We start from the raw sequence: 144,179 nt of genomic DNA, 5'->3' as shown, positions 1-144,179 counted from the left end.
ACTATATTGAAATCTATGGTTTGCGGGACTTCGAATTAACCCCCACAGTTGACTATGATCTAAGAGTTGAATATGAGATCGACGGCTAGGATTGAGTGCGGGACTTCAGCCATGATCAAGGAAATCTGTACTTTCCTACCCTCGTAGTTGCTAATCATTTTCTATCTAATAGATTTGTCGATCTGACGATCCAGATCTATTCCTCCACCATTCTTCTTCCACAAGCACTTGGGATTGATCTCCTGTGACTTCTCTTCACTCTTCTGCTCTTTTGATAGTTGTTGCTCCTATGGCTTATCTTCCTGTGACCTCCAATAACTCTGTTTATGCTCCTCCACTGTTTTCTTCCTATCGGTTCTTCTTGGGCATATATTACATGCGATACTTCTAATATGGCTCCTCTGATGTTTTTTTCTTTGATATCGTTGTTAACTCCTTCGTTATGTTACCTCCTCTGATAGTTTATGCGATATCTTTGATATGGCTCTTACTCTTGACTTGGCTTTCCTGTGGCTTCTTTGTGATTTCTTATGGCTACTCTTTGATGGCTCTTATTCTTGTCTTCCAATGGCTTCCCTGATGGCTTTCCTTCTTGGGTCTATTGCTTCTATTATGTCTGTATATATATATATATATATATATATATATATCATTCCATGTGTTGTATTTAGTCCTTGGGTCCTTCATGGGCAACATTATGATCACAAGAATTTTCCATCACAAACACTGCCATATTGACATCAATGAAAACCTTGATTAAAAATCTCCCGATTTTTCATTGATGGAAATATTCTTCTTCTCTCCCCCTTTGACATCAATGGAAAAAAGGTCCACAAGAACTCCCCCTGTCGAACTGCTCCCCCTATCATGCAACATCTTTATGAATCAACTTAATGTGATGCTAGGGAAATAACCCCCATCTTTTGGCCAAGATGTTCAAATGCTTCTCGAGGAAGAGGTCTTGTGAAAATATCAGCTATCTGGTCCTTAGTATTGACATATTCCAAGTTGATGTTTTGTTTAGCTACTTGTTCATGAAGGAAACGAGACTTGATTGGTATATGTTTGGTCTTTGAGTGCATCACTGGATTTTTGCTGAGACTGATAGCACTTGTGTTATCACAGTAGATCTTGATTGGTTGATTGGTACCTATGTTGACATCTTTCAGAGTTTCCTTCATCCATAATATTTGAGTACAACATTCTGCAATAGCTATATACTCGGCTTCAGTTGTAGATAGTGACATGAATGTTTGTTTTTTGCTGAGCCAAGATATTAGACAAACTCCCACGAAGAATGCATTTCCACTAGTACTTTCATGATCATCGACACTTCTGGCCCAATCAGCATCGATGTATGCAGTCATAGTAAGATTTGAGCTCTTAAGGTACCAAAGACCAAAATTAGGAGTTCCTTTCAAGTATCTGAGAATTCTTTTTACAGCCAACAAATGGGATTGTAATAGGAGCTGATTTAAATCTTCCCACCATTCCTACTACTTGCATAATGTTAGGTCTTGTAGTAGTTAAGTATAGGAGGGCTCCAATTATTGACATGTAATGAGTTGCATCTACTGGAGGAGAGTCATCATCTTTGCTTAATTTTCAATCTGTGGTCATAGGTGTGCTCATGGGTACACAGTCTTCCATTCCATATCTTTTAAGCATTTCTTTAAGATATTTTGCTTGAGATATGAACATGCCTGTCGTGGTTTGAGATACTTGTAGTCCAAGGAAGTAAGATAAAAATCCTATCATTGACATTTCAAACTCTTTTGACATATTTTGAGCAAATTCATGGCTCATCTCATCATTATTACTAGCAAAAATCAGATCATGAACATAGACAAGAGTGACTAGTAACATTTCCTCATCCATCTTTATGTAGATATTACTTCCTACCACCACCTTCTTGAAGCCCTGTTGTTGTAGATAGTGATCCAATCTTGTGTACCAAGCTCTAGGAGATTGTTTCAACCCATATAATGCCTTTTTCAACTTACAAACAAAGTATTTTCCTTCTGCTAGACTTCTTCCTTGAGTTCCCCATTCAGAAATGTTGATTTTATGTCCATTTGATAGATTTTGAATCCTTTAGAGCAAGAAAATGCCAAGAACATCCTTATAGCTTCCATACGAGCTACTAGTGCAAAGGTTTCTTCAAAGTCGATTCCTTCAATTTGTGAATAACCTTTACAAACAAGCCTTACCTTATATCTGATGATTTTTCCATCTTCATTCATATTTTTTTGAACACCCACTTGGTTCCAATTATATTTTTATCCTTTGAATGAGGTACCAGCTCCCATGTCTCATTCTTCTCGATTTGAGACATTTCTTCTTCCATGGCTTTTACCCATTGAGGATCCTCACTTTCCCAAGTAAATGTTTCTGGTTCTATCATAGATAGGAGAGAAACATCATTTTTCTTTGGTTTACTTATCATCCTTCTTGGAGTTTGCATCCCTTCATCTATATTGCCAATAACCTACCCTTTTGGGTGATGCTTTTGAAGAAACTTCACCTTTGAAGGGGTTTGAGATGGTTCTTTTTCCTTGCATTTTTCTTTATCTTTTTCCTCTTTCTTAGGTTCTTCTTCATTTTCTTCAATGAGAGAGTCAACTTCATGATCTTCAATTTCTTTTTCTGGAAGGTCTTCGTCAATATTCACATCAATTCTTTCCACTATTTTCCATAGTTGATTACTGTAGCACTTGTAGGCTTTGCTCCTTGTATAATATCCAAGGAATATGCCTTCGTCAATCCAAGAATCAAATTTTCCTGGTGAGTCATCATTGATTTTTATGAAGAACTTGCTTCCAAAAATCTTAAAGTATTTTATTGAAGCACATCTTCCTTTCCATAATTCATAAGGAGTCTTCTCATTATTTGGTCTGAGTTGAGTTCGATTCAAGGTATAAATAGTTGTCCCAACTGCTTCTCTCGAGAATTTTGGCTACAAGTCAGCTGCTATTAACATTGTTCTTGCCATTTCATGAATAGTTCGGTTTCTTCTTTCAAATACCCCATTTTACTTGGGTGTTCTAGCAACAAAGAGTTCTCTTTCGATTCCATGTATTTTACAGAATTTATCAAATTATTTTGTTGTGAATCTCCCCCTCTATCCGTTCTAAGACATTTAATCTTCGAATCCTTTTCATTTTCTACAAGAGCTTTAAGATTCTTAAAACATTCAAATGCTTCAGATTTATATTTTCTGAAATATACCCACATCATTCTAGTATAGTCATCAACAAATAAAGCAAAGTACCTTTCTCCTTGGAGTGTTGGAGTTCTATTTGGTCCACATAAATCAGCGTGGATGATCTCCAAAGGTTTTGATGTAGATAACTCCTTGGTCTTGTGGCTAGTTCTAGTTTACTTTCCATGTTGACATGGACCACATACTCCTTGATTTGGCTTGAATAACTTTGGGATGTCCCGTACTACATTAATCTTTCTTATATTGATCAAGTTATCAAAACTGGTATGTCCAATTCGCTTGTGCCATAGCCAACTTTCATCTGTTTGACTTAAGGAACATTTATCTTCTTGAATTTTGTTTAGACTATAGACGTTATCTGATGTTCTAACTCCTTTCGCCACAAGTTCCCCTAAGGAAGAGTTCCTTATTTCACAATATTTAGTGCTAAAGATAACATTATGTCCTTGATCACATATTTGGCTAACACTCAAGAGATTGTGTTCAAGCCCATCTACTAGCAAAGCATTTTGAGCCTTTCCTTTTCCATTAATAAGCGTAACAGTTCCTTTTCCAGCAATTTTGGTAGATCCACTTCCAAAGGATACATTTCCTTCCTTGTTTTTCAATGAGACAAACTTCCTTTTGTCACCTGTCATATGTATGGAGAACCCACTATCCACAAACCAATCATTTTCATCACCGTGAGCACACAAAGCTAGGCCACATTTATCCGTGTTGGGATTCTCTTTTTTTTTCTTCTCTTCTTTTGAGGGGGAAATTGTGTTCATTATGTCCATTATCATTACATAATGAGAAAATTGGATCAAATTTGGCCAAGGGATCAAAAGATTTGTAGGTCTTGATTTGTCCTTGCCCTTTGAGACCATATGGTTTTTTAGTTTGATCTTTCAATTTTGGTGTTTCATTCTTACGAGCCATGCAATGTTTAGCTTGATGACCAAAATTTTTACAATAAAAACAATGCCCAAAAAAAATAGCTTTGTACCTATTGTAATAGCCATGATTTGAATCAACATTCTTCCTTGGAGTTGCTCTCTCTTCATTCTTTGGATTTGAGATGGGCCTTTGATGAAATAATCTTTCTTCTTTTGGGTTGCTGGAAAGTATGTCACATAGTTTTTCACTTTATTCTTAGTACTTGATGATTCTCCTTTAAAACCTATCCCTGATTTTTCATCTTGATGTTTTTGATCATTTAGGATAATGTCAAGTATTTGAGAGCTTTCCCAACCCTTCTTAACTTCCTCCAATTCCTTCCTTAGAGATACTATTTCGGCTTCACGTTCTTCACAAATTTCTTCTTTTTCTTTTACCTTATTTTTCAAGAGGTCTTCCCTTCGTTTTGCTTCTTCCTTTTCTACCTTGAGAGAAATGATTTTATTTCGTAATTTCTCATTTTCTCCAATGGCACTCATTATCAATTCATCTACATTTCCTTCTAGACCTGAATCATCATCATTTGTTAATGCCATGAATAATACTTCTTGGCTTCTAGCATAGTCATTTTCTTCAATTGATTCATCATTACCTCCTTTGCGATGAGGGAAATGATTAGTTCATTTCTTTTTTATGAGTACAAATTCATCTTCATCAGACTCATCTTGCTTAGAGAAGAAATTATTCTTATTGAACCCATTTTTTGTATACCATCCTTTTAGAATTTTCCTCGCCATCACTATCATGCTTAAGAGAACATTTTGTAGCATAATGACCTATTCTTCCACATTTGAAACAAATAAGAGGGTACTACCTTTTAGCTTAGATAATTTTTTTAGTCTTCATACAAATTGCACCAATTCGGATTCAACATCAGAGTCATCAGTACTAGTATTCCATTCTTTCCCCTTTTTTGATTTTGAGGCCTTGAATGATGAATATTTGGAACTTGGGCTTCCTTTTCTCATCTCATAGGCAATGATGATTCCATGAAGTTCATCCATCTTAAGAGTATATAGGTCTTTCATTTCTTCTATAGCACTTACTTTGGAGTCAAATCTATTTTGGAGAGATCTTAAGACCTTTTGAACAATAGTGCTTTATTCAATGTTTTCTGCCAATCCTTTAAGAGAGTTGACCACTTTAGCTACTTGGAGAAAGTATAATGCAATATATTCTTCATCATCCATTTTTAGACTTTCAAATTGTCTTCTATGAGTTTGAAGCTTTGCCTTCTTAACTTTGGAGTCCCCATCGTATAAGCTAAATAGCTTATGCCATACTTCTTTGGCCAAGTCACAATTCATGAATTTTGTAAATTCAAAATGAGTGATTCCACAAGTGATGGACTTTAAGGATTTTGCATTTGCAATGTAAGCTTTCCTTTCGTCTTGATCTATTGGAAGAGTGGAAGGAGCTGTGTACCCATATAAAACTGAATGCCAAACTTTAGGTCCAAGGGACATTAAGTAATAGGACATTATTTTTTTCCAAAAACCAAAATTTGTGCAATTGAATAGAGGAGGTATTCCTGTCACTTCTTGATTTCTCATTGTGACTAAGAATCCTTCTTCTAGTTGTTAGGCTGATATGAAGAAGCTGAATCTGATACCAATTATTGGAAATACAGAGAGGGGGGATGAATCAGTATTTTCTTTCAATTGTTATTATTACCAGTTTAATTCTTGACAATTTAAATATAGAAATGTACAAGTATAATTTTATTGAGCAAAATAATAAATATAATATAAATGTGTTCCAAGCTCCAACTTGGTTTTGATGAGGCTCCGACCTCTAGGGCTTCGACCCTATCTTGTAAAGGAACCAACCTTCGATTTAGGAGCACCAACGCCAAGGACACCAATCCTTTGAATTTTGAGGCACCAACCCCAAGGGATATGACCCTATCTTTCCACACGAATCAGGTCAAAAGATTGTCCTCCCACTGTGTCTTCAACTTCCTTCTTTGCTCGGCCTTTGGCTTCTACTATACCTTCTGCGTCTGCCAGAGCTTCACCTTCTACTACACCTTCTAGGTCTGCCAAACCTTTGGCTTCCTCTGTTTCTTCAAGTTCATGAGTTGTGAACTTTCCTTATTCTCTGTGATAGGTGCCTGATATGCCTCAATCACCCTAAAGTGTTTCAACTTGTATATGTATATATGTATGATTTTTTCCAATGAATCGAAATGACACGTTCATAGGTGGAGGGGACAACTTGTGATGTCGCATATTAAAATTATATCAGAGAGGCCCTTTTTTTTAATATTCATCCAATCACATAAGAGAGGTGATACACACATGGAGGTCCTACATCCATGTCATCACCTTAATCGCAATTGCAACTTCATGAAAATCGGAGTTATTCCTTTAATCCCGCAATTGCAACTTTCGAAGGTTTGCACATAACATAGCTGACTCCCCTACTGCCAACGGAGCAGATGTGATATGATATTAAACAGTTGTTAATAAATCCATCGGGTCCATAGTCTTATCACAATCGACGGTTTGACATCCCTTAGAAACTAGCAATACTGCAGATGTGATATTGTATAAAGTCATGTTATAATGTTGCAGCGAGTCCGCAATATTATATCGCAATCAAAGGTTTTACTGTGAAAACCCTGTAAGGCTTGCGATACGGTAGATGCGATGTTATATTATGGTTGTAACTATAACTTGTTCGGGTCTACATGTATTATCGCAATCGTAGTTTTAGTGTGACATTTACTTTTGACGATGCAGACACAATATTACATTAGGGCGTGTTTTATTGGAGCATCAGGTCCGTGTATTATATCGCAATCTATGGTTTGTGGGACCTCAACTGGCACACAGATTAAAATGGACTTAACCACTGTAGTTGATTGTGATCTAAGAGTTGAATATGAGATCGACGGTCAAGATTGAGTGTGGGACTTCAGCCATGATCAAGGAAATCCATACTTTCCTACCCCTGCAGTTGTAAATCACCGTCGATCTAACAGATCTGTCGATCTGATGATCCAGATCTATTCCTCCACCATTCTTCTTCCACAAGCACTTGGGTTTGATCTCCTATGACTTCTCTTCACTCTTCCTCTCTTCTGATAGCTGTTTCTCCTGTGGCTTATCTTCCTGTGACCTTCGATAACTTTGTTTATGCTCCTCTGTTGTTTTCTTCCCATTAGTTCTTCTTGGCCATATATTACATGCGATACTTCCGATATGGCTCTTCCGATGCTTTGTTCTTCACTCCTCTGATATCGCTGTTAACTCCTCCATTATGTTAGCTCCTCCGATATTTCATGTGATATCTCTGATATGGCTCGTACTCTTGACTTGGCTTTCCTGTGGCTTCTCTATGATTTCTGATGGCTACTCTTTCATGGATCTTGTTATTGTCTTCCGATAGCTTCCCTGATGGCTTTCCTCCTTGGCTCTATTACTTCTATTATGTCTGTATATATATATTCATTCCATATGTTGTATTCAATCCTTAGGTCCTTCATGGGGAACATTATGATCACAAGAATTTGACATCACAAACACTACCATATTGACATCAATGAAAACCTTGATTAACACTAAGGAGTGAAGATCCTGAAACATTTCTCTTTGAATTTTAAGTCTTGTGTAGATCATATGATTATCTGCATAATGCACAAAAGTTGAACTTATTTCTTGCAACCCTTAAATATGTAGCATTAAAATGGTTTATGAGTTTATGAATAAACTCCATAGAAACATGGAAACAAATTAAAACTACATTCTTAGAGAAATATAAGGACTATTCTATGCCCCATAATTTTAAGGATGAAGTCTTTAAAATGGTACAGAAAGAAGATGAAAATATTGAAGACTTCGTTGAAATATTTGCTTATAATGTTAAAAGGGAAAAAATGAATAATCTAGATGAGGAAACTTTGAAAGCTCTCTTATTGAAATCCATTGGAGATGAGTGGATTGATCTTCTCAATCTAATGGGTAAGGGAGACATTTTTTAGTTGTCACTAGGAGAAGTTTGTGAGTTATGCATACACATTTCAAGAGGCAAAGCAAGAACCGGGAAAAGTCCAAGAGGTCCTCTCTTATCAAGGATTAATAAATCTGCAGTTGGGATAGTATGTAGAGAAGAATTAGGAAATTTTCTTGATAATTTTAAAAAATATACTTTAGGGATTCTTAGTGAACAAATTGACACCCTTAAAATACAAAACAAGAAAAAAGATGGAAATGTTGCATTGTCCATTTTTTTCGCTAAGTGCACAAAGAACACGCCTTGAGAGAATGTCCTCTTGATTTAAAGAGTGTAGAAACCTGTGTTATATATGTAGAAAATCATGATACAAAAGAATGTTCATCAATGCTAGGTCTTAAAGCTGTCTATCAAGAAGAAGGAATATCAAATTAGGTAGATAATCTTTGTTTTATTGCTAAAATACCTTGGCAGAATCGACAACCAAATATAGCTCAAGGTTTTAACACTGAACCATTTGCACAATCATCACAAAGTAATTGGACTGCCCAAATGCCTTGGCAATATTGGCCACAACCTTCATCACAAGGATGGAAAAATCCTTATGGAAAGTATCCCCAATATCCTCAATTTCCACAATTTCAACAAGCATATCCTACTTTTCCTCCACAATATTATCCTCATCCTATTCAACAAACTCAACCTCACAATTTGAATCCACAACTCCCATTACCATTTCCTCAAAGACCAAACCAATTTCCTAACCAACCACTCTCAAATCGGAACAATAATAAAAACTCACAACCTATTTATAATATGGAAGGACAAAATTTTCAAACTTACATGATAACTAGACTAGATCTAAACAATGTTCAACCTAGATCTGGTAGAATATTACAGAAAAATTTTGCATCAGTTGTTATTCAGGAAAGTGAAAAAGAAAAGATATATGAAGAAGAGAAGTCTCTTAATGAAAAAGAAAAGAACTCAAAACAAGCTACTCCAATACATTCAAATAACTAAACTCCTATTATGGAACAACCTTCAGTATCTGTTTTAAAACCAACTTTTCCTATGAGATTAAAAATTGATGAAGGGGTAGAAAAACATATTTTATTGCCTGATTATGACATGTTAGATGAACTGAAGAATGTTTTCATAAATTTTTTTTTACTAGAAGCCATTAAGGAAATACCAATTTTCGCAAAGACAATTAGGGAATTGAGCATAAAAAGACCAGGAAGAAAAAGAAAAGAAGTCAAAAGAATCCAATTAGTTGGAAAAATTGTAGATATCATAATGGGTAAGACAACAATTTAGAAATATCTTGATCTAGGAAGTCCCATTGTGAAAACACACATCAATGGTGTAGAGATCCCAAATACATTGATTTATCTAGGTACAGTTATTAACATCATGAGTAAACAAACTATGAATCAATTAAAACTTTATAATCTTTAATATACACTTACACCGTTACAATTGGGAGATAGATCTGTAATCAAACCTGATGGTGTGTTAGAGGATATATATGTATCCTTAGATTCTTAGGAATACCTTGTCATTTTTATCATTTTAACACCCAAGAATAACTTCAGAGGACATACATTGATTCTAGGAAGACCATGGCTAACTACAACTGAAGTTTTTATAAGTTGTAGATCTGGTGATATGTTCATTTACGATGGGAGCTCAACAAATAAATTCACATTGTATCACCTACAAAAACAACAATAGAGGTTGAAAATGAAGAATGGATAGATGATGACATTTATATAAGACCAATGTTTGCTACTTCACAAATAGATGAGGAAGATCAAATTTTGAATTTAATGGAAAATAATGAATCTTCATCATATTGTGAATCTAGTCAGAGTTTTCAAGGATAATGTAATATTGAATATTTATCATCTCGTCAACTATCCTTGCATTCTATGGAAAATATTGACAATTCTACAATTGAAATCTTTCAAGGAAAAACTTTGAATATCAACAATAATTTGGAGGAATTTCAAAAGAAGGAATTGATAAATATGTTACAAGAACATTCCTCTGCCTATGCATGGGAATATACTGACATGAAAGGAATTGATCATAATACTTGTATACATCATATCTACATTGAAGAAAATTCCAAACCAATTCGACAACCTCAAAGAAGAATGAATCCAAATCTATGGGAAATTGTTAAGGAGGAACTACAAAAACTCTTGAATGTCAATTTCATCTATCCAATATCAGACAGTCAGTGGGTTTCACCCTTAGTATTTTTTCCTAAAATGAATGGAAAATGGAGAGTGTGTATTGACTATAGGGAATTGAATAAAGCCACTTTAAAACGTCACTTTCCACTTCCTTTCATTGATCAGGTTTTAGATACATTGGTAGGAAATAAATATTTTTCATTCTTAGATGGTTTTAGTGGGTATAATCAAATCCAAGCAGCCCCAGAAAAACAAGATAAAACTACCTTTACCTACCCATGGGGAACTTGTACTTATCGATTAGTTCCTTTTGGATTATGTAATGCACCTGCAACATTCCAAAGAGGAGTATTAGGCATTTTTTCTGATCTAATTCATGATTTTGTGGAAGTGTATATGGATGATTTTACAGTTTATGGAAATTATTTTGAAGAAGCTCTTAAAATTTTGGAAACAATTCTCATTAGATGTAAAGAGGAAAATATCTCATTAAGCCATGAAAAATGTTTTATGATGTTTACTAAGGCAATTGTTTTAGGACACCATATTTCAGGAAATAAAATTAGAGTGGACACATCTAAAGTAAAAGTTATTTCTAAATTATCAATTCCAACCTGCCAATGGGATGTTAGAAGTTTTCTTGGTTTCACTAGTTATTATAGAAGATTCATAGAAAACTTTATAAAAATTACATCTCCACTTTTCAAACTACTCACAAAAGACTTTAGATTCAATTGGAATTATGATTGCCAAAAGGCCTTTGAAACTTTAAAAGAGAAAATCTTTGAAGCACACATTCTTAGAGGACCAAATTGGAAACTACCTTTTCACATTTCAACTGATGCTTTAGACACAACTTTAGGAGATGTACTAGGAAAAAAATATTTATTTCTTTATGCCACTTATTACAGTCGTAAAAATTTGACTCCAACAATGTTAAATTATATTATAACATAAAAGGAGATTTTAGCTATTGTCCATGCTATTAATAAATTCGACATTACATTACTCACTACGAAACTTTTGTACATATATGTCATTCTACAATTAGGTACTTAATGCATAAACTTGTCACTAATGGAAGAATTACAAGATGGTTGTTGTTGTTGCAAGATTTTAACATAACTAGTTTGGATCAAACTGGGAAACAAAATATAGTTGCTAACTTTTTTCTGGAATTCCAAATGATAATAATGATGTACATATAGAAGACAATTTCCCTAATGAATATTTTTTTGTGGTATCTACTAAATCACCTTGGTTTGTAGATATTACTAATTAGTTGGCTACAGGGATGTTACCATCATATTTATCTCCTCAAGAAAAAAAGAAGGTAATTCAAATTAATGCATCTTATTCATGGATAAATGAATAATTGTATAAAACAGGGCCATATATGATCACCCGAAAGTGTGTTAGAGAATGTGAAGTACCAGAAATATTGAAAGCTTGTCATGATGAGCCATGTGGAGGATACTTGGCAGAAAAAAGAACTTCCTACAAAGTCCTTCTCTTAGGATACTATTGGCCTTCCCTTTCTAAGGATTTCAAGGAGTATGTTGAGAGATGTGATAGTTGTCAAAGGATGGGAAAACCTATTCCCTCTGATGAAATGCATCTACAACATCAGGTACTCATTGAGCCTTTTGAAAAATGGGCTCTGGATTTTGTTTGTCCAATCAATACACCATTGAGACAGAAAAGGCACATTCTTGTTTACACTGATTATGTTACAAAATGGGTAGAAGCTAAAGAACTTCCTTTTGCTACTAAAAATGTTGTAGTTTCATTTCTTTTCGAGGATATATTTACTCATTTTTATGTCCCAAGGGAAATTGTAATAGATCAAGGTACTCAATTCACATCCAAATTGGTACGAAAGATAATGGAGTAGAAAATCAACCATCGAAAGTCCACTCCATAACATCCACAAGTAAATGGACAAGTGGTGTCGACCAATCAAGTAATTGAAGCAATTATCACCAAAATTGTGCATCTGCATAGAAGAAACTAGGTGGAAAAGCTTCCAGAAGCTTTATGGGCATACCATACCACATGGACAAACACTACAGGGCACACTCCCTATGAACTTGTTTATGGGAAGCAAGTCCTTTTCCTATTGAGTTTCAAGCAAAAACTTTCAATATAGCAGTTAAATTGGGTGTTGATCTTTCACATGCACAAAAACAAAGAATGAAGTAGTTAAATGAACTTGATGAGATGAGACAAGATGCAATCCAAAGAACCAATCTAGTTCAACAATAGAGATCCAGATGGCATGAGAAATATATCAAAGAAATAAAGCTCCATCTACGAGATTGGGCATTACTTTTTTATTCAAAGTTCAAATATTTCGAAGGAAAATTTCAAACTCATTGGCTTGGGCCCTATGAGATTGAAACAATCTTTGATAATGGTGCAGCTAGGATCAGAACTAATGATGAAGAAAGGACCACTTTTCATGTGAATGGTCATCAATTAAGAAGATATCATAAGCCATTAACAAAGGAGGAGTTTATCAAACATTTGCAGGACACCACTAATTTTGAGCTAGTTAAGAAGGATTTTTGTTCTCCTCCAACTTGACTTATAAGTCTTTTTCTTTTGCAAAAAAAATATTAAAAAAATTATTAAAAAAATGATAAAAAAATATAGTAAAATTTGTATAAACATTAAAACAAACATTTTTGGCATGTTTATATAGAAAATTTAGGGTGAAAACCAAGTAATTTTTGCATTATAAATTATCTTTCCCATTCCTATTTTCTTTTTTTCCCTTCTTTTTTTCTTTCTAGAATAAAATAGCTACAGAATTGCTAAGATTTTGTAGCTCTGACAGAATTATGTAGTTGATGTTAGACAAGGCTACTAATTGGAGCAATTGAATAAATGATCAAGTCTATCCTCAGAAGCACCTAAAGGAAATACAAAAAGGAGCAATTACATATTACAATCATCAATTCAAAAGGTATGCAAATATTTAATTTAATAATAAGGGTGAAAACATTAGTATATGAATTATAATGATGACATACCGCCTGTTCAAAAACCATCATTGCCGAAAGTGAAATGAAAATATATTGTCATTTCAAATAAAAGGTCGTAAATCACCTGTTAGCTCTGCTACATTCTTCAACATTTGATGGATCAAAAATAGGTCTGGCAGTGCTGGTTATGCTTACAAGCGACCCACATTAGTCATTCTTCTCCTACTCCTTCATTCTCCTTATACTTACATAACCCCCCTCCATCTCTGTTTTCTTCCAAAACCCAGCATGAACCCATTTTTCTTTAGCTCTCAGACACTGAGTTTAAACTGTTATGTAACCGTGATCCCATAACCGTGCACGGTTCACAAGCCCCTTCCGTCACATCAGTCAAAAGCCACACAATTATGTTCTCGACCGTTTGATCATCCATCGCCCGATCCAATGGTCCCCGTTGCAAATAACCTGCCCGTTTCCTCTGCATTGTCTGATCTACCCTGCCGCGATTGGATGGTATTCGTACCTCCTGCACCCATAAGTTTCCCATGTGTTAACCAGTGGGGAAAGTGGTTTTGGCCCCATCACTTCCACCACGTGTCGCGCAATGATTGTGATTGCGCGCCCATTGTACGTTTACTGCCCATCCACCAAAGGTTATGTGATAAATACCACTTACCACCCATCTCGCCCATCCCCGTGCAATATCTCCCACACTACTCTTTCGCTCGATAGCCATCGGATCTGTCCGCCTACGATCCGACGACTCACGTTTGTCCGCTACCGTTCTTTCCTGATACCCTCTACAAATCGTTTTCCACCGTCGATCCACGTGATTCAACAGTTGATCTTTCTCCACCAGGCCTCCGCCATACTATCCATGTCCATAGTCTGTCCCGTGTACCTGAAGGAAGAAGGAGGCCAGAATTCAGTACTCTGCGCCATCACTCCTCAACAACTGCATTCAAGAGTTAGAATGGCTGAGAAGAAAAAGGGATAGGCTCGAGCAGATCACAGCATTTACCAGTTATGGAACTTTTTCCATATGGCACTCCACCTGCTCAAGAAGGATAGCAGAGTATTTGAAAAGATCGAATTTGTTCATTTAAGCACGCAGATTGTAGCGGAGACTTTTTTAGATAGTTAATGTGGTTGGTGGTCCATTATGGCCCCTCCACGCATTAAACAATAGAATATCTTTGTAAAGAAACTCTATATATACCCAGAACATAGATGGGACGAGGGTTGATGGTTGTAGTTTTGATGTAAGGCTCAACTTCTGAAGATTGTGACTACTTTGATACTTGCAGCGTCTGGTCTTCATTTTCAGCAAATACAAGCTTCTTTTACTGTTAATTTCTCACTTTCCATTTCTACTCTGTTTTAGGCTGTGCTTGTTATGCATTTTTCATGTGCTCTTGATGTTTAGCATTAAAGCGGGTGTCATCCCACCTCTGTGTTGAAGTCTAGTATGTATCATTGAATGTGCTATGTAGGTTTCTTTTTACTTAGTGCCAAAGAGCCGTCATCCTGTCTGTGCATTAGGAAAGAGATTTGCAGACCTCTTTACTGGTTGCAACCGGCCATCACATGGTCTTGTGCATCTGCTGGTGTGTTCAGTGTTCTCCATGTTCACCTAATCCTCAAGCTGTGAGTAATTGGTGGTCTAAAGCCTTGTGGTCTGGGGGTGTTCACCCATGTCTAGGGTTAAGCATAGTAGAAGTGGTTATTTGGCTTGAACAAGCATTATTCCTTCCATTCATCTATTTCCAACATTTTGTTGAGTTTTTAAAATTCCCGAGCATCTCTGAGATACAACCTAGGAGAGTTTCTTGGGGTGATAACATTGATTGGCGTCGTTGCTGGGGAGAGGAGATTGAAGATCAGCATCCCTGGGAAGAACAACATAGTTCCAGATCTTGATGATAGAAAAATTCTGGACACATTTATGGTTGTAATCATCTATCTAGGGATTGTACTAGAGGAAGACCAACCTTTGGCGACTCCGCAGTATAGTCCCCGCTCAGTTTGTGAGACATACTTGAAGAAATCCTCAAAAATCACTAGTTGTCCCAGTGCCTAACCCTGAGAAGATTGTCAAGTTGAAGAAAACATCACAGAAAGGAGCATCAGGATCATGTAAGCCTAAGAAATCTTATGCATCTCTGAAAGATAAGGTTATAGCTGAGGATATACACTCTAAAGATTTAGAGCCTAGCATTGTTATTAAAGATATATCTTCACAGATTCTTAAATCTCCTTATCCATTTAGTTCCCCTTTGAATCTCAGTCCAAAGAAGGTCTCCCACACAGTCCAAAACATCTCATTGTCTCTGTCATCCATTACATTGCTTCAAACTACTCAATCTACCAGTATTCGTTTACCTATCCTAGTCATGGCAGGTCAGCAAGCACCTACGAGGATGGAAATAATTATTGCTGCCAGGTATGGAACCTTGGTCTTGCCTGCTCCTTTGAATGCCATGCCTGCAGGAGAATATCAAAAATATATGCCCAAATTCACTGGTACAGAGGGAGTAACAGCTGAAGAACACCTTGAGTCTTTTTATAGCTATGCTGATAACCTGGATATCAGTGAAGATGATGTGTGGATGAGAGTTATTGTCCAGAGCCTTGATGGTGAGGCTAGGAAGTGGTTTAGAGAATTACCCCAAAGATCCATAAAAAACATTGAGGCATTAGATGATGCATTCCTGAAGGAATGGGGAGATAGAAAAGACCTGCTCTACTACCATACAAGGTTTGGAAACCTAAAGAGGGAAAATGGTGAATCGTTGCCTGATTTTAATAAAATATTTAACTGTATGTATAGTAAGATACCAACTGAGGTAAAGCCTACCCCCACTTCTACCAAATTCACCTATGCCAATGCTTTTGACTCCGATTTCTGCCTGTTATTAAGAGAAAGAAGATGTGCCACTCTAGCGGATATGAAAGATGGAGTCCTAGAAGTAGAATCTAATATTATGGCTGCAGAAAAGCTCAAAACACATGCTGACAGAAGAAGGCAGAGAAGTGAGGCCTCTTCTTCCTCTGCTTCATCTTCAGATCCCAAATTAGATAAAATGACTAAGATGATAGAGTCATTGGCTGTTGAGATATCTAAGCTGAAAGTCAAGCAGAACTCTCGGAAAACAAGGCTTCCAAACACATTTGCTCCAAGAAATCCGAATCCATTCAGAAGAGCAAATGAACAAGTGCAAATCATTCAGAGGGGTAAAGAAACAAATGAAGAACAGAAGGTTAAAGCTCCTTTTCAAAATGTGGTCATGGAGGAGGAGCAGATTGAAGATGAGGATGAAATTCAGTATATGGAAGATAAAGGCAGTGCTACCTTTTTGACATTGGCTGCATACGAAGAATCTTTACTGCAGGAACAAGATAGTCAAAGGTGGGATAGAGAGGCTGTTTTGCAGACTGGCGAAGAGCAAAGATATAATCTCAGGTCAAAAGCAAACAATGTCAAGGAGAATCCTGCCCAAGGAGCTGCTGCCTAAACAGAGTCATAGAATATCAGACAGAGAAGACCAGCAGCTGACCTAGTCATCCTCAAAGCACCAGCGGAAGAGGTAAGAGGTTCTAACAAGTTACCTTCCTCTTTCAGCTTTGAGTCAGAAGTCCAGAAGTTAAAAATATATGTGCCTTTGGTAGAGTTTGTAAAGAGTGAAGTGTTTAGAAAGCCTATCCTTGAAGCTCTTGAGTTGGAAACCACAAAAACCTCCACTGACTCTGTCAATTTGCAAGATGATAAACCTGCAATTATGCTTAGCCCAATGACTGAACGTTCTGATGATAATTCTCCATCCTTTTATGTCTCCTTGACTATTCATGACAAAATCCTCCACAACTGCCTGCTAGATATAGGGGCCAGCCACAATCTGATGCCTAAAGCTATCATGGAAGAGTTAGACCTTGACATCACTAGACCATATCATGATTTATTCTCTTTTGATTCAAGGAAAGTGAAATGCCTAGGATTAGTCAAAGACCTGGCCATTACCTTAACTCAGCTGCCCATGAAGAGTATGATGATGGATATTGTGGTAGCAGATGTTCTTCCTAAGTTTGGCATGCTACTGTCTAGAGGATGGATTAAGAGATTAGGTGGGACATTACAGAATGATCTATCTTATGCCATTGTCCCAGTTTTTGGAGGAGAAAGTAGGAGATTGTACAGAGAAGCACAACTGGCATACATCATCAGTGATGAGAAGAATCCTACTAATCATCCCATATATGTTGTGGACACTGATTTTGGAGCATGTATCCTCCAAATAGAAGAATCCCAGAAGGCGCTAATGCAGCTCAAGAAACCAACAAATCAAGCCGAGGAAGAGCAAGGAGGTCAGGTTTGGGAGATGTTCTTTGATGGTGCATGTTCCAGGGAGACTGCAGGAGCAGGGGTGGTGTTGGTATCTCCATAACAAGAAAACACACATCTGTCTTTTAAGCTGGCTTTTCAAGTCACCAACAATATAGCAGAGTACGAGGCTTTGATATTCGGCCTTAGCACAACAAAAGACAGAGAAATCAGGAACATAGAGGTGTTTGGAGATGTCGATTTGATCATTCAGCAAGTAAACAAAACATTTCAAGCAGAGCACCCAAGGCTGAAAGCATACAGAGATGAGGTATGGAGACTCAAAGATTCTTTTGATAATTTTTGTATCTCATATATCCCTAGAGCCAAAAATTAGCTTGTTGATTCCCTTGCTGTGTCTGATAGCATGTTTATCCCTCCCATGCCTCGCAAACTTGTTTATGAAGTCCAAATGAAATATAGACCATCCTTGCTTGATAATGTCCACCATTTGAAAGTTTTTGAGGACGATGATGAAATAAATAGGTTCCTGCAAGTCATTGATGAATTTTCCGAAATGCAAACTGACCAAGAAAATGAAGCCTTGGAAGAAAGTCCCCAATCCTAGCTTAGAAACAAAATTGGCAAAAATAGCATTGTCCAGCTTCCCAGCAATTATATACCTAAGGGTTTAATTCCTTTAGAAAGACTGTATGGCCAGAATGATGTGCCTTACAAGGCTACCCAAAAAGAAGATCAATTTGCAGTCTGTAAGCATGATATAGGGAGTCCAGGTCAGCCTAGATACATAAATATGTCTGCTCACCTATCTTTTGACCAAAATGCTGAATATTGCAATTTAATGAAGCAATTTGCTAATGTGTTTGCCTGGGAATATAGTGACCTGAAAACATATGATAAGAAGATCATCCAGCATAAAATCCCTTTAGAGAAAGACACCATACCTTTCAAACAAAAGCTGAGACCAACAAATCCTTTGCTCCTTCCTTTGATTGAAAAAGAAATTAAAAAGTTGTTGGCTGCCAAAATCATAGTCCCTCTCAGATATTCGAAATGGGTAGCCAACTTGGTGGTAGTGACGAAGAAAAGTGGAGAAATTAGACTATGTGTTGACTTCAGAAACTTGAACAAGTGCTCTAAAAAAGACAATTACCCTCTGCCCAAGATGGAGCACTTACTGCAAAAGGTCTCAGGAGCCAAGTAATGTCTTTCCTGGACAGATTTTCAGGCTATAACCAGATTTTTGTACATCCAGATGACCAAGAGAAGACTGCATTCACCACTCCTTGGGGCACTTTTATGTATGCCAAGATGCCTTTTGGGTTTTTTGAATGCTGGGGCCACCTTTCAGAGAGCTATGGATATAGCATTTGTAGGAGAGAAGGATAAATTTGTCCTCATCTACCTAGATCATATAACAGTATACTCCACCAGCCATCAAGATCATCTACAACATTTTAAGAATGTGTTCCTGAAGTGTAGAAGGTTTGGGATTTCAGTCAATCCTAAGAAGTCACAGTTTGATTTAGAAGAAGGCAAGCTGTTGGGACATATTATTTCTGCTACGGGTGTCCGAATTGACCCAGAAAGAGTAAGAGCAATACAAACTTTGTCTGTCCCGAGATCAAAGAAAGATATCCAGTCCTTTCTGGGAAAAATAAATTTTGTGAGGAGATTTATCCCAAATTTTGTGGAGCTAATGAAGCATATTACCTCCATGTTGAAGAAAGGGTCAGAGGTTAGATGGACTGATGTAGCAAGAAAATCATTTGAGTCTATTAAAAAAGCTATTATGGAGGATCCTACGTTAATCAGCCCAGATTACAACAAGGAGTTCCATATATTTTCATTTGCCTCTGAAGACACCCTTGCAGTAGTTTTATTGCAAGCGGATGAAGAATGTTCAAAGCATTCGGTGGAATTTTTCATCAAAACCTTAAGGGATGTTGAGCTGAGGTATGATATTATTGAAAAAAAAGCTTATGCTCTTATCAAATCCTTGAAAGGTTTCAGAGTTTACATTCTGCATTCCAAGATAATTTCATATGTATTTTCTGCTGCAATAAAAGATGTCTTAACACAACCTAATGCTAATGGTAGAAGGGCTAAATGGATTGCAAATTTAATTGAATTTAATATAGAACTGAAGCCCACCAAACTTGTTAGAGGCTAGGGTCTTGCCAGGTTGTTAGCTAAAGAAAATTGCAGAACATTGGACATACATTTCATGGGAAAAATTGCAGAAAATGGTCAGGCAGAAAAAGAAGAAACAACTGAACCAGAAAAGAATCAGACATTGGCCAAAAATCTAGCTTCTTGTGATTGGTATTCTGCAATAGTTAAATTCTTGCTGAAGCTAGAAATTCCTCCAGGCCTTACTCAAAGTCAAGTCAGAACTGTTAAACTTAGGGCAGAAAAATATTGTATCCATGAAAATCTGCTCTACTGGAGGGATCCATCTAGAGTGCTTTTGAGGTGTCTGGACAAAGAACAGTCAACAAAAGTTATGCAGTAGTTTCATTCCAGCATGTGTGGAGGGCACCATTATTGGAAAACCATTACCCATAAGATCCTCAGAGCTGGGTACTATTGGCCCACCTTATTTTCTGATGTATTTTCATTTGTTAAATCTTGTGACAGGTGCCAAATATTTGAAGGAAAGCAACAGTTGAAATCCTTGCCCTTAAAACCAATACATGCAAAAGGACCTTTTCAGCAATGGGGCTTGGATTTCATTGGAGAAATAAATCCACATTCCAATGGCCAACACAGATGGATATCAGTAGCCACTAATTGTTTCACTAAGTGGATTGAAGCAATCCCGACCAGAAAGGCTGATCATAATGTGGTCCTGAAGTTTTTGACAGAAAATATCTTCACCAGATTTGGTTGTCCACATAAATTAGTCACCAACAATGCAGCAGCCTTCAGGGCAAAGGAATTGGTGGATATGTGTGATTCAATGGAAATCAAGTTGGTTCATTCCACCTCATATTATCCCCAAGGCAATGGTCTAGCAGAATATTCAAATAAAAGCCTGATAAGGATAATTAAAAAGCTATTGGAAGACAACAAAAAGAATTGGGATTCTAAGCTCAAATATGCACTGTGGGTTGATAGAGTAACCACCAAGAGATCCATAGGGAATTCTCCATTCAAGTTGGTATATGACACCAAGGTTGTGTTCCCAATTTAGTTAACTCTCCCTGTGGCAAAGTTCTTGCAACAAGAACAGAACAAGGAAGAGGACATGGCAAAAAGGATCACTGATTTAGCAGAGATACATCAAATCCAAGAATAGCTGGTTGAAAAGGTTGTAGCACATCAAAAAAAGATCAAGGAAGCCTTTGACAAAGGGACAAAAGTAGATGATTTTCAGGTTGGAGACTTGGTTCTGAAGTGGGATGCACTAAGGGAAAAGAAAGGTAATCATGGGAAGTTTGATGCTTTCTGGACAGGGCCTTTCATCATTTCTCAGATTCAAGGGAACAACACCTTCATACTAAAAAGTATGGGAGGAGAGGCAGTTTTTGATGGCCCAGTTAATGGGCGTTTTCTGAAAATTTATGTTGTTTAAGGTCTTTTGGCCTTAAAGTTGTAAATATTTTATTTTATCAGTTTAGTGTAGGTTCATTCAAACTCCATGCCCAATGGAACACTAGGAGTTTTGCTAATTTGTTTTCATCAGAAAGGCATTGATCTGCAGGTTCTTGAGACCTCACAGGGAGGATCGCATCCCGAGAAGGAGCTAGTGTTAGCTCTGCTACATTATTCAACATTTGATGGATCAAAAACAGGTTTGGCAGTGCTAGTTATGCTTACAAGGGACCCACATTAGTCATTCTTCTCCTACTCCTTCATTCTCGTTATACTTTCATAACCCCCCACCATCTCTATTTTCTTCCAAAACCCGGCATAAACCCATTTTTCTTTAGTTCGTGGGTGCCAAGTTTAAACTGTTATGTAACCATGATCCCATAACCGTATGCTGTTCACAAGCCCTTTCCATCACATCAATCAAAAGCCACATAATTAAGTTCCTGACCGTTCGATCCTCCATCACCCGATCCAACGGTCCCCGCCGTAAATAACCTACATGTATCCTCTGCACCGTCCGATCTACCCTGCTGCAATCAGATGACATTGGCACCTCCCGTGCCCATACATTGCCCGCACGTTAACCACCGAGGAAAGCGGTTTTGGCCCGTCACATCTGCCATGTGTCGCGCGATGATTATGATAGCGCGCCTGTTGTATGTTTACCACCCATCCACCAAAGGTGGTGCGATAAATACCACTTACTGCCCGTCTCGCCCATCCTCGTGCATTATCTCCCATGCTACTCTTTTGCCCAATAGCCATCGGATCTGTCCGCCCATGATCTGACAGCTCACGTTTGTTCGCTAATGTTCTTTCCCGATACCCTCTGCAAATTGTTTCCCGCCATCAATCCGCACGATTCAATGGTTGATCTTTCTCCACCAGGCCTCCGCCATACTATCATGTCCATAGCCTGTCCCGTGTACCCAAAGGAAGAAGGAGGCCAGAATTCAGTACTCTGTGCCATCACTCCTCAACAACTGCATTCAAGAGATAGAATGGCCAAGAAGAAAAAGGGACAGCCACGAGTAGATCACAGCGTTTACCAGTTATGGAACTTTTTCCATACGGCACTCCACCTGCTCGAGAAGGATAGCAGAGTATATGAAAAGATCAAATTTGTTCATTTAAGCATGCAGATTGTAGCAGAGACTCTTTTAGATAGTTAATGTGGTTGGTGGTCCATTATGACCCCTCCACGCATTAAACAACAGAATATCTTCGTAAAAAAGCTCTATATATACCCAGAACACAGATGGGATGAGGGTTGATGGTTGTAGTTTTGATGTAAGGTTCAACTTCTAGAGACTATGACTACTTTGATACTCACGGTGTCTGGTCTTCACGTTCAGCTAATACAAGCTTATTTTGTTGTTAATTGCTCACTTTCCATTTCTACTTTGTTCTAGGTTGTGTCTGTTATGCATTTTTCATGTGCTCTTAATGTTTAGCATTAGAGGGGCTGTCATCCCACCTCTGTGTTGAAGTCTAGTATGTATCATTGAATGTGCTATGTAGGTTTCTTTTTACTTAGTGCCAGAGAGCTATCATCCTGTCTATGCATTAGGAAATAGATTTGCAGACCTCTTTACTAGTTGCAGCTGGCCATCGCATGGTCTTGTGCATCTGCTGGTGTGGTTAGTATTCTCCATGTTCGCCTAATCCTCAAGCTGTAAGTAATTGGTGGTCTAAAGCCTTGTGGTCTGGGGGTGCTCACCCATTTCTGGGCTTAAGCATAGTAGAAGTGGTTATCTGGCTTGAACAAGCATCATTCCTTCCATTCATCCATTTCCAACATTTTGTTGAGTTTGTAATGTTCCCAAGCATCTTTGAGATACAACCTCGGAGAGTTTCTTGGGGTGATAACATCACCCATTCATCCCTCATCATTACACAACACTCATCTCAAACTCTGAATTCATTGTTAAAATCGCCTAACTCACATCTATTCATACCCAAACGATCACTTCACTTGTTTTTCTCCTTGCTCTCATTTCTACTCTCACCAAAGCCATTATCCAAAAACCCTGACTCATCCCCTATCAAGAAGTAGATTTTTAGGTAAAACTTCTCAACCATGAGCATCATAGTGAGAACACAACCGAATGGAAGAAACTTCATGGAAGGATATCCACAGGTGAAAGAAATGTTGCAGAAAGCATAGTGGCTACAGTTCGTGGAAAAGTTTGATGGTTTTAACAAGGAAGTGGCTAAATCATTTGCCATATATTTTGATGGCATAGAAGTTAAAATTGGAGACATCAAATTTGTAGTGACAAAATCACTTATTGCTGAAGGTATCGAATTATCAAGATTGCGAGAGAAATGGTTTAAGAATAAGGGCATTGAATGAGAAGAATGGAAGACCTTCTTAAAAAATGTAGCTATGGATATCACTATTTTTAAGAGAGGAATTCCCAGTACAATACTTAAGGGTAAATGGAGAAATTTGTTGCTAGTCATTTAGAAAATTGTCACCTATGAAGGAAGATTTGGTTGTATGTTCTTTTACCACATTTATTTGTTAATGCATCCTCTTGAAGAGAATGAAATCAATGTTCCTTATTTTTTGTTAAATAGCTTAAGGGAAATGTATGAAAATGTTAAGAAAAGGATTCAATTCATAGAAAACACTATGTATCACCACGACCTTATAAAAATATGAAGATAATTGGGATAGATTCCTACTTAGAAATCATTTTAAGGAGGAGGATCAGGAGTCACCTATCAACATCAAACCAAAAAGATGAAGGAAGAGAATATCTGAGAATCCTATTAAAAACATACCTCAACAATAACCACAAGAACAATCAGAAGATGAGACTCCTATTTCAAAAATTTCAGGAACCCTTAAAAGGTAATCTCTTAGAAGAAAGAAAGCTAGTAAAAAGGAAGAAAGCACATCCAAGAAACTAGAGGAAGCTAAAATGGAGAAGAAAAGAGTTAAAACTAAAAACCCTTTTTCATCATATGTAAGAATAAGTGCCAGGCTTAATAAAAAGCCATCTCAACAATCTATAGATGTGGCTAATTTAGAGGAAGAAAAGAAAATAAAAACTCTATCACCTATTTTCATCTCACATGTTCATATCCCATGCCAAAAAACACCATAAATAGATCCAGAACAACAAGAAATCTATGACTACATTGAGTCTATAGAGAGGAGAGCTGCAAAAAAGGGATCTTGTTCTAGAGTCCATGGAAAATAAATCCAGTCTAAAAGTCCACAAGAATCTCCACTCGTAAAAACTCTAAAACAAGAAGTCTTTGAGTTGGAGGCACTGAATAGACATCTTAAGAAAGAACATGAGACATTAAAGATGCAGAATGAGATACAAAGGACCGAGAATGATTACATTCTTCTACATATGGGCTTCTAGTATGAAAAGGACAAAATGTTAAAATAAATAATGAATCACTAAGAAAGAAGGTCATGAGTCTAAAATGCAGGATTGTGATGAAGAAGCCCATAATGACAGCTGCAAGAAAGAAGATAAGGAGGACAAAATTGGATGTTCTAGCCCAAGTTTCTAAGAGAGAGCACTGACATATATTTCTCATTTGTTACAACTATTCATGTTGAAAATGCAACAAGATGATGGAGCTTAGTGAAAAGAAGTCGCCTTCACTAAGTGGGCCCGCAGGCTATTTTTGGCGCAAAGTCTATTTTTAGACTATGTCCATTTTTAGACATATGGATCATGATCTATGAGTTGCAGGATGCTACTTGTGGATGATTGGTCATGTTGGTAAAAATAGATGGACTTCTATTTTTAGACATATGGGCGAAGTCTATTTTTAGACTGGCAGGCTAAAAATAGAATAGTTGAATATTATTAGCTCTTAATAATATTTGGACTATAAACATTATCTTATCTGTTAGTGTCAGTCTTTCCAGCCTTCCTCCAGTGATCAAATATGCTCTTACAAAGTGGTCTCAGAGTGTCAATGTCAAATTTTGTCATTTCAGTGAGTCTTCAAGCAAAATTTGGTCACTAGGCATTAGGCCTAGGGTTTGCTTTCACTTCTTCTAAAGTTGCCCAAATTCCAATCCATGTCATCATTCTGCTGATTCTATCATCATTCATAGGGTTTTCATTATCATCTCAATGTCTAATGAGTCATTTTACATCTTGTTCATGCTTCAGTTGCGCCTAGGCAATCTCATTTCCCTCTCCTAGGGTTTTGAAGGTAATTTCTCTTGGATGGTCAAATCATCGGCAAAACTTGTATCCTGATGTTCATACACCTTCCCCTATCCTTAAAATACCTTATCAAATGCTTCCCATCCCTTAGATCCGCCAAATTCCTTATTTTCGCACAAACCCTAGTTTCTAGCTACAACCTGGCAATTTTCTAGGTTGGGCATGTGTTCTTTCCTTTTAGACCCCTTCCCCTCACTCAATCTCTGAGATTCCACTTTCCCCTACTGCCTAACATCCCTCCCTACTTCAAAAAATTTCCCCAAGAATTTAGAAGCCTCTTATCCCCTTCATTTCGCTTCATTTCGACAAAATCCGTTGTTCCACACATCGGGATAAGTTTCACTCAAAAGCCGTTTCAGAGCAATCAAAGATGAATTTTGGAAAACAGAGAGAGGTTTTTGTCCATAACATGCCAAAGAAAAAAAACCTCCTTCACCTTTTGCACGGGTGTCATGGTTTTAGAGAAATGTCAAAATTGCAATCGCCAGATCCAAGGAGGTTGGCCAAGGCACTAAAACGAAGGAAAAGGCCCGATCCACTCCAAATTTTGGCCAAAGCCTCTTTGACTGAGCATGGTACTTTATTAGGGACTCCCAGCCCAAATTTCAAGAAATTTGGAGAAAATTTTGTCAATTGTGAATTTTTTGTGCCAAACACAGGTTTTCCTCCCCAACAGGTCGCGCGCAGCGCGCGACTTATTCGATGGGCAACTCTATTTCGGGAAAACTCAGAATTTTTGGATTTGTCATGCAAATATACACCTGCTCAGCAATTACCAAGAGATTTCATCAAATTTTGAGCCTCCAGAAGGTCCAAAAAAAGCAAAAAATGACTTGCTGCCACCTTTTTGACACACAGGAAGCAGTCTTGGGAGATTACAATTTTGGAGGGGTAAATGGCCACCAAATTCAGAAATTCCACTTGGGTTGGAAAGTAGACATCCCGAACTTTCCAAAAATCCCACTTTTGCTTCATTTGGACACCTGGAAGTGCTTCAAAAGCAGCTCCAAAGGCGCGCGACCTGTTCAGGATCAGGGCGCGACCTGTTGGGAAAGTTTGCCAATTTTTCATCTACAGCTCAGGAATTCACCCAGCTTTGACCAGTTTTCACTTGTGATGGGATTTTTCACCCTCTTTGATGTAATTAATGTATTTTCATGTTGACATGACACTTATTTACCTATTCTAGAAGATTCATTCATGAAATAGCAAACATTTAATGAATGAATTGGTTTCCTAGGTTATAGAGGCAAGTTGTTTTGACTGCCTAGATTTTAGTGCTCAGTTTAGAATTGGTTGAAACAGCTCCTAGAAGGATGATCTCGACCCCTAGAGGCAAGGAAAGGTGTTAGATTGCCTATATTATGTATTTTCTTAGTCATTTTCAGAGGTTGGAGAGGTTGGACTCTTGAGGGAGAAAGCTCTATTGTATTACTCATTATATCTCTGCAATTTTGGCAAAGGAAGAAAGACCAGGGTTTTGCAGTCCTTTTTGGGATTCCTGTGGTTACATGTATTGATGGTGTGTTTCTCTTTGTACTTGTAAGTTTGTTATGTGACTCATCTTTTTACTTTTCCTTCTGCAAATTAGGCAAATGAAGTGTTAAAGTAGAATTCATGATTGTCATGCTCTGCTTTTAAGTTTGCTTAATAATTATGTTTTCATCTGTCTAAAGAGAACTCTTGAAGGTTTCTTGCTCTCTTTAGCTCCTCACCAGTCATTCCTATCCATTCACTTAATTCAAAGGCATCAATACAGTCTCCTACCTTGCCCCAAAGAACCCCCTGCAAAAACTGTGTCCAATCCCCGCACCCAAAATTGCCTTTTCCCGATTTTCCACCAAAGTCCTAAAAATCTCAAATCAAACTTTTTATCAGTTTACTAGCCTAAAATCAGTGTTCTTTATTGGTTATCTCTGCCCTTTGAATATTTTTGCTGAGATAGACCGGAGAGAGCCCTCTCCTGCCCCGTAGGGCTAGCTACGAGGCTAAGTGGTTTGATGTTGCCTTGTAGTTTACCTTTCTTAGCCTGAGGTGAAATTTCAAGCGCTAACATATTGGCGACCATACTGGGGAAAACAAACTTGTCTATGGATTGATGTGTTTGTTTCATAAGTCTTAGACGGAGCCTGAAGTTATGCCAGGTAGCCTTCGAAACGCTTTTGCTTTGCATAAGCGGAAGTAGATAAACGCTGCTTCAGTCCATCTCCGTGAGCTTGTGAATACAGCACTTCATTTGCATTTTACCCCAGAACATGTATCAAGTTCAGATCTGATTGTTGATAGTGGACAACGATCAGACACTTGAAAGGCTGAAATCATTCACTTGGCGACTCTAAATCATTTTCGAGATCAGATCCAAAGACTCCATTGGAGGATGATCCCGACCAGCAAAAACATGAAAGGACAACATGGACAGATTAGGTACTCAAGTTGGAATTTCATCCAAGACATTTTGTTCTTTGTCATAAATTATTTCTTCTCTTTTCCCAAGAATGTCAAGAAGGCTTTGCAAAGTATACTATGTTTCAGAAGAGATCCTCGGCTTGAAGTTGATTCTTTCCCTTTGAAGATTGTGAATACCAAAGATTTGCATGTCTTTGAGCTTGATCAAGATCCTTTTTCCGAATTTTGTGATGACCATCTTCAAATTGATGAGCCCCAAGCAACCAAGACCAATTTTATACCTGTTGTACATACCCATACACCTTGTAAAATTCCAGATCGGTATAAACCTCTTGTTTTACCTTCTGTTCTCCATGCTTTCCCCAAAAATTATGATCTATACTTGCCGAGGTTTGATGGTGAATGTAAGAATGTCAACGCCGAGCAACATGTGTAGAATGTTGAGACTTTTCTAGATCTTTTTGAAGTTGATGAAGAGGATGTGAGTATAAGGATTTTTGCTCTTTCTTTGCAAGCCAAAGTGAAGAGTTGGTTCAAAGCCCTGCCTAATGCAAGCATTTCAGATTTCCAGCAGTTTGTCAAAGTTTTTCTCGACAGGTGGATGATCGGGCAGAACCTTTTCTTGATTGTAGAAGAGTATAACCAGCTGAAAAGATTGCCAGGGGAGACAGTACAACAGTTTTCAGCCAGATTTAACCAAGTTTATTATTCAATGGCAGTTGATATAAGACCTTCTCCTAGATCTGCTCTCTTGCACTATCCGGGTGCCTTTGATCCAGAGATGGAGTTTCAACTGAGAGAAAGGAATATTGCAACACTTCACGAGATGCAAAACAGTGCAGTAAATGTAGAGGCTCATCTTTTGATCCGAAAGGCAAGGATGAAGGAAGAAGAGATGAAAAACATAGATCCAGAAAAATCAACATCTCTAGAGGTAAAGCTTGACATTTTGGTAAGTGCAGTGGAAAATATGATGGACAAGATCAACGATGATGTTGAAGCCCATGGCTCGCTGATTGAAGAAGAACAAGTTGCTGATCCAAAACATTTTGTTTCTTATCCTAGTTGTCATAGATCTGATAATGATTGTTTTGTAGATCACCTTGGAGAAGAGAGATTTGTTGATATGACATGTATGCTTGATGATGTCTTTTATACCGATGACTTACCTCAGTTTGATCAGTATGATGATGATTATGTTCTCCAAACAGAAGCTAATCTTGCAATCAAACAAGTAGCTAGTTTGTGGGAGGAAAAAGTTCATTTTCAGCAGCTTGAATACAATGTTCAACCATCACATATCAGCTATGATAGTGACAAGGAAAGTTCATCAAAGTTTGAAGTAAGTGAAGGATCTTTTCCTTTTTGTTTTGATTCGTTTCAGTTCATCAGAGATAACTACCATACAATCAGAAATCAAATGTCAACAAGTCTTGATTTGATTCATCTTGAGAGCAATGAAAGTTTTGTTCAAGACTTCTCATATTCAGATTTGCAACCCCCGAAAGCCATTGATTGTCAAGTTGCAACTGAAGACTTGGAAGTGGACACACATGATTTAATGATTCAAGGTGACTCCGTACCATTCTGTTTTGAATCATTTCAGTTTTTGAAGGGTAGACTGCATAGTAAATCATCAAATGAACAGCCTATAACAAATCAGCAATCTCTCAGTGTTAATGTTGAGGATGAGACAAATAACAAAATTCTTGAGAAGCCTGTAGCATCAGATTTGCAGCCACCAAATGAAATTGAAGGGCAAATTACAGATGAAGTTGTGGAAGATGATTTGATGATGCAGGAAGATTCTATACCCTTTTGTTTCGAAGCATTTCAGTTTATAAGGCAGAATCTTCATAAGATCTCTCAAGAAAAAGATGAACAGCTAGAAGGATGTCATACATTTTCAATGGATACATTACAGTAGTCTTTTCAAGTTTTTCTTGATCCAATAGCTGATGTTTTGGATGAGGTTTGCAGTCAAAGTCTTTCTCCATTGACTACATGTAATCTTGAAACATGTGCTGATATGAATTTGATCCGGCAGCCGGTTTCTTTGTCACTTTCAGCAGAGGTCTCGTCACAAGGCTCAGATCAAAGTTTGCATTCATGGTATGAGGAGAAGAGAAATAATCCATTGGATGAGCTAAGTTCCAGTGTGCTTGAATTTCAAGATCCTTATGCAGTGTTTTTGGAGGTGGAGAGAGAATTCATATCAGTTTACGGATCTGTTTCTAGGTTGTCATGGGAGTTTCCTTTGAGTAGTTCTCTCTTTTTCTTCATAAGTGAGCACTTGTGGAGAATTCGAACAGCAGATGGGATACTTACTTGGTTGCATTGGTTGTTTCATTTCACTTGATTAGGTGATGAATGAAACTGTTAGAGTAGGTTTTGATGAATAAGCTCCCCTTTGAGCATCATTTTCAGTTTGTCGGTTGTTTTTAAGTATTGAGTCAATTTTTAGTTGAGTGAGAGTCAATTTGTGTTGTCAAGTCATTAGTTTTCAGTCATGCATTTCAGCTTGAGTTTTTGACTCCATTGCCTAATGGATGAAAGCACTGGTCTGCTCTCCCAAAGCTCTGCAGGTTCTTGGCACCTCCAAGGAGCTACCATCCCCATTGGAGCCAATGTTAGTGTCAGTCTTTCCAGCCTTCCTCCAATGATCAAATATGCTCTTACAAAGTGGTCTCAGAGTGTCAATGTCAAATTTTGTCATTTCAGTGAGTCTTCAAGCAAAATTTGGTCACTAGGCATTAGGCCTAGGGTTTGCTTTCACTTCTTCTAAAGTTGCCCAAATGCCAATCCATGTCATCATTCTGCTGAGTCTATCATCATTCATAGGGTTGTCATTATCATCTCAGTGTCTAATGAGTCATTTTACATCTTGTTCATGCTTCAGTTGCGCCTAGGCAAGCTCATTTCCCTCTCCTAAGGTTTTGAAGGTAATTTCTCTTGGATGGTCAAATCATCGGCAAAACTTGTATCCTGATGTTCATACACCTTCCCCTATCCTTAAAATACCTTATCAAATGCTTCCCATCCCTTAGATCCGCCAAATTCCTTATTTTCGCACAAACCCTAGTTTCTTGTCCATAACATGCCAAAGAAGAAAAACCTCCTTCACTTTTTGCACAGGTGTCATGGTTTTAGAGAAATGTCAAAATTGCAATCGCTAGATCCAAGGAGGTTGGCCAAGGCACTAAAACGACGGAAAAGGCCCGATCCACTCCAAATTTTGGCCAAAGCCTCTTTGACTGAGCACAGTACTTTATTGGGACTCCCAGCACAAATTTCAAGAAATTTGGAGAAAATTTTGTCAATTGTGAATTTTTTGTGCCAAACACAGGTTTTCCTCCCCAACAGGTCGCGCGCCACGCACGACCTATTCGATGGGCAACTCTATTTCGGGAAAACTCAGCATTTTTGGATTTTTCATGCAAAGATACACCTGCTCAGCAATTACCAAGAGATTTCATCAAATTTTGAGCCTCCAGAAGGTCAAAAAACAAGCAAAAAATAACTTGCTGCCACTTTTTTGACACACAGGAAGCAGTCTTGGGAGATTACAATTTTGGAGGGGCAAATGGCCACCAAATTTAGAAATTCCACATGGGTTGGAAAGTAGACATCCAGACCTTTCCAACAAGCCCACTTTTGCTTCATTTGGACACCTAGAAGTGCTTCCAAGGCAGCTCCAAAGGCGCGCGACCTGTTCAGGATCAGGGCGCGACCTGTTGGGAAAGTTTGCCAATTTTTCATCTACAGCTGAGGAATTCGCCCAGCTTTGACCAGTTTTGACTTGTAATGGGATTTTTCACCCTCTTTGATGTAATTAATGTATTTTCATGTTGACTTGACACTTATTTACATATTATAGAAGATTCATTCATGAAATAGCAAACATTTAATGAATGAATTGGTTTCCTAGCTTATAGAGGCAAGTTGTTTTGACTGCCTAGATTTTAGTGCTCAGTTTAGAATTGGTTGAAACAGCTCCTAGAAGGATGATCTCGACCCCTAGAGGCAAGGAAAGGTGTTAGATTGCCTATATTATGTATTTTCTTAGTCATTTTCAGAGGTTGGAGAGGTTGGACTCTTGAGGGAGAAAACTCTATTGTATTACTCATTATATCTCTGCAATTTTGGCAAAGGAAGAAAGACCAGGGTTTTGCAGTCCTTTTTGGGATTCCTGTGGTTAAATGTATTGATGGTGTGTTTCTCTTTGTACTTGTAAGTTTGTTATGTGACTCATCTTTTTACTTTTCCTTCTGCAAATTAGGCAAATGAAGTGTTAGAGTAGAATTCATGATTGTCATGCTCTACTTTTAAGTTTGCTTAATAATTATGTTTTCATCTGTCTAAAGAGAACTCTTGAAGGTTTCTTGCTCTCTTTATCTCCTCACGGGTCATTCCTATCCATTCACTTAATTCAAAGGCATCAATACAGTCTCCTACCTTGCCCCAAAGAACCCCCTGCAAAAACTGTGTCCAATCCCCGCACCCAAAATTGCCTTTCCCGATTTTCCACCAAAATCCTAAAAATCTCAAATCAAACTTTTTATCAGTTTACTAGCCTAAAATCAGTGTTCTTTATTGGTTATCTCTGCCCTTTGAATATTTTTGCTGAGATAGACCGGAGAGAGCCCTCTCCTGCCCCGTAGGGCTAGCTACGAGGCTAAGTGGTTTGATGTTGCCTTGGAGTTTACCTTTCTTAGCCTGAGGTGAAATTTCAAGCGCTAACATTATCGTCTTGGAGCACTTCAGTTCAAGCTACAGATGTGGCACATGCAACTGCCAGAGGGAAATACGCTTTTCTTATGGATCAGTTGAGCTATTGCATGATGGACTTCAGTTAGAACTCAAGTGATTGAGTTTGGTGGAGTTGATTGAGGAGTTGATGGAGTTGTGTTCAGTTTGACTTAGTTGAACTAGTTGTATTTAGTCTAACTACAGAATACACTAGTGATGAGTGATGTGAATTAATTATTAATTAATTCACTAATTGTTAACTCATAAATCAACTAATGAATACATCAGTTAACTCAGTGCATGGACAGTTCAGTGGAGACAGGTGTTAAAGGTGGAGACTACTATCAGTTGTGACTATAGCTGTGCATGAGATTTGCACAATCAATGATTGAGATTGCCAATGAGGATTGCGCAGTACAAGCCAAGGAAAACGAGCTTGGATCATTCCTATTCTCACTTTGGATTGCGCAGTAGAGGTAGGGAGACAGCGGAGGAGATTTGAACCTGTGACTTGATTCAGATCTGAGCTAGTTTGTGTGTAGCAGGTGGAGATAGTATTGAGTACTTGTGAGGAGTATTGTACTCTGTATTGTTACATGTTCTCTATCATTATAATATATAGATAGTTGGGGGCTTTCAGCTATATGGTTTCCCCAGTACATACTATGTTGATATGTGTGATTGATGTTTCAATGTGCGCATGCGATTGTTTCTTAATTCTACAAAATTGATGATCAACGTAGAGGAGGTTATGTATTATGCGTGCATTCCGCAAATAGTGTATAATTGGGATAATATTTGTGAATAAGTTCTATATTATTCAAAATTTCTACATGGTATCAGAGCAAGGTTGATCATCAGATCTATTATTCAGAAAGTGATTACATTTTATTTCTTCAGGCAGAGTCTGTAATCGGGCTAGGTAGCCTCTGGATTCATCCTTCTTTTGGAAGGTGAGATATCCAGTAAAAGCCCAGACAGTCAATCTTTGTATGAGAAATACTTTGTTCTCACGAATTTTAGATCAGAAGCAGTTGAGTTTTGAGCCGGTGTAATTCGAATTTGCAGCATTGTTTTTCTTGGTGTCAAAGTTGAAATGTCTTTCAACGGATTGCGACTGGAGTATGCTCTTGAAGGCAGCTCGAATTATATTGCATGGAAAGACAGGATGGAGGCAGTGTTAGATGACAATGGGTTGAAGGAGTTCATAGAGGCTGAGGTCCCAAAGCCTACTGATGTTTCTCACGTTGAGGCTTAGCAAAAGAAGACAGCAAAGTGTCGAAGGATTTTGTTGGAGGGCATGAAGGATCACATTATATCCAGCCTACATGGAAAGGATTCTCCATACTTGATGTGGAAAGCATTGAAAGATTTATTCCAAAGCAAGAGTGATCAGAGGAAGTTGGCGCTCAAGGATAAACTCAGAAACATTAAGTGTGAGTAAGGAGACAGTATTCCCAAGTATCTCACGAAGTTCACTCAATGCCGGGATGAGCTGGGAAGTGTGGGGGTGACTGTCGATGATGAGGACTTGGTGAGCTTGGCTCTCCTTGGTCTTCCGAAGAGTTGGCATTCCTATCAGGGCTCTGTTAATGGTCAGGAGAAATTGCCAGGATGGGAGAGACTTTGGTCAGATCTTGTGCAAGAGGAGATCAGGCAGAATACCAGGGACTGATCTTCATCAAAGGCATCTGATGAAGAAAATTGTGCTTTGGCTGCCAAAGAAAAGAAGGGGAAGAACAAGAAAGCTTCTCATTCTGGTGCGAAAGGCAAGAAGCAGGACATGTCTAAGGTGAAGTGCTTTCACTGTCACCAGCACGGACATTGTGCCACAAATTGTCCGTAGAAGAAGAAAAATATGCAAGCTACTGGATCTGCAGTGGGAGAGGCCTTAGCCTCGTAGTTTGAGCTATATTTTTCACTGATCACATGCTTGGTATCAAGTGTGATGGGATCAGTATGGTTCGTGGACAGTGGTACATCTTTTCAAATGATAGGAGATCATGATTTGTTTTCTGATCTGGATGAGAAAGATCTTGGAGTGCACATCGAGATGGGCGATGATGGTAGATACAGTGCAACCAGTATTGGTACCATTTCCTTTGAGAGGGAGTCTGGTAAACCCTTCGTATTGAACTAAGTGATGCATGTTCTAGGATTGAAGAAGAATCTTATCTCTGTGGCGATGTTAGAAGACAAGGGATATGATGTTGTTTTCAGCGAGGGAAAGGCTTTCCTACGTAGTAAGACAACTGGAGAAACCCGGAAGATAGGGGTTCAAGTTAGGAACCTTTATCAATTGCATGTAGATGGCTGCGTAGAAATGGCATGCAAGGGAGAAGGATTGGTGAGCTAGGATGATGGCAAGATGTGGCACAGGAGATTGGGCCACCTTCACCATGGAGCCTTGAAGATACTACAACAGATTTCTACTGGGCTTCCTAAAGGCACTCTTGCGCAGTCTAATCAGTGCAAGGGGTGTACTTTGGGAAAATTTGTGAAAGCCACCTTTCACGAGAAGGATAGTCACACCACGATGATCCTTGAGAGAATTCACATAGACGTGTGTGGACCTTTCTCAGTAGCTTCGACGGCAAAGCACAGGTACTATGTGATCTTTGTTGATGATTTCTCTCGAAAGTGCTGGATCTTCTTCATGCAGAAGAAGAGCGAGACATACTCAAAGTTCTGTGAGTTCAAAGCCCTGGTCGAGAAGGAATCGGGGAAGAAGGTGAAGGCTCATAGGAGCGACAATGGTGGTGAATTCATCTCTGGCGAGTTCAAGGACTTCTGCAGTGTAGAAGGGATTCGAAGAGAGCTCATAGCTCCCCATAACCCACAGCAGAACGGGATTGTTGAGCGGAAGAACAGAATGATTGTGGGTGCTACACGGACAATGTTGCATGATCATGGCCTACCCCTTTGCTTGTGGGCAGAGGCATGAAATACTGCAGTATATGTGCAGAATCGTTGTCCTCAAAAGATACTTGGTATGAGTACACCCGAGGAGGCTTATTCTGGTAAGAGGCCTGATATTTCCCATTTGAGGATTTTTGGTTCTCCTGTTTACATGTATGTGACGGAGGATGCCAGGAAGAAGTTGGAGCCGACCGCAGAGGTTGGGATATTTGTGGGGTACACTAATATGCCCCATAACTATCATGTGTATTTGCTAAACAGTCGCAAGACTGTTGTGCAACGGGATATCAAATTTCAGGAGGAGAAAGCCATGAAGTGTTCGCTTGAGAGGGAGGCACACTTGCATGCAGATGAGGAGCTATTAGTTCCTAAGGGTGAGCTTCAGGACATGGATCAGGCACAAGATGAAGTTCATGGAGTGGAAGAGACCACTCATGCAATGCCAACCATAAGAGGGCGAAAGCGCACTACAGAAGCTGAGCGACTTGCTCAAGATGCGGAGAATGTTGTAGGACGACCTACAAGACAGTGCAGACAAAGATAGTCACCTGATTGGTACACTAGATACATGGCTCTTGTGAGCAAAGGTGTTGTGACTGAGCCATCCTCTTTCGAGGAAGATGTGGAGGATCCTGCATGGGTAGATGCCATGGTGGAAGAGTATGATTCGATTGTCAGAAACAGCGCATGGGAGATTGTCCCAAGACTGGAAGGGAAATCAGTGGTGGGTTCAAGATGGATCTACAAAGTGAAGCAAGCAACTGACGGGAGTGTGGAGAAGTACAAGGCAAGATTTGTTGCCCGAGGCTTCTCATAGATAGAGGGGATCGATTATGAGGAGACTTTTGCACGTGTCACAAGTTATTCTTCCATACGGACGATTCTTGCTCTCTCAGCGTAGATGGGGTGGCACATTCATCATATGGATGTGAAGAATGTGTTCCTCAATGGAGTCATTGATGAGGAGGTGTACATAGAGCAGCCCGAAAGTTTCAAGATCTTCAGCAGCGATTCGCATGTGTGCAGGCTCAAGAGAGCACTGTATGGGTTGAAACAAGCACCTCGTGCTTGGTACACACGGATAGACAGTTATTTCACCGAACTTGGATTCTCCAAGAGTGAGGTGGATCCTAACCTATACCAGATTGTGGTGGCGGGTAAGTTGCTAATCATTGTACTTTATGTAGATGATTTGATTTTGACAGGAGATGAGCTTTTGATACTTTCATGCAAGGAGGATCTTGCTAGAGAGTTTGAGATGAAGGACTTGGGCCTCCTTCATTATTTCCTGGGATTGGAAATTTGGCAGCGCAGTGATGGACTATTTGTTTCTCAAGGTAAGTATGCCCGGAAGATACTAGAGAAGTTCAACATGCATGGCTGCAAGCCTGTTGATACTCCTCTTCCTAGAGGTTGGAGGAAGGAGGATGCTACTTCAGCGGAGGTAGTGGATGCCACTGTTTATCGACAGTTGGTAGGGTCGCTTATGTATCTAGTCAATACACAACCTGATATATGCTATGCTGTTAACTAGCTTTCACAAGCTATGGTTAAGCCAACCAAGCTTTTCTAGAAGGCAGGCAAGCATGTATTGCGTTATCTCATAGGCACATCGGGATATGGATTGTGGTATAGACATGAGGATGAGGTGAAGCTATGTGGCTTCACGGATGTAGATTGGGCAGGGAGCCCAACGGACAGAAAGAGCACATCTGGAGGGATCTTCAGTATCGGGTTGAGAGCAGTTTCTTGGTACAGCAGGAAGCAGAGATCCGTGGCACTCAGTTCAGCAGAGGCCGAGTACATGGCAGCAAGTTTGGCTACATGCGAGGCTATATGGATGAGGAAGATCCTGGTCGGGTTGTTTGTGTCACACTTGGAGCCTACTATGATTTATTGTGATAACCAGAGTTGCATTAAACTCTTGGCTAATCCAGTATTTCATGATAGATCCAAGCACATCGACATCAGGTACCATCATATCAGAGATTGTGTGAAGCGGAGAATCATGTTACTTTCATACATTCCCACGGAGGATCAGGATGCTGATATCTTGACGAAGGCGCTCACCAGGAGCAAATTCGAATACCACCGAGGCAGGATAGGGGTTGCAGATAATCCATATCTTGTTGAGAGGGAGTGTTGAAAATGCAACAAGATGATGGAGCTTAGTGAAAAGAAGTCGCCTTCACTAAGTGGGCCCGCAAGCTATTTTTGGTGCAAAGTCTATTTTTAGATATATGGATCATGGTCTATGAGTTGCAGGATGCTATTTGTGGATGATTGGTCATGTTGGTAAAAATAGATGGACTTCTATTTTTAGACATATGGGCAGAGTCTATTTTTAGACTGCCAGTCTAAAAATATAACAGTCGAATATTATTAGCTCTTAATAATATTTGGACTATAAACATTATCTTATCCTCTTGGAGCACTTCAGTTCGAGCTACGGATGTGGCACATGCAACTGCCAGAAGGAAATACGCTTTTCTTATGGGTCAATTGAGATATTGCATGATGGACTTCAGTTAGAACTCAAGTGATTGAGTTTGGTGGAGTTGATTGAGGAGTTGATGGAGTTGTGTTCAGTTTGACTTAGTCGAACTAGTTGTATTTAGTCTAACTGCAGAATACAGTAGTCATGAGTGATATGAATTAATTATTAATTAATTCACTAATTATTAACTCATAAATCAACTAAAGAATACATCAGTTAACTCAGTGCATGGACAGTTCAATGGAGACAGGTGTTAAAGGTGGAGACTACTATCAGTTGTGACTATAGTTGTGCATGAGATTTGCACAATCAATGATTGAGATTGCCAATGAGGATTTCACAGTACAAGCCAAGGAAAACGAGCTTGGATCATTCCTATTCTCACTTTGGATTGCGCAGTAGAGGCAGGCAGAAAGTGGAGGAGATTTGAACCTGTGACTTGATTCAGATCTGAGCTAGTTTGTGTGTAGTAGGTGGAGATAGTATTGAGTACTTGTGAGGAGTATTGTACTATGCATTGTTACATGTTCTCTATCATTATAATATACAGATAGTTGGGGGTTTTCAGATGTATGCTTTCCCCAGTACATACTGTGTTGATATGTGTGATTGATGTTTCAATGTGCGCATGCGATTGTTTCTTAATTCTGCAAAATTGATGAGCAACGTAGAGGAGGTTATGTATTATGCATGCATTCTGCAAATAGTGTATAATCGGGATAATCTCTATGAATAAGTGTTATATTATTCAAAATTTCTACAATTCATACGTTTTAGAATAGGTTTGTAGTCTTGATATCATTGAGATAGTGATAGTAATATTTCATTAATTGTTCCTTTTTCAAGTTAATGTATAATGATGTTATTGGTAATGTAATTGCTTTTCATAGATTTCTTTATGATTGCAGAGTGTTTCATTTCAGAGTTAATATATTTCTTTAAAGTTTCATTTTACACTATTTGATTTTAAACTACATGTGATTTATTTATGGTGTTCATGTCAAAGCATTCATTTTCAGATTATGAGTGATTGTGTTATCGTTTCATTTCAGAACTTTTTCAAATATGAGTGATTGATAATGATAGATGTGTGTGTGTGTGTGTTTTTTTTTGAATAGAAGTTAACTTAATTTTGGTTTTTATGCAAAGGATTGCTAGAATGTTAGATGATCAATTCTGCTTTAGAGATTAAATTTGTGTTTCAATAGATCAGTTAAAAGTTTTGTTAATAAGATAGTGAGAGTTTTCTTTAAAGTTTCATTTTAGCAAGTGTGAAGAGCATTTTTTATTTCATTAGAAAAGAGAAGGAATATTTAATGTGTTAAAAACCATTTTCTTTGAAGAGTAAGATATGAATAAACTGTATCCTCAGAAGTAAATCTCAATAACTCATTCTTGCACATTAACAATTTGATTTAGTAAAAGGACTTCTAGCATATATAGTGCACTTGCACTTCATAAGCTTACCAACTCCAGTCAATAATTCATGTAACAATTTAAGACAATTAAACTCATGTAACATGTGCACATTTATGTTATGATTTCGGAAAATAATTTATTGGAAGGCAAATAAAGTCAATAGGAGGAAGTCTAAGACCATGGGATCATTATGCTACCATTTGAGGGTTGGGAGACCAATCTAAGACCATGGAGCATTACTCAAGGGGTGAACATGTATTATATGGTTGTCCATTATTCCAGGTGTAGGATTGATCATAGGAAAGCATTCTCTAGAGACAAAATGTACCACACGATGACCTCATTGGAATCTCGCAAGTCAAGAGGCCACATTTAGGAGCTTTACAAAGGGTTTCATCATTTGTAGGAGGTTCATCTCTTGGTTACAATAGGAAAGTGAGAAAGGGAATGTTGCGTAGTAGATTTGGAGGAATGTGGAGTTGAAGGACCAGTTATTTGGTTGATGAATGTGGAACTATAAGGGATCATTGTTGTGGAGCATGTGGTGGAATTTCCACTACTTTCTTAGAAAATTGAACCACTAGCAGAAGCTGGTACATAACCAGAGGAAGGAGAGGTCGACCCATTTAGCAACAGCATCACCAACGATGCAAGTGCATAACGATGACAATTTAAATATTTATTCCAGTAGGGTTATCCTTGTTCACAGATTTGGCATTTACAAGCTATTGATTATTGTTTGATTGATAAAAGCACCCAAGGGAGGTATAAGAATACATAAAAGGGTGTTTTGATTGTATAAATAGTGGTTTTATTAGATATATATATATATATTCTATTGAAACTTTAGAAGGGCCAAAATTTGAGGAGGCATAGTATATTCTTGTATATTCCCTTTTTTGCTATGTGAGGATGGATCGTCTTGAAGAGACCTTGAAAAACACCTAGAAAATTATTGATGAACTAGTGAGAATATATGGTCCTTTACACAATAATACTTCCTTAGACCAAAATCATGGTCAAAGTAGAAGACCATTCTCGAAAAGAGTCCATGTCATTCTGTAATCAAAGCACCCATAGGAAGTGAAGGAAGGAAAGGAAACAGGGGCTAAGATCTTGACACTTGGATCTGAGTTACAACAAACAAAGTCAAACTAGACCTTCATATGTTGAAGGAATTAGACACATGTTTGTCCAGGGTGGAGCATCCAGAATGGAAGAAACTCAGTTGGGCTCTCAAGCCATCCATGCTTGCATTGATACAACCAAAACTCTGGGAGAATCCTTGTGAATAATTCAAGCTCACAGTCGCTTCTTGTCTCAATAGGATCATAGTTGTAGCATCACGACTATTGCCTTACAATAATGATATCATGAGGGGAGATATTGCAGCTAATAGTAGAAGCCATTCAAGGGTTGAATAACATCATTGCTTCCTACCTTTCAGAAGAAACACAAAATCTTAGAACTCATGGCAGAGTTCAGCTTTGGCACATTCACGTTGAAACTGTAATGTGAGGACTTGATATTTCAGGTGTTCCAGAACTTTTATACCAACACTACATCAAATCATCTAGACAATATCAAAACAAGAATGAAAAATATGATGCCCTTGTTTTAGAAGGAGATGTTAACATCTACAAGATACCAAGATCCAAACTATTGACCATTTGGGGAAGGGAACTAATTGTATCACCAACCACCTATGATCTAGTTGAGAAGTTGGTCATGCAAAACATAAAATTGCTCAGAAGGGTGTTGACTAAGAAGGAGATTAAAACGATTGATGGAGGAAGCAAGAACAAAGGTAGTAAAACCTGCAACAAGAATGAACTAAGAAGGAGAGGGTTATGTTTTATATGAAAGGGACATTGGGCACTTACTCATTCATCTCCAGGTGATAAGGAGGAGGCAAGGGCATAATAGTTGGATAATCCTTCATATTGTGGGGACTCATCCATATTTGGATACATCGAGTTTTAGGAGAGCACCCATGAATGATCTGAGTAGTCAAGTACATATCGTGAGTAGAAACAAAATGTTTTTTAGAGAGAGTTGCATGACAAGTCAGTGATAATCAATTAGCTTGACTAAGTACATGGGGAAAGGAAGGAGGTAATTCCTCCTAAGGATGTGGTAGAATCTTATACAATTGAGTCCATGGATATCCAGGAGGATGTCCATGAAGAGTTTGAACAATTAGGTGTACATAACAATCCATGTTTGGAAACTAGAGAGGGTGAACAACAAATTGTTTCGACACGTGGAAAAGGCTAGAAAGAAGACATTCAAAGAGACTAAAGTAATGAGCTAGTATTAATAAAACGACATGATGAGCATGATAACGAGGGGAACATGACAAATATAATATGCAAAATGAGCCATTTTTGGAGAGTCGGTCAAAGGTTCTAATTGGAGCTATAATAGTTTAGCATCTGGTGCCGATAGATATAGAGGAATTCAACAAATCACCAAAATTTCTAGTAGAGGACATTCGGGAAAAGATCATGCATTTCAAAAAATATATTTTGATGTTGAAGCATAGAGTCTGGATAGTCAAAGACACTATCTTAGAGGAGAATAGTAAAATTGAGGAGCTCGTAGGGATATTTACTTAATCAACGACCAAGTTGTCTAGTATTGATGAATGAGTCAAGTCCCTCGCAAGGAAGCAAGAAGAGTACAATTGGGAGTTCCAAAGAAATGCTCTATAGGAGTACATAAATAAGGCTTGCAACACTACCAACATACCTTTATACATTGAAGAGAGTAGGGAAGAGTTATCCAAATAGATCATGTTGTGTGATCGAGTGGAGCAGCATGAGTTGAGCATCAAGCAACATCAACATATTCGACTTATCACATATATAGGCATTCATGCATTAGATCTTTTCCACGGGATGGACTAGTGACATTATGAGTTTGAATTTTATTGATGGGATGATTCCTAGGAGGATAATCTTAGACAATGGCATATTGCATCTTGGGCCCTTAGGCATGGGTAGTGATGGAGAGCTAAGATGGAATCATAACCCATAGGTCCCATGACTTAGGTGGTAGTGGGATTAAGGTGAACCTATTGAGGGTAGGATTGGGTAGAGGATTGTTTGGGATCCGGGTATCGAAAGATCCATTCTGTATCATTCAACATGGATGCATGGAATAACACACTAGTTTGTATGTGATCCTGGTCTCAATATACAGATACTTTTCTTGTGGATAGAAGTGGATTGCTTGAGGGAAAACAATATTTGGGTGGGAGGATTTGTAATATTCCATTTTCTTGATGTGGTCAATATGGATAGAATTTACCCATGATATTTACCATGGTATTTTTCCCATGGTATTTTCCTTTGTTTTTGGACGGAAAATAATAAAATAAGATTTCTAGAGAGTCCCTCAAGCCTATTAAACGAGATATAATCTGGGCATCTGGATCATTCTGAGTTATCTATCTATTTTTTCTTCTTGTGAACTTCATGAGGCCAGTTCTACATTGATCTTAGGGATGAAAATCCCGTGGGTGAATTTGTCTGGTGGATCCATCCAAGGTGCACAAGTGTGCTTCAGAGTTCAGTTGGTTGAGTCTGTTGATGAGCATCCTTGCATGCCATTGGAAAGTGGTTCTACATTAATCATTCTGGCATGTACTATTTGCAGTTATTAATTAAATAAAGTGGTTGTATTTTAGATCCCTTTTTCTTCTTGTTCTTGTTGAATTTTTTTTTAATTAGATCACTAAAGTGTGCTAGATTTGTTAAAAATTTTAATGTTTGGGATCTTACCAAACATTTGTTATCCTTTGGCATCTATCAAAATCAAAGTGGTGATGATCTCAAAGTCAATGGTCCGACAAGCTTCCATGCACAATACTTGCTTCAAACATATTCTTTTCAAACATGGTGATGCAGGTTGCCACTGGTATATTAATGGGATATGTAATAATTTTTATATGCTTTTGTTTTGTCATGGTATTTTTTTGGGTGGCTTTGTTCAACTATTTTAAGTTTGGGAGTCCTTTTTAATGGGAATGCAGCGAAACAATTTTAAGTCACTTGTGCTTTTTTTTGTTACTTGAAATATATTTTTGAATGTACAAGTGGACTTTGTGACTTGAAAAACTTCTAGGGTTCATGGATCAAGCTAGTGATTCCAACAAATTCATGTTGGAAGAGCAAATTTAACTAGATAATATGCATGAAAAATCTCAAAAAAGACAATTAAATATTTGGAATTAGTTAGAACTATATGTTTGAAGTGCATATTTTTTAAATTATAATTTTGAATGGTTAATGTCAGTGATTTGAATATTTCAAATTTTTTTGACAAAGTAAATAAATAAAATTTAAGAAACAAAAGGTTACAATTTTAATAAAATGACACAAAACAATTATAAATTTAAGCTACATCTCCTCATAACTTTGCCTAGGAAATCGATGAGGTTGATGTAGATGCACCTCCTCATAACCATGTTAAATAGTGTAATCTTTATGTTAGTCCACCCAATTTTTATTTTTTTGATGGTGCATTTGAATACTCCTTACTCCAAGTAAGGTCATATGGAGGTTACATTGCTCACATGCTCCTCTCACTGGTGGGACTCATTTTTTATTATAGTCTTAATGGCATCCTATAACATCCACTATCCCAACTTATTTTATTTCTCACCCCCAACTTCTCACTTTTGGATTTCCCTACATATTTTCTTAAAATTTTTCATTATTCTCACCTTCCATTCAATGAGTGGCATGACTAGATTTGCTTTTGCAAGTCAGAGGTTCTTCAATATTATTTGACCCTGCACTCACTTTGTCGAGCTCTTCTCTAGCCGTATAGTTCTCTCACTTTCTTGTTTATCCCTATACCTCTCTCTTTCTCAAGTGAAATAATAATGACTCACCAGTAAGATAGTTGTGGATGAGGGCCACTACTCTCTTGTGGCTCTTGGGTACACATGAAACCTGAGACATCGACTCAAATTTACCTTCAACAGAACCCTTAGGCAATTTAAGAAGAATTACATGCATCAATAGATGTGGTTGTTGGTGAGCAGGCAGATGCAGAGGATGATATTGTTAGTGAGTAGGCCTATTTATAGGCGTAGAATTGATTGTGGTACTCTATCACTCAAGGCACTCCCATGGCTACAAAAATCAATATCGTTACATGATTGATTCATTCTAGAATATGAAGTATCTCCTAAGAAAAGTCTTGTTATATAGGAATGATGCCAAGGATGATATCTTTTGGTTCTGTATGATATTCAACTTATCCTCAAGGACCTAGATGCTCAACTAGTTTAGATTAAAGGAACGGTGGATTTTGGTCTTGGTCTCGCCACCACACCCCAAAAGTGCCTATTGTCTTCTTAATATATGTTATGATCATGCCCTTTCAAATAATTTTTCTTACATTTGTTTTAAGTTCTATTATAGTAGATTTGTAGCTATTTTGATGCCTTTTAGTATAGAAAACATGCCTTTCAATCTATCTAAAAACTATTTCAATTATTACTATTTTTGTTAAACAAGAACAGAAACAAGAACACTATTAATGGTTTCTAGATTTCTCTGGTGTGGTTTTTTAGGTTCAGAATTCGAATATTCCATAGTCTTCATTTTATGTTCTCTACCTTTCGATTCTAGAACAAGACTCATCATAGGACTGATTTACAAAGAAGAGAAATGCGAGTTATAAATATGATCAAGGAGTTGTAAAGTCAAGCCAACGAGTTCAATATTGTTTATTTTATTTAATTATTTATTATTATCTTCATCCTAAAATATTTTATAAATTTCTCTATTATTTTTTTATAATAATGATATAATAGTCTAATTGTTAACATGTTTTTATTAATATATCTATATTGGTTATGATGTTACTTATATTCCTACCTTTATGCTTTTTTGTAATAAGATTAGTTTCTATAATTTCTATTTTAATTATATTCTAATTAAATTACAATAGTTTATTTAATAAAGTGTTAAATTATTACTATAATGCCTATAGGTTTTAGATTTATTTTCTTTTATGTTAATGGCTTGTTTTTAAGGTAATTATTGAAATGAGTCCTAATATTGTTTAATATAAAGTCAATTTGTTGAAGTAAGATTGTATATTATATTGTAATTAAATTTCAATAGTTTGTTTAATTATATGTAAAGTGTTAAAATATAAAGTTACTTTATTGAAATTAATTATATTCTAATTAAATTTCAATAGTTGATTTAATTATAGGTAAAGTGTTAAAATAAAGTCAATCCATATTGTTTAATACAAAGTTAATTTATTGGAATTTAATTATATTCTAATTAAATTTCAATGGTTTATTTAATTATAGGTAAAGTGTTAAAATATTGCTATAATGCCTATAGGTTTTAGATTTATTTCTGATTATGTTATTGGCTTGTTCCTAAGGCATTTATTAAAATGAATCCTAATATTGTTTAAAATAAAGTCAATTTTTTTTTTTAATTTATTATATTCTAATTAATTTATAATTTTAATGTTATGATTGTAGAGAGGTGTTAATATATTATTATGCTAATATATCGCTTCTTGTTTTTTATGCAATTGGCTTATTGCTAATGTGTTCTTACATTGAATTTTAATTGTACTAATATTATTGTTACATTATAAATGAATTATTTCCTTAATGTTTGGTATTATATTTTATTAAGGTTATGAGAGGGGAAACAGGTTTCTCCTATGACAGGATCAAAGAAGTGAGGTTCAATTAAAATTCCAAAGTGAGGGTATGAGAAGGTGAAAGGGGATGAGAAGCCAAAGAGAAAGTGCAAAAATAGCTTGAATTTTACACTAGTAAAGAAAAAAATATATCATTTTCACACATGTGAAAAGAGTCAAATGCTTTAATTTCAGGTTCTAGCAAAAACAAGAGTACACAACAAAGTTGAAAGCTAACTAAATTGTACAAAATTTAGAATGGACACACCCATACATTGAGAGAGTGCACAAAAAATGAGAGAGTGCACAAAATTGTGCGCAAAAAATGAGAGAGTGCACAAAATTGTGCACAGAACCTTTGTCGAGAGGTAAGCAAAAAGGAATCCAAATTAAGAAAAGAGCAATTTTCAAATCTTCAAAGTTAAATGGTGACACAAAATATAAACATGACAAGTCACAAGCCAAAATGTTTTTTTCAGCAAAATACAAAGCTTTCTTTGAATTTGTAGCTCATTAGTACATGTGTAGATCATTTAACCTTTTAAGTGGGCTTATGTCATTCATTTAAGAACTTCGCTTTCATGAATTCTTTTAAAAAATAATTATGAGAAGTTATGTGATTTTTCAAAAGAGCTTATATCGTTTTTCTTAAAGGGACTTCCCTCATATTAAATTGTTGTTTTCCATTCAAAGGGCTTTGTTGATAGAGTCCTCAAAAGAGAATACTCATGTAAAAGGTGTAAGGTTTTCTTTTAAGTTTTGGTTAGTTTAAAAGAGTGTTATTTAAAAAAAAGAAATGTTTTGAAAAGGAGTTTCTAAGGTGTTTTAAAAGGGTTCGTAAAAGTTTTGGATAACATAGTTTTTGTGAAAATTTATAGACTTATGTTTTTTTAAGCAGAAGAGAATCTATTGCAAAGATATTTTTTTTTCAGAACACAATTATGTTTGTAAGTACATTTCTTTGTTAATCTATAGTAAGTCAATTCTCAACAAATGAGAAAATCCAAGACGCTAAGAAAGGTGAAGTAGTAGCTAGAGATGTATGAAGTTTTTTTTGAAAAAATTGGAAGTGTAGAGGCAAAGGAATGCCTTTGCATTAAAATGCATAAACGAATCTATAGATGACAACATGTTATCGCACACAACAAATGCAAAGACAACAAAGATGGCCTGGGATACCCTGAGAATATTTTTGGTGTAAGGGGGAGTAACCTAGTGGAAGATGAAGATTTTCTTGAATCCCATTGTGCATAGCCACAAGTGCATTCCAATTTGGTGAATCCAACAACAGAGCTTGTTGATGACAATTTGGTGAAATGAGGAACCGTGTTTGCTGATGAAAGTGAAGCTTCCATTCAAGCAATCAATGATATGGTCAATCCAACAATTAATATTGTTGATGTGAACTTTGATGAATAATTATTAGTTAATGATGAATGGTTGCGGATGTTGCAATAGAAACATCATATCAACATGATGCTATTGTGTGAGAGAAGCCCGCTTGAGTCTGAAAACCAAGTGGAAGACAACATGTTTGTAGCAACATAAGTTAGTAAATAAGTCAAAGAGACAGAGACAAAAGCAGAGGTAGAGAAGGAAGTGAAATAGGAAAAAAACCCTCATTGCAGAACAAAACGAACATAACCAATGTGGTTCTGCAGATTTTTTTACACTTACCATTGATTTCCAATGTGCGTAAACAAGATGATATGAAGAATAATTAAGTTTCCTTAAAAAAATTCTTTCAACACCATGCCTAGATGAGGTGTGCCTAGATGTTGCAACAATGAACCTTGAAAACATCATGGATGATGAAAACCTTAACGAATTTTTCATGCATTGGATTCCTAAAGAGATGAAATTGTATTATAAACTTATTTTGCAGCAGATTGATGATGAAAAATATACTACAGAAGATGACATGTGGCATCAATCCACATACAAACTATTTTTTTAAGAAGTCTAGGACATGTTTAGACAAATTGGAACAATGGAAGAGTTGCACCAGCAAATGAACAAACTAAGGTTTAAAGGATACAACAAAAAGAAAAACTTGAAACAATTTAGAGGTTATAGGATTTGGAAGAATAGAAAATCCATGTGATCTCAAAATTTTAAATTGTAAGCCTAGTTGAGACATAGTCCAGGAGACATCTTAGTTTAGTTTTTTTTGTGGTTGAAATTAAGGGGGAGTATTAGAGAATCTAACTTCAACCACCTTCTGGGTGTCACAATTGTACATCCAAGTGTAATGGTCTATTTTAGTTTAGTCCAGTTATCTTGAGTACAGTTATTACTAATGTCACCAATGTAATCTTATTTAATTGATTCATAATACGAGGAAGAGCAATCTCTACCCCACATTTCTTTTCTTTCTTTGTCAATCCCGACATTGGAACATTTATGTCAACAAAACTTTACGTTTATATTAATAGTAATCATCTCGTTAAGCCATTGTACATAAAATGACCTAGTCATAAAATTTCCTATTGAATCACAAACAAAACTAGATCATCACTAACCAGAAATGGTTCACATGCCCCAAATTCATTGAAAAAACATGAGTAGGGGTGTGATAAATGATTGGGAAAATTGATTTTCTCTTGTTTTTCTAACAAGATAATGGACAGGCAATACCTAGAGAGGAATATGGAAGAATGCAAGGTCCATTTCTGGCAAGATAATAGAAAAACAATACCTAGAGAGGAATATGGGAAAATGAAAGGTCCATAGAAACATATATAGAATGGGGAAGGAGATGGTGGTGTAGACTGACCCTGTGAGTGGATTAAGTTTCCATTCACAACAATCCATCAGAGAAATTTCTATGGCTTGTGGTTGTCCTCTTCATTCTTGAGTTTATGCCCATATCATCTACGGATACCTATAACACCTATTCCCACATGGGCATCCTGCACTGCCATATTTGAATAAAGTATATACAGTTTTTTTAAAGAAGAATATAGTAGGGTTTGAAGTGAGGTGAAACGATGGTTGTTAAGTCATTTCCTTTGACATGATCAGTGCCTCGATAACGAGACAAAACAAGAGACGGAATGTTTTATATATATGTATATATAAATAAAATAAGATGTTTATTTTTTTTAAATGGTTTTCATTATCAATCTTTCTTCTAAGATGAACCTAAACATTAACCGAAATATATTTGAACAAGGGCTATATAGTAGCTAGTCTTTATCACTTAGTTTATAACTAAATTAAAGTAGAAAACAATAAAAATACAAAGATTTAAAATTTTAAACTGCTATAATTAGATTATTTTTAAATTGTAATTAAATGTATTATTACATTTTGTAAATTAGCATTATTTGTATTGCAACATAGAAATAATTATTAATAGTTTAGATTTGTCTTTTTATAGTTTGTGGATATGGTCTTATGAAAATCTTATTATTAGATGTGAGTATAGAGGTCCTCTCATAAATTTATATTATACCTTGGTTTGTGAATATGGGAAATTTTATAATTATTATTATTTTGAATATCATTCATTCATTAATAGTGTAAAATCTATCATATGTGGTTAAGATAGCACAAAAACCTAAGTGACCTCATTTACCCATTAAAAATATAATGTAAAAATAAAAATATATATCTCACATACCATTAATAAATCTTTTTAAATTACATATGTGATTTTAAATAATCATTTTAAATTATATATACAGTTTTAAATAATATATTTTTTATTGGATTATATTAATCATTAGCCATTTTAATAAATAGGAAATATAAAATGATAATACCAATTAGTGAAGTGGAACGGTAGGCAAATTAATTTTGACCTGATCACTCTTTCACAAGAGAAAAGGAATTAGATTTGTCCATATTCATTCTTACTTTTTCAGACATCTACTGTCGTATCGCCTGATGAGTAACGAATGATAAAAACACAGTGAAATGAAGTGAACGCAATCTGATCATGATGCCGTCAACTCCGTGGGCATAGCAAACACTGAATTTGATGTTTTCCAGGCAAAGGAGCTGCATGGAGAAACGGCCAAAGGCACTATTATCCTTAGTATTACATTTAAAAATGTTGTCTGAGCTACATGAAGAAATAGCCAAAGGCATTATTATCTTCAGTATTACATTTAAAAATGCTTTAGTGTGTTAGTTTTCCAGGTTTTTTTGGGATATTTTGAATTTATTGAAATTACAAATTTGAGTTGTGAATTCTCCATAATTTAGTGTCCCAAATTTTTTCAAGGTGATGAATCCATATTCATATATGTAAACAAAGACCAATTTTATATAACACAAATCAAAATTTAGTGATAAATCTGCTGAAGATAATGGAGAATATCCTAGAATAGGTAGAATTGGTTCATGTAACCTCAGGATAGGAATTAGTCTCTATTTCTTAGGATGTTGTTCTAACTTCCCTAAAACCATGTTTTCTATTTAATGTGTAATGTGCATGAACAATGTAGAGCGTTCTGCAGAGCCAGGCTCTCCTGGTTCAGACTCTCTTTCGTAGAGTTGACCAGTGGGTTTTATTTTAATAAAAACATTGCCATTTTTATCATGGTATCAGAGCGTCAGGGTTGAGGAACCTGTATGCTGGCTGGTGGGTGGTTCTTTTAATCGAGATCAAAGTAGTTGTGAGGAATATAACTATGATGATTCTGAGATCGTTGTTGGTTATTAGTGTACCTCTGCAATGAGTGCATTGTAGCTCCTTCGCGCATATTTTTAATCTTTTTCATCATAGGAAAGACGTGTACAGCTGTGACGACATCGCAGAAAAGACAGGCATATCTGCGATGATCGTGGAAGCCAACAATAAGGTTGTGGCTGCGAGGGGAAGCCAAGAACAAGGCTGTAGCTGTCAGAGAAGCTGCGTAGGGAAGCCAAGAACAAGGTTGTAACTGACAACAGAAGGTTGTCTGGAGGCTAGGAAGGAAGCCACGGTGATCTACGGGTGTGTTGCGAGATCAAACAACATTGAAGAATAGTGGTCTATCTTTATCACAGATCTAGGGTAAATTTAACATGTTTTACCTATCGAAATTTTTTTCTAAATCGCCAAGATGAATAACAATATATTTGATGCATGCATGAACGAGCATAACAAGATTGATGATTCTAATTATGCAAATTGGAAGTTCAAGATGTAGACTCTGCTAGAAACGCAGAGTGCTTGGACGATTATGAATGGGGATGAGCCGAAGCCCTCGACTGGATCAACATCGATCCCAGATTGGGAGAAATGAGAAAGTAGAGCAAGGACAATGTTAAAGATGTCAGTGAAAGGCTGCATTATACCGCACATCAGAGAACGTAAGTCAACTTACAAGATCTGGGGAATTCTGAAGGAATTGTATGAGATCAGGAATTCAAATCATCTTTTGTTCCTCAAGAGTAAGATCTTGTCCCTAAAGATGGAGGAGAATGAAACAATTGCTTCATTCGTAGTAAGGCTCAAGGATCTGAAAAACAAATTGGCAGACATTGGTCATACAGTTGATGATATAGATCTTGTAACCATTACAATGAATGGTGTCACTGATGATTATCAAATGTTCATCACTGGGATCAATGCCAAAGAGAAGATCCTGTACTTTGAAGAGCTGTCAGGTATACTATTGCAGGAAGAAGAAAGAAGATCATCTCTAAAGCCCCAAAGTGTCGATCTTGCATTGATGGTGAAGAAGAACTTCTACAGAGGAAAAGGGAGTCCACAATAGGAAAATGAAGCAAGTTCACAGAAACAGCCAAATCAGACCCAAGATATGCATCCGAATAGAAGCTACTCTGAAACTAAATGTTTTTATTGCGAAAAATTTGGTCATATTGCCAGGGAGTGTAGGAAAAGGAAGTATCATGAAGAACGGCAGAAGCTAAAAGGATATGTAGGTCATCTCGCGAATGGTGATTACGTGCAGAATTTAAAATTTTTCATGGCATATTGTCATGAAAATGTTGATGCAAACATCTGGCATGTAGATTCAGAAGCATCAACACACATGACAGGTAATAAGCATTGGCTCGAAGATTTTAGAGAAATCAACGAAGGTGCACAGATTTACCTAGGTGATGACAGAAGTCATCAAATCAAAGGATGTGGGAAAGTTTCTGTTATTCTACCTAATATTAATATCAAACAAATTTATAATGTAATGTATGTGTCTGGCATAACAAAGAACTTGATTTTTGTATCTATGATTACAGATCAAGATTTGAAAGTTGAATTTTTAAATTCTAACTGCTACATTAAAGTACTGCTAGATGGCATGAAGACAATTGCTATAGGAATCCGAATAGAAGGACTATACAAGTTGGATGTGAGACCTGCACTGGTTCAAGCATTGACAGCAGTGAGCCTGACTATAGAAGAGATTTGGCATCAGAGATTCAGCCACATCAACTACATTGATTTGTTGTTATTACAAAAGAAGGAAATGATAAGAGATCTTCCTATGCTAAAGCATGTACATCATGATTGTGATGCATGCACATTAGGAAAAATGCATAGAGAAGAATTCCCTATTCGTGTGGAAAAGAAATAGAGTGATATACTTGAATTAGTGCACACAGATCTATGTGGACACATGCAGACAAAATCATTAGGAGGTTCACTGTATTTCCTACTGTTTATTGATGACTGTACGAAGTTTTCTTTGGTGTATTTCTTAAGTAAGAAGAGCCATACATTTGAATACTTTAAGCAGTTTAAAAATATGATTGAAAGACAAACAGGGAAACAAATAAAAATTCTCCTTCTAATCAAGGGGGAGAATACAGGAAGGATGAACTCATCAGATATTGTGAAGATCATGGAATTTTACAGTAGTTTACAGTACCCCATACTCCACATCAGAATGGAGTAATAGAAAGAAAGAACAGAACACTGGTGGAATGTGCTAGAAGTATGCTTAAAGGTAAGAATCTTTCAAATGGTTTTTGGGCTGAAGCAGTGAATACTACAGTTTATTTAAAAAATAGGAGTCCTACAAGAAGTCTTGAGTCTAAAACTCATTTTGAAGCATTATATGGATATGATCCTGCAGCAAAACACTTAAGAATATTTGGATCTAAAGCATTAGCCCACATTCCAAAGGAAGATAGAAGAAAACTAGACTCAAAAGCCATCAGATGTACTTTTATAGGGTATTATTCGTCATATGAAGCATACAGATGATTTAATACCTCTACTCACAATATTTTCGTTAGTAGAGATGTTAAATACCATGAACAAGATAATGAAGAACCTAATGAGCACTATGAGGAATGGGACATTATGTAATTTGTGGAAGAAGAAGCAGAGAACAATCAGGGTCAACAGCAGACTAAGGTAGAGGATGAACAACAACAACAACAATAATGGCAGCAATAGCAACAGAAACAACAACAGCAACAACAATGGCAGCAACAGCAGTAGTAACAATAGTAGCAACAGCAACAACAATAGTAGCAGTAGGAAGAAATAAATGATGATCAAATAAGGTTTGAAACCACCACCCCACCACTCAGGAGATCAGGTAGGAAAGCTCATATGCCTGCAAGATATAGGGCAAATGCTTTTATAACTAGTATGAAGAATGTGGTTGAACCATCTAGTTATAAAGAAGCAAATGAAAGTAGTGAATGGAAAATAGTCGTGGAATAGGAATACGATTCAATAATCAGAAATAACACTTGGGAATTGGTTGAACTTTCGAGAGGAAAATAGACCATAGGTTGTAAATGGTTATATAAACAGAAAATTAATGCAGATGGAACTATAGAAAAACTAAAAGCTAGGTTGGTTGCAAAGGGGTACTCACAAAAAGAAGGGATAGACTATGAAGAAAACTTCGCCCCTGTAGCTAAATTGAACACTATCAGAATGTTAATTGCTTTAGCTACTAAGAAACATTGGATGACACACCAACTAGATGTAAAGTCTACATTTTTGAATGGAGAACTAAAAGAAGAGGTTTATCTAGAACAATCGGAAGGGTTTGTCCAGAAAGGGAAAGAACATTTAGTTTGTAGATTGAAGAAAGCACTTTATGGACTAAAACAAGCTCCCAGGTCGTGGTATGAGAAGATTGATTCATTTTTTCTGCAAGCTGGCTATAATAGAAGTAAGAATGACCCTAATCTTTACACCATGAAAGATGAACAAGGGTGTGTAATGTTGATTTCATTATATGTAGATGATTTGATAATTACAGGTGATGCTACATATCTAATTGATGAAATTGAGCAACAAATTTCACAAGTGTTTGAGATGAAGCACCTCGGTAAACTCAAATACTATTTAGGTATTGAGATTTGGAGAGATTCAGGTTAAACATTTATGTCCCAAGCAAAGTATGTCAAAGGCCTGTTAGAAAAGTTTAGAATGGATCAATGTAAGTCGGCACTGGTACCATTGCAGGAGAACATCATATTGTAGTGTGAGGATGGCTCAAAAGCGACAGATGCAACACTTTACAGACAGTTGGTTGGGAGTATAATCTACCTAACCACCAGTAGACATGATTTGGCTTATGTAGTCAGTGTGCGAAGCTAATTTATGTCTAAGCCACTTGAAAGCCAATGGAATGCAGTAAAGAGTGTTTTGAGGTATCTACAAGGTACTATAGATTACGGTATTATTTACATTAACTCTTCTGATGTTAGATTGGTAGGATTTGCATATTCAAATTGGGCTGGGAATGTAGATGATCGTAGATCTATAACAAGTTATGCATTCAGTCGTGGATCCGGGGTGATCACATGGAGCAGCAAGAAGCAGAAAACAGTCTCCTTGTCCTCAGCGGAAGCAGAGTATCAAGCAATGTCTGCAACAACGTGTGTGGCAGTTTGGCTGTGGAGACTTCTCTAGGATGTTGGGGAAGAACAGACAGACACAATAACAATCAAATGTGACAATCAGAGTTCAATCAAGCTTGCCAATAATCTGGTGTTTCACAAAAACACTAAACATATTGATACACAATTCCACTTTGTCAGAGAGAAAGTGAAATCTAAAGAAATCCATTTGGAATATTGTAATACATGTGATAATGTTGCAGACATTTTCACTAAGCCCCATGGAAAAGTTAAGTTTCAAATGTTTAGGGAGATGTTAGGCATATTTGTGAACCCATTCTCCATTAAGGGGGAGTGTTGAAGATAATGGAGAATATCCTAGAATAGATAGAATTGGTTCAGGTAACCTCAGGATAGGAATTAGTTTCTATTTCTTAGGATGTTGTTCTAACTTCCCTAAAACCATGTTTTCTATTTAATGTGTAATGTGTATGAACAATGTAGAGCGTTCTGCAAAGCTAGACTCTCCTGGTTCAGACTCTCTTTTGTAGATCTGACCAACGGGTTTTATTTTAATACAAACATTGCCATTTTTATCAAAATCTTTTCACCAAATTTTAAGAGAAAACCTCATAATAATTACACAACTTCAAAAATTTGTCTAATTCCTAGATAATCCTATATATTTCCACTTGGGTGGAAATATGTAGGTTTCACCTTTTTTATAAATATGATTAGACAGTTGTGATTAAATCTGGAGCGAATATGCCAAGAATATACTTTGTTTGAGTAGCCTAGATTGAAGTATGGCCAGAATATGCTCTATGTGAGTGGCTCAGATAGATCGGTCTAAGCTATGGGAAAAAAATATTTGAAAGTTATAAAGTTTTGAAGAAAGAAATTCACTTTAAAGTGTAAATTGATAATTGAAATAATAGAAAAGGCAATATATATATATATATATATATATATATATATATATATATATATATATATTGTTAATAAACCAAAATTAAATATTTAAAAATAAAATAGATAAAAATTAGGTAATGTTTAATAAAAATATTTTTTTTTTATTAAAATAATTAAGAAAGAAAAATGAATATTAAAATAATGAATGAATAAAAAATAAAGTTTAATAAAAATAATATATTTTTTATTAAAATAATAATATTTTTTTGGTGAGAAAAAGAAAATAAAGTTGAATTAAATTATTAAATAAAATAATAACATTTCTTATTTAAAATAATATAAATGATTAAATAAGTGATATTATAGAATTATAGAACAAATTTAAAAGAAAATAAAGATAAGACCACAGAGAAAATTAAATAAAAACAAAAAAAACATAAATATAAATATATTATTTAAATTCAAAAAATGAAAATTGAATATATAATTAGAAAACAATAAAATATATTTAGGGAGTTGAGCGGATGGAGAGAATAGGGTTCGATCCGGGAACCCTAGGCCCTAGGCCTAGGTGATGCAAACGACGTAGGAGAGGACACGCAGGTACGGGGTTCGGGCTGCGGGCGGACCCAACGAGGCTGTTTTTTGATGGCGGGCAGACGGAGAAAGAGACAGCTGGGATAAAATATTCTCGCTTTTCAGTCGGGCGCCGGTTACTGTCACGGTTCGGGCTTTAGGGAGGGCGTGATTACCTGTGGTGGGTTTCTTTTGTTTTCAACATAGGAGGTTTTCTGCATTGTTTCTTTCACGAGGTCAACTCTCTTGCTTGCAAGCGGTTTTCTGTGCTCTCCTCGGGTAAAGTTTGTGAGGAGGTGTCGTTTTATTACGGGGCTTTTGTGATTTAACCATGGTAATTGCTAATGAATCGGTGGAACTCGACCCAACCCCGGAGGATATACTCTCGGTCTGGGGCAAGGATATCACCGAACAGAATATTGGTAAGTTTTTTGGGCAAGGGGACAGTCATGCGTCTGCACTGGTCTCGGCTGGAGGTGCGCGCATTTCTAAAAGCACTAAGGGTTTGTTGGACGAGAGCTGGGATTTGTCAGGCGGCCTCGACTTTTTCGGCAAGGGCTATGAGGAGGAAAACCCTCATGCAAAGCTAGGCGGACGGGGAGACAAATTTACTGCGCCACTTGACGATAAGCCTTTTTCCCCTTCAAAGGTTTTTTACCAGACTGGTGGTTTGGAGGATATCATTAGCTCGCCCCAAAACATTGGGGTTTGGAGGCCAGTAGGGGGCATCCATATTGCTGGGAAAGAGGTGGGCGGTAAAAGCAATTCTCAGTCGGTTAATAGGGCTCTTTTTTCTAAAGACTCCTCTCAGAGGTTTGTAGGGGCGGAGGGTTTTACTGCAGGGGTTGGTAAGGCGGCAAAGCAGGGGAAGCCTGCTTCTTCTTTAGGTAGTGGTAAGGTGGTGGAGGAAGGAGTTTTTTTGGTGGATGGAGAAGTGGGGAGTCCTGTCGAAGGAATGATTGAAACCCTACCTGGAACTGGGGTTGATAAGCCAGCAGCACTTGGAAGTGGCTCGCAAAGAGTGGAAGGGGAGAAAAATCCTGAGCTAGGGGACAAGGTCTCGGAGCCAGAACCGCAGAAGACTGGAGAAAAAAGGAAGAAGGCTAAACCCTTAAAGAAGAAGCGCTTTGCAAATTATGTTCTTGGTATGGACGTGCAGGTGCAAGATGTTCTGGAGGTGGCAGATTGTACCCTTGTGGGCAGAATTAGAGGGCGGCCAGTATCAGGCAAGTCATTAAGGCAGTGGGCGGAGAGCCAGTGGTTGGAGACCCCGGCTGCTTCTTTCAAAACCAATACCTTGGTCAAGGGTTGGTTTATGGTTAGTTTTTATAGAAGGGAGGCTTTGGAATGGGTCGAAGAGAGGAACTGGGCTTACGGGAATCGACCTGTTTTCTTCAAGAGATGGTCCCCCTTGTTCGATGCCTCAAAAGAAAAAGTCGAAGAATTTCCTGTATGGGTAAGGGCTCCAAATTTGCCCCCTTTCCTTTGGGCGGATTCCGTGTTCAAATCCATTGGGAACCTCCTGGGCACATATTTGGATGCCGATAGATCATTCCTCCATACCTTCGAAAAAGTTGTGGCAAGGATATTAGTAAGGCTCAATCCGAAGGAAGGTCTGGCAGAATCAATAACTTTGTAGTATCAGGAATATGTGATCAAACAGCCCCTGGACTATGAGCTTCTTCCTTTTTGGTGCCACCGCTGTCATGAGCATGGGCATCTGGCGAGGGATTGTCCGTTGGGGAAGAGAAGAAGGAGGACTCAAATCAAAGAAGAGGAGTGGGATGCCGCTCTGAAAAAGCCCGAGGGATCGGTGGGAGGATCTGCTCCAAATGAAGATCCTATGGAAGAGCTCCTTCATCGATCAAAGGAGGGAGAGAATCGGGAAGGCGTGGACCCGGTTCGTGCATCTGATGTCTAGCCGTCTTCAGAGCCGCCTACTGCTGATCCAGTCATCAATGTAGAAGTTGTCCCTTCCGGTATGCAGTCATCCCCAAACAATTCTTCTTTTATTTCTGCATCAATCGTTGGGGGTAGTCTTTTGTTAAACAATTGCAATGATGTCATGCAAAATATTGAAGACCTTTCAGCTGCTATTCCCTCCTTAAATTTGAACTGTAAGGATTTTTCCCCGAATTATCAGGGTCCGGGTTCTTCCTCTTCTGTCTATCATTACAACCTCAGATCCCTCAGTAAGAAGTCTGTTTCCTTGTCGGAGTTTACGGAGTCTGTAGGTGGATTAGGAGCCGAGGTGTCTAAGAGTCTTTCAAAAAAAGGCAGAGGTCGGAAATCCAATCTATCAAAAGCACAAGTTAAAGCTATATTTGATGTGGCAGATGGTAAACAAATGTCGATCCCTGGGGCGCTTAGAGAAGCTAAAACCCCTGAGGTGGTTAAAAAATGATTTGTCTTTCTTGGAATTGCAGGGGTTTAGCCAGTAAACCCAAAAAACTGGCTTTAAAAGACCTTTTGTCTCGTCTCAACCCGGACATTGTGTTCCTGCAAGAAACTTTGGGTAAAAGCTCTGATATTGAATATGCTCTCCGTTCTTCTTTTCCGGGTTGGATTTTCATAGCCCTAGATGCCTCAGGACATTCGAGCGGGCTTGCTGTCGGTTTTAAAGAAGGAAGACTGAAGATGCTAAACTTCTGGGGGCTTCCAAATGTCCTGGGCATAGAGCTCGTCTCCCCTGATTTTGATATTCCTCTGTTGTTTGTCAATGTTTATGGTCCCTGTCAGGGGAGAGTTTCTTTTTGGAATGATTTCCTCTCTAAAAGTCTGATAAAAGATAAACACCTCATTATTGGGGGAGATCTTAACTTTTCCATGGGGACCGCTGAAGCTTGGGGACCTTTGGCGAGGGAGGACCCTCTGACTGATTTCTTCACAAGTGTCCTTCTTACACATAAGCTGATTGACGTAAATATCATTAAAGCCAAACCTACTTGGAGGAACAGAAGAACCGGGGAGGATAGAATTGCTAAAAGATTGGATCGGTTTCTCATCAGTGAAAGGTTGGCATCCTTAATTCCATTATTCAGACAATGGGTGGGTGATGGGGGGAACTCAGACCATTTTCCCATTCTACTGGAATTATCCAAACCTCCTCCTAAGCTGGCTGCCCCGTTTAAATTCAACGCCTCTTGGTTACAGGAGGATTCTTTTAATCAGCTCTTCAGAGACACCTGGAGGCATTCGGGGTGTAGTCATTCGGAGAATAAAGGAGCTCTTTTCATGGAAAACCTTAAAAGACTTAAGAAAGCAGCTATCAAATGCGCCTCAGCCAGAAGGAAAAAACAAACCGAAGAATTGGTCAGTATTGATGAGGCCCTTCGTGTGTTAGAAGACCCAGAGACGGATGCTTATTCATCTCATGAGTCGAAAGAAAGAATCCTAGCTCTAGAAAAGAGCAGAGCAAAGATTTTATTAGATAGAGAAGAGGAGTGGAGATTGAAAAGTAGGGCTATATGGCTGAAGGCGGGGGATGAAAACACAAAATTCTTCCATAACTATACAAAGGGTTGGAGGAATGCAAATACCATCTGGAAGCTGAAGGATTCGGAAGGAAGAGAGGCCTCTTCCTTTGAAGAGCTATCAAATATGGGGAAGCTCCATTTTCAATCCCTTTTCTCTGATCCTGGGGGGACATCCTTAGTTGAAATTATTCGAACAGCCCAAGCTTTTCCCCGTTTTGTGGAGGAAGAGGATGCAGAAGATCTTTTCAGAGAAGTGTCCAAGGAGGAAGTAGAAAGTGTAATAAAATCTATGGCAAAAGATAAAAGCCCGGGGCCAGATGGTTGGACCATAGAATTATTCTCTCATTTCTTTGAATCAATTGGAGCAGAACTTACGGAAGTAGTGGAGGAATCAAGGAAGAAAGGAGAAATCTATGGTCCGTTTAATTCTACTTTCATTGCCCTCATTCCAAAAAAAGAGGATCCAGTTTCTTTTGAAGATTTCAGGCCGATTTCGCTATGCAATACTATCTACAAGATCATTGCAAAAATCATTACGATTCGCCTGAAACCTATCTTATCCTCTTGCATTTCAAAGGAGAAATTTGGTTTCTTGGATGGGCACCAAATCCATGAAGCTATCGGGGTAGCTCAGGAAACTATCCACAGCATCAGGCAAGCAAACAAAAAGGGGGCCGTACTCAAAATAGATCTCTCTAAAGCCTATGACAGGATCAGCTGGACATATCTAAGGATGCTTTTGACGCATTTAGGCTTTAAGGTGGAGTTTATAAACTGGATCATGGGATGCATATCAAATGTAAACTTTGCTGTTCTGATCAATGGGGCTGCCTCAAATTTTTTTAAAAGCCAAAGAGGGTTGCGTCAAGGCTGCCCTCTTTCTCCGCTGCTTTTTCTTCTAGCAGCAGAAGGACTGAGTAGGTTGATTTTAAATGCAAAGAGATCAGGTTTGGTCAAAGGTTTGGAAGTTGCTGTTAATTTGTTCATAACTCATCTTCTTTTTGTTGATGATATTTTATTATTAACAAATGGGAACATAAATGAAATTAAAGAGATTAAATCTATCCTTGATCTGTTCCTAAAAGCTACAGGGCTTCAAATAAATGATAGAAAGTCCCAGCTAATTTGTGAAGGTTTCAGTAGACAGGAGGAGATCCTGATTGCCTCTTATCTGCCTTTCGGAATCTGTAATATGGAGCAGTCGTTCAAATATCTTGGTTTCTGGCTAAAACCATCCTCTTATAGAAAGCAGGATTGGAATTGGTTGGTGGCAAAGATTGAACAAAAAATCTCTCACTGGAGTTTCAAGTGGTTATCGCGGGCAGGTAGACTTACTCTGGTAAACTCTGTTCTTCAGGCAATTCCGGTCTTTTGGGCAGCATTGACTTGGATCCCCAAAGGGATTCTTCATAAAATTAAACAGATTTGTAGCAGGTTTCTATGGTTGGGGTCTAAGGAGGATTCAATTCTCCCCTGGGTGGCGTGGGATAAAATTGCTAGGCCGAAAGATTGGGGTGGTTGGGGCATAAAAAGCCCTTTTGATTTCAGTAAATCTTTGGCAGCAAAATCAGGATGGAGAATTATAACCTCGGAAAATCTCTGCACTAGGGTTGTCAAGAGAAAGTATATTGACCCAGTTCCTCTTGAAGAGTGGATTAGGAGCCCAAACAAAAAAGGAAGGAATTGTTCAGTTATTTGGAAAGCAACCTCAGAGGCTTTTAAAGTAATTGAACAAGGTTTGGCTTGGCGAGTAGGGAATGGTGAAAGTTTGAGGATTGGCAGGGACCCGTGGGTAGGGTGTAGCGAAAGCTTCGCTCTATCTCCTGATCTGCTTCTTCATCTTGATGATAAAGGTATCAAAAGCTTAAACCAGATAGCTAATATGGAGCAGTCATCAATATGGGGGCAGGCTTGGAAATCCGAAGTTGAGTTAGGACTAGATCCCATGTGGAGGAATGACTGGCAGCTCTTTCTTCAGGAGCTTAGAAGATCAAATGTTAGAATAAAGGATTGCCCGGATTCCCTGGTTTGGGCTCACTCTGAGACAGGCTACTACTCTCCTAAAGCTGGGTATAACTTTTTGATGAAGGAAAAGGGATGGGATCCCCCTGTTTGGTGGGCAAAGCCTTTATTTAAACTGAAATGCCCCAAAAAAGCTAGGATCTTCTTCTGGTGCGCTTTAAAAGGCAGGATCCCTTCATGGGAGATTCTACAAGCTCGTTTTAAACAGGGTCCTGGCAGATGCCCTCTTTGTTTTAAAGACTTAGAAGCCATTTCGCACCTGTTCCTCACTTGTCCCTTTACAAGGCAAGTCTGGAATGAAGCAGAAAAGTTGTTGAACGTCAAAGTAAGGTGGGAGGGGGAAGTTTTGTCCAATGCCTGGGAGTACTGGTGGAATCATTTTCATGTGAAAAATCTGAGGAATCTTCCCCCCATCATTTGCTGGGGCATTTGGCTTGCCAGGAATCGAAGTATTTTTAGAGAAAAACACACCCCCGTGGAAGCTATTGCAATTCAAAGCTCTGCCATCCTTGCCAGCATTCCGGAGCCGGATGGTCCCTCAAAATCTGATCTCCGGAAGGAGATTCAGATTAAGGATGGGATCCCTTGGGCTTTTTTTGACGGAGCAGCCCAAAACAATTCCACTGGAGCCGGGATTGTTATTCACATTAGCCCATCTCGTTTGTTTAAAGCCTCAGTGGGTCTTGGTATGGGTACAAACAATTATGCAGAACTCTCAGCCTTGAAATTACACCTTTGCTGGCTCATTCACATAAATATCCTTGCAGTTCAGATTTTTGGAGATTCGCTGAATGTTGTCAACTGGGTCACTGGGAAATATAGATGTCAGCATTATGTGTTGTTGCCGTTATTAGAAGAAATTCAAATTCTAAAGTTACAGTTTGATGCTTTTTCCATTGATCACATCTACAGGGACAAGAACGAAGAGGCAGACCGGCTTTCTAAAGCAGGTTTGCAGCAAGCTGTGGGCACATGGAGAATAACGGAACAGGACCAGAACCAGATCCGTGTGTCGGATCTCCCCCCATACTCACAACTTTTTTGTCTATATTTATATGCACTAGTTTATCAGAGGTTTTATATGATGCTGGTGGCATATGAAAACTGTATCTCTCTATTTACTGTTTTGCTCTGCTTTGATAGAGCGGATGTAGTGAACTGTGGTTTAATTTGTATAAGCTATGGGTTGTTTTCCTTTTAAAAGGAGACCCAGGTTTCCTGAGACTTGTTTTGATTACTGTTTTATGGCGTGGCTGTTTAGGCCGGGTATAGGAGTCATAGCAGGGACTGTAGGTATGCTGTTGTTCCTACACAGAGGAGTATATGCTCCCTCTCATGCAGTTTTTGGCAGAATGTTTACTCATATGCTTTGTAACTTTTTTATTTCTTATAAAAAAGTTCGATTTTTTTCCTTGGAAAAAAAAACAATAAAATATATATTTAATGTGTAAATATAAATATAATATACTATTTTTAATATTATAATAATTCTTATAATAAAGAGAAGTTAACCATTACTCCATTTTTGGTTTTATTTTTGAAGTGAACGCTTTGTCTATTAAGTTTATTTTTATTTTTATTTTTCATAAAATTTATTTAATGTTAATCTATTTTATAATTTCTTTTTAACTCCTTGGTGAATATATATATATATATATATATATATATATATATATATATATATTAATATATAAAATTAATTTTTTTTTTTTTTCCTTTTTAATTTTTATAACTAATTAATATTTTTATAATTGAGTTATTTTACATAATTTTTAATTTATTTCATTCACATTCACTAATATATTTACAATGATTTATATATTAATTCTAACATTGTCCCTTACATTTTAATTCTAATATAATATCAATAACCAAAAAGATTTGTATTTAATTAATTAATATAATAAAATGAATTAAAATTTTATTTTTATTCTTTGACCCTTTATCAAAGTCAAGCTAGCCGTCTTCCAGTCAATTCTAGCTGTTGGTTGTTAGCCGTTAAGGTTGGATTCTTTGCCCTATCTATTTATTGTGCTTAATGAGATCTGTTCGTTCAACTTGTCCTGACGATGAACTACAGCTGGTTCGAAATGCGTCGACAAAAGTTTTTCTATGTGATTTTCGCCGAAGATTCCTCTAAAAAATAAATAAATAAAATAATTAAAAAAATAGTTTTTAATTAAAATAATATCCATTGTAAACCAGCAAAAAACTTTTAATTATTCAATAAAATAATAACATTTTTATTTAAAAAATATAAATTATTAATAAGTGATATTATAGAAAAAAAAATTAAAGGAAAAAGAAGATAATGAAATAAAAGAATCATTTTTAATTATTCAATAAAATAATAACTTTTTTATTTAATAAATATAAATTATTAAATAAGAGATAGTATAGAAAAGGAAAAGATTTAAAAGAAAAAATAAGACAATGAAATAAAATAAAAGGGAAAAATATAAATGTAATATTTAATTGAAAAAAATGAAAATTGAATATATAATTTAAAAAACAAAAATATATACAAATGAAATTGAGATAATATTTTTTTCAAATAAGAACTGTTTTTAATTAAAACAATAACAAATAAATAATTGAACTCTACGGTTCATATCCATTGGCTTTAAAAATGTTCAACTCTGATTTATGCAAATTTAATTTTAATTATTGTTTTAAATTTAATTAACAATAAATATATATATATAGAATGAAAAAGAATATTTATAAAAAGAGTTTTAATTAAACTAATAATAATTTTTAATGATGAAAAGAAAAGAAAATTGAATTTAGAAATTAACTTTGAAATAGTTATTTCCACTCAAGAGAAGTTAAGCAAAGACAAATTTGAAATAAATATAAGCTATAATAAGTAAAAGAAAGAATATATAAAAAAAAAAAATGAATAAAAAAATTATTCCAAAGCTATAAAGTTTCGAAAGTCGTAAAGTTGTATATATAATCATATATATCGTTAGAACAAGAAAAATGTTAGGAGAAAAAAAGAGAGTAAAAGTATATTGATTTAAGTAAAAGAATTGTTAAAGAAGATAATGTCTATAGAGGAAATAAATGAAATTAATTGTTGATAAATGATTTTAAAAACAATTTTAAGCCAAAAAAACATGGTTCCGAAATCCAAAGAGAAATTGTGAAAAAAAACAAATGGGACAGGTTCAAAGGAGGAATGCCAGGCATTATGGGAAGCAACACTTTGCATTTTCTTTTTTGCTTCAATTCTTGCCACGTGTTGCCTATCGACCTAGAGAAGTGGATGCCTTGGCTTGTGTTTGCGAGATGCCCCTCAAGGGTCTTTTGGGTGCTGGAAATAAGGGGAGTGTAAATGATAGTGATGAAAGAGGAGGGAAGCTATATTGGATTGGTTTTGTGGTGGAACACAATGTTTTTAGATGCATTTGAGTAGTGGCCTTGCGCTACATTGTGGTCAAGGGTCTTTTGGGTGATGGAAATAAGGGGCGTAAATGACAACAATGAAAGAGGAGGGAAGCTATATTGGGTTGGTTTCATGGTGGAACACAATGTTTTTAGATGCATTTGAGCAGTGGCCTTGCGCCACGTTGTGGTCAAGGGTATTTTGGGTGATGGAAATAAGGGGAGTGTAAATGACAATGATGAAAGAGGAGGGAAGCTATATTGGGTTGGTTTCGTGGCGGAACATGGTGTTTTAGATGCATTTGGGCAGTGGCCTTGCACCACGTTGTGGTTATTTCTATCTAATTCACTCGAGTAGGGAGGCTTTGCTTTGCCTAAGTGAGTACCAATATGCCTTGATATTTTTAGCTTTTTTGAATGCACAGACTAACAACAACAAATAATTATGTTTCATTGAATATGCAGTAAGCACATTAAATATAGGTTTATAGTATGTAGTATTAAAGCAGTATGCACATTAAATATTCAATTTGTAGTATTCAACTAGTATGCACATTGAATATAAGTTTACAATTGTTGTTGCATAAGAAATATAGGGTTCCTATTTTAAAGGCAATTAATTTATGTTGTGCAACATTGTATCAAATGTCTGACAAGTTGAAATGAGAATATGTTAACATACATATAATAGATAGAGTATATTAATGGTATAGAACAAACAAGGTGTAATGAAAATATATTGACTGTACGTAAGACTTATAGAAGGCAAGAAAAATAAGGGGTTCATCCTCGAACCCAGGAACTTAGCTATGGAACTATAGACATGAAGTAGGAACTGTTGTTGCAAACCTTTACATGTGGAAGCTCCAATGGAAAACCCTATAGAAGGGAGAGAATGCAACTGAAAGGGGGTTGTTTATTTTGCGTGGTAGAAATGTAAATACAAATAAGGATTGGAAATAAAAATAGTTGTGTAAATAGAAAAAAGTAATAAGGGAGAAACTTACAAAGCTTACAATCTATAGTAGGAAGTAGCTGAGACACTGTCAAGGGGATAAATTTGATTTATTAAAAAAAATTGAACTCTCATCTTTGCAACTTGTAGTGACATTGTTTCCTGCTAAGGTCGAGAAATCCTATAAGGGAGAAATCAGAAGGAAAAGTAGATGTTCTGTGTAAAAAGTCAGCACCTCTGCACCTATTACCAATTGGTTAAGGGTGCCACATGGGAAGTAGAATCTTTGGTGGAGAAATGCACCATAGAAAAAAAAATTCATTGCAAAGAATTAGGAACAACTCGAGTCCCTCAGAAGGTAGTAAGAAGAGTATAGTTAGGAGTCCAACAGCAACCCTCTATAGTAGTACATAGATAAGGATTGCAACACTACCAAACCATCTTTATACAATGGGGAGAGTAGGGAAGAGTTCTCCAAATGGATCATTTTTGGTGACCGAGTGCAGTAGCATGAGTTCAGCATCAAGCAACATTAGCATAGTAGACCTAGCTCATATGCAAGAATTCATGCATTAGATCATTCCGACATGATGGACTAGCGAGAGATTATGAGTTGGAATTATATTTATGGGATGATTCCTAGGAGTGTTGAAAATAGCAACAAGAAATGCTAAAAATAGAAGTGCTAAAATTAGCACTACTATAAATAGCATTTCGGGATACATTCCAATTTTAATTAGTCCCTAAACTAAAGTTGAGAATTAAAATTCGAATTTGATCTTGGCAGTTGTTTGTAAAATAATTAATTAATTCATCTTGAGTTAATTAGTTGTAGAAAATCAAACATGAAGTCTATGTGAATACATGCAACAGTTTCTCCATTGATTGAGGAAGTTATCCCTTGATTAAAGGAGATAAGGATGAGTTGTACTTTGAGTTGTAATTAGTTAGCTTAGTTAACTGAGTTAAGTCCAGTTAGATTAGTTCAAATAGTTGGTTGAACTAATTGTGAGTTCAGTTAGTTAATGCATGCATGCATGTAACTGTTGCACTTTAGATAACTGAATATTCTCTCATAAATAACTCATGCATGTCATTTCAGATAAAGACCCAGTTGAGATTAGATGATGGGATAGTGTGTTGTTAGTTTCAGGAATATTCCATGGAGGATATCTCTTACATGCAGAAGGAATTCATTCCTTGGAGATTGCGTAGTTACTTTTGGTTTTGGTGAGTGTGTGATGAGGCCAATTCACACAGGTGGCCACATTGGACTCCAAAGAAAAATTGGGCAAGGAAATAGGAGGCTTGGAGGGTTGAGGGAAGGCATGTGTTGTGTCTATTCAGTCTAAGAGTTGTATTGTTGGATTGTACTGATAGCAGGATAGCTTGTGAGCTGATGCTTTGTGTAATCTGAACATATTTCCACTTGTATGATAATACAGAGATCTGGGTTTTTTGCTAAGGATTTCCCCATAATATTCTTCTGTGTTCATGTGTGATTGCTTTCTCATTCTCAATTATATGTGTTATATTTCATCTTGCTCATATTTGATTAAGCTTCCACAAAGATTGTTGTAGAAGTAGATCTTGTATTTTGCTTTAGTATATTGCATAATTTGTTGATCTACAGTGGGAAATTCTACATGGTATCAAAGAAAAGGTGACCAAAGAGAAGAATAGTATACAAAGAAGGCAGAAGTTCGAAGGTTGAAGTTCCTAATTATAGAATTCGAATTCTTATCACATCTCAAATTTCCCCAATGGTGTTCAATGGTTTAAGACTCGAGTATGCCCTTGATGGCAGCTTGAATTATATAGCCTGGAAGGATCGCATGGAAGCAGTATTAGAGGACAACGGTCTAAAGGATTTCATTGATCAAGAAGTCCCTAAGCCAGCAACAACTAATGCTACAGAATTGGCAGAATGGAAGAAATGTGTGGCTAAAGCGAGGAGAATCCTCCTGGAGGGAGTTCGAGACCACATTGTCTCGAGCCTCCATGGGAAGGAGACACCGTTTTCAATGTGGAAAACATTTAAAGATCTATATCAAAATAACAATGATCACAGGAAGTTGGCGCTGAAAGACAAGCTTCGGAATATCAAGTGTGAAAAGGGCGACACGATCTCTACATATCTGAACAAGCTCACCACCTATAGGGATGAGCTTGGAAGTGTACTGATCACAATAATCAATGATGACATGGTGAGTCTTGCTCTCCTCGGTCTTCCTAAGAGCTGGCATAGCTAACAAGACTCAGTAACTGCCAGATTAGGAACGACTTTGGTTGGATCTGATGCAGGAGGAGATAAGAAGAAGTACTAGAGATGGATCTTCATCAAAGCAAGATGATGAAGAAAATCTAGCCTTAACGAGTAAGGCAAGGAAAGGGAAAGGGGAGGCATCCCATCCCAAATCCAGTTCTTCCCATGGTGGGAAGAAGTTTGACAAATCAAAAGTGTGATGCTTTCATTGTCATGAGGTGGGCCATTATGCTATGAATTCTCCACAGACGAAATCCAAGAAGGGATCCTTGAAGGGATCAGATGGTGAGGCATTGGCCTCATAGTTCAAGTTGGATTTTGTTATGAAACTAGCTCACAAAAATATAGATCAACGCCTTAGAATTTAGCCTCTTCGAGGGGGAAACCTCCTTTACATTACATAAATGAACAATTCTTGGATGATACAAATGAAAATACCTCCTTTCTATATATAGGAGTCTAAGGGGTCATAACATAATCAGAGCTGACATAACAATAATAATGAAAGGGCATAATAATAATAATAGTGGGCTTCTATGGGGCACAATAGTAACAATATGGGCACTACATGGGTACATCAATATAATAAGTGGGTTGTACTAATAACAATAAGGGGTTACACTAGTAGTATAGGGGCCTAACATGCCCCTCTCCTTCAAAAAGTGTTGTCCTCAACACTTGACTAGTTCTTGATGCTTCTGTATAAAATTCTTGTCCTCCCATGTGGAATCTTCAGCGGGTAAGTTCTTCCACTTGATGAGATACTCTAAAATTGATTGATTTTGTAGCTGTTGGGTTCTTGTTTCTATGACTGCTCCAGGTTCCAATAGGATTTTTCCTTCCTCCTCAATTTCTGGCAATATTATTTGAATTGGGATCTTTTGCAACTTTTGAATAAGTGGCCATACTTCTTCATCCTTCTTCCATTCATCCCTTGCTTCGTTTATCCAATCTGGTTGGATAATAGAAATAGCATAAAACAATGCTTCCACATCCTCATCCTTGAAGAGTCTTCCCATTCGGTAAGGTCACCATTTTTTAAGTGCATGTAGTATTTCCAACATTTCCTTCTCATAAATAGCTTGCTTGAGATGTAGCAGTAAAAATACCCAATCACCTACATCAAAAAAAAATTCACTACGATGTGATCTGCCTGTTGTTTCATTTGATTTTGCACCGAAGTGGCGTTATCCTTTAATATTTGGAGAACTTGTTGTTGATGCTCGATGTGATCTTTCACTTCTTAAACCTTTTTATTCTTGATATGTCCTTCTATCTCTAGAGTTTGAGGAGTGGTAATTTCTTCCAATCCTTTACAAGATATGGTCTGATTCATTTCTTGATGCTCGATGTGATCTTTCACTTCTTGAACATTTTTCTTCTTGATATGTCCTTATATCTTGATAGTTTGAGGAGTGATAATTTAGACCAATGAATTACAAGATATGGTTGGATTCATTTCTTCTTTCTCGATGTGATATTTCACTTTCTGCACCTTTTTCTTCTTGATATGTCCTTCTATCTTGAGAGTTTGAGGAGTGGTAATTCTTGCCAATGCTTTACAAGATATGGTCTGATTCATTTCTTCTTTCTCTGGGGTGGGGTCCTGGTGTATATCTTCTTCTTTTGATGTTTCTTGATCCTTTTCTTCCTCCTCTTCATATTCTATGTAAAATAATTTCTTCTCATCACACTTATGACCTTTAGTGCATTTGCTATCACAATTGTAATGAAGCCCTTTTTCTCTTTTTTCTTCCAATTGTTGTGGTGTAACCCTTGTAGGTTGTGGAAGGCTAGGAGAAACAACACTTCCATCTTTATAGTTGTGAGGGGTATGCTTCTTGGTTTCCATAATTTTGCTTTCCATTATGTCACAAAGCCCTTTTACTCTTTCCAATTGTTGTGGTGTTGCTCTAAAGAAGGTGTTGCTCTTTGTATCCTCATAATGTGCTATCATTTCCTCCGTGAAAATTGACCACGTAACAAGTTGTTTACGAGAACAAAGCCCTTCATACCATAAAAATTGATTCAGTTCTAAATATGAAGATGTAATACATACCTTTTGTAACATTGGTACACCATGTAAATCAAAATGTTGCTCCATATGAAGTATCCAATTTACCGGATCCTTGCCATCAAACTTCCTCATCTTGCTTTTTCTTGATTTTAGGAGCTCGATATTGAAACAACTGTAACTCTGCACTTTCGGATCTTTAAGTTTTGAAATTCTGACATGTAGTAGCCCTCTATGTCCTATTTCTAATGCCACTAGTCTGATCCAAATTGGATTCTCCAAGAAAGAGTTATGCACAATCTCCCAAGATGACCTGATTATAGACCTTTCCAGAAGAGCGAACTTGTATGAAGTGCCACGTGTCACTGCTTCCAATTTTGGCTCTGAAAAATATCTACCAGAAACTATAGTCTGTCCTCTTTATGTACCTTCTTATGAAATTTCAATCTGATGCTCAGAGAGAAAGTTATGATGATTTTTCCCAGGTCACCTGTTTGGAATGTAATTCAGGAGTCTGCAAAAAGACCAACTTCCTTAGATCATATCTCCACAAATATAGCGCTAAAAGCTTTGAAATTCAGACACGAGATTTAGTGCGATCTCTCCTCAAATGGGTTTTTTTTTTAGCTTCTAAAACATCGCAGAAAAAACTTTATAGTGAAAATGCCACGATGACCTATTTGGAGTAGCGAAACCCTAGAATCCAAAGCTCTGATACCAAATGTTATGAAACCAGCTCCCAGAAAGATAGAAAAGATAGATAAACACCTTAGAATTCAGGCTCTTAGAGGGGGCAACCTCCTTTACATTACATAAATGAACAATTCTTGGACGATACAAATGAAAAGACCTCCTTTCTATATATAGGAGTCTAAGGGGTCATAACATAATCAGAGCCGACATAACAATATAATGTAAGGGCATAACAATAATAATAGTGGGCTTCTATGGGGCACAATAGTAACAATATGGGCACTACATGGGTACATCAATATAATAAGTGGGTTGTACTAATAACAATAAGGGGTTACACTAGTAGTATAGGGGCCTAACAAATTTCTCTCTCATCGCATGCATGGTTTCATCCATGGTGGGATGTGTTTGGTACCTGGATAGTGGAGCCTCTTTCCACATGTCCGGTGGTAAGAACCTTTTCAGTACCCTAGAGGAGAAGGATCTCTAGATGCAGATCGAGATGGGTGATGATGGAAAGTATCGTGTTTCAGGTGAAGGTACGATTGTGTTTCAGAGGAAGCATGGAACTCCTCTCACCCTAACTGATGTAAAGTATGTACCGGGTCTGAAGAAGAATCTTGTGTCTGTCGCTATGTTAGAAGATAAAGGTTATGATGTAGTCTTTAGTAAAAGAAAGGTATTCCTGAGGCATATTGGTACTAGACAGACCAAGAGGATTGGGATTCGAGTAAAGAATCTCTACAAGCTAGAGGTAGATGACTATGTTGCATTGAGTTCTAAAGTAGAGGTGGTGCAAAGTCAAGATGTTGGTGAGCTATAGCATAGAAGATTGGGCCACTTGCACCATGGGGCCTTGAAGATCATGCAACAAATTTCTACCAAACTTCCAAGGGAAAACTGGAGCATACAAATACATGCAAAGGTTGTACCTTGGGTAAGTATACGAAATCTTCCTTTCAGGATCGAGATAGTAGAGCTAGAGAAATCCTGGAGCGAGTTCATACAGATGCTTGTGGACCATTCTCTACAGCCTCCACCACCAAACAAAGGTGCTATGTTATTTTTATTGATGATTCTTCTCATAGATGTTGGATCTACCTTTTGCAAAAAAAGAATCAGACCTTCTTGAGGTTTTGTGAGTTTAAAGCCTTGGCAGAGAAAGAATCTGGAATGAAAGTAAAAGCCTTGCATAGCGACAATGGTGGAGACTATGTCTCCCAACAGTTTAAGGACTTCTGTGCTGTAGAAGTAATTAAACGGGAGTTGATGGCACCCCATAACCCACAACAGAATGTGGTGGCCGAAAGGAAGAACATATCGTTTGTGGGAGGAACTTGAGCGATGTTGCATGACCAAAGCCTACCACTTCATTTGTGGGCTGAGGCATGCAATACAGTAGTATACTTGCAAAACAGAAGCCCACAACGTATACTTGGAATAAAGACACCTATGGAGGCCTTTTCCGGGAATCGACCAGATGTGAGTCACTTAAGGATCTTTAGATCATCAATTTATTGCCATGTGACCAAAGATGCCTAGAGCAAGCTAGATCTAACAGCTAAGTTGGGGATACTTATGGGGTACATTGATACACCCCACAATTATCGGGTGTTTCTGCCTACCAGTCAGAGGATAGTGGTATGCAGAGATCTAAACTTCGATGAGCAGAAAGCCATGCAAGTATCACTTGAGAGGGAGCTCAAGTTGCATGTAGAGGAGGAACTTTAGTTCCTAAGGAGGAGGAGCCTCAGATTGATGTGGAGCAGCCTCATGTAGAGGATCTGGGAGTGGAGACATCCACTGATGCTGAGTCTTCTAGAGATGGGCGGAAACTCTCAAGGGAACCTGACAGGTTAATGTTGGTTGCGCGAGAGAATGTCGGACAACCATCTTCTCAGCACAGACAGAGGATGTCACCCGAGCGGTACACTGGTTACATGGCCCTACTTAGGGAGTGTGTAGAGTCTGAACCTTCTTCATTCAAGGAGGCAGTGCAGCAACTAGTCTGGCTTGATGTAATGGGAGAGGAGTATGACTCTATCATTCGGAACAGTGTGTGGGATGTTGTCCAAAGACCTCGGGACAAGTCAGTGGTGAGTTCCAGATGGCTTTACAAGGTAAAGCAGGAAACTAATGGCAGTGTTGAGAAATATAAGGCAAGGTTTTTTGCCTGTGGTTTCTTGCAAGTCGAGGGGATTGACTACGATGAGACCTTTGCTCATGTAGCAAGGTACTCATTTATCAAATCAATGTTGGCACTATTAGCTCAGATGGGTTGGAAGATCCATCAGATGGATGTGAATACAGCGTTCCACAATGGGAAGATTGAGGAAGAGGTGTACATTGAGTAGCCAAAACATTTTGAGACCTTCAATCGTGAGTCCCATGTGTGACGACTCAAGAGGGCTTTGTATGGGCTGAAGCAAGCAGCTCGTGCTTGGTATACCAGGAACAATAGCTACTTCACCGGGTTGGGCTTCACAAGAGTGAAGTAGATGTGAACCTTTACCACATCATTGTAGAAGGTAAGCCATTGATCATTGTTCTTTATGTGGATGATGTGATTTTGACAAGTGATTATCAGTTGATCAATTCTTGCAAGGAGGTCCTTGCAAGAGAGTTTGAGATGAAAGACATGGGTCTTATGCACTACTTTCTAGGCATGGAATTGTGGAAGAAAGATGGGGAAGTATTTGTGTCTGAAGGAAAGTATGCCAATGAGATACTCAGGCGCTTTCACATGGAGAAGTGCAAGCCCATGCAGACTCCTCTAGCTAGGAACTGGAGGAAGGAGGATGCTACTTCAGGTGAGATAGTAGCTGCTACTATTTATCGGCAACTTGTGGGTTCACTTATGTATCTAGTGAACACATGACCAAACTTATGCTTTGCGCTGAACCAGCTGAGTCAAGAAATGGTTCAACCTACCAAGCTGTTTTGGAAGGCAGCGAACCATGTGCTGAGATACCTCAAAGGCACATCTCAGTATGGATTGTGGTACAGACGGACAGAGGGAGTGAAGCTTCAGGGCTTCACAAATGCAAATTGGGTAGGGAGTCCATCAGACCAGAAGAGTGCTTCTGGAGGAATCTTCAACCTTGGTTCAGTGGTAGTTTCTTGGTACAACAAGAAATAGAGGTCAGTTGCACTTAGCTCAACAGAGGCTGAATACATGGCTTCTAGTCAGGTAGCATGCAAGGCCATTTGGATGCAGAAGATTCTAGTGGGATTGTTTGGTTAGAGGATGGATCCAACTGTGATTTACTGTGATAGTCAAAGTTGTATCAAACTCTCTGAGAATCCAGTTTTTCATGACAGGTCCAAGCACGTTGATATCTGGTATCACCATCTTCAAGATTGTTTGGTCAAGAGGATCATGTTGTTTCTATATGTTTTGACTGAGGAACACGATTCAGATATTTTGACTAAGGCATTGTCAAAATGCAAGTTCGAGTTCCACAGAGACAAGATAGGGGTTAATGATAATCCCTTTCTTGTTGAGAGGGAGTGTTGAAAATAGCAACAAGAAATGCTAAAAATAGAAGTGCTAAAATTAGCACTCCTATAAATATCATTTTGGGATACATTCCAATTTTAGTTAGTCTCTAAACTAAAATTGAGAATTAAAATTTCAATTTGATCTTAGCAGCTATTTGTAAAATAAATAATTAATTCATCTTGAGTTAATTAGTTGTAGAAAATCAAACATGAATTCTATGTGAAGACATGCAACATTTTCTCCATTGATTGAGGAAGTTATACCATGATTAAAGGAGATCAAGATGAGTTGTACTTTGAGTTGTAATTTGTTAGCTCAGTTAATTGAGTTAAGTCCAGTTAGATTAGTTCAAATAGTTTGTTGAACTAATTGTGAGTTCACTTAGTTAATGCATGCATGCACGTAACTGTTGCACTTTAGATAATTGAATATTCTCTAATAAATAACTCATGCATGTCAGTTCAAACAGAGACCCAGTTGAGATCAGATGATGGGACAATGTACTACAGTTGTAGGAATATTCCATGGAGGATATCTCTTGCATGTAGAAGGAATTCATTCCTTGGAGATTGCGCAGTTACTTTTGGTTTTGATGAGTGTGTGATGAGGCCAATTCACACAGGTGGCAGCATTGGAGACCAAAGAAAAACTGCACAAGGAAATAGGGGGCTTGGAGGGCAGAGGGAAGGCATATGTTGTGTCTATTCAGTCTGTGAGCTGTATTGTTGGATTGTACTGAGAGCAGGATAGCTTGTGAGCTGATGCTTTGTGTAATCTGAACATATTTCCACTTGTATGATAATACAGAGATCGGGGATTTTAGCTGAGGCTTTCCCCAAAGTATTCTTCTATGTTCATGTGTGATTTCTTTCTCATTCTCAGTTATATGTGTTCTATTTAATCTTGCTCATATTCGATTAAGCTTCCGCAAAGTTTGTTGTAGAAGTAGATCTTGTATTTTTCTTTAGTATATTGCATAATCTGTTGATCTACAGTGTGAAATTCTACAAGGAGGATACCCTTAGCTAAGAGAATATTGTAGCTTGGGACCTTAGGCACACGTAGCGATGGATAGCTGAGATGGTATCATAACCCATAGGTCCCAGGACATAGGTGGCGCTAGGATCCAGGTGAACCTATTAACGGTGGGATTGGCTGGAGGATTGTTTGAGATCCAGGTATCGAAGGATCCATTCAGGATCATTTAGCATGGAGACATGGAATAACACATTAGTTTCTATGGGATCCTGGTATCAGTACACAGATACTTTTGTTCTGGATAGAAGTGGATTTCTTTAGGGAAAGAAATTTTGGGTGGGAGAATTTGTAATGTTCCCTTTTCTTCATATGTTCAATATGGACAGAATTTACCCATGGTATTTACCATGGTATGTTCCTATGGGATCTGCCCATGGTATTTTCCATCGTTTTTCGAGGGAAAATAATAAAATAATATTTCTATAGAGTCCCTCAAACCTATTAAAAGGGATAGAATCTAGGCATTTGGATCATCCTTAGTTATCTATATAATTTTTCTTTCTTGGGAACCTGGCAAGGCTAGTTCTAGATTGATCCTAGGGATGAAACACCGTGGCTGAATTTTTCTGGTGGATCCATCCAAGGTCCACAAGTGTGGTTCAGATTTCAGTTGCTTGATTCTATTAATGAGCATCCTCGCATGCCATTGGCAAGGTTTTCTATGTTAATCATTCTGCCATGTATTATTTGAAGTTATTAATTAAATAAAGTGGTTGCATTTCATATCCCTTTGTATTCTTATTCTTGTTGAAAGTTTTTTGTTAATTAGAACACTAAAGTGTGCTAGATCTATTAAAATTTTTAACATTTGGGATCTTACAGAACATTCGTTATCCTTCGTCTTCTACTAAAATCAACATGGTGATTATCTCAAAGTCAATGACATCAGAAGCTTCCCTACACACCACTTGCTTCAAACATATTCTTTTCAAACATGGTGGTGCGAATTGATACGGGTATATTCATGGCATCTGTAATAACTGTTATATGCTTTTGTTTTGTTATGGTATTTTTTTTAGGCTTTGTTCAACTATTTTAAGTTTGGGAGCTTTTTTTAGTGGGAATGCAGTGAAACAATTTTAAGTCACTTGTGTTTTTTTCTGTTACTTGAAAACTATTTTTGAATGTACAAGTAGATTTACTAACTTAAAAAACTTCCAGGGTCCATGGATCAAGCTAGTGATTCCAACAAATTCATGTTGGATTCTGAGCAAATATTAATAGATAACATGCTTGAAAATTCTCTAAAAGGACAATTAGATATTTGGAATTAGTTAGAACTATATGTTTGAAGTGTGTATTTTTTAAATTATAAATTTGAACAGTTAATCTAAGCAATTTGAATGTTTCAAGTGTTTTTGACAAAGTAAATAAATACAATTTAAGAAACAAAATATTACAATTTTAATAAAAGGACATAAAATAATTATAAATTTAAGTTGCAACTCCTCATAAGTTCCCGTGGGAAATGGATGAGATTGATGTAGCTACACTTCCTCATAACCATGTTAAATAGTGGTATCTCTATGTTAGTACACCCGACTTATATTTTTATGATGGTGCATTTTAATCCTCCTTCCTCCAAGTAAGGTCATATTGAGGTTACATTGCTCACATGATCTTCTCACTGGTGGGACTCATTTTTTATTATAGTCTTAATGCCATCCTATAAAATCCTCTGTCCCAACATATTCTATTTATCACCCTCATCTTCTCACTTGTAGATTTCCCTACACATTTTCTTAAAAGTTCTCATTATTCTCACCTTCCATTCAGTGAGTGGCATGACTAGCTTTTCTTTTGCAAGTTAGTGGTTCTTCAATATTCATTAACCCTACACTCGCTTCGTCAAGCTCTTATTTGGCCCTATACTTCTCTCATTTTATTGCTTATCCCTATACTTCTCTCCCTCCCAAGTGGAATAGCAATGACTGACGAATCATCTAGGTGTGGGTGAGGGCCACTGCTCTCTTGGTGGCTCTTGGGTAAACATGCAAGTTGAAATAGCGACTCAAATTTACCATCAATAGAGCCCTTAGGAAATTTAAGAAGAATTACATGCATCAAAGGATGAGGTTGTTAGCCAACAAGAAGATTCAGAGGATGAGGTTGTTAGGGAGTAGGCCTATTTATAGTGCAAAAGTGATTTTGGTACTCAAGTACTAGGTCCCTCACCCAGATAACACCCATGGCTGCAAAAATCAGTATTGTTACATGATTGATTTATTCTAGCATATGAAGTATCTCCTAAGCAAATTCCTCCTATATAGGAATGATGTCGAGGATGATATCTCTTGGTCTTGTATGATATTCAACTTATCCTCAAGGACCTAGATTCTCAACTAGCTTAGATTAAAGAAAGTGTGGTTGTTGGTCTTGGTCCGAGCCAACACACCCTAAAAGTGCCTATTATCTTCTTAGTCTATGTTATGATCATGCCTTTTCAAATACTTTTATTTGTAGTTGTTTTAAGATGTGTTAAAGTGACTTTATAGTGATTTTGATGTCTTTTAGTACAGAGAACATTACTTTGTTAAGTTTATCCCTTCAATCTATCTAAAAACTATTTCAACTAATACTATTTTAATTAAACAAAAACAAGAAAATATTTGATTTTTTTTAACTTCATAATCATAATGTTTATCTTAAAAAAAATTACCTTGCAAGATGCTCATACAAAGAATATAGAATGTTTCTCAAAGATGTGAACATATTAACACGATGTTTAATTAAAATAAAAATAAATAAAAAAATCTATTTATTCAATTAAATATTAATTAAAAACTATTACGACATAGTGGACTTTCGATCCCACTGATCCAAAATAATTTTTGTGGGGATTGGTTTCTTAGTAGGCCTATTTAAATATAATGTAATTTTTAAGCTAGCTTTTGAATTGGTGATTTGCTAACCATTTTCATCTATATCTTGTATTTAGGATGTTTCAAAGTTAGTTTGAATGTTTTTTACCTCGTTCATTTGGAAATATTAGTTTACATTTTTCTCATAATAATCAAAATTGAATATTTACACTATATATTAATTGGCTCTCCAAGTGAGATACCTGGAGAGTGTACAAACACTCATTCAAACCCTCTATACCATTGAGTCAGATGAGCCTCAAATATATAAACTTTCACACTAGTAGGATGGTTTCAACCACTCACTAGATATTAGGATCTGAGGTCTAAGATTAGAGTGTCAATCCTATCATCATCATAACAATACTCTAAGTTTAGCTTTCTCCATTACTTCCAACACTCCCCCTTAATGGAGAAAGCGTACTGAACAATCACATACGCTTGCTGGTCTAGTCTCAGTTAGGCTTACAATTAAAACATGAAAAACTTGGTAACAGAGTTTTCATTTTAGTCTTCTTGCTTGAGAGTCCATGCTTGTTCATCTGTGGATGAAGTTTCATTTCCACTCTCTTTTCCATAAGAAAATGATGGAGCTTCTCCTCCTTTTTGCGTTTTATCCCCCTCCGGAGGAACACATGAACTCTTATCCTCCTCTTCAAGTATATACTAACATTCTTTGCATTTGATGTTGCAGGTTCTTGCGATTCTTCAATTACTTCTTCTTGTCTCCCAATATCTACACAAAAAACAATGTTAGATTTATAAAGAGGATCACATTTGCTTTGGTCTTCCTGCTCCTTCAGGAGAGCTTTCATTTGTCCATCTCTCCCTACTCGTCCCTCTCTACTGACATAGTTATGCCTTCAGCCTCTTCACTCAGTTCCATTGCTGCAAGCATGCTCTACATTTGATCTATATGTGAGGATAGGCCTCCCTTCTCACCAAATAGTAATTCATTAATAAGATGTTTTTCAATCATCAAATTGATCCACTCACCATGAGGTATATAAGTCTCATCAAACTTGATTTCTACATCTGGAAAAATTTCAGGTTCTACAATAATGGATGTGTTTTCATCATCACAAGTTTCAATTATAGACACACATTCATCACTCACCATTGCATCTTCAATTTCATAATCAAATATGGGATCATTTTCAAGAGCAATATCTCCAGCATCATTTCCCTCATTCAAATAGTATTTCATTTCTAAAACATCCCATAAGAATTTTGTACGAAGAATCTCTCCATATTCATATATTATGCTGAGTATGATGTTATCATCTAATGCATATGTTATGAGACTTAATGCTAATGCATCTCCACTATCATTAATAACATCTTCAACATAATCCAATAAATTTACCTTCTATAATATTGTTTTCATTTCATTTGCCCATATTTCAGAATTCATACCCGAAAAAGACAGTAAATTTAACCATTTAATAATCTCACCAAATTCCAAATCTGCATCTTGATCGGCTACTGGCCCATCAGCGTCAACCTGAAACACATCACTACATTCAGCAAAACAATATTTTTCATTTCTCCTTTGATGCTTTCTCCTTAGTTTTCTATGATACTCTTTCAATTTACCTTGAAGACCCATTTTCTCCCCTATCAATTTTGGATCTCGAAATCGATCCACCACGCTCACAGCTACACACTTTAGTCTGCTCTAGTAGCCACAACAAAGAACCACAACCAAAGAACCACAGTTGAATGTCACACTGATGCACTCGGTTCTCTCCACCAGCATGATCACAGTTCTGTCCAGGCAGTGGAAGACACAACTCGGCGTCCCCCTCAGCTTTTTGTGCTTGTCTAAACACATGCGCTCAACTCCTACAATGCTCACACTCCAGCCACACAGGGGTGGGCCACTAGGTCAATCGAACAATGGGGGATCCCAACAGCCACACCATAGTCAAATTCTCCACCAGCACTTGGACATCTCTACCAGCTCTATGGCTCCACAGACAGATCAAACAGTCTCCTCTTCAGGAAAATACGCCTGTCTAGTGGAATTTTAAATGCAGACACCACTCCACACACATAGGCTGCTTCTTAACCATCCATGATGGTTGCTCTTTTGAAAATGATCCATGACTTCACAACAGCTGCAACACATAGATCACAACATGACTTTCCTCCACACAATGAGAGATTTCCTCACATTGCCGGCATCATTTCACGGCTCTCACTAGCACCATGTAGATCAATTCATAGGAATTTCCTCAACAACGTCCATAGCTGCCTACTCAATAGCATATCCTCACATAGATATTCACGCAAATATTTATGATCTTCTTCACGATCTGTTCAATTATGCAGCAGATCTTTCTCTTCTTGTGTCTCCTCTTCACACCAGTGGCCACCAATTTACATCGATATGCAACACGCAAGGAAAATCTCAATACCATGAGCTTCTCACCAATAGCAGCAGCAACCTATTTAGATCTGCCTCTTATTCACTGAATTCAATTGATCTCAGATCTCTCTGATCAAATGAGTGCAACAAACTTGCAACAATTGCCACGATCTACTCCAATCTGCTCCAATCTAAATGCCAATGTCAGAATTTCTGTTCAATCAATAGAATACAGGAGAGACACAACATATGCTCTCTATTCCTCCTGATATCCAAAGAAGATTGAAACTCATGCTTAACCACTCTTGTTGGCTTCCACTACACCAAGACTCCACGCCACAGTTATGATGCCTTGATCTTTTGCATGCAGAACTCTACACTAGAATTTACAGGTCAGCTAGTCCCCACATGGGTTGACATGACAGCTTAAACATTGGTCCTTTAATTATTGTTGCAATGAACCTATGGAATTTGATCCACAAATGATGGCCTCTTCCACGATTGAAGAAGCAACAAGTGAAAAAAATAGATCTACCCCATATCTATGTCAAAGACAGTGCTCCCCATCCTTCCTGCGATTCAAGCCAATGCAAGCAGTAATTGTTAGTGGAAAGGGTGATCCCGTGTTATCTGTAATACCCTTTATGGTTGGGTTTATGACAGCTAACCCGCAGCGGATCCACTCCAATCCACGTAGACAACGACTATGCTATTATGTACAGATCTTTCCAGAATGTAGAACACAGCCAGAAATGATGAATACAACCTTCAGGATGCTTGTGGTTGCTCATGCCACCACTGCAATTTGCAGCATATTTTCCACTCTATGCAGCCACCACAATCACCATGAAGAAAAGAGTCGGTGTGAAATTTTTATGCACTGCGCGAGCTCCTCCATTTGTCCACGCTCATGCAGCCTCCAACACTGGCTGATCTCCGGCCTCCACCATGTCCTGTGAGGAACCACGTTACCTCAGCGATCCAGCTAGACAACGGCCTCCGTGGCAGTCCTCACTACTCTGCGTAGATCAATGGCAGTCACACGCATCTTTGTTTCTCCACGTGCTCCCCACAGATCTGGTCTTTGGCATAGAGGTTGAACGTGCCCCTTTTTCCATGCCATAGGCTTTCCAGTAAACAAAAACACATAGCCTTTTTTTAAATTTTCACGATCAGTACGATTTACCACCATAGACTCACGAGGTTTGTCACCTGTTTAGAGCACGGATTAATGACATTCTAGGCATAGTGGGATCGTCATGTCTGTGCACCTAAAACATGTGATGATTTCACCTCAATCGTGCCCTTCACTCAAGGTACAAGATCGAGAAACTAAAGCTCCGATAACACGATAAAAAGTGAATATATAAACTATATATTAACTAGTTTTCCATGTGAGATACTTGGAGAGTGTACAAACACTCATTCAAACCCTCTATACCATCGAGTAAAATGAGCCTCAAATATATAGGCTTTCACACTAGTGGGATGGTTTCATCCACTCCCTAAATATTACGATATGAGGTGTAAGATTAGAGTCTCAATCCTATCATCATCATAACAATACTCTAAGTTGAGCATTTTTCATTACTTCCAACACATAAATTATGGAATTATTAAATTTTCAATGAGCATGTAAATGTAGTTTTTGTTATTGGAATTATTTTTAAAAGTTGAGTGCATGATTCTTTTGTGTCGATACATGTAAACACTTATGGATGATTCAAAGTATGTAATTTTTACCATGCAAAATTCTTTTTAAATGTTGTGTAGGATTGTTTTGGATTTTCTAATTGAGATATTATTTATATATGTAGAAGGTGAAGTTTGGAAGTAGTTCATTGAGTCATCAACAAATCCAACTTTTTATATAGGTCTTTTTCTTTTTAGTAATTTTTTTGAGTTTAAATTTCTTTTTAGGAGACCATGGTATTTTCTTCACATTAGCTTTGTGGTAGCAAGGAGCTTTTTCCATCTTTACTTTCAAAGATCTTATGGGTCAATCAGATCAAGTTTTTCCTACCTTTTCAGATTATTCCTATTAATTACCTTCAAAGATCTTATGGGTTGGTTAGATCAAGTTTAGGGAACCTAATAAAAGCGATATTAAGTTCCATAAAGTATTACAAGCTCTGAGACCTAGCAAGGGCCTCTCCTTATGTCTTCAGATTGCTCTCGAACTAATTGCCTTCAAAAGATCTTATGGGTTATGATAAGTTTATGGCACCGAAGAAAAGGGCTTTCCAGTACTTGAAGGTATTTAAAGCTATAATATTTCGTGGGTTTCAACTACCTTGGCCTTGGCCTTTCTCAGTACTAGAAGTTTTAGACGGTCCCTATTGGAGAATCTAATTCCAACCAGCGGCTAGGTGTCACAATTGTTCATCCAAGTGTGAGTCTGTTTTTGTTTAGTCTAGTTATCTTGAGTTATGTTCAGTCTCACTGCAGTCATTTATTATTGATGTCTTCAATGTAATATTATTTAATTGATTCGTAAAAATGAGAAGAACAATCTTTGCTCCACGTTTATTTTCCTTCTTTGTCATGGTATCAAAGCATCGTTTCGCATAAGACTCAACAGAGAAACATGAGTTCGTAAATGAAAAACGAAAAGCCAAAGAAAAAATATGAAAACAACATGAATTTCACACTTCTACTTCTGAAGAAAGAGAAGTGTGACAGTTTCACACCTGTGAAGAGAGCCAAGTGTGTAAGTTTCACACTCAAGCAAAAATAAAAGTGCGCAAAAAAATCTAAAAATTACTGAGTTGTAAAAACAATTAGAATTGACGCACACACGTACATTGAGATAGATATAGTGCCCAAAATTACGCAAAGAACCATTGTCTAGCAGTGCACAAAAACGAATCGAAATTAAAAAATAAAAGAGAAATTTTCAAGTCTTCGAAGTTAAATGACGACAAAATCTAAACACGAGAATTCATAAGTCAAATTGTTTTTTTATTTGAGAAAGGACAGTTTGATTTGAATTTGTAGCTAATTGGTACATGTGTAGCTCATTTAACCTTTTAAGTGGGCTTATGTCATTCATTTAAGAACTCCGCTTTCATGAAATCTTTTAAAAGGCTTTTATGAGGGGTTATGTGATTTTTCAAAAGAGCTTTTCTTAAAAAGAGACATCCCTCATATTAAACTGTTGTTTTCCATTCAAAGCGCTTTGTTGATAGAGTCTTCAAAAGAGAATATTCATGTAAAAGGTGCAAGGTTTTGTTTAAGTGTTGTTTGGTTTAAAAGATTGTTATTTAAAACGTAAATCAAAATCAAAGGATTTGAAAGAGTTTGTAAGGTATTTTAAAATTGTAGATTTATGGTTTTTTTTGAAGTTGAGCAGATAATCTATTGTAGAGATGTTTCTGTTTGAAACAACCATTATGTCTGTAAATATATTTGTTTGTTAAGTTATAGTCAGTCAATGTTTAACAAATGGGAAAAGCCAAGAATCTAAGAAAGATGAAGCACCAAGTAGAGATGTATGAAGCTTTTTTTTTAAATTGGAAGTGAAGAGGCAAAATAATGCCTTCACATTAAAATGCATAAAAGAATTTGTAGATGGCAACATTCTACCCCACATAACAAATGCAAAGACAACCAAGGAGGCCTCAAATACCCTTGAGAATATTTTTGTTGTACGGGGGAATAATCCGTTTGAAGATGAAGAGTTTGTTGAATCCCACTATGCAAAGCCACAAGTGGGTGACAATTTGGTGATTCCAGCCACAAAACTTGCTCATGACAATTTGGTGAACCGAGTAAGAGTGTTTGAAGTGAAGCTTTCATTGGAGCATTCAATGCTATAGTGAATCCAACAATTAATATTGTTGATGTAAACTTTGATGAATAATTATTGACTAATGATGAATGATTGTGATGCAGGAGCATCCAGCTAGGGCACCATGACCGGGTGTTGGTCTCCGCCAAGGTGGAAAGTTTTATTAGCGAATTGGTTTCTTTATGTTCAGTTTGTCAAAGTAGGATGCAGGACTTTGTTTTTCTTTTAATCTCAGTATTAGTTAGGGATAGTTTAGTCGGTTAGGGTCACTATTTTGTTTGTCCTTAATAAACAATAGTTTAATAACTATTCTTTCATTTTAGAGGAAAAAGACAAATATGTCTAATGTAAAATCTTGTAGTACAGACAGAACTGAATACATGAACAGTTGTGTAACTAATAGAATAGCAACTGAAAAAGTAACTACACACAATTCAGATAACTGTGGACAGAAGATATAAATGTAAAATAAAAAAGCATTCAAAAAGTTCAGCAAACAAGTATCCATAATAAAAAGAGCAGAAAATCCATTCATTTGAATCCATCTGTAACAGCCATAATATATCTTTATTGTTTCATATTCATTGAACAACCAAAATAATCGATATGGTGCATGAAGACTGTCTTGTTTATTCTCTTTTCTAAAGGAATAGATTTCAAACAATAAGGACTGTATCAAATCCACAGAATGAGGGTTGGTAACCCATTAAGAGAAATCATGACTAGAAATAGACAAGAACAATTGCAAGCAGTTTGAACGAAAAGAGCATATGCACATAGTCATAAAAGACAAAGAACACTTTCTCATTTTCAAATCCGTCCACCTGAACAAACACAGGTATGTCTACTATGCTTTCTAGTCATTGAAGTAAATACAAGTAACAACCACAATGTAGGCACAGTTCCATCGTTTTCCTCTTTAAAATCATTTAAAAGAGTCAAGGAAACCACACAAGATAACCAGGCATAGTTTGAGGGCATCCAAATGAGAACGAAAGAAATAACAATCAAACAATCACATTTAAAACAGAGGTAATTCAAAGCAAATGAATTCTCTATGTTTTCTTTCCAATTATAACATGAAATGCCTGTATATACATAACAGTGTCTGAACATAACCCTACAAGCAGTCACAAGCCTAACGACCAACATACCCTAGATGAAGGTTTTGGGATGGCTTCCATTATATATGAATTTACAGATAACCGGTATTGAAACCAAAGAAAGACTGCATTAAATCGACCGAGGATGCTTGACTACAGCAGAGGGACATCAACAAACAAGTATTGAGGAAACCGAACCATCAAGAACCTACATGCCCTAACTTTAAGAATGAAATTGATGATGGTGATAGAGCCTACCAAGCAAGGGTCGAGGTGACTATGCCAGGCACACCCATTTCCAAACCCTCAACCTGCAAGAGAACGAGGACAAGATTGTGAGTATAGCTATCGACTAAGAAAGAAAAAGTGAATAAGCGCATATGCAGAGAGGGATTCTTTTCCTTACCTGGAGGATTCGCAGCGCAGACAGAGTGCAAGTCATTGAGCCACAAATCTCAGATACCGACTGAGACAAAGTAGCGAGTTCATTTAGAGACAGAATAACAAAGGGAATAGAGTAAATCATGGACGGACGAAGTTCCCTAAAGTGAAGTCAAAAACAGAGGAGTGCCATCGCTTTGCAAGCTAGATGCATCCACAAAACCACTGAGATTTACCAGCAAAACAACCTCATAACAAAACAATGATAGTGGAATAAAGACAAGGTAAGCAGCTACATGAGAATTACAAACGTATACTCACACAGGCGACAATGCACAAAGAGCCAAGACCACAAGTTACCCAGGTGAATGTAGGTGCCAATCTCTTAGCAGAGTAGCTCCTAACCGACGCGCACATTAGTTACAATGTAGCATCATACATAGGCAGCATAAGCATTACCATAACAAACCCTCGGCACCAAGAAACGAAGAGCAGAAATGATTGAGCAATAATAGGAGGGAGAAGGTTTTGGCAAGAACGAGGAGCGGGAAACACAAACCAAGGCACTAGTATAGTGTTAATAACTATAGTCATAATTGCCACCTTACCAAAGTCCAGAAATATCCGAAGTTAAGTCACAAACCACAATTTAATCCACAACTTAAATCATTGTTTAAATCATTTAATTAGTGGTTAACATAACAGTGTCTTAATTCCAATCTTTATTGTACAGAATCATGTGGAGTGTTGCGCTGGTCCCATCAGATTGCGGATGATCCAATAGAAACATCATATCAACATCATGCTATTCAGTGAGAGAAGCCCACTTGAGTTTGAAAACCAAGTGGAAGACAACCTATTTAAAAAATTCAAAGAGACAGAGACAGAAGAAGACGAAAAGAAGGAAGCACAATAGCAAAAAAACTCATTGCAAAGAAGAAGGAACAAAACCAATGTGGTTCTATAGATGTTTTTCCACTTACCATTGATTTCCAATGTGCTGGTAAACATGGCGATTATGAAGAATAGTTAATTTTCCTTAAAACATGGCTTGCAACACCATGATGTTTAGATGTGGTATGCCTAGAGTTGCAGTGATGAACCTTGAAAACATCATGGATGATGAAAACCTTAAGGAAATTTTCATGCATATAAACTTATGTTGCAGCAGATTGATATGAAAAACACTCTACAAAAGATGACATGTGGTAGCAGTCCACATACAAACTGATTTTTGAAGAAGTTCAAGACATGCTTTGACAACCTTGAACAATAGAGGAGTCACACCAGCATAGTAATAGAGCAAGGTTTAAAGGATACAACAAAAGAAAAATTGAAACAATTTAGAGGTTATAGGATCTCCAAGAAAAGAAAATCCAGATGATTTCAAAATTTTAAATTGTAAGCCTAGTTGAAATATAGACCAATAGACATGCTAGTTTAAATTTTTTTGTGGTTGAAATTAAGGAAGAGTGATGAAGAATCTAACTCCAACACCTTGCACCGTGTCATAATTGTGCATCCAAGTGTCACAGCGATTTATTACTAATATTTCCAATATAATCTTATTTAAGTCATTTCTTATACTAGAAAAAATAATCTCTACTCCACTTTTCTTTTTTTTCCCTGTCTATCCCAACCTCCAAACATTTCTGTCAAACAAACTTTACATTTCTATTAATAGTGACCGTCTCGTTAACCCAGTGCACACAAAATGACCTGGTCATAAAATTGCTTATTGAATCACACACGAAACTAGATCAGCATTTATCAGAAATGGTTCACAGTCCCCCATATTCGTACACCAAAAGATGAGTAGGGGCGTGATAAATGGCCCGGCAAATTGATTTTCTCTTCTTTTTCTGGCAAGACAGATGGACAGACAGTACCTAGAGAGGAATATGGAAGAGTGCAAGGTCCATAAAAACATATATAGAATGAGGAAGGAGATGGTGGTGTAGACTGGTCCCTGTGAGTAAGTTTCCATTCACAGCAATCCACGAGATAACTTTCTATGGTTGTCCTTTTCATTCTGGAGTTTATGCCCATATCATCTACGGATACCAATAGAACCTATTCCCGCAGGGGGCACCGCCGTATTTGTCTAAAGTATATATATTCTTTTTCTAAAGAAGAATAGAGTAGGGTTTGAAGTGAGGTGCAACGATGGTCGTCAAGTCATTGACTTTGACATGATCACGGCCTCTATAAGGAGACAAGACAGGGATGGAATGTTGTAGATATTGAGAGAAGGCCAAGGATAACAAATGCTCTTTATCATGACGCAGCACCTATTTTCACTTATTCAACCCTACGTTGTCGTATCGGTTCCCCACTCCAAAGCAGTCGCCATCTCATGTCAACGCCCTATTGAATAACCAAATCGCTAGCATCAGTATTTTCCACACACAAACGTTCTAATGTGTGTGGCCTGGGCCAAACTGTAGTCAAAACGTCTCATTCCTGGCATAACCATTGCAATTTCAATAATTGAAAACTGCACCCTTGAGTTTTAGGGTTTTTGGATTGACCCAGATAATCCAAACTATTATAAATTAAACATTGTTCAGTTCAAAATCAGCAAACACATCAATCACCAAATTCGTATAAAGATTCGTATCGTGAGCTGAATAGAATAGAGTAGGGTTTGAAGTGGGGTGGAACGATAGGCAAATTAATTTTGACATGATCACTCTTTCACAAGAGAAAAGGGATTGGATTCGTTCATATTCATTCTTACTTTTTCAGACATCTACTGTCGTATCGCCTCGCGAGTAACGAATGATAAAAACACAGCGAAACGAAGCGAACGCAATCTGATCGTCATGCTGTCAACTCCGTGGGCATAGCAAACACTGAATTTGACGTTTTCCACACTATTATCCTCAGTATTACATTTAAAAATGCTGTCTGAGCTGCATAGAGAAGGAAACTCTTATTTCCAACTCTATAGAAAAGTTAATGCACTTAACATGCCTCTCAATAGCCAGATATAACACGCTGCGGTGATGATTAGAGAAAAAAAAATAACAGGCGTGTTATATCGGGTGGGCTATCGAGGACGCATTAATTTTTCTATAGAGTTGGAAATAGGAGTTTCCCATGGAGAAACGGCCAAAGGCACTATTATTTTCAGTATTACATTTAAAAATGCCTGTTTTTTGGGATATTTTGAATGTGTTAAAATTACAAATTTGAATGGCCAATTTTTCACAATTTAGTGTTTCACATTTTTTTTTCAAAGAATTGAATCCATATTCATATATAATAAAAATCAATTTTAAATAATTTTAAATAACAAAGATTAAGATTTAATTAAATCTTTTCCGGCCGGGAGTATGCCGTAAAACTGCTTCTGCTTGGCTAAGAGGTTAATGGCCCAAGACCCAGAGGCATCTGGCAGGAGTGAAAGCCTGCTCCCTTACGGACCACCAGCCGGTTATTACAGGTGGCGTGGTTTTCCTTGATAACGGTGATGAGTCAAACCGACATTGGCGGATAGCAGCCAGAGATGGCTGTCCTCACTGTTGGTTTGACACCTGATAGGTTTTGCCACCTTCGAAAAAATTACACAACTTCAAAAAATTGTCTAATTCCTGGATAATCGTATACATTTCCACTTCGGTGGAAATAGGTGGGTTGACGTTTTTCATAAATATGATTAACGGTTGTGATTAAATCTGAAGCTAATATGCCCAGAATATAGTTTGTCTGACTGGCACAGATGGACTTACGCCCAGAATATGTTTGGTCTGAGTAGCTCAAATAGACAGGTATGAAAATTATAAAATTTGGAAGGCAGAAATTGACTTTAAAGTGTAAATTGCTAATTGAAAAAGAATATATATAAAAAATGTGTTAGTAAAAAAAAATATTTTAATTTTAAAATATGCTTTCTCTCGGTCGTTCAAATAGACAGGTCTGAGTAAAAAAAAATATTTTAATTTTAAAGTATGCTGTCTCTGGGTCGTTCAAATAGACAGGTCTCAAAGTTATAAAATTTCGATGGCAGAAATTGACTTTAAAGTGTAAATTGCTAATTGGAAAAAAATATATATAAAAAATGTGTTAGTAAAAAAAATATTTTAATTTTAAAAAAATTAAATGAAACTTAGGTAAAGTTTAATAAGAGTGATTTTTTTCTATTGAAATAATGAATGAACAAAAAATTGAATATTGAAATAATGAATGAACAAAAAATAAAGTTTAATAAAAATAATATCATTTTTCATTAAAATAATAATATTTTTGGTGAGAAAAAGAAAAGAAAGTTTAATTAAATTAGTAAATAAAATAATAACTTTTGTATTTAAAATAATATAAATTATTAAATAAGTGATATTATAGAATTTTAGAACAAATTTAAAAGAAAAGAAAGACAAGACCATATAGAAAATTAAATAAAAGCAAAAAAAATATAAATATAAATGTATTATTTAAATGAAAAAAATGAAAATTAAATATATAATTAGAAAACAATAAAATTTTATATAAATGAAAATAAAATAATTAAAATAATATAGTTTTTAATTAAAATAATAATCATTGTAATCCAACAAAGAAAAGTTTTTAATTATTCAATAAAATAATAACATTTTTATTTCAAAAATATAAATTATTGATGATGATGATCATGATGGTGGTGGTTAATGTCCGCTGAGACTAAACAATGATTTATTGGACCTAAATAAACAAATTATTTATTTTGATTTAAGATTTTATTCCTATGCTCAAAAAGCTTGGAGAGAAGCTTCACGAGCTCACTATAATTTTGACATTGTAAAAGGTTAGGAAGGTCAGCATTAATAAGTGATATTATAGAAAATGGAAAAAATTTAAAAGAAAAAATAAGATGATGAAATAAAAGAAAAGTTTTTAATTATTCAATAAATTAATAACATTTTAATTTAAAAAATATAAATTATTAAATAAGTGATATTATAGAAAAGGGAAAAATTTAAAGAAAAAAATAAGACAATGAAATAAAATAAAAGAGAAAAAATAAAAATGTAATATGAAGATGAAAATTGAATATATAATTTAGAAAACAAAAATATATACAAATGAAATTGAGATAAAAAAAAAATTTAACAAGAACTATTTTTAATTAAAATAATAACAATTAAATAAATAAATAATTGAACTCAACAATTCATATCCATTGGCTTTAAAAATATTCAACTCTGAACTATGCAAATTTAAATTTAATTATTGTTTTAAATTTAATGAGCAATAAAAAATAAAACATTTTATAAAAAATGCAAAGAAATATTTATGAAAGGAGTTTTACTTAAATTAATAATAATTTGCAATGATGAAAAGAAAAGAAATGAAATTTGAATTTAGAAATTAAATTTGAAATAGTTATTTCCACTCAAAAGAAATTAAGTGAAGGAAAATTTGAAACAAATAAAAAATAAATATTAATTATAATAATAAGTAGAAAAAAAAATATATGAAAAAAAATGAATAAAAAATTTATTAGAAAGTTATAAAGTTTTATATATAATCATATATATTGTTAAAACAAGAAAAATATCAGATAAGAAAAAAAAGAGTAGAATTATATTGATTTAAGTCAAAAAAATTTGTTAAAGAAGATAATGTCTATGGAGGAAATAAATAACATTAATTGTTGATAAATGATTTTAAAAACAATTTTGAGCCGGAAAAATATGGTAGAAAAATCCAAAGAGAAATTGTGAAAAAAACAAATGGGACGGGTTCAAAGGGGGAATGTGAGGTGTTGTTGGAAGCAACTCCTAGGATTTTCTTTTTTGTTTGAATTCTTTCAAGGTGTTCCCTCTTGACCTGTAGATGTGGATGTGTTGGTTTGTGTTTGCAAGATGCGTCTCAAGGGTCTCTTGGGTGGTGGAAATAATGAGAGTGAAAAGGACAATGATGAAAGAGGTTGGAAGCTATATTGGGTTGGTTTTGTGGTGGAATACAATGTTTTTAGATGCATTTGAGCAGTGGCCTTGTGTCATGTTGTGGTTATTTCTATCTGATTCACTTGAGTAGGGAGGTTTTGCTTTTCCTAGGTGAGTACCAATATGCCTTATTTTTGTTTCTTTGAATGCATACACTAACAAGAGCAAATAATTATGTTTTATTGAATATGCAGTAGCCACATTAAATATAGGTTTACATTATGTAGTATTAAACCAGTATGTACATTAAATATTCAATTTGTAGTATTCAACTAGTATGCATATTGAATATAAGTTTACAATTGTTGTTGCATAAGAAATATAAGGTTCTTATTTTAAAGACAATTAATTTTTGTTGATCCAGGTGGATATTGGAGGCCACCTGCCAAGTCCACTTGGACCCCCACCATCTTTTCTTTCAGTTTTTCAGTTTCCTTAATTGTAGCACAATTTACTATTTTAGTAGTTTTCGTGTCCTCAACTCCCAGAGCCGTTTTGAGCCCCTAAACGACATTTTTTGGGAAAACTGGGAGCAACATGGGTCCATGGACCGATGATGCTCTTCCCAAAGTTGTAGTTCTCGGATAGTTCTTTCTAACAAGATATTATACGCGTCAAATGGAGATCGTATGCCAAAGTTACGACCCTGAGAAGTTGATGTACCAATTTACCCAAATGGGGCCCACAGTTTGGTGTTTCATCTTCTAGGGTCAGGTTTTTGGATGTTTAGGGTTTTCCATTGTTTCTCAACAATAAATAGGCCTTTGAGTCTCATTGTAGCACAGTTCAGAGGCATGTAGCCACCACATCTCTTCTCAGAGATAAGCTACCATCGCCCTAGCTATTTAAGTCCATTTTCTGTTTGTAAGCATATCTCAGTATTTTACATTAATGAAATGAAGTATTATTTCTGCTGCATCTTTGTGTTTATGGTTATCTCTGTAATTTGTTGCGTTCCTATTTAAATCTAGATCATTTGTCGTGCAACGTTGTATCAAAAGTCCAGTTGAAATCAAAATATGTTAACATATATATAATAGATAGAGTATATTAATGGCACAGAACACACAAGTTGTAAGGAAAATATATTAATTGTACGTAAGCCTTATAGAAGGAAAGAAAAACAAAGGGTTCATTTTCGAACCTAAAGACTTAGCTATGGAACTATATCTAGGAAGTAGGGACTCTTGTTGCAAACCCTTACATGTGGAAGCTCCAATGGAAAACCCTGCAGAAGAGAGTCAATGCAGTCGAAAGGGGGTTGTTTATTTTGCAAAATAGCAATGTAAATATAAATGACGATTGGAAAGAAAAATAGTTGCATAAATAGAAAAAAGTAATAAGGGAGAAACTTACGAAGCTTATGATCTATAATAGGAAGTAGTCAAGACACCGTCAAGGAGAAAAATCTGATTTATTAGAAAAATTTGAACTCTCATCTTTGCAACTTTTTTTCCTGTTAAGGTCAAGAAATTCTATAAGGGAGAAATGAAAAGGAAAAGTAGACGTTTCCTGTAAAAATTCGGGTCCTCTACACCTATGACAAATGGGTTAAGGGCACTACATGGAAAGTAGAATCTTTGGTGGAAACATGTAACATAGAAAAAAAAGTCATTGGAAAAAATTAGGAAAAACTCAAGTCCCTCACAAGGCAGTAAGAAGTGTACAGTTGGGAGTTCAAGAGCAGCCCTCTATAGTAGTACATAGATAAGGTTTGCAACACTACCAACCTGCCTTTATACATTGGGGAGAGTAGAGAAGAGTTCTCCAAATGGATCATTTTGGGTGACCAAGTGTAGTAGCATGAGTTCAGCATCAAGCAACATTAGCATAGTAGACTTATCTCATATGCAAGCATTCATGCATTACATCCTCCCCACAGGATGGACTAGTGAGTTGGAATTCTATTTATGAGATGATTCCTAGGAGGATACCCTTAGCTAAGGGCATATTGTAGCTTGGGACCTTAGGCATAGGTAGCGATGTAGAGCTGAGATGGTATCATAACCCATAGGTCCCAGGACTTAGGTGGCACTAGGATCTAGGTGAACCTATTAAGGGTAGGATTTGTTGGAGGATTGTTTGGGATCCAAGTATCGAAGGATCCATTCAAGATCATTTAGCATGGAGATATGGAATAACACACTCCTTTATATGGGATCCTGGTATCAGTACACAGATACTTTTGTTGTGGATAGAAGTGGATTTCTTGAGGGCAAGTAATATTTGGGCGGAAGGATCTGTAATATTGCCTTTTCTTCATATGGTCAATATGGATAGAATTTACCCATGGTATTTACCATGGAATTTTCCTATGGGATCTTCCCATGGTATTTTCCTTCATTTTTCGAGGGAAAATAATAAAATAATACTTCTAGAGAGTCCCTCAAACCTATTAAAGGGGATAGAAGCTAGGCATTTGGATCATCCTGAGTTATCTATGTATTTTGTCTTTGTTGAGAACTTGGCAAGGTCAGTTCTAGATTGATCCCAGGGACGAAAACCCCATGGTTGAATTTGTTTGGTGGATCCATCCAAGGTCCACAAGTGTGCTTTATATTTCAGTTGGTTGAGTCTATTGATGAGCATCCTTGCATGCCATTGGCAAGGTTTTCTATGTTAATCATTCTGCCATGTATTATTTGCAGTTATTAATTAAAAAAAGTGGTTTCATTTTAGATCCCTTTGTGTTCTTGTTCTTGCCGAAAGTTTTTTGTTAATCAGAACACTAAAGTGTGCTAGATCTGTTAAAATTTTTAACATTTGGGATCTTACAAAACATTTATTATGCTTTGGCTTCTGCTAAAATCGACATGGTGATTATCTCAAAGTCAATGATATCACAAGCTTTCCTACACACCACTTGTTTCAAACATGGTGGCGCAATTTTCTAGAGGTATATTCATGGCATCTGTAATAAATGTTATATGCTTTTGTTTTGTCATGGTAATTTTTCTTGGGTTTTGTTCAACTATTTTAAGTTTGGGAGTTTTTTTTAGTGGGAATGCAATGAAACAATTTTAAGTCACTTGTGTTTTTTTTGTTACTTGAAATCTATTTTTGAATGTACAAGTAGATTTAGTGACTTAAAAAACTTCCAGGGTTCATGGATCAAGCTAGTGATTCCAACAAATTCATGTTGGATTCTGAGCAAATATTAATAGATAACATGCCTGGAAATTCTCCAAAAGGACCATTATATATTCGGAATTAGTTAGAACTATATGTTTGAAGTGTGTATTTTCTAAATTATAAATTTTAACAATTTTCCTCAGCAATTTGAATGTTTCAATTTTTTTTTGACAAGGTAAATAAATACAATTTAAGTAACAAAAAATTACAATTTTAATAAAAGGAGATAAAATAATTAATAATTTAACTTGCAACTCCTCATAAGTTCGCATGGGAAATGGATGAGGTTTATGTAGCTACACCTCCTCATAACCATGTTAAATAGTGGTATATCTATGTTAGTACACCCAATTTATATTTTTATGATGATGCATTTGAATCCTCTTTCCTCCAAGTAAGGTCATATTGACGTTACATTGCTCACATGCTCCTATCACGGGTGGGACTCATTTTTTGTTATAGTCTTAATGGTATCCTATAAAATCCTCTTTCCCAACTTATTCTATTTATCGCCCTCAGCTTCTCACTTATGGATTTGCCTACATATTTTCTTAAAAGTTCTCATTATTCTCACCTTCCATTCAGTGAGTGGCATGACTAGCTTTTCTTTTGTAAGTCATCGGTTCTTCAATATTCTTTGACCCGACACTTGCTTCCTCGAGCTCTTATATGGCCCTATAGTTCTCTCTTTTTATTTATCCCTATACTTCTCTCCCTCTCAAGTGCAATAGCAATGACTCACGATTCAACTAAGTGTGGGTGAGGGCCACTGCTCTCTTGGTGGCTCTTGGGTACACATGCAAGTTGAGATAGCGACTCAAATTTCTTGAGCTCTTCTCTGGCCCTATAGTTCTCTCATTTTATTATTTATCCCTATACTTCTCTCTCTCTCAAGTGCAATAGCAATGACTCACAAGTCAACTAGGAGTGGGTGAGGGCCACTGCTCTCTTGGTGGCTCTTGGGTACACATGCAAGTTGAGATAGCGATCAAGGTGGATATTGGTGGCCACCCACCAAGTCCACTTGGTCCCCCACCATTGTTTCTTTCAGCTTTTCAGTTTCCTTAATTGTAGCACAATTTACTATTTTTAGCAGTTTTTCGGGTCCTAAACTTATAGAGCCGTTTTGAGGCCCTAAACAATGTTTTTGGAGAAAACTGGGAGCAACATGGGTGCATGGACCGATGTTTCTCTTCCCAAAGTTGTAGTTCTTAGATAGATCTTTCTAACGAGATATTGTACGTGTCAAACGAAGATCATATGCCAAAGTTATGACCTCGGGAAGTTGATGTACCAATTTACCGAAACAGGGCCCATAGTTTGGTGTTTCATCTTCTAGGGTTAGATTTTTGGATGTTTAGGGTTTTCCATTGTTTCTCAACAATAAATAGGCCTTCGAGCCTCACTGTAACACAGTTCAGAGGCATGTAGCCACCACATCTCTTATCAGAGATAAGCTACCATCGCCCTAGTTGTTTATGTCCATTTTCTGTTTAAATCTAGATCAGTGGTATCATAGCGGTACGATTTTTCTCTGTTTTTCTTTGCATGTCCCCAATGAGGATGGGATATAAGAAGTTAGGGCTTGAACTGGTCGAACCTTTGCAAGACCAGCCTCGCAAAACTCGACGGCCTCCCATGGTGGATGAAAAGAAAGACGAGAGAGCAGGAGATCCTATCAAAATATTCCTCAAAGAAGCCCTCGAGTGACAATGGAACAGAAAATGGACATAAACAGTTAGGGCAATGGTAGCTTATCTCTTGTAGGAATTTACGGGGTAAGTTCCTCAGAAAGAACACCAAAAGGACACCGCTCACAACCAGATCACAGATCAATACACCAGTATTTTTGATGTGGTTAAAACCCTCAAAGAGGGAAACAGTCCACGGCCTGTGCCAACGTGGCTACTACAGGCAATTTATTAATCAAAGAATGAAAATTTACATAAGCTTCTCTCATGCACGGATTACCTGAACAATGACCCTCCATGCGCTTTAAATAGAACTCATGGACCAATCGGGTGTCAAGCCACGGATCAAGTGTCAGTAATACCGAGGAGAAAGTGAACCGTCGGATAACTACATATCGTGACCGTCGGATTGTAAGTTACAAAATGTACAACGGTAAAGAAACAAACTTTACCTAACTCTATACTAGACCAAGTTGAACTTAACTATTTCCTATGTGTCGGAATATCCTAACATCCCCCCTTAAGAACAACTTCGGATAGGATTGAAGGATTTACAAATATGACACAATAGGAGAAGGAAGGAGGCACTAGAGCCTATCCCCCCTTAGTGACAACTTCCTAAACTCCAAGCATATATCAAAGTTTAGTGAACTTCGCCTCTGTGAGAGCCTTTGTGAAGATGTTTGCAACCTGATCATCTGTTGAACAATATTGCACTTCAAGAACATGGTCATGAATGAGCTTTCTGATGAAGTGCATGTGTAGTTCAATGTGTTTGCTGCGCTGATGCTAGACTGGATCTTTGCATAGCTGAATGGCACTTTGATTATCACACCAAAGTGTGGTTGGATGCTGCTACTCAAAGCCAAACTCTGATAGGATCTGATGAAGCCACAAGGCTTCCTTACTTGCTTCCACAGCACCACGATACTCTGCTTCTGCTGACGAAAGAGAAATGGCAGCCTGTTTCTTACAAGCCCATGTAATAGGTCCTGAACCAAGAGTGAAGACATAACCGGTAGTAGACTTCCGATCATCAGGGTCACCAGCCCAATCAGAATCAGTGAAACCGACTAATAGAGGAGCTGCTTTGGCACTGTAATGAATCCCAAACTGTACTGTACCTCGAACATAACGAAGTATTCTTTTAGCTGCTTTCCAATGACTTTCACGGGGGTTTTGCATAAAACGAGCAACAAGGCCAACATCAAAGGAAAGGTCAGGACGAGTATGGGTTAAATACAAGAGTTTTCCTACAAGTTGACGGTATAAGGTAGCATCAACTTCAGGAGAAGTACAAGAGACTGAAAGTTTGACTCCAAACTGAAAGGGAGAAGGGGCTGGCTTACAGTCTTCCATGTGAAAATGACGAAGAATATCACAAGCATACTTGGACTGGGAAAGGGAAATACCCTCCTTGGATTGCAAGACTTGAAGATCGAGAAAATAGTGTAAGTGTCCTAAGTCTGTCATTTCAAATTTCTTTTTAAGGCTGGACTTCACATGGTTTATAAGGTTGGGATCACTACCAGTAAGAATAAGATCGTCAACATAAAGAACAAGGATGATAAGAGAGTTGCCCACTTTCTTGGTGTAGACAGTATTGTCAGAATAACACCTAGAAAAGCCAGATTCTAAAAGAAAGCTATCCATTTTGGCATACCAAGCCCGAGGAGCTTGCTTGAGACCATAAAGAGATTTCTTAAGTCAACATACAAGGCTGGAGTCTGTTTGGAGGAAGCCAATGGGTTGTTCCATATAGATTTCTTCATGCAAGTCCCCATGCAAGAAGGCAGATTTAACATCCATCTGATGGACTTCCCATTTTAAAGAGGCAGCAAGGGAAAGAACAAGGCGGATAGAGTTCATTTTGGCAACAGGGGAGAAGGTTTCAGTGTAGTCAATGCCTTCAACCTGTGAAAAGCCCTTAGCAACAAGACGAGCTTTATGTTTATCAACTTTCCCATCTGGTCCATACTTGGTTCTGTAAACCCATTTACATCTAACAAGTTTGCGTCCCTTTGGTAGAGGAACAAGATCCCATGTATCATTTGCCAACAATGAATGATATTCTTCATTCATAGCTGCTTCCCAATGTGGATGGCCTGAAGCTTCTGCAAAAGTGTCAGGATCATGATTTACTGGAGCTTGAGCCAGTAAAGAAGAGGCTCTTTCAAACTGAGAACGTGTACGTCGCTGATCTGTAGGATCACTGGCAAGATCACCTGTTGCATCCCGAGTAGCACGGACCCATCTTGGAAGTTGAGGATCCTGAGAAAGTGGGGGAGGATTGTCATCCTCACTTTCATCATCTGAAGAAGAAATATTTTCAAAAGTAGAAGAGATAGGAAGAGGTGGCACATCCGTCGGACTAGGCTCGCAGGCCAATTTATTTTCATCAAATTTTACATCTCTTCTAATGATAACATTTTTGGACTTAAATGGAATAAGTCTATAACCTTTTACATCTTCAGAATATCCAACAAAAGTACATTTCTCACTCTTAGGTTCTAAAGCTTTATGCTTTTCATCTGGAATATGGGCCCATGCTTCACTTCCAAAAACACGAAAGTGACTTACATCTGGTTTAATGGAACTCCAAGCTTCTTCTGGAGTGATATTCTTTAGAACCTTAGTAGGAGTGCGATTGATTATATAATTTGCACAATTAATTGCTTCGGCCCAAAAACTAAGACTGAGTCCTTTAGATTGCAGCATACAATTAGCCATTTCCTTTAAGGTGCGATTTTTCCTTTCAGCTACACCATTTTGTTGTGGAGTGTATGGAACAGTATGTTGCATTTGAATTCCATTTTCGGTGCAAAAGTTGATGAATGTGTTTTTAACATATTCTCCACCATTATCAGTTCTTAGCTTAAGAATTTGATGTCCAGATTGTTTTTCAACAAAGGCTTTGAAGGCCAAAAATGTGTTAAATACTTCGCTCTTGAGTTTTAAGAAGTATACCCAAGTGCGTCTGTAGAAATCATCAATGAAAGTTAAGAAATACTTGCAGCCAGAGAATGAAGCAATAGGAAGTGGACCACATAAATCACTGTGCACAAGCTGTAAAGGGGCTGAGGCGTGCCAAGAGGCACGTTTTTCAAAACTGTCCCGATGATGTTTTCCGAGTACACATCCGGAACAAACACCATCTCTGCAAGATACCATAGGAAGACCTGTCACCATATTTTCTTTACATAGATGCTGAAGGGAGCGATAGTTTAAGTGACCAAATCGCTCATGCCAAAGTTTGCTCACTTCATCATTATGAGCAACAAATACTGAGGGAAGATTTGATGACCCAAAGTTGTGAAACTTATACAACCTTGTGCAATCATCAGCAATACCAGTAGCTAGAATCTGTTTAGGATCTCTTAGATCCTTGATTACAACATCATGAGGTGAAAATTCAACAATTTTACCTTCACCTGAATGAGTTATCTGATATACAGATAGAAGGTTGCAGGATAAGGTTGGAACACATAATACATCATTAAACTGACCATTGTCTAGATGAACAGTTCCAGTCCCTACAACATTAAGAGATCTATCATCACCAACATATATATTTTTGGTGTTACAATCATTTAAAGAAGAAAACATGGCTTTGTTTTTGGCCATGTGATAAGAGGCTCCAGAATCAATGAGCCACTCATGAGAATGAGAAGAAGAAGATACATTTAATGCATAACCAGACTGAGATGATTGACAACGACATGCAGAAAGTGCCATTCCTGAAGATGAAGTTGAAGTTGAAGTTGAAGAATGCTCCACATGGATGTTATGTTTCTTCATTGCAGCTTCCAAGGCTTCCATCTTCTTAAAGCATTTAGATTCTAAGTGGCCATCTCGATTACAAAAGTTACAATGTCTATCAGTCTTCTTCCATTTGTTTTTATTGGTCTTATCATTTTGCTGAAATGATCTTTCATTTTGAGGCTGAGTTTGCTTAGGACCCTTGTTTGGTTTAGGACCATTCTTTTTAGGATATGACTTCTTAGGATTCTTTGAATTTGGTTGCTGCTGGGCGGCTAACGCTTTCTTGGAAGAGTTTCCAAGATTAAGAAGACCAAGGTGTAAGAGTTTTTCTTGTTCTCTTATTAAAGAATCACAAAAAGAGTCAAAGGAAGGGGCCTTGTAGTCTTTTCCTTGACAAATGAAAGCTTACCTTGTAGAATGGAAGGTGGAAACAAATACAGAGTAGGCTGGTCCCAACTTAGTAAGGATGGAATAAATAAAGTTACTATCTTCTTTCTTAACCTTAACACCTTCCAAGAGATATCTAAGGGTCTTGAATTTGGACAAGAAATCTTCAATGCAAGAAAAATTATTAGGATCCAATGTAAGCAACTCATTTTCAAGTTGATGGGCTCTAATTTCATTTTTAATCCCAAAAACTTTAGTGATTTGTTCCAATGCTTCATGAGGAGTATCAAGTTCTACAATATGGAATCTAAGATCAGGAGAAATAGACATCCCTATCAAACCACGTGCTTGATCTTGTCTATTTTCCCATTTTGCAGCCTTGTCTTCATCTTTTGGTTTCTTCTCTTGGCCTGTGGCTATTCTGTAGAGACCTTTACTTCTAAGTAAATCTTCCATATAGGATATCCATTGGAAGTAGTTAGTGCTGTCAAGAATGACTTGGCATGGAATTTCCATTTTAAAAAAAAACTGAAGCTGAAGATGCTGAAAGTAAGTGTTCCAATGGATAGATCTCGAAAAATTAGGCTGTTTTAAAAAAAACGGCTCTGAAAAAGGCTTCCGGATGAAGAAGTTATGGCTTTTTGAAAAAAATTTGTTGAAGTTGCCGGCAAAGTGCGCGAATGTGCGGGAATGAAAAAATCCGCCCCCACAAAATGGAGACTTGAACCCAAGACCTCTACTCTCTTAAAATAGCTTTGAACCAATTGATCTATACAAAAAATTTGAGAGAGAGAGAGAGAGAGAGAGAGAGAGAGAGAGGGGGCCTTGGTTTGCGTGCTTGCCTTGAGAAAGCTCTTTTTCCCTACAAAACACAAAACACAAAACACAAAACCCAACACGGACATGCAAAGAAAACAAACCTTATGGCTCGAAGTTAGCTTTAGCCAAAAAACTAGATATTTTCAAAAATGAACCTTGTGGCTCAAAGTTAGCTTTGGCCGGAAACTAAATATTTTTCTCAATGTTTCTGATTTTCCAAGATCACCCTAAGGCGCACGGAAAAGAGCATACACATGAGAAAAATCCTTCCTTTCTGTTTCTGATTTGCCCAGATCGCACAGAGTCACAGGGCAAAGAGCATATGCAGAAATGAAAGGTATAGATCCGGTTAGAAAAAAAAACTAAATAAACCGAAACCGAAATAAGCAGAGAGAAAATAACAGTAAACTGCAAATAAAGATTGTATACCTCCAGATCTTAAAAATGACGCAGCTAGGGCTACCGGAAACCTTTTCGCGTGAAACGAAAGGGGTTCCTCACTGGAACAGATGCTCCGAACACAACAGAGCAGTCCTCTTGGCCCGAAAGCAGTCAGAAACAGCAGATCTAGGAAACGGCAGTCGGATGCAGTTCTACCGGCTTCAGATTTGGATCACCAACGGACGCGGCCCTCAAATAGCTTTGATACCATGTAGGAATTTACAGGGTAAGTTCCTCAGAAATAACACCAAAAGGACACCGCTCACAACTAGATCACAGATCAATACACCAGTATTTTTGACGTGGTTAAAACCCTCAAAGAGGGAAATAGTCCACGGCCTGTGCCAACGTGGCTACTACAGGCAATTTATTAATCAAAGAATGAAAATTTACATAAGCTTCTCTCATGCACAGATTACCCGAACAATGACCCTCCATGCGCTTTAAATAGAACTCATGGACCAATCGGGTGTCAAGCCACGGATCAAGTGTCGGTAATACCGAGGAGAAAGTGAACCGTTGGATCACTACATATCGTGACCGTCGGATTGTTAGTTACAAAATGTACAATGGTAAAGAAACACACTTTACCTAACTCTATACCTAACTCTATACTAGACCAAGTTGAACTTAACTATTGCCTATGTGTCGGAATATCCTAACATCTCTGAGAAGAGATGTGGTGCCTACATGCCTCTGAACTGTGTTACAATGAGGCTCGAAGGCCTATTTATTATTGAGAAACAATAGAAAACCCTAAACATCCAAAAACCTAACCCTAGAAGATGAAACGCCAAACTGTGGGCCCCGTTTGAGTAAATTGGTACATCAACTTCCCAGGGTCATAAATTTGGCATACGATCTCCGTTTGACGCGTACAATATCTCGTTAGAAAGATATATCCAAGAATTACAACTTTGGCAAGACCAACATCGGTCCATGGACCCATGTTGCTCCCAGTTTTCCCAAAAAACATTGTTTAGGTCCTCAAAATGGCTCTGGAATTTTAGGATGCGAAAAACTGCTAAAAGTAGTAAACTATGCTATAATTAAGGAAAATGAAAAGTTGAAAGAAACAATGGTGGGGGTCCAAGTGGACTTGGCGATTGGCCACCAATATCCACCTAGATCAGATAGCGACTCAAATTTACCATCAATAGAGCCCTTAGGAATTTTAAGAAGAATTACATGCATCAAAGGATGAGGTTGTTGGTTAGCAGGCGGATTCAGAGGATGAGGTTGTTAGGTAGAAGGCCTATTTGTAGCACAAAAGTGATTTTGGTACTCATGTACTAGATCCCTCACTCAGGGTACACCCATGGCTGCAAAAATCAATATCATTACATGATTGATTTATTCTACCATATGGAGTATCTCCTAAGCAAAGTCCTGCTATATAGGAATGATGCCAAGGATGATATATCTTGGTTCTGTATGATATCCAACTTATCCTCAAGAACCTAGATGCTCAACTAGCTTAGATTAAAGAAAATGTGGTTATTGGTCTTGGTTCGAGCCACCACACCCTAAAAGTGCCTTCTTAGTCTATATTATGATCATACCCTTTCAAATAATTTTGTTTGTAGTTGTTTTAAGATCTATTAAAATGACTTTATAGTTATTTTGATGTCTTTTAGTATAGAAAACATTACTTTTCTAAGTTTAACCCTTCCATCTATCTAAAAACTATTTCAACTAATACTAGTTTAGTTAAACAAAAACAAGAAAATATTTGATTTTTTTTTTAAGCCCATAATCATAATGTTTAGCTTAAAAAAAGAAATACCTTTCAAGACGCTCATACAAAGAATATAAAATGTTTTTCAAAGATGTGAACATCCTAACAATCGAAATAACTCGATGTTTAACTAAAATAAAAAAATCTATTTATTCACTTAATATTAATTAAAAACTATTACGACATCGTGGACTTTCGACCCCACTGATCCAAAATAATTTTTTTGGGGATTGGTTTTTTAGTACGTCTATTTAAATATAATGTGATTTTTAAGGTAGATTTTGAATTGGTGATTTGCTAACCATTTTCATCTATATCTTGTATTTAGGAATTTTCAAAGTTAGTTTGAATGTTTTTGACCTCGTTCATTTGGAAATATTAGTTTACATTTTCCCCATAAATTATGGAATTTTTATTTTTTCAACGAGCATGTAAATGTAGTTTTTGTTATTGGAATTATTTTTAAAAGTTGAGAGCACGATTCTTTTGTGTTGAGACATGTAAACACTTGTGGATGATTTAAAGCATGTAATTTTTACCATGCAAAATTCCTTTTAAACATTGTGTAGGATTGTTTTGGATTTATTAATTCAGATATTATTTATATATGTAGAAAGTGAAGTTTGGAAGTAGTTCATTGAGTCATCAAAAAATCTAACTTTTTATATAGGTGTTTTTTTTTTTTTTAGTATTTTCTGAGTTTAATTTTGTTTTTTTTGGAGACCATGGTATTTTCTTCACATTAGGTTTGTGGCGGCATGGAGCTTTTCTCATCTTTTTAGATTACTTCTATTAATTACCTTCAAAGATCTTATGGGTCAGTCAGATCAAGTTTTTCCCATCTTTTTAGATTACTCTTATTAATTACCTTCAAAGATCTTATGGGTCGGTCAGATTAAGTTTACGGAACTTAATAAAAGTGATCTTAATTTCCATAAAGTATGACAAGCTCCGAGACCTAGAAAAGCCCTCTCCCCATCTCTTTAGATTTCTCTGGAACTAATTGGCTTCAAAAGATATTATGGGTTATGATAAGTTTATGGAACTCAATGAATAGGTTTTCCGGTATTAGGAGGTTTTGAAGGTTATAATATTTCGTGGGTTTCAACTGCCTTGGCGTGGGCCTTTCTTAGTGATAGAACGTTTAGAGGATCCCTATTGGAGAACCTAATTCAAACCACCTGCTAGGTGTTACAATTATTCATCCAAATGTAAGTCTGTTTTAGTTTAGTCTAGCTACCTTGAGTTATGTTCAGTCTCGCTGAAGTCATTTATCACTGATGTCTTCAATGTAATCATATTTAATTGATTCATAAAACTGAGAAGAGAAATCTCTGCTCCACATTTATTTTCCTTCTTTGTCATAGTATCAGAGCATTGGATAACATAAAACTCAAGAGAGAGAAACATGTCATCAGAGTTCATAGACGAGAGACTGGAGGCCAAACAAAAAGTGTAAAAACAACATGAATTTCACACTTGTGAAGAAAAAGAAGCGTGGTTGTTTCATACCTATGAAAAGAGCCAAATGTGTCAGTGTCTCACTCACAAAAATAAAAATGCACAAAAAAATCTAAAACTTACTGAATTGTAAAAACAATTACAATTGGTGCACACAGTACATTGAGATAGATATAGTGCAGTGAGCTTAAGTTGATTGCAGATTCCCAGAATATTCTGGGATCCAACGGACATGGGCGCGGTCAAAAAATTGACCGCGCCCATGTCCGTCAGATCCCAGAATATTCCGGGAATCTGCAATCGACTTGAGGATGGTCGATATAGTGCCCAAAATTGTGCAGAAAATGTTTTAATTGGGCTTATGTCATTCATTTAAGAACTCCACTTTCATGAGATATTTTAAAAATATTTTATGAGGGGTTATGTGATTTTTCAAAAGAGCTTATATTCTTTTTCTTAAAAAGAGACTTCCCTCGTATTAAAGTGTTGTTTTCCATTCAAAGGGATTTGTTGATAGAGTCTTCAAAAGAGAATATTCATGTAAAAGGTGTAAGGTTTTGTTTAAGTGTGGTTAAAGATTGTTATTTAAAATAAAAATTAAAATCAAAGGATTTGTAAGGTGTTCTAAAAAGGCTTGTAAAAGTATTTGTAGATTTATGGTTTTTTTTCAAATTTGAGTAGATAATTTATTGCAAAGATGTTTTTGTTTGAGACAATCGCTATATTTGTAAGTACATTTTCTTGCTAAGCTATAGTAAGTCAATGCTTAATAAATGGGAAAAGATAAGAGGCTAAGAAAGACGAAGCACCAGCTAGAGATGTATGAAGATATTTTTACAAAATTGGAAGTGAAGAGGAAAAATAATGCCTTCGCATTAAAGTGCATAAAATAATTTGTAGATGACAACATTCTACCTCACATAACAAATGCAAAGACAACAAAAGAGGCCTGGGATACCCTTGAGAATATTTTTGGTGTAAGGGGAGTAATCTAGTTGAAGATGAAGAGTTTGTTAAATCCCATTGTGCAAAGGCACAAGTAGATGACAATTTGGTGATTCCAGCCACAAAAATTGCTCATGACAGTTTGGTGACCCAAGTAAGAGTGTTTGAAGTGAAGATTTCATTCGAGCAGTTAATGCTAGAGTGAATCCATCAATTAATATTGTTGATGTAAAATTTGATGAAGAATTATTGGCTAATGATGAATGGTTGCGGATGATGCAACATAAACATCATATCGACATCATGTTATTCAGTGAGAGAAGCCCACTTGAGTTTGAAAGCCAAGTGGAAGACAACCTATTTGCAACAACACAAGTTAGTAAAAAATTCAAAGAGACAGAGACAGAAGCAAAGGCAAAGAAGGAAGCACAATAGGAAAAAACTCATTACAGAGTAGAAGGAACAAAACCAATGTGGTTCTATAGATTTTTTTGCACTTACCATTGATTTCCAATGTGCTTGTAAACATGGCAATTAGGAAGAATAATTAATTTTCCTTTAAACATGGCTTACAACACCATGTGTAGATGAGTTATGCCTAGAGTTGCAACAATGAACTTTGAAAACATCATGGATGATGAAAGCCTTAATGAAATTTTCATGCATTGGAGTCGTAAAGAGATGAAATTGTATTATAAGCTTATGTTGTAGTAGATTGATATGAAAAACACACTACAAAAGATGACCTGTGGTAGCAGTCTACATACAAACTAATTTTTGAAGATGTTCAAGGCATGCTTAGACAACCTGGAACAATAGAGGAGTTGTGCCAGCAAAGGAATAAAATGACATTTAAATGATACAACAAAAAGAAAAAATTGAAACAATTTAGATGTTATAGGATCTAGAAGAAAAAAAAATCCAGATGTTCTCAAAATTTTAAATTGTAAGCCTAGTTGAAACATAGACCAACAGATATGTTAGTTTAAATTATTTTGTGGTTGAAATTCAGGGGGAGTATTGGAGAATCTAACTCCAACCCATTGCACGTGTCATAATTGTGCATCCAATTGTCACAGCCTTTTTTAGTTTAGTCCAATTATCTTGAGTTCAATTCAGTCTCGCTACAGTCATTAATTACTAATGTCTCCAACGTAATCTTATTTAAGTCATTTGTCATACTCTGTGTTACCGGAAATAGGACAGTAGACACCATTCCCAAGAAAAAATGCACAAGAAACACAACAACATGGGAAACACCATTTTCTACAGTCGTTTTTGTTAACTTGTATTTTTCCAGAGCTCAGTTCGTTGTAATTTGTTCCTTTAGAGTTCGTTCTTAGCTCTATTTTTTTACTCTTTGCATATATTTATTTAAAAATTTCAGGTACCAAATTCCCTTCCTGTGTGTTCATAGATTCCTGCAATGAGGCATATGTTTACCAATGAGGTACCAAATGCAGCAAATTTCAATAGAATCCACAGGGACAAGAATTTCTACTAGAGTTGTGCTGAATTTCAAATGCTCTGATTTGACTCTCTTTGGGCCTTTGGATCCTTTGCCGTGCATCTCATCTAAGGATTTTTCTATCATATTCTGAATTCCTTCTACTTTTTCTTAATGTCTTGGAGTTTGGAAAAGAGTTCTATAGATGTAACATTTGGATATTCTTTATGGATGTAAAAGTGTTTGCATTTGTTTGCATCATTCACAAAGAAACCTGAAGAGTAGAGGTTCACTCAGCTCATCAAACTGAGAAATACTAGCACTCCTAATAGCTATTGAAGACTAGATACCAGCTAGGTTGATTTACCCTTTTAAAAACAAGTTAATCTCTGCATTAATATATATGGGTAAAACTCATAGCTTAAACATAATTCCATATATGGTTTAAGAAGTGTACATTCAATTGTAGATTTTACTTATTATTTCTCTCCGAATGGTATATTTTGGTCTTGGGTGACATATATGGTGAGTACCAGTATTGCAGCAATAGTGCTGCAACTCCTGGGTTGTCTACCTTACTCTTATCAACCCAATAGTTCGTAACAAACTTGGAAGCGTCGGTGTTATATGCACAAGTACTAGATCTTATTGTAGGTTGTCACTTGGTCAGCCAGCGCATGATCACTACGAGTTCAAGCCAACTTCTATGGATTCCAGAAGAAGCTCTATATGTGATTAAAAGAGAGAAAGATTACTCTATAGATGCTACTCTAACTACAAAAAGGAGAAAGACTGAAATGTAAAGCAAACCCAATAAACCCTAATTAACCAACTAATCCTACTTTTGCATAAAGCACTATGAAAACCATGAAAGGAATGCCATTACCTACTGAAAGAAGTAAACAACATCTACCTAAGCTATTTCTAGATGTAAATAAGCAAAAAACATCTTTTTGGATTTTTATGTATTTTTATGTGAATTTGACATGTATGTAATTTATTGTGTGTGAGTGTGGCAGTGAATAGGTGGTGTTGGAGGGCGGTTTTGGTACTTGAGAGGATGTAGGATGGTGTCGATGGGTCCTAGGAGGTCTCAGGTGGCCTTCTGGAGGCATTTTCCACACTCAGCCTTCAAAAGAAATCCTATAGGAAATTCTACAGAAGGACATAGGAAATCTACAAGAGGAAAAACAACATCCTACAGGAGGCCTACAAGAGGAGGCCGAGAGTGGTTTTCACTGTTTTGAGGGTGTGAGAGTGGGTGAAAAAGGTGGATGAAGGTTGGAATGAGGTGTTAGGGCACCTATGGTCTACCATGAACCACTAGGAGAGTGAAAGATAAGTGGATTTTCTCAAGGAGAGAGGAAGAAGTCCTAGGAAAAATGCAGGAAAGTAAGGCAGAATTGAGGTGAGGTTTCAAATACCAATAGGGCATGGATTAGATGGAGGGTGTGATCACTGATATGCTAGAATACTGCTGGAAGAGATCTGCTGCATAGAAATTGACAGTCAACCCAGGAAATCAAGCAACAAGTGAGATGAATGCATTGAGGAAAAATAGAGTTTTGCATAAAAAGTGTCTAAACTATGATGTATGAAAGGAAATGCTGAGAAATATTGTAGGAAAGGAAATCATGAAAGAAGACCATTGAAAATAAAGAAGTGAGCATGATAAAGAATATTTGAAGCAAGGCAAAATTGGACTATTAACCTACTAAAAAGTTGCAAACACTAGAAGTCCTATGAATGAGGAAAATCTGTGTTTTTGGGGCAGCAAGAGGGTCTTTGCCTCAAATCATGGTCCCAAAGGGAGGAAGAGAGGCCAAGGAACTTTTGATAGCCTTTTGAATATTTTCTTTATCACTGCTTAACCTGCTATAAAAAGCACAAATGGAAGCAAACTACTGAATCATCAAAAACAACCTATTCTTAACCATAAAAGAAATACATCTAACAGCAACCTAATCTATAACTGAAATAAAACATACAAATACAAGTAAAGAGGAGCTTGGTTGCTTGGATTGGGCCCTAACCCAAGAGCTTCAGCCCTCCGAGGTAACTCAGTGCTAACTCAAAAAGGATTCCATCTTTATTTCCCAAAAAATAGCAAGATTAAATGAAACTGTTACAAAATAATAAGCTCGAAGTTGAGCAGAGTTTACATAAGAAAAATTCCAACAAAAATCCAACCCTAGTGACACCCTAGGCCTCTCTACTTATACAAATGAAGCTACCAACAACTTCCTTAAAATCAGGGAGGATTGGCTCCCAAAACTCGATATAATCATCAATCATCCTTCACTTGCTGGGCTGCCTCCTAGTGCATGATTCGGTTGCTTGTACTTCGAGCTGAATGAAGGGGAATTTGAAGTGAGGACTAATAAATAAGGGGGATTCCCTCCTATAAGTCCTCTCCTCTGTCCACTTTGAGCTATTTCTGCCATTTTTCCACTGGATCCTTGACTTTGACTTCGAAAATCATCAATCATCTGCATTAAATACACATTAGACCACATGGCACAATAACTAACTCAACTTACTCTAGAAGCATCAATATAATTAGAAAAATCATGTAATAAGCTAATAGAATGGTTGGTTTGACTAGGTTAGGAGGTAAAATGAGCCCATATAATTACCCATTTATGAGGCTCATCATCACCCCCCTACTGAAAGTGTTGCTCATCCTTTGAGCAACTTAGTCCATCTCCTCATCTTTTATGGCCTTGGTGGCCTCCCTAGCATCCCAAGCCTCTGATGTAGTCTTCTCTTCCTTGTTATAGAATCCTACCTTCCTATCTATCTCTTCCCACTGCTCCTCCTCTTCTTCTTCTCTTCTACCTTCTAGCATGCCTAACAGCAGTTAGGGACTCAGTTTGAGGCCAATCCAGTTGACCTTCAGCCTCTGCATAGAGCGCTTGTACATTGGCGCTCTTCTTAATGCCCCCTTCATCCTCATGGCGGAATGATATTACCTAATCCGTAAACTATGTGGTAAGGTGTTCCATCTCCTCAAGCATGCATGCACATAGTCATCCCCAAGTATCCTTTGCAGATCCTCAAAGTGTGCAATGGCTTGTGCCTAGTCACTTATATATCTAGGGGCAATCTGGCTTGTGTGTGTTGATGAGTGTCATGGGATCTGATGGCTTAGTTCTTATCATTAATGGCTCTTTCTACTCTTTTATCATCAATCTTCTCATTTCTATTGCCCTCAACTCTTCATGGTTCATCCATGAGGCCATGGCCATTACTTGCATGTCCCCTAGCCTCACATTAGGGTCACACACATTCATGTCTATGAGGGCCATGTTATGTAGGTAGAATTTTTCCATTTGTGTCTTATCCTCTGATGTGCTTTAGTCGCACAGATCCATAAACTGCCTGTAATCCTGGAAGGGCATGGTGCCTCTTTGTGCCAAAGTCTTTATCTGGACTTGTAACCATTGGTCCTTGAGATATAGGCCATAGGATTTTGTTGGTGTTATACATTGCAATGCCTCCATGGATAAGATGGCCATGCATGCCAACTGAGTCTCCTTCTCTTGCAGTTGCCTCCTTAACAATTCATCTTCAGTTTCAAGGTGGCTCCTTGTAATTGCTTCACTATTTCTGATATCACTCAACTCTCTGCCCATTTTTCTAAGTTTGTTTTCCATATGGCCAACATCCTCAACTCCCTTGGATTTGGCTATTTGCATCCATCTATGTGCTCTTATTCTCTCTTTCTCTAATTCAAAGAATAGTGGAATTGCAAACTTTTGTGGAATTATCCTTCCTCCCTCAAGCAGATTGTAATAGGAAGCCAGACTAGGTTGGGGATCAGGTTCTTGTATCTCTGGTTCTTCCTCCTTCCCCTATGGCTGTTCTTCTATTCTTTTCTCAAGTTGTTGGGTCTCCTGTAGTTTCGATAATGTCTCCTGTAAAACTGTCTGATCCTCCTATAGGACTGCTTTTGGGTCCTGTAGTACTACCTTTTCCTCCCATGTGGAAGATCTAGGAGTCACCCTTTAATATGTGATAGGTGCCTTGGAAGGAGATTCTTTTCCTTTGGTAGAGGGTGAATCTTCAATTGTAATTGGCACTTTTGAAGAGGGCTGAGGTTTGCCTATTTTAATTCTTGTGCTCTTCCTAGCCCTAAAATACATGGAGGCTTGCCTTTTCCTCTTTTACATTGGCTTGATTGGTGTACTGAGGGTAGCAAGGGTAGCTGTTGCCTCCCTTTCCAAAGTCTTAGGGGACCCTTCTCCTTGTTCTGCCTTTTCTACCTCTTTTTCTCTTCCTTCTATCTCTTTTTCTGTCTCTGTTTTCTTTGTTTCTTCCTACTCTGTTTCTTCAGCTTTCTCCTCCTCTCTCTTAGCTTTCTCCTCCTTCCTCTCTTGTTCTGCTAAGCCACCAATGGCTTCACCTTCTCCCCCTTACTGCTTTTCCTCCTCACTGCCAGTAGGACTGACATCATAGGTTAGAGCCTTTATATCATCCTCAGCTGTCATGTTTTGGAAGACTTCCCATGCTATAGGGAGTGTAAATGTATGGAGGGCTTCTTCCACTAAAATTTTGATTAACCCATGGTGAACTAGCTGCTCTAAATTCCCTACTTGAGCCTTAGTGCTGGAGTCAATGAGGGACTGCAAGAGGAAGTAGGGGATGTTGAGCTTCTGAGGTGCTAGAGTGTCCATGCCATACCTTAATTCATGAAGGATTCTAAAGTGATAACCATAGACAAAGTTGTAACTCCCCTCATAGGAAATGTATTTGATTATTTGGTAGCTAACCTCATCCCAAGGATACAACATGATAGCCCTTCTAATGTCATTTTTATCCTCTACAATGGTTTCATTGTTTTGAACAATGTGAATTTTGAAATGGGAACTATAAACCCAAAATGGGAACTCTGGCCAAAAAACGCCGAAAAAACATCAAAAACAGTGCTAAAAATGAAAAGTGTGTATACTGGAACGATGGTTTTTTTTTAGGGACAATTTTGAACATGTTTTAAAAATGGCAGTGAAAACGAAATTTTCGTGCAAAATGCAGCTTGAAAATGAAAAAGCGATGATACTGGAATGATGATTTTTTTTAAGGGTCAATCTTCAAAATTTTAAAAAAATGCTAGTAAAGACAAATGTTTAGTGTGGATAACAAAGTTGTTTATTAGGGAAAAAACACACTTATGTTTTTGGTAGAAAAACATTTTTCTTTCCTAAGTATACATTCAACATGTTCTCAACCATAACATGCTAGATACGAAAGAAATTGAAATTTTTTCAACCATAAAATAAAAAAACCATGACATTATGAACAAATTACATCACTAAATGAATTCAAAAGTCATTATTTGTATATTGAATGAAACATACATTATATCTCTAATTTAATGTTTCATTGTAGATATTCTAAACAATAAAAATTATCATAATTTAGACATATAATCCAACAACATAAAAATGACTCATAACTTCTCATTTAACACCATATGGAAATCAAAAATTTTATTTCAAGATACGATGCATACATCAGTTATATAAACTGTCTTAAACAATTATTCAAAATCACTCATATTTTCATGCACACTATCAGAATTCACATCTTCAGATGAGTGACTGGATGCTGATGAAGATGTTCCATATTCTTCTCTTTCATCAAATTAGTGCCCCATCTGAGTCCACATGCATGCTCACCATTTCAAGTTTCAAAATTCTGCTAGATCTATGACTGGTTTCAGTAGACTCCCATCTCAACACTGTTCCTTGTGGTAACAACCTTTTTAGAATCTCTATCGTCTTGAAGCGAAGAGTTCCTCTTTTTGTTAAATTGAAGTCATAAACAAGTATGTCAACATCCTCCAATTTTAATATGTCTGTGCGGCGACAATTTATATTTGTACTCTTTCTTTTTTTCTTTCCGCCATTTTTTTGTCAACGATCTCTGGCTTATACACACCATTGAATGGGTGTGTATTTGTGGCATACCAATGTACTTCAACACTTGTAACATCCTCATTTTCTGTAAATACCTTTATAACTTTAGCAACCCATAATGGATATCCATTGGGATCTCCATCTGCTAGCACTGCGATCATGCAACCCTCCTTAATATCCTATACTGAACCCTTATGAAGGACTTCCATGGCTTCACGTTGGTCATGAGATCTTCTGGAACCAATATACATCTCTCTTTCCTCTACCCGTGAAGAATTAATAATACCTTGACATTGTTGTTGTTCAACAATGTTTATTTCCTCATGTTCATTCGACACATTTTGTGGCCAAATAAATGGATTTTTCAAAGGTATATCTTCATTTGTTGTAGTTGAAATGACATCACTTTGATTATTGAAAAATGACTCCCACCAAAATGAATCAGCAATGTCAAAGTACTCATATGTATATCTAATACATTTTTTAATTTCTTCTAGGCAATCAGAATAATTTATATCTCTATTTTGTCTGCGTGCATTATGAACTTCACCAATTGATTGTAATAACAATATTTTTGATGCAAATATTGGATGATCTGGAATGAACTTCAAAAATTGCAAACCTGATGACGGTGCCCATTCTACAGTAGTTGAATACTTCTTGCCCCATATTAGTGTTTTAGCATCAATTTTTTTGATACGAAATTGATGTTGGAAGCTAATGCCATTAAGTTTTTCAATGCATTTCCCCTCACCATATGATCCCAGAATAAACCTTCGCATGTCAACAGTTTCTTCCAACACATCAAAAGTAGGCTCTGGCATGTATGATTTCTTAATACATTTAATTAATGATGGCAAGCTCCCAACTACCTTCCTCCTCAATGTGACTGAAAAACGACTGAACATCTGATCAATATGGTCATGAGTGTGTCCAACAAGAAGGAAACCAACCTTTACCTTCTGAAAAATTCTCAATTCAACAAGCATGTTTAGATATCCAAAAACAACCTGATTTTTGTTTTCATGGCAAGTGTCGTCTAATTGTAGATACAAAACTTCAGGAAGATTACCAGACCAATGAGAAAGCACATCATAAATTATGGCTATGGTCAGATTTGCATCATTATGAATATTTGGAGCTGTGAAGTACACCCTTGGAAACATTTTCCCATGAAGACCATACAACTGACCAAGTGATACTGAATAAAATTTTCCTCCTGTAAATTTTTGGGTGTGCGAACAAAATGTGGTAAAAGTGTTTTCTTCTGGTCCATACCATCAATTATCAAACCCAAATATTTATTCAGATTATCATAACACTTCTTTTGATGCTTGTACAACTTTTTCCTTTCATTTGTTTTTTGTTCATGATGCTCCTACAGTTCTTTGATGATTGAATCTATGCAACATAAAAGAAAGCCCTTAAGAAATATGTTTTCATACTTGATGACTATACAATTTTAAAAGTTAAAGTTATGAATGCTTACCTCTTTCTAACCCTTCACATTTGTCTCTTTTTTATTTAAGAGAAGCAAATGTACTGCAAATCCCCATCCTTGTCTTCTTAGGAATATGGACATTGTTGAATTCTTTCTTCCATACCTTCACAAAATATCGATATGTAATAAACCGGCCATGTCCTTCAGCACCTTCTGCATATTCTTTATATAAGTTGTAGATTTCTCGTCTTGAAAAATTATCTGGAATATGTATTGTCTCTCTATTTGGCCTACACTCTCCATGCTTTGAAAAGAAATCTTTCATCCATGACATTGCAATATTTGAAAATGGCCCAAAATATCTTTTATGATGTACTTCCGAATAAAATGTGGGATCCTTTTCCAATTTTTCATGAATTCTCGAGAGACGAAAATTCCCAATCGAATGAAACATTTTGAAAGCTTTTCTACAGATAAATAAAGTCCTAATATGATAATCATAACCTGACAATGTAGATTGCATGCACCAAACTAAATATGAATTTTACATTCTTTTATTCATTGACAAATATCTCTTCCTGCTCTCTAATGCAAATTTGAAATCCATATGTTTCAAGCAATCTTTTTGGCAAGATTCACTTGAAATGAGTGAACTGATAGAACTTCTTCTCATCAGACATTCTGCTCTACCCCTTGTATAACTAGAACATCTTGCATTGATATGAAAAGGTCTGCTCCTACTCCTCGATACAATATTTCTTGGCAACATCTCCATCATTGGATCATCATTTGTATAAGGATTTTCATCATCATTAAGAGGAATGTTATCCACACTATGATCAGCTGTGATTTTCAAATACTGACTTGGAGGATATTCTTCATCTTCCCCTTCTTCATTGCTACTGTCATAGTCCTTAGAATTTAGACTCAATGGAAAATTTGACTCGATGTTTATTGGATATTCTTCCTCATGTGCATTTTCAGTGCTGCTCTCATAGTCCATAGAATTAGGACTACATAAAAAATGTGACTGTTTACTTACTGAAAATGCTACAACTTTTCCTTTGCCACTGCTACCTTTATACTCATTAGAATTAGGACTAAGTACATCATCATGTCCTTCATCACTGTTGCTCTCATAGTTCTTAGAATTAGGACTAAGAGGACATTGTGACACTCCATTCTTTTGAAATTCATCATCATAGTCTTTGTCATTGTTACTCTCATAGTCCTTAGAATTAGGACTAAGTGGACACCGTGACACTCCATTCTTTTGAAATTCATCATCCCGCTTTTTATCACTGCTGGTCTCATAGTCCTTAGAATTAGGACTAACTCGACACCGTGACACTCCATACTTTTGAAATTCATCATCATGCTCTTCATCACTACTGCCCTCACAGTCCTTAGAATTAGGACTAAGTGGACACTTTGACACTCCATTCTTTTGAAATTCGTTATCACGCTCTTCATCACTGCTACTCTCATAGTCCTTAGAATTAGGACTAAGTGGACACCGTGACATTCCATTCTTTTGAAATTCATCATCATGCTCTTCAACATTGTTGCTCTCATAGTCCTTAGAATTAGGACTAAGTGGACACCATGAAACTCCATTCTTTTGAACTTCACCATCATGCTCTTCATCATTGTTGCTCTCATAGTCCATAGAATTAGGACTAAGTGGATATCGTGACACTCCATTCTTTTGCAATTTGTCATCAAGCTCAACATCATTGCTTCTTTCATAGTCCTTCGAATTCGGACTAAGTGGAATCTGTGACTCTTTATTTATTTGAAATTCTCCATCCCCTCTTTCATCAATGTTGCTCTCATAGTCCTTAGGATCAGGACTAAGTGGAAGAATTGACTTTCTATTAATAGTGGAAGAATTCCTGCTATATTCATCCATATGAATAGATTTGTTACGTGATGAAGATGTTGGTGTTGTATAAATTGAAACTTCACTATCAGGACAAACCATCCCTTTCCAATAGAAGATGTTGAATGATACAAATGGAGAGTCTCCTAAAGATATTATATAGCTTAGAGAATGAAATTTTCCTTCCAAAAATTCCCCCCCCCCCCCCCCAAAAAAAAGTTTCGCGAAAATATTTCCCTCCTAAAAGTTTGTGAGATTTATTTCTCTTCATTATTTTATTCTACAATTTAATGAAAAATGTAAACTAAATTTTTTTATGAAATAAATCATTAAAGTTAAAATTGTAAACTACAACTTCTACCTAAATTATTTCAATAGTGAAAGTATATAATATTTACTAAACAATTGAATGTCTTTTTTAATTTTATAATACATTCTGAAACAAATTAATTCCACATTCACCCCACTGTAAAACAATTCCATAATATTCGCTTTATCATATTTCCTTCATCGCCATAAAAAAATTAACACATTAAATTTTTTTAAAACAAATTAATCTTGCATTCACCGTATGGTAAAACATCTCCATAATTTCACCTATATACTAAATTCCATTCTCACTATTACTTACATTATATAAAGGTTTTCTGAGGTTCGTTGAAAAACATGGAGCGAATTTGTGGAGCAGCTACATTATTATCAACAACATATTCAATGAAGAATTCTCGCAATTGAAAGGTTAGTTAAATTTTTTTCCTTGAAAATTTTCATATTAAATTAGTTTAATGAAGTAGTTTTTTTTTTTTTAATACTTTTTGTGAGACAAATTAACCAATACGTCCATCATGAGCATGGTGGTCCTAGTAAAGCTAGGCACTCCCACCCTGCGCCACCTCGAGGTGGGCACTGGGCGAGCGGGCGGGCGGGTGGGCGGCGGGTGGGCGGGTGGGCAGGGGAGTGGGCGGCGGGTCAGCGTCGGGTTGGTGGCTGGGTGGGCACCATGCGGGTAGTTGGGCGGTGGCCGGAGGGCGAGCAGGTGGGTGGGTGGCCGAGCGGATGGGTGGGCGCCGAGTGGGCGGATGGGCATGTTGGCACTAGTTGGGCAGGTGGGCAAGTGGGCGGGTGGGACGGTGAGCGGGCGGGACAACAGGTGGGTGGGTGGGTGTTGGCTAGATAAATCGATCTTGCGAACAAGGCCGATCTCCCTAGTATTAAAAGATATCTAGCAGTAAACAGGACAAGCAAATCTATCTTTCTCTAAACATATTGCGATTCCTTAATAAAAAGTATAGGGGTGTTTCGACCCTACCTTAAGTCTGCTAGTTTGTAGCAGCCATCCTTCAACCGTCCGAAAGAGTTTCCTTTTGAGAACCTACAATCACAAACAAGCACACATCAAATAACACCTGCATAGCTAATATCATAAATCATGTTCATTATGGTGATCAAGGAATCCATAAAATAAACCATAAAACACAGCTTATTGAGAAAAATAAACTTATTTGTATTAACTTTGAAATAGAAGAACTTTACAACCTTTGGTGCCTCGATGTTGTACAAGCTCTTCCCAGGGTCCAAAACAAGAATCTCCTTTACTTTGAAAAACCTCACACTCTTCCAAATGAGATCAAAGAGGTATGTAATCTCTGCTCACATAAGCTCAATTAGGAAGACTAAGTTCCAGTAGCATTTCACCTCAAAAATATTCAGCTTTCAACCTCCCAAGTAACCAACCTAATGCTTCATTTTATAGTGCAAAGGAAGGAGGTTACAGGTCCACCTATGAAGGGATAGAGTCCTCCTTCAAAGGGATAAGCTCCTCACATCAAGGGGTTAGCTCCTTAAGGTATGGGATGCATGAACCTTAAGGGAGCGAACTTGCCACCTCAAGATTCCTTCTAGAAGCTTCTAGAAATGACTAAAAGTGAGTTTTTAAGAATATACTTGCGCCTTTTTTACATTTACAGGGGTCCACACCCATAACACACACACAAAGTGGTCAGATGCATAGGGGACATGACCTTTAGGTGCGGGACCACAAGTAATGCTAAGAGAAAGTGTGAAACTAGAGTTTTAGAGACTTTTGAGGGCTTTCTCTTATTTTCAAAGCTTGATATGAGGAACTGAGGCTTAAGACTTGCAAAAGACGAAAGTATGAGTGGTAATGGACTGACGCAGATTGCAGAATGTCAAGGTGACAACTTTTAGTGCAATAGTGGGCAGGCAGGCGGGTGGGCGGGCAGACGGGTGGCCGAGCACCAGGTGGGCGGATGGGCGAGTTGGTGCCAGTTGGTCGCGTTGGCGTGTGGGCACCGATTGGGTGGGTGGGCGGGTTAGCGGGAAGGGGGGCGGCCGGGTGGGTGGGCAGGTGGGCGGGCGAGAGGGAGGGTGGGTGGGTGCGTGCCGGGTGGGCGGTGGGTGGGCAGGTGGGTGGGCACTGGTGTGGCACAGGGTGAGGGCAACACCCCACCCCGCACCACCCCGGTGGCCCGCCCGCCCACCTGAGGTGGGCAAGCGGGTGGGTGGGCAGGCGGGCGGGTGGCCGATCCTCGGGTGGGGTGGGGTGGGGTGCCGCCCCTCACCCCGCACCACCCCGACGGCTCGCCTGTCCACCCGAGGTGGCTAGGACGCTAAGGGTAGATTTAAGATGGAGAAGGAGATCAATATCAGGAGAAATGGTAGAAGTTGTTGCTGCAACCCCCCTAATGACACCCTGCTCGGCAGGCCGCCTGGGTGGCATATGGGGAAGGCTATGGCAGACCCCCGCACAACCCTGGCGGCCTCCATGCAGGTGAGTGGGGTACCAGTGTGGCACGGGGGGAGGATGTGGCAACAACTCGTACCATTTCTCACCCCATTAATCTCATTCTCCATCTTCAATCTACCCCTCAGCCTCCCCCTTGAGGGTAGATTGAAGACAGAGAAGGAGATCAATGTGGGGAGAAATGGTAGAAGTTGTTGCCACAGCCTCCCCCCGCGCCACCCTGGTGGCCCGCCTACCCGCAGGGTGGCAGGTGATTTTCTTAGTGTTAATATTTTTTTAATTTCAATTATCTGATTATACAAATTAAAAATTTATGATATATTTTCGTTGTTAATTTAAGTTAATATGTTTTCGTTATTTACTGATTTATGTGTTTCTATTTTTCAGGAAAATGGAATCAAAGAAGATTTCTATAAATATTTGTGGACCATAGACTCTTAAAGGCGCATATTCAAAAAACATTGGTGAACGAACTCCACCTGAGCTTATGGCTACAAATCTTTCAAGTGCCTCAAATGATAAAAAGATGATTTCACACTAAAAGAATTCAAAAGAGGTGAAATTTCCATCAAGAATCTAGTATGTGAAAGAAAGAGAAAGCCAAAATGTGAATATATATTTATATATTGATATACCGAATGATAATGGAATTTATGAGGTGATGGGAAGAGTCATAAATATGTGTTCGGTACTGAACACTAAAGTTGTTTACATACATACAGAAGCTCCCAAGTCACATGAAAGGATTAAATATCGACTATCATATTCATTGTATGACATGAGAGTGGTATCTACAATGTTGTGTAAACAAATCGGAAATGAGATGAAACAAAACATCGTAGGTATTGTTATTTATGTTTGTATTTTGCGTTCTTGAAAGTGTCTCGCTATATTTTTTTAACTTTGTTTTTATTGACATATGATATTTTGTTTGGCAGAATTTTGTTGAAAGTTGTTCAATTAGGTTGGAAGGCATTCATTTCATAGAGCATGATATTATGAAAGTTGTTAGCAGTTTTTACTCAGTGTCAGAAGAAGATATGGAAAACAAGCAAAATGTAGTAATTGATGATGCTACAAAACTACATCCAAAGGATCAGAAAAAAAGTCCTCTAGTGGATAAATCTAGCAACGGTAGATAAGTTACTTTTGAGGACGATGAAATTGAAACTGATAGTGAAGCATATGTTGCCATTACTAAAGATGACATTGGAACTGAAAAGAGCTGTAAAAGATCAAAAGTAACAATGCCCAAGAATAAATCTGTTGAGAATGTTATGACGAAGAAAAGTAAAGTTGAAGATTTTGAAGTAGTCATTACCAGTAGTCAAGAACCTAGTGAAACTTCAAAAGAAAGCAGAGAAATCATTACACCAGGAGCTGATTTAGAGGATGGCATTATCGAAACAAAAAAAAATGCCATTCAACAGAATTTGACAAAGAGAAACTTAATTGATGGTGGTCGCACATTTTAGCTTAATGTCAGACAAACCTATAAGGCAAGTGAAGGACAATGTCAATATCAAGTCAGAAAGCCACATCATCTGCATGTTCACAACTTGAAGACATTGATGAGGTACAATCCATATGTTCATGTGGTTAGTTATGTGCTTCTTGTTGATCCACTTCAAGTTCCCAACAAAGAAGCATTTGATAAGTCAAAATGTTTTGAATACAATTATTATGTGCTTGGGGGTAACCATTCTGTAGAAGCTTAAAGATAATTGATGGAGGAATATCCTAATAACCCACGTTTTGAAACAATGAAATGTATTATTTATTTTGGTTTATCAGATATAGAAGCAAAGTCAGTGGCATAGGATCATAATTCAGATAATGAATATAGGATGTCTATGACTTTCATGCAAAGGGTTAGATTTATTCATAGTGAATTTGAAGAAAAATGTGGAAGGGATAGGATAAATATTACTACAGATTTCCGAAAGGAATGCTGTATGGAAATAGGCTATCAAATTGAAGAGAAAACCAATTCAAAAGGTGGAAAAAACAACAAAATTAGTGATTTATTCAAAAGTGTAGATAACATTTTCTAGTTGGCATTTAGAACTGGAGATGTATGGGAGTTGATTGATGAGATTTTTAGCATGTGGGAAAACATTGGCATTAAAAATTTGAAGGTCAAAAGTCTAAGCCATTGATATGTAGCAGCAGTAAATCAAGTCCTAAAATGAAGCAGCTTCTAGAAGATATGACTATCACACCTTGGAGAGCAATGCAAGGAGTGAAAGATGAAAAAATTGTCAAAACAATATTATCTCATGTGAGGTTAGGGGAATTATCATTGGAGGAAATGTCTGAGGAATTTCAAAAATAAGTTTGTTGAATTATTTTATTTATTTGTAGATTATAATTTTCTCTTAAATAAAACATGTTGTTCTTGGTAGTATTTGTTATACATATCATTATATTAACTTTTTGTTACTTTATCTATGTAGTCACAAAGTTTACATGAAAATTCAAGAACAAATAGTTAAATTGTTGAATGAAGATAGCTGGGATGATGTTGTATGCAACTATCTGGATTCAAGTTCTATATCAACATTAAAAGCTTTTTATCTTGCATTTAAAAAGGTATCTTGATTTATACATTCATTTTTATTCATCTGTGTACTATTTTTAATTTATAACATACACATATATTTGTTTATTTTACAAAACATGAAGAAGGATGATAATGGAATACCAGATAGCTTCAGAACCTTTATTGAAAAAATAAACATCGAAACACTGAGGAAGCAACGTATTAAGAATGTTGAACTTCATCCAACTCTTACTTATTTCATTTGGAATGGGCTAGACACTATTCAATATCAAGTAATACAAGGTGACCGTGAAGACATTGCTAAATTCATACCTAAAAGGGATTATGCCCTAGTAATTGCAGATATTCCCCATGGTTTCAATATTCCAAACATTGACTATAATAGTGACCCTTATACTTATCAAGCTCTTAGTAAAGTTGTTGCGGGATTTGTAGAAGTCATGTCATCACCATTATGAAGATTTGTGAAATTTCATTCAGACACACAATTGACAATGATATTGTCAAGCTTCAAGGGGAAAACAAATTCAAGGATGCAGCTTACATGGTAAGACATTTAAAATGTATATTGGATTAATATTGAAAAATTCATTTATGTACAATTTGATTGAACTTTTACTATTTCATGTTACAGGAAAAAGTCAAATCTTCTTAACCGTGAAGATCAATTATTTATAAATGATTGTGAGTTCATTCATATTGATAGCTGGGCAAAAGATGATAGCTATATGTCTATGATTTTTAATCGGGTAGACGGAAAGAGTCATAGTGAAATACTAACTTATGATGCTGTTGTGAGAAAACTAACATATGAAGACAAAGAAGCAAAAGGAGAGATAGTTAACATTTATCAAAAACCACAATTATTGATTAACTATCTTATAGACATATGTTCAAATGAAGGAGATTGGGTTCTGGATTTATTTTTTGACGCAGGTAAGTTTTATTATATGGAATTGAATTTCAATATGTTATTTTTTAATTAATATGTCATTGTACTAATTTACTTTATCATTTCTTTTGTGCTTGATAATTAGGTACAACACTAACATGTTGCCTTCAAAAAGGAAGAAATTACATTGCAATTCAAAAAGATCCAATACAGTGCAATTTCATTCAACAAAGAATTAATGCTCTTCAATTTCTTCTAGATGCAATGCAAGAAATTGGGTTGAAGAAAGAGGACTTTAGTGAATCACGTGTGGCAAAAAAGGCAAAGGAACCCCAACAACCATTACATGGGATGTTTGGAAAGATATACATTGGGAGATTCACAGACATCAAAGATCTGTTAAAAGACAAAAATGAGCAAAAGGAAATAGAAAATATTGTGGAAGAAGACAATGATGAAACTCTAGAGGACGAAGAGTTTGGATTATGTGACAATGTTGATTAAATTTAAGTTATGCTTGGAAATCAAGCTCATTTTTTGTAAATATTAAGTAGTTATACTTGTAATGTTTTGACTTTGACATTTTATGAGAAGAATATACACTCAATTAAGGTTGTTATGCGTTCAATATTTGTAATATGTGATTTTCGCATTAATTTTTTAGTTAATCATTATTTTTTGAAAAAAAGAAGTGATTATTATTATTTTTTTGACATAAAATTCATAAAGAAAATTATTATTTAACCATTTTTAGTTAAAATTTTCGAATAAAAATTGTGATTTTCGCATGTCAGTTGTAGCAAAAAATTATCAAAACGTGTAGTTTTTTAGTTATATTTATGTTAAAAATGGTCATTTTTATGTCCATTGTTAAAAAATATTGTTTTTTAGAAACAAATATTTCTTGTGGATTGAAAAATTAATTAACGATGTATAAATATGTAGAATATTGAAAATTCAAAATATCGACATTCTTCTTTAAATATGCAAAACAATAAAAGCCTCAATACAAAAACATTAAAATAAAAATAAAAATAAAAACAAGAAAATATGAAGAAAAATACCACTTAAAAAATTATTAAATTTACAAAATAATTATTTACATTTCATACATTAAAAAAAGAAAAAAAGCCTTTTAAAAAAGGGCCTGGTGTATAATTACCACGTTTTTAAATCAGCATAAAAAAACACTACCATTCTAAAATGCAATGTACATAAAAAAATTTATAGTGCCAAAAACTATGCTCTAAAAAACACGTGTGCTCTGCATCACCCATTTTCAAAATTGGGTCACTTTTTTGCTATCTCTACAAAATGAGTAACAGTATGAGTTCCCATTTCAAAGTTTACATTGTTTTTGGAAGAAGTTTTTCTTGGCAGCTTGGCCAATTGGTTTCTCATCCTTACTCCAAGGCAACCCAGGAGGAAGGTTAGTGACCCTACTAATAAATTCAGGGTTGATCTCCATGGAAAGACCTCTAAAGGTGACAGTGGCATTTGTTCTTGTGTGAGGGACCAAAGAGTGGGTAAATTCTTGGGCAATCTCCTCATCAAACCCTCAGAATTTCTCGAAAAAGTTCATCCAATTTACTCTTGTGAATATGTCAACTACTTGGGGATGTGCATGGAGCCTAGTGGAGTTAGTGGGCTCCTTTCTCATGAACCCTCCTTTCATTTTTTTGATACTCTTTTGGGAAACCAAATATGGAGATGGAGACAAATTTTGTTGAGAAAAATAGAGAAACGGAGGAGACTATTTTTTTTTAAATAAGTAGAAAAATTTTCTTATGTATTTTCTCCTCTCCTAAAGACTTTATTTCCTCCTCAATTTGAAACCACTTCTTGCATATATTGATATTCAATGGGGTCATGCATGGAACCTACCTCCTCAGACTGAAAATCGTGCTAAAACCTGTGTTTTCTCCCTTCAAAACAACTCACTGCCCCTCCTGTAGAAGCCTGCTGTCCCTCCTGTAGAATTCCTGTAGGTGCTTCTATAGAACCTGTAAGTGCTCCTGTAGAAAATGCCAAGAGCAGGAATATGGGAGATATCGATGGAGAACGATGGTTACGAGGTTGTGGGGGCACAAGGAGACTGTTGTAGCTGAGTTACGAGGAGAGAATGAAGGAAAAGGTACTGAGAGTGCTCGGGGAGGAGTACTTATTACCCTTTATAGATATTTCCGATGATGGGGGGTGAGCTAGCAAAGTATTCATTGGCCATATTCTTACCGTTGGTCCCCACCTGCCTTGTCATAATGGCCCCTCCTTGTAATCATCCCTCACAATTGTATCGAACTTCACACTTCCTCCACTACCTGTCCTTGACATCTTTCTTGAGTTGACTGTGCGCACATGTGGGTGACATCTCGGATGAGTGGAGTTAACTAGATGAAGGTGGCCAAGTTAACTGGCCACCTTTCCCTCATTCAACCTCAACCATCTCATTGCTTTTGCATGACTTCTAATTACACAAATGAAAACAGAGGAGTGAGTTAGTTACTTACCTGTGATCTGAATGTATTTGCTGTGAGGTGTTGTGGCTCCCTCTCTGCTGCATGCCTTTATTTCTTTTGATGCATGTTGTCTGCTTGCTGATGTGTGGTTGTGTCTTGTGCAGGTTCTCCTCTAGCTGGGTCTGAGCTTTAGGTGCCTTCTTCAACCTTCATGTGTGCATTCTTCTGCTGCTAGTGCTGGGTTTTGATGGGATCAGCTGCTACAAGAATTCCTACAGGAGCTCCTGTAGTTGTTTCTCCCCTTGAAACTTTTGCTTCTCTCTGTGTTTGGAGCTTTGGGGATGCTTCTAGAGGTGTAGATAGAGATGGAGAGGTAGTAGGTAGGCTTCAGGTGAGGTGGACGGTGTTGCTTCCTCTCTTATTATTCTTTTTTCTTTTGTTGAAAAACTGTTTTTTCTTGTGTTTTTCTTGGACAGGAAGAAGAATGATGTTTTTGGTGTGATGCAGGCTTGGAAGTGATGGCAAGGAGGTTTGAAGACTGTAGGAGGGTTTATAAGTTATTCATGAGGCTTCCCTATCCCTCGAACTAACTTTTATATTCATTTCTGGCTCTCTGTAATTTTTGCAGGAGGCTCCTGTAGAAAACACATAGCCTACTATAGAAAACATAGTTTTTGAAAAAAAAAACACAGTGGGGTGAAAGAAATAGTAGAAATGATGGAGAAAAGTGTGGAGAAGATAGGATAGGTATTGGTGTGGATGTCAGGGTTCCCTTGGTACCTTCTTCTGCTTCCTGTAGTCCTCCTGCCACCTGCAATGCAAATGAAAATTCACCCTTCTTTTTTGGAAAACAACTAAGGCACCTCAAGGAGGTTTTCACCCTAATTGGCTGCCCTGGGCTACCTCAGAAGAGGTTTTCAACCCAATGATGGGACTCAAGCACCTCATGGAGGTTTTCACTTCAGTCCTTATTTTTTATTTCTTTTTTTTTTCTTCAGTGAGTGGGTGAAGTGAAAGCTAAGACATGCTCCACTATCATCACTGTTTTATCCAGACCTTCAATAAACTCTCGCTTGGAGAGGGGTTTCTTGTAGACCTTCAACCGATGTCCATTGACAAGCATGGGGATGGCTTCATCATCAATGGTTCTAATCAAAACTGAACCATTGTCATTGCATTTCTCCACACTGTAGGGTCCCAACAATCTTGTCCTCAGTTTGCCTTTGAAATCTTTGTATCTTGAATCATAGAGTAGCACCCAATCTCCCTCTTGGAATTGCTTCTCCTTGATATTTTTGTCATGCCATATCTTTCTCTGAAGCTGAAATACCTATGTATGGAGAAGGGCCTACAATCTGTGTTTATCCAATCCATTGAGCTGAAGTAATATTTCTTTTTGTGCGTGGTTGAGGTCTAGGTCCAGCTGAGCTGCCATCATTAGGGTATTGAATTCAAATTCTATTGATAGCAAAGCCTTATTCCCATAGACTAGTTCATAGGGTGTGAACCCTATGGTGGTCTTCGATGTTGTGTTGTAGGCCCAAGTGGCCTCAACTAATTTGTCAGCCTAGTATTTTCTGCTGCTGCTCACTACCTTGGTCAGGATCCCTTCCAGTGCTCTTTTAGTGACCTCCACCTGCCCACTGGCTTGTGGATGGTAAGGGGTGGAAGTCTTGTGCTTGATTATATGATGTGTGACCAGGTCTTCAATCAAATTGGAAGTGAATTGATTGCCTTGATCTATGACCAACTCTCTTAAATAAGGGAACTGGTAGAATATGTTTTCTCTCAAAAAGTTAGCTACTTTTTCCTCTATCGTTGTTTTGATTTCTTTTGTCTCTGTGCACTTTGTCAGGTAATCGGTGCACACAATGATATATTGTTTCTACTTTGAAGGAGGGCTGATAGGACCCAAAAATTCCATGCTCCACTTCTCAAATGGCTCAGAGGTTACCTGAGGTTACATGGGCATCTCATCCTTTGGAGTAGGTTTCCCCATCCTCTGACATTGATCACACTGGCTGGTATATCTCCTCACATCCTGATGAAGAGTGGGCTAGTAGTAGCCTGCTTGCAATATCTTGAAGGCAATTCTTTTTGCTACAAAGTGACCTCCACAAGGCCTGTCATGATAGGTCAGGAGGATGTCAAAGACTTCCTCCTCCTTGACACATCTTCTCAAGATCCGATCTCGGCCAAATTTGAAGAGATTGCCCCTAATCAAGGTGAAAGGGACACTTTTCCTTACTATCTTGCTCTTCTCTTTTGAGGACAGGTGTGGTGGGAACTGTACTGAAACCAAATAATTTGCTATATCAGCAAACCATGGAGAGGGGACTGAGATAGCAAATAGATGTTCATCTGGAATTTGGTCATCCGCCATTCCTTCTTCACCTGCAAGCAAATTTACTCTAGATAAAAAGTTAGCAACAACATTTTCTTTACCAGGCTTATCAATAATGGTCAAATCAAACTGCTACAGTAAAATCAACTATCTAATAATGCAAGCATTTACATTTGGTTTGTTCATTAAATATCTAATTGCAGCATGATAAGTGTGCACAAAGCTTTCATAGCCTGTGATATAATGTCTGAATTTGTTTAAGGAATGCATGACAGCTAGGAGTTCCTTCTCGGTCACTGTATAGTTCACCTCTGCCTTTGACAAGTTTTTTCTTATAAAGTATATGGCATAAGGTAACTTTTCATCAATTTATCCTAAGGCTACTCCTATTGATTTGTTCGAGGCATCTGTGTGAATGTGGAAAGGTAGGGCCCAATTTGGGCCTCTGAGAATTGGGGTAGTCACTAGCTTACTCTTCAAGGTATCTAAGGCTTCTTGACAGTTTTCTAACCATAAAAACTCAACATCTTTGCCTAAGAGGCCAAAAAAAGGAGAGGCTAGCTTGCTGAAATATTTAATGAATCTTCTGTAATATCTGACTAAGCCTAGGAAACTTTTGACATCTCTCACCATCTGAGGAGGTGGGACCCTTTGGATGATGGCAATTTTGTTGGGGTCCACCTGCAGTCCTTATTGAGATATTGCATGACCTAACACGGTCCCTTCAATGATAAAAAATTCACATTTTTCCAGACTGAGGGATAGGTTCATCTCAATACACTTGTCTAGAACTTTTCCTAGGTTAGATAAAGCTTCCTAAAAGTCATAGCCATAAGGAGTAAAATAATCCATGTATATTTCTACCGCATCATGAACCGATTTAGAAAATATACTCAATACCGCTCTTTGGAAAGTGGCAAGAGCATTGGACAAACCAAAAGGAAGGACCCGATATGCAAAGTTACCTCAAGGACAAGTGAAAGTGGTCTTCTCTTGGTCTTTCAGGCTGATTTGAATCTAATTGTACCCGCTAAACCCATCTAGGAAAGAGAAAAACCTTTTCCCTGCTAGACTGTTTAATACTTGATCTATGAAAGGTAAAGGAAAATGGTCATTTTTAGTGGCTTTGTTCAATTCCTGATAGTCGACACAAATTCTCCTCTTACCATTTTTTTTTGCCACTAGCACCAAAGGAGAGACCCATTCACTATCAGAGATGGGATAGATGAATCCTGCATCAAGCAATTTCTGTAGTTCTTCCTTAAAAATATCTTTAAGTGTTGGATTCACCCTCTTTTGAGGCTACCTGACTGGTTTGCAATCTTCCTTGATGTATATATGATGAGTACATACTAAAGGGTGCACTCCCTTTATTTCCTTATAACTCCAGGCAAAGACATCTAGATGTTTTCTCAGCAGGCTTCATAGCTCCTTCTCCTGGGAAGTAGATAGGGATCAATTGATTTTCAATGTTCTTTCTAGGTCGAACTCTATATTTTTGACAAGGCGAGGAGTAGGATCGGCGACACAAAGATCAGTTGAGGGGTTGTTTTGGGTTTCTCTTAATATGTCTTCTAAAGGTGATATACTGGGAGGTGTATTCTGAATCAAATTTTTAATCATATCATCCTCATCGTCCTCCTCCAACCAGAGAGGTAGATCATGTTCTAGTAAGGGTTGGGCAAGAGGGTATAGGATTAACTGCTTGAACATGTGCCCATGGTAGTTTCTAATGTACAAAGTGGTTCGGAATAAACATCATCCTCATCTTCCTCCTCCAACCAGAGAGGTAGATCATGTTCTAGTAAGGGTTGGGCAGGAGGGTATAGGATTAATTGCTTGAACATGTGCCCATTCTTTATGGTCATGTTCCCACCTCAACAGTTGATGTAGGCATTGACTGTAGCCAACCAAGGTCTTCCCAAAATGAGAGGATACTCGGTGAGCTTTGCCTTTGGCTGGAGAGCTAAGAAATAAGTAGGGTACTTTCAAAAATCAATGGAGGCCATCACATCTTCTACAATCCCCTCAGGGGTCGCAGTGGAGCGGTCTGCTAGCTGTAGCATGGTCGTGGTCTTCCTGAAGGAGCCCTGGAGGTTAGGTTTGAGCATTGTGTCCTTTATCATCAAATTAATGGTAGCTCCTGGATCAATCAAGGTGTGTGGGATCATGGTGCCATTGATGTGGACATCAACTACTGGGCTTCCAGGGTCCAGATATTTTGGATAGATTACTTGCCTTAATATTAGGTTGGAGAGTTGTCCTATGACATTGATGGTTAGGGCATCTCTCCTGTGCCTTCCTGGATGCCTAAAGCACTTCTCTTTGATAAACCTATTGTAGATAGGTACATGTTTTATGGCTTGGAGAAGTGGTATCTTTACACATAAATGCTTCAATTCTCTCAGGAGTTCAGTTTCTTCTGGGGTAGGTTGGATTGCCATTGATAGTCTCTCAAGAAAGGGTGGATTTTCATTAGGTTTTCTTTCCTCTTTATCTTCCTCAACCTCCCTGGTTGGAGGTTGGCTATCTCGAAGAACTTTCCCAGATCGCAAGTTAATTTCCTGAATCTCCACAGCATAAGTTGGGTGTGAAGGTTCTCCACTATACACTTGCTGAGCCTGTCTATTGTTCAGGTTCGGATTGACTGGGCAGGCATTTGGGGTTGCTTTGGTGGAGCAGGAGGTAACGGTTGTGGTTGAGCAGGTGGTGAAGGAAAAAGAGTGGGAAGAGAGTTGTATTGGGGCCTCCACACTTGATGAGATGCATTCCACTGAGGCTATAGCTGAGAACAGGATTGAAATGAATGGGTGGATGGTTGGGTATGATATTAAGATGTGAAGGACCAAGGATGTGGTCTAGACTAGGAAGAATGAGTAGGGGGACCCCAAGAAGGTATGGAGGGCACTTGGTTGGGGTTGTAGTATGCCTGAGATGTCCCTTGCATCCCCTACTAGTATGGTCTAGGTCCAGGCGGTCTTCTTTGGTTTATGTAGTAGAGCTATTCAGTGACTCCCTCTACCCCTTGATATACAGATTTAAGTCCGGGAAAGGAAGGACACTTATCTGTAGAATGATTCTCTTCACAGAATGAACAAACCTCTATAGAATTCAATGGGCATTCATTCCTAGGATGCCTCCTGGTGCATCTAGGGCAAAAAATGGCCAAAGCCCTCTATGCTTCCTCTTGTTTTCTTTTGATATGAAAGGTGTCCATTTGCACGGCAAGAGTTTGCAGAATCTCACTCTTGAAGTCTTCCAGCATGTTTCTAATTTCTCATTTAATGGATGAGTTGGAGGAAGAGGTACTGGCTATGGGGTGACTCCCCCTACCTTTCTTTTTGGCTGCCCTAGAATGATTTCTAAAAACAGTCTTTATGTCCTCATAGGGTAGTTGGTAGATATCTCTCGTGGCCAGTGGATGGAGGATTTGTAGAAGATCTTCCCGGATTCCCTTCAGCAGGACCAACTTCAAAGACTCAGATTCAAGTGTACAGTTGACCCATTTGTAACTGAGCTAGAACCTCTCTTCGTAGTCTCCCGGTGACTCATCACTTCCTATGGTCATTCGAAAGATTTCTTCTTTAGTATATTTTGACCTACAATAGTCTCGATACTTGTTATTAAAGGCTTGTTGCATCTGAGCCCAAGTTGTGATGCTATTGCCAGGTAATCCTGTGAACTAGCGCAGTGCTGCATCCTTGAGAGTAGAAGGGAACAATTTCAACTTTCTCTCATCTTCTACATAGTCATAGGTTTGCCAGATAACAACAAACTCGAACAAAAAGGTGTCAGGATCTTCTGTAGTTAGACCATGGAAATGGGGTAGGGCAGAAGGGCTTATATTCTTCATTTTGGTGTCCCCATTGGTCTCCCGAATGGGAAATGTACCCTCTATTATCTCTCCATCCCCCCTAGCATTTCTGTTTTCATCCATTGGCTCCAAAGGAATGTTTTCTTCTTCTTCTTCCTCTATAGGTTCTTCAAATATATCTCGGTATTCACCTAAGGTTTCTTCTTGATCACAGCCACTGAAGAAGAGAGAAGGTTGGCTGTGTGAAGCAGTGGGGGTGTTGGGCAAAAATTTTCCTGAGTTATCTCTATTCCTACGAAGCATGAAAGGAAATCCTTTTGGTTGGTTTTTGTTTCTTTTTTTCCCACACTGATAGCACCTACAAAACTGAAATTGATTGAAAAAAACAAATTCCAACTAACTGAAGTGAATTTGCTGAAATAGAAATTTGCAGAATTGAAAAGGAAAGCAGGGAAATGTAGAACTTGAAAGGAAAAGAAATGACTAGTCTACTTTTGTTGAAATGAACTATTAGCAGAATGTTGCAATAGGAAATAGAAGAAAGCAGTGATCATAGAATACTCTGACACTTCCCCGGTGACGGTACCAAAAATTCATGAGCACAAGTATTGCAGCAATAATGCTGCAACTCCTAGGCTGCCTACTTTACTCTTATCAACCCAGAAGTTCGTAACAAACTTGGAAGTGTCAGCGTTGTATGCACAAGTACTAGTTCTTATTGCAGGTTGTCGCTTGGTCAGCTGGCACAAGATCACTTGGAGCTCAAGCCAACTTCTATGGATTCTAGAAGAAACTCTATATGTGATGAAAGGAGGGAAACATTACTCTATAGATGCTACTCTAACTGCAGAAAAGAGAAAGACTGAAATGTAAAGAAAACGTAGTAAACCCTAATTAACCAACTAATCCTACTTTTGCAAAAAGCACAATCAAAACCATGAAAGAAATGCCATTACCTACTCAAAGAAGTAAACAACATCTACCTAAGCTATTTTTGGAAGTAAATAAGCAAAAAACATCTTTTTGGATTTTTATGTATTTTTATGTGAATTTGACATGTATGTAATTTATGGTGTGTGAGTGTGGCAGCAAATAGGTTTTGTTGGAGGGAAGTTTTGGTACTTGAGAGGATGTAGGATGGTGTGGATGGGTCCTAGGAGGTCTCAGGTGGCCTTCTGAATTTTTTTCCTACACTCGGCCTTTAAAAGAAAGCCTGCAGGAAAATCTACAGGATGACACAGGAAATCTATAGGAGGAAAAATAGCGTCCTACAGGAGGCCTACAAGAGGAGGCCGAGAGCAGTTTTCACTATTTTGAGGGTGTGAGAGTGGGTGAAAAAGGTGGATGAAGGTTGGAATGAGGTGTTAGGGTGCCTATGGTCTACCATGAACCACCAGGAGAGAGAAAGATGATTGGATTTGCTCAAGGAGAGAGGAAGAAGTCCTAGGAAAAATGCAGGAAACTAAGGAAGAATTGAGGTGAGGTTTGGGAGACCAATAGGGCATGGATTAGATGGAGGGTGTGATCACTGATATGCTGGACTACTACTGGAAGGGATCTGTTGCATAGAAACTGATAGTCAACCCAAGAAATCAAGCAACAAGTGAAATGAATGCATTGAGGAAAAACAGAGTTTTGCATAAAAAGTGTCTAAACTATGATCTATGAAAGGAAATGCTGAGAAATACTGTAGGAAAGGAAAGCATGAAAGAAGACTATTGCAAATAAAGAAGTGAGCATGATGAAGAAGATCTGAAGCAAGAAAAAACTGGACTATTAACCTACGAAAAAGCTGCGAACACTAGAAGTCCTATGAATGAGGAAAATCTCTGTTTTTGGGGTAGCAAGAAGGTCCTTGCCTCAAATCATGGTACCAAAGGGAGGAAGAGAGGCCAAGGCACTATTGATAGCCTTTTGAATCTTTTCTTTATCACTACTTAACCTGCTATAGAAAGCATAAATGGAAGCAAACTACTGAATCATCAAAAGCAACCTATTCTTAACCATAAAAGAAATACATCTAACAACAACCTAATCTATAACTGAAATAAAACATACAAATACAAGTAAAGAGGAGCTTGGCTACTTGGATTGGGCCCTAACCCAAGAGCTTCAGCCCTCTGAGGTAACTTAGTGCTAACTCAAAAAGGATTCCATCTTTATTTCCAAAACAATAGCAAGATTACATGAAGCTGTCACAAAATAATAAGCTCGAAGTTGAGCAGAGTTTACATAAGCAAAAATCCAACAAAAATCCGACCCTAGTGAGGCCCTAGGCCTCTCTACTTATACAAATGAAGCTACGAACAACTTCCTTAAAATTAGGGAGGCTTAGCTCCCAAAACTTGAGATAATCATCAGTCATCCTTCACTTGCTCGACTGCCATGATGATTCGGCTACTTATACTCCGAGCTGAATGAAGCGGAATTCGAAGTGAGGAGTAATAAATGAGGGGGATTCCCTCCTATAAGTCCTCTCCTCTATCCACTTCGAGTATCCTTGAATTTGACTTCAAAAATCATCAATCATCTGCATTAAATACACATTCGACCACATGGCACAATAACTAACTCAACTCACTCTATAAGCATCAATATATTTAGAAAATCATGTAATAAGCTAAGAGAATAGTTGGTTTGACTAGGTTAGGGGGTAAAATGAGCCCATATAATTACCCATTTATGAGGCTCATCAATATATATATATACAATTTTTTGAAATTTCCACACATAAACAATAATTAGCAGAAGGCATAAGAAACAATAATAAGCAGAAGAAATATATTTAATGGTCAATTTGTTAAGCTTTAGTATGAGATAAATGGTACTCAATTTATTTAGTTTTTTAATTAAATTTTCTTGTAAATCTAGTTGAAACTATATTGAAAATTGAAATTAAATTTGTGTTTTTCATATTTTTGTTGTTTTTTTTCTCTTTATTTCTTGAATGTGAAACCTCCAAACTATGTTTCTCGGACAGTTGTCCTTTTTGGTTTCGTTTCCAGTTTCTGCTCCACTTTTCTTTTTTTTTCTTTGTCAATCCCAACCTCCAAACATTTCTATTAAACAAAATTTACAATTGTATTAATAGTGACCGTCTCATTAACCCGTGCACACAAGATGACCTGGTCATAAAATTGACTATTGAATCATACACGAAACTGGATCAACATTAATCAGAAATGGTTCATAGGCACCCAAATTCATTCAAAAAAACATGAGTAGGGGCATGATAAATGGCCTGACAAATTGTTTTTCTCTTCTTTTTCTGCCAGGACATATGGACAGACAGTACCTAGAGAGGAATATGGAAGAGTACAAGGTCCATAAAAACATATATAACCATATATAGAATGAGGAAGGAGATGGTGGTGTAGACTGGGCCCTGTGAGTAAGTTTACACAGAAATCCACAAGAGATGGTTGTCCTTTTCATTTTGGAGTTTATGCCCATATCATCTACAGATACCTATAACAGCTACTATTCCCGCAGGGGCAGCCTGCACCGCCGTATTTGAATAAAATATATACTGTTTTTTTTTATAAGAATAGAGTAGGGTTTGAAGTGAGGTGCAACGATGGTCATCAAGTCATTGACTTTGACATGATCACAACCTCTCTAAGGAGACATGACAAGGATGGAATGTTATACATATATATATATATAATAAAATAAAATAAAATAAATTGTTTAATTTTTTTTAAATAGTTTTTTTTCTCAATCTTCCTGAGAGATGAACTTAAACATTAACAGGATTATGTTTGGGTAGGATTATGTTTGAATAAGTATGTATTTATGTTTAAATAAGCATATATTTTATTTATTCAAATATACTTTGTCAACATTGAATGACTCAGTATATGGTAGTAGTGTAAACTGATCGTAAAAAAGTTTTTCCTGTACAACATTTTTAAAAAAATTCGGATTTTTGGTGGCCCATTTGATTGAAATATGTACTCATATTATTGATAAAGGTGTGATTTAATTCTTTTATGTTTTTTAAAAGATTATAATATTTTTATTTTTTAAATTGTATTTTGTAATGTTATATTCAGTATTTAAAATATTTAAATTACACAACTTAAATATATAAAAAAAAAATTGTGTTTTTATTAGATTATAATTTTTTATATTTTAAATTGTATTTATTTACTTTGTTAAAAAAATCTGAAACATTCAAATTGCTCAGATTATACTGTTCAAATTTGCTCAGATTACACAGTTCAAATTTATAATTGAAAAACACAGGCTTCAAACCTATAGTTCTAACTAATTCCAAATGAAATTGGCAAGGTAGTCTAATTATTTTATTTTTAGAAATTTTCAAGAATATTATCCAATTAAATCTACTAAAAATCCAACATGAATTTGGTGAAATCATCACCTTAATCCGTAAACCCCTGAATTTTTTGAAGTACCTGAATGTATTTATATATTCAAAAATAGATTTCAGATAACAAAAAAAACACGATTATAGCTACATTGAAGTAGTCTTTCTTCTGTCTTTTCTATACAAAACCATATACAAAAATTGAACAAAACTTTAACAAAAAAGATACAAAGATTTTCAAGGAACTTATCTTCTTGATGTTCTTCTTTTTTGTGATGATATTTTGTACTCTATCCTAGCAGCTTGAGATTTTCTACTTCTATCTCATCCGATCCTATTTTTATCAGTATATGCATACCTTCTTTTGTGGCTAGTAATCCTTTCTTTGACAATTCATTTGTGATCTTGTTGTGTGCCCTGCTAATGTGCTGAATGGAAGGTTGATGAAGAGTGTTCCATAGGATTTGTATATGCCTCAGCTAGCTTTGTAGTGTATTTTGCTTGATGTTATTCTTCCCCATAATATGATCTATCATGCATTTGGAATCCCCATAAATTTGTATTTGAGGGATATCCAAAAATTTGATAAACCATAGTAATCCCCATAAAGCTATTGCTTCTGCTTTCATACTTGTTCCCTCTCCCACATTCCAATGAATCCAGAACTCTTGTACTTTTGATAGCTTTATCTAGATTCTACACCCACTTCTCCCTCCTTGTGCTACCCCATCAAAAAACCCCGCTTGGTAATTGGTGACCTGTACCCTCCCTTTTTCTACCTTCCTTTTTTGCTTGGTGTCATATTTCTGATCCGATATAACCCACTGATCTATGAGTTCAATGATTACATTTTCTCCCCATCTTTTGGATCCAAAAATCAATTGATTTCGACCTTTCCATATTTCCCGAAAGACGACCAAAGTGAGCAATCACTTACTTTTGTTTTGTGTACTCCACCATTTTAAACATTCCTCAATTGTACTAAACTGTATAAATGGAATCTGCAACTTGGTGGTGAAGTGTTTCCAAATCTAGGACAATATAAGAATAAGTGCCCCTTATCTTCAATATTATTCCTACAAATATGACAAATCCCAGGACCATGGATATTCTTCTTTTGTATGTTTTCCCATGTAATATTCTTGTTCTGCCAAGTTAACCAAAGGAAGATGATAATTTTAATAGGAATAATAACTTGTGAGAACTTGTAAAAAAAACAATACTCCACATTCTGTAGCTCTTTCAGGCATAATTTGAGATAACAGTCTGCCACCTCGATCTGTCCTGTTTTCTTCGTTTTACCAGCCCATGCAATGCAATCTCCTTTTCTGTCATAACGTATCCCTGCCTCTTTTAGTGATTTTACAAGCAGTATCCAATCCAATTTGTACTATCCAGTAAGGTTCAGTTGGGTGGAGTCAAGCCAAATTGGAATGTTACCATTCTAGTCCCTGATCAACTGGCTCAGGATGAAAATACCTTTTCTGTTCAGATGATTTATTAGTTCGAGTGAACCAAGTGGAGACTCACCTGCTCCCATAATGTTGTCTTTTCCCAGCATGATATTGTTACTTGATCCAAAAAACCACGAGATTTTCTGTAGGAGGATTTTTTTGACTCTGTTAAAATTGTTCCATATCAGTGAACCACCTTTTATCGCAATTGCTCCTTTCCTCATCCAGAAGGAAAACTCCTTATTCTTCATGTACTTAACCCGGAGCACCTTTCCCAATATGCTTATACTATTGATGCCCCTCTACTATTGAGTCATTATATTAGGGGCATGCGAACTTTTTCAAGCATAGTTTTTCATTTCAAGCTTGTGTAAACATGAAACCGAATCCAAGCAGAGTTCTCCATGGTTCAAGCTTGTGTAAAAATGAACCCATGGCCAATTTACATCTTGTGATTGCTCTTTTTATCAGCTGATTACTGCTAGATGAGCCTTGGTTGTTTCATTCCATCGCCACCATCTCTTTGGCCGATCATACACTTTCACTTGGTTGTTTTTCATTTCCTAAGGAACTGCAGTGATGAGTGGTTTTATTAGCCAACCTATTAACCATTACATGTTTTGAGCAGTTGCTCCATTGCCGGAACCAGTTGCTACCCTTTATACCACTCATTCCTCCAGGACGAGTCACCTTTAAGATATTTTCTCGACTCGTTAAACTCATATGAAAAGATTGCAGAGTATTTTTCCCTTTTTGACTCGTTAAAGAGAATAAAAATGGGGGGTCCTCTTTCAGCTCTTTTATGACCCTTTGAAAGCAAAAATATGGTTGAGCCCTTGTCATTTCAAACTCATTAATGGATGTGAAATGTCGTGCGCCCAGTATATGTTTACTACTTTTTCGGGTTGGGAGGCACTATTTATGAAAAAGGTACTCCTCGACTAAAATGGTCAAGCGGTTTTCTCAAGTATTGTTTTCTACCTTATCGAGCTCGAAAGACACAAATATATGAAAAGGGACCATGAGGATTTTTTTTTTATGTGTCTTTTTCAAACTCTTTAAACATGAAAAAGATACCAAGTTACACCTTCGTCAGACTCGTTAAACTATTAAATGAGTTCAGATTCGTCACCATGACGAACACGAGCTTCTCCTTTTTAGGGCTCATTAAACTTACTAGGTCGGATTCATCCAAATGATGAACTTACAGTGCAAGCATATGCTATCCCCTTCAATCTTGCGATTAAAAAATAATTGGGGTACTCACCAAAAATGGTGGGGGGGAATTTGGAAATCCATCGAGTTGTATCGACAACTTACTCTTGAACATGACACTCTTTGCTTCGTGTTGGGTTGGGACATCCTCCTCTGCATCGTTGACCTTCTCAGGTTTGGGTTGTTCAGTTTTCCTTCCATTTGATCTTTGCTATGTCATTATGACCACCAATCCCATGGATCTAAAGGCTGCCAAACTTCTAGTTGTGTCACTGATATGTTCAAGAGTTGTCCTCCTACAATTACACTTACCTCTGATTCTCTATATCATCCAAAATCAATTTTCATCCTCTTGTCTCATGTCGATGATGTGGGATTCATTATGGCCGTCCTTCAACACAGTCGCTTTCTGTCGACATCAACTCATTATCCGGGAAGTTGACCGAGAGACTTCCTTCCAGTACCTTAGAGCTTGCATGCCCTAATGGCAAGTTATTTGCACTCGACGACAAGTTCACATCATTGGCTTTCGATCGAGTGATTTTGTGGATGTTCGACTTCAGTTCCTGTATTCACATTTTGTGTATTATGCTGATAGTAGTTTGAGAGCCATTGTCATTATTGGTGGTATCTCTCATGCTTGTTAATGGTTTACATCATCAACTAGTAATCAAGCGACTTTCTAGCATGTTCGACATCAACACATCTATTCACATGCTAGGATCTGTACTTTGATCGGGTCATGCTGGAGCGCAAGACCCTGGACTCAGATCACAAAAGTCCAAGTTGTGAAGTGGTGTGACATGATTATGTTGATATGCATGTCTCTTCCAAATGGCTAGTTGCGACCAGACCATGAGTTATCATATGTGATCCTTCTCATTATTGGATGGTTGCGACCATACCTTGGTTTCATTATGATCCTCTTTGACGGATGGCTACGCCAATACCTGGATCCATTTACATGATCATTCTCTGGATGGTTGCATCCATGCCATCATTCATGTATCATTTGACAGAGATCTTAGTTTATGTATCTGTATCTGTACTTGCTTGTAGGTTTTCCGATGGTAGAACAGTTCCTTACACTGATTTATAAAGCATTTCATCCCTCAATCTGGTTCAGCCTTCACGCTTTAGGTGGCATCTGTTACACATAATTTTGTCACTATCCCTGTACTCCCCGTTCCTTGATCCTGGAGGACCTGTACAATGAACCCCTCATGCTTTGCCTTCATGAAGAAACTCCCATTATGTCCCTTTTCATGAGTAGATCATTTCCCTTTTGCACCGTTTCCCCTAAAACTTCTGTTTTTCCCAGTTTACAATGCCAACGCTAATGACCTTTGTATCCCCCATGCTGATGTGTAGATATTAGCACTATTCCCTGCATCGATTGGTGCGATTGAGCTATGTTCCAGTAGCACCGGTCCTGTTATGGAATGTTTTTTAAATTAGAGCCAAAGCTTCCAGCTTTAGAACCTTTCTAACAAAGTCTGGTAAATGGTTTGGCTAGATGGGGTCGAGGATGATAGTTTGGGTTCCTTTCCCCTGTAATGACGGAACTACCTCAAGGGATAAGTCCTTCTCCCATGAGAAGAGGATCCATATCCTGTCCATATTTCCTATATAAACCTCTCTTCTTCCCAAACACAAGCTAGTCACGGTGAGAGTGTTGGTTGAGCATGAGTATACTATTTTGATTAGACAAGCAAGCTATCAGTAGTTCTAGCCATCTAGTTGTGTGAGGGAGAAGTGAGTTTGGTTTGGAGTGAAATCTAAAGGGAAGAGCCTTTAAAATGTTATTGTTTGAAGCCATCATGGAATGCTAGCAGAAGTGTGTGGGAACCTGGTCTTGTTAAAGGAAGACTGCGATGTCAAGTCGAATGGTTGTAATCTCTCTTTGATATTAATATATGCGACTATTGATTGATTTCCTATATGTTTTTTAATATTACATATTAGTGTCTTGATGCTTCTTGACTCATTAAGTAGGTTGAATTGCAATTTGTCTATTATTATTTTTGTGTGTTGTTGTTGTTTACTTGTTTCAGAAGCTTGAAGAAGGAAGCAAGAGATTGCTGGAGTGAGAAAGCGAGGACATCATCAAGCAAGATAAGTGACCAAGAGGTAGGCCCTCCTTATTGATTCTAACCTAAGAAATCTTCCATAGAATGTATCTGTTGTCGTTAGACCCATTATCGGGCTAGAGGAATTCGTTCATGTTTGCACTTATAATTTTACTTCACCACACCCATCCACCCAATATTTTTGGTCTGGTAATCTTCTCTAGCTTGACCAAGTGATATTTATAGCTCCTTCTAGCACCTGACCAAATATAGCTTGCCATTATTCAGTTCAGTAGATTAATTGTCATCTGTGGAATGTGGAACAAGTGTGCCCAATAAGCCCCCATATGTGTAAGAACTGACTGAGTGAGGATGATACAACCTCCCATTGATAAAAACCTATATTCCCATCCCTTAATCTTGGAGTAAAATCTTTCGACCAACCACATCCAATCATCATTTTTATAGCTTCCTGGTTTTAGGTGATACCCCAGATATTTCATACCATTATCTAAATTTACTGCATTTACCCCAAAGCACCTCTGAATGTAGTTGATATCATCTTGGTTACATGATCCATATAAAATGATGGATTTTTGTTCATTTTGAACAAGACCCGTGGCATTCCCAAACTTTTTTAGAATTAATGAAAGTGAAAACCATTTAATTCTGTTTATCATACCCATCAGCAAGATATCATCAACAAAAAAACTATCAGAAACAGAGACATGAATTCTGATTTGAAGCCCTTCGAATTCACCATTTATCGCAACCATTTTAATTTTCAAACTTAATCTGTCCATTGCCAGTATAAAAGGAAGAGGGGATAAGGCACATCCCTGTCTAAGTCCCCTTCTTGCTGCAAAAAACTTGGATGGATACCCATTAATTATTACAGCATAACGTACTGTAGTCACACATCCCATGATCCATTCAACCATATTTTTGTTTATTCCAAGTTTCTGCAATACCAGTCTCAGATAACCCCAATCTAAGAAGTCATAAGCTTTTTCTAGATCTACCTTCATTACTACAACATTCATCTTTTTTGTCTTAATACTATGCAAACTTTCTTGAGCAACAGCCACTGCATCATGGATTATTCTCTTATTTAGAAAACCATATTGCTTAGGTGAGATGAATTTTGATAATGATATTTTTAATCTATTGGCAATTATCTTAGAGATAATCATTTAACAGTGATATTGGACGATAGTCTGCAAAGGTTTCCGCCTCTGATTTCTTTGGAATAAGGGAAATATAGGTGGAGTTTACATGAGGATGTACGAAACCTCTCTTCCTCGATTCCTCTATAATCTGAAGAAGGTCCTCCTGGAAGATGTCTATGAAGTGGGCAAAAAATTCTACAGTCCATCCATCTGGACCCGAGATTTTTTCTCCTTTCATTGATTTGATAGCCTAGTTCAGTTATTCCCCCTTAACCTCCTTATACAAATCCACATTGTCCTCATCATTAAACATTATAAGATATTCTCCTACTACCCATATATGTGATTATGCTTCTTCCACTTGCAGTCTACTATATGCTTTTCTAAAATATGAAACCGTCAAGGCTGTAATTTCCAATTTCTTGTTATAACAGTTCCCATCACCATCTTTCATCTTCCAAATTGTATTTTGTTTCCTTCTACAATTGGCAAAGTAATGAAAGAATTTGGTATTTTTATACCCTTTTCTAATCCATAAAGCTCTTATTTTCAATCTCCATGTTGTCTCTCTAACTTGAACAATCTTCTTTCTTTCTAATTCGAGAGCCTGGATTCTATCCCTTACCTTGGCAGGAAGAGAATGGGTGGTCATTTGACTATGTAGGAATTTTAATGCCACCTCAATATTTGACAATTCCCTTCTCAAGCCCTCCTTCTTCTTCTATTCCCATGTTTTTACCTCTGCGTTAAGAACTCGAAGCCTATTCATAAAGCTTTCAGTACACGAGAGGCCTTCCTCTGTATGAATTATTTCCTTCCAGAATAATCATATAAGAGCATCGAAATTTAAATCTTCAAGCCAAACTCTATTAGACATGAAAGGCATCCCAAACCTAGTATCATTGTTGCACCAAAAAAGGGTGATTGGGAGATGATATGACACATAGTTTTCAATAATATTAGATCTTACATCGCCCAACTTTTCCACCATATTTTCTTGTACAAGGAATATATCAAGTCACTTTGCTATATAACTATTTCCACTTCTTCCATTATCCCAAGTGGGAGCATTTTTAGACAAGAAAACATCTATTAAGTTGTGGGAGAAAATAATGTCTCTTAGCTTTTGTGCCACCTTGTTAACCACTCTATATTGTCCCCACAAGTCCTCAATACCTTGGGTACAATTAAGATCCCCAACCAAAATTAGAGATTGTGAGTGGAGGATCCCAGTTACCTCCATATTTTCCTAAGAACCTTCCCGTTCTTTGTAGGGAGCATACACATTGAGAATGTGCGATCTTCTCGGGATACCTCTGATGTTACCAGCCAGAAAAATACCTGCCAAGCATGAAAATGCTTTCAATTTTGCCCACCTTGGATCCTAGAAAATAGCTAGACCTCCAGATCTACCTGTGGCATCAGTTTCCACAATATACCATGTCGGAAACATCCTCCTAAAATAATCGATAGTTTGAGATGCAGAGTGCATTGATTCTTGGATGAGAATAATGTTGGACTTAGATGAAATGAATAGGTCTCTTAGTGTGAGGAATTTTGGAAGGGCCCCCAAACCCCTTATATTCAGTGAAAGGATAGAATTCATTTGAGCCTATTAGAGGGCATACATGCTCTAAGTGCCTTGGGGGAGATGGGAGAGGAAATAGGTATATCAATGAGAGATGGTGAATTTGTCAATGTAGTGTGGGTTTGGCGCGGGCGACCTCTAAAGTATCTGCTTCCTTTTTTGTTTTTTCGCCTCATAGTAATATTTCCTACAAAGGATGGACTTATTATAGGAGATCCAGATCCCTTTGGCTTATGGATAGTAAGTGACTTAAGATCAAGGGTTTTCCTTTGTAGGAGGA

General features: G+C 37.1%; 1 protein-coding gene across 1 annotated transcript; it reads left to right on the top strand.

The window, feature by feature from the left end:
• The first annotated feature begins 58,785 nt into the window (after window positions 1-58,785).
• LOC149146032 (uncharacterized) lies at window positions 58,786-119,867 on the top strand. Its single transcript, XM_089452635.1, has 4 exons — window positions 58,786-60,808; window positions 60,953-62,894; window positions 118,064-118,399; window positions 119,420-119,867. The coding sequence occupies exons 1-4, from the start codon at window positions 58,786-58,788 to the stop codon at window positions 119,865-119,867; spliced, it is 4,749 nt and encodes a 1,582-aa protein (XP_089308761.1).
• The last annotated feature ends 24,312 nt before the right edge of the window (window positions 119,868-144,179 follow it).

The sequence above is a fragment of the Pinus tabuliformis genome, chromosome X (genome assembly GCF_031772625.1).
Source record: "Pinus tabuliformis cultivar Carrire ecotype Pingquan chromosome X, CPIR1, whole genome shotgun sequence".
NCBI lineage: Eukaryota > Viridiplantae > Streptophyta > Pinopsida > Pinales > Pinaceae > Pinus > Pinus tabuliformis.
The sequence above is the reverse complement of the archived record's forward strand: the minus strand, read 5'-3'. Positions and strand labels throughout refer to the sequence as shown.

Bases quoted from the DNA above. Each gene is read 5' to 3' on its own strand.
- LOC149146032 (XM_089452635.1), top strand. From the start codon at position 58,786: ATGATTTGTCTTTCTTGGAATTGCAGGGGTTTAGCCAGTAAACCCAAA. The intron at 60,809-60,952 runs GTTTGGTCAAAG...TAAAAGCTACAG, and splicing joins TTTAAATGCAAAGAGATCAG to GGCTTCAAATAAATGATAGA. The intron at 118,400-119,419 runs GTGGGTGTTGGC...GGACTGACGCAG, and splicing joins GCGGGACAACAGGTGGGTGG to ATTGCAGAATGTCAAGGTGA.